The 144179-nt window shown below is 45.0% G+C and overlaps 3 protein-coding genes across 5 annotated transcripts in view; 2 read left to right on the top strand and 1 right to left on the bottom strand.

Moving 5' to 3' along the window:
• Positions 1-9452, top strand: part of PHF13 (PHD finger protein 13) — a 19509-nt gene extending 10057 nt beyond the window's left edge. Inside the window, exons 3-4 of the mRNA XM_029578593.1 lie at positions 1-56; positions 5735-9452. The exon at positions 1-56 is cut by the window's left edge and continues 536 nt beyond it. Of these exons, the coding sequence (XP_029434453.1) occupies positions 1-56; positions 5735-5961 (283 nt within the window). The 3' untranslated portion in view covers positions 5962-9452. The remainder of the gene's footprint in view (positions 57-5734) is intronic.
• A 7548-nt stretch (positions 9453-17000) lies between these two features.
• THAP3 (THAP domain containing 3) lies at positions 17001-26698 on the top strand. Its single transcript, XM_029578185.1, has 5 exons — positions 17001-17331; positions 17974-18166; positions 18550-18618; positions 21999-22097; positions 23935-26698. The coding sequence occupies exons 1-5, from the start codon at positions 17258-17260 to the stop codon at positions 24283-24285; spliced, it is 786 nt and encodes a 261-aa protein (XP_029434045.1). The 5' UTR covers positions 17001-17257; the 3' UTR covers positions 24286-26698.
• Positions 26699-31039: 4341 nt separating this feature from the next.
• Positions 31040-90126, bottom strand: DNAJC11 (DnaJ heat shock protein family (Hsp40) member C11). Of its 3 annotated transcripts, XM_029578179.1 has the most exons (16): positions 89934-90124; positions 74354-74483; positions 70679-70752; positions 64902-65003; positions 51056-51184; positions 48996-49118; positions 46307-46380; positions 43297-43486; positions 43079-43164; positions 37522-37638; positions 35877-36032; positions 35084-35153; positions 33643-33700; positions 32796-32938; positions 32011-32140; positions 31040-31439 (listed from the first exon to the last, which is right to left on the bottom strand). In XM_029578179.1, the coding sequence occupies exons 1-16, from the start codon at positions 90018-90020 to the stop codon at positions 31414-31416; spliced, it is 1695 nt and encodes a 564-aa protein (XP_029434039.1). In that variant the 5' UTR covers positions 90021-90124; the 3' UTR covers positions 31040-31413. The 3 variants fall into 3 exon arrangements, with proteins under 3 accessions (XP_029434039.1, XP_029434041.1, XP_029434042.1); XM_029578181.1 differs by lacking the exon at positions 37522-37638 and having other exon boundaries at positions 89934-90126; XM_029578182.1 differs by lacking the exon at positions 74354-74483 and having other exon boundaries at positions 89934-90031.
• Positions 90127-144179: the final 54053 nt, after the last annotated feature.

The following is a 144179-nucleotide window of genomic DNA, read 5'->3' as shown; positions in this document are numbered from 1 at the left end:
GGTGTTCAGGGATGAAGACGGCACGGGCAACGATGAAGATATCATGGTGGATTCAGGTAACCGAGTTAAAGCACTGCATAACAATTCACTTCTAGGTAGGGTTTCAAATGGCTCTCTATGTATATATTTCTCCCCCAGGCTGCTGAAAGCTTAGTTTTCCTTCATATCAAGCATGGGTTTGAAGTGTTTGCTTTTGTTAGGGAGATCAAAACTACAAATCCATGCATGCGGTGAGGGTAAAACCAGGATTGAATCGGCAGCCCTACAGAACAGGAGCTAATTGGTAACCATCCTCAACATGCATTCTGACTTCTTTCCTAGTGGTCGTGTGCTAGCAATGACAAACTTGAGGGCTTCAATCAAACCTGGTTTTCAGAGTATCCACAATGCATATTCATGACACTTATTTGCATACAGTAGCTTAGGTTGCGGTGCTGTTCAATCGGAGCTCCTTGCCCAGGTCTATAGGCTCCCTAAGCTAATCCAGTTTTCTGGATAGCCACAATAAATATCCATGAGAGAATTTTCTATATATTGGGTCTCGCAGCTAGGTTGATGTATGCAAAAATGCCTTGTGCATCTTTATTATGGACATCCAGAAAACCAGGCCTAAGGACCAGATTGAGAACTATTAATTTTACATGATTTGGTGAAAAGAAGGTTCCATCTATAGTACTCCAGTGCCTATCTTTGCTAAGTTTTGCTTTAAACACAGGCAGAAATATTTAAATAGATGCCAATGTACTTATCCCTAATCAGTTCTTCCCTAAAAGGTAGTTACTAACTGCTCATGTAGATGAGGAAAAACACTGGAGTGTGAGTTTAAAAATAATAAAATAAAGCCATTCTTTATTTCTCTGGTTAATGTCAAAACGCTCCATCACATTTGGCAGCAAGATTTGGAGCGTTAAAGAGCCTGATTCTGCTTGTACTATGTGTGAAATCCCTTCCAATCCAGTGAGACCCGGAATCTCAGCCATGCCCTGTTGCTTTTTGTGAAATTAACTGGCTGTATATTTTTATATTAAGCAAGCCTTTTCTCTGTCTGTCCTCATCCTTCTGAGCCATTGGTAGCCACCTTTCTGGTCCACTGATAAAGCAATACATATCAAGTGCGCGCGCCATCAGTGTATAAGCCGTCAGAGGAGTATTTGTCATAAGAGAATAAGAAATTGCCAGACTGGGTCAGATTCAGGGGGTCCATCAAGCCCAGCATCCTGTTTCCAACAGTTGCCAATCCAGGCTACACATACCTGGCAAGTACCCAAACACTAAGCAGATCCCATGCTACTGATGCCAAAAATATTGGTGGCTATTTCCTAAGTTAACTTGATTAATAGCAGTTTTATGGACTTCTCTAGGAACTTATCCAAACCTTTTTTAAACCTAGCTACACTAACTTCCCTAACCACATCTTCTGGCAACAAATTCCAGAACTTACATTGTGCATTGAGTGAGAGAGAATTTTCTCCAATTTGTTTTAAATGTGCTACTTGCTAACTTTATGGAGTGCACCCTAGTCTTTCTATTATCTGAAAGAATAAATAATCGATTCACATTTACCCATTCTAGTCCTCTCATGATTTTGTAGAGCTCTATCATATCCCCCCTCAGCTGTTCCACCCTCTTTATCATTTTGGTTGCTTTTGTCATGTATGTGATTCCTGCAGGTTGTGTACAGAGATTTGAGAGCTTTTATAAAAAAAAAGAAAAGTTTGCATATTAGTCTGACAGACCTGCAAAAAGCTGACCGCTAACCCCAACCCCCACCTTGAAACAAAAAAATTGGATATGAACTTAGCACAGGCCGGGTAAGATGTCAAACTTTTATTATTAAACTTGTATAGCTGCTATTGTTTATTTATAGACTTTTATATACCGGTATTAGTAGAGACATCATACCGGTTTACATAAGAACAAAAGGGTTGAAATTACAATATAACAGGGAAAAGGAACTGGGAAAGGGGATAACTTAAGTGCAGCGTAGAAAGAAAGGTAAACAACCATAAGAGTTGAACTAAGAGGAGCCAAAAACATAAAATGGAAGGGGTATCATCATAAGGCCAAGTAGGAAATCTCTGTTCTGTAGGTGCATGGACGTTTTGAAAATGATTTTATGTGTGGATACTGCCAAGCTTTGCAGTAGCCTTGATCCGATTTTGGTTAGAAGAAGCTTGCGGGGTTGATATTTTTCCTTACGTGACCCAGGCGTAAAGAATGATCAATAATTCAGCTAATGCTGGAATTGCCACTCCATGGCTTCTGGTGAACCAGTCTTTTCTGCCTTAGTGACTTGTCCTTTTCGTCTCTCTTTCTCTTTTAATGGGTGGCTGACCTGGGTACAGGTCCGACTGTCCTTCAGTCACCCATGCTATGGGAATCCTTAAGACATTGAATTTGACTGTTGCGTGTGTTTTCTCTCAAATTATAAACATTTTTCTAAGGTCCATACTCTTTTCTTTTTTTATTATGGGCATTAAACTTGTCCCTGGAGCTGCAAGCTCCTTTATCAGCCATCCATTATCTGCTAATTCCCAGGAAAGACTGCTAACCTTTTCGCTTCTGCCTGAGGTCTTCGAGTGCTTCAGCCGATCACCTTTTACCACGTGGAGAGGCTCTGTCTCTTCTGCTCTGCTGAAAATTAAGATCCGTGTGGACTAGAATCTGAAAAACCTACCAACGGAAGCGCGGGGGAAGCCTGGTGCTGAAGCAAATAATCAAAATTGAAATGTAGGACTCGAAAGCAGTTGGCGCTCTCCCTGCTGACAGTTTTATGGCAGGATTGTCCCACTTTTTATGGAAAAACTCCTGAAATTGGCAACAGAACGGTTGCTGCGCATGGTGCTGAAGCCCACATGGGAACTTGTGCTTAAGCGGTCTTGGATGATCTTTTTGGCTGGCAGGGCTGTGATGTTGTGACATTGCAATTAGGTCAAGTCATAGGGCAACCTGGTAAAAAGTTCTGCCAGATCGTATGTTGCATTTTTTAGTAATCCAATAACTTTATCTAGTTGTATGCAGTTAGAGCTGGCGGGGAGGGGGCTAAACAGTGTTAGAGGGGCAGCTGAATGATTTGCCCAAGAGGCAAGTTTTTGTAGCAAAATGGACCCAAAAATTCACAAATAGCAAAAGTCCTAGATTTTCTAACCTATATTTAGAAGCTTTTAATCGAATCCCCCTTTTATTTCCGAACTTAAATCATGGAGCTTTGTGGTTGTACTGGGCAATAATGGTGGTGATAATTAAAATGGGTCATCTTAGATTCCTTCTAAATCTTGTGTTGATCAGTAAAGGAAGATCCCGTTCTCTTACTCCTAAATCATCATCATCAAGAGAAGAGGCATCCTCTCGGGAAAGATCTCGCACGTACTTGCACCTAGGCTGGCCGCATGATGGTTGATATTCTTGCAGACTTCTGGTTCCTCCTCTTCTTCCTGTTGAACTGAACGAGCCAGCAGTGATGGCTCTGCTCTACAAGAAGCGTGCAGGAGATGGCAGCCCCCTATTGAGATACTTGGTCCTAAATTGAATTGGCCCGTTCTCAGAACATTTCCACATGCTGTCAGAAAAGCTGTAGTTCCATGTAGCCTCTTCAAAGCCCTGGAAAGCTTTCGTTTCTGTGTCAAAGAGATGGAGCCTGAAAATATATATTTCAAAATCGGGTTCATCTTTTTGAAACACCCTGTATTATTTTTTAATCCAACATCTTTCAGGTATGGGAAGGTAGATGTAGCAACCATTCCTCTGATCAGATCCTCCTTGCATCCTGGTCTGAAATCGTTGATGAGGTCTGCAGGAACCTGACAGATAGTTGTTAGATTTGAAATGTGATTGACCACAACATCGCAGGAGATTGTTTCCAAAAATGTCAACACTTCTTACTGAGAACCTACTATTCTGCCAAATACATGCCCACAACTAGCACTGTTGCTACTCCTGTAGGAAACCTAAAATCAGTCTCTCGGTGGGTTGCAATTTTACAAATTAATTGTAAAGCTGCCATAATGCATTTTATCGCTGGAAATAACTACATCTTTTTTGCCTGCGTTGTCCCACGATAGGACCGAAAAGGCTTTTACCGCATGAGAGAGAGAGGTTAGGTAGAGCACAGTCAACAAATCTACTTTTATTTCAACTTTCAGCACTCCCAATGACACCGATTCTTCCCAGGTGTGTATGTGCTGTACATACCTGTAACAGTGAATCTTAAACTGCCACCCCTCACCCCAAGTTTAAAGTTCCCCCCCTGTTACACTGATAGTAAACTGACCCATTCTTCTATATTGTCTGTCTCTCTATCGCAAAATGTGATCAAATATTTTCGGCCGGTACCGCGAATTACGATCGCGATTTGCAGTAATTACCTATCGATAAGAAATGTGCCTAGCCACGCCCCCTCCTTTTTGGGTTTTTTTTTAAGGCTGGCACTATGCTTGCTATAAATATAAATATAGCAAAATGTTAAATCTAGGTCTTAAATTGGTTCCTATCTAAACAGAAAACCCCCACCTGAAATGTAGGAAAGATATTAAACCAGCATTTAAAACAGTAAATTGCAAAGAGGGTTAAAAGCAGGTAACAGGTTAAAATCATTGGCAAACCCAAATTGAGTTCCAGGAGAGAGAGAGAGAGAGCACTAACCTTATTATTATTATTTTTTGAAATGGTAGTCTCCAAAAGGCCACATGCCCCAAGTGAAAGTAGGTAAGGGATCCAGGCGCAAATTCATGATGATGATAAGTTTTTTGAGGAGAAGTCCATTACCTGCTATTAATTAAGTTGACTTAGAGAATAGCCACTGCTATTACTAGCAACGGTAACATGGAATAGACTTAGTTTTTGGGTACTTGCCAGGTTCTTATGGCCTGGATTGGCCTCTGTTGGAAACAGGATGCTGGGCTTGATGGACCCTTGGTCTGACCCAGTATGGCATTTTCTTATGTTCTTACAATAAGAGCACACACATTAGGGGCAAGGCTGCTACCTTTTAGAAATGGGATTTATTTTCCAACCAGCACTTCAGCTGAGCTGCAGCAGTCTTGTGTTGTCAGGTAGTGCCTGCTCGGCCTCTCAGCTGGCTGACTGGAGGAAACATATTTTAGTTAAAGAAATGTGGGATAGGATGAAAAAGGCCAGCCTTTAATAGACTGCTACGTTTCTACCACCCCTCTCCTCATCCCCCTGAAAGGGAAGGATTACCTACATCGCACCTTAATTAACAGTCATGTTTTCCTATGGAAAACGGTTTGCTTTCTCTGTCGCCTATCCTCACCCGTCCATTTCTGCTGGGCCTCACAGCGTATCGTGGCTTCAGGAGCCCGATAGAGTCCAGATGGAGGGGCAGAGCCCCCAACTTGCTACAAAATATAAAGAAACTATATCAGGGGTTTTTTTTTATATAAAAAAAAAAACAAGTTTGTTTATCCTCCAGAGAGTTATCTAGTATTTTTAGACTGTGGGATTACCAACTGGATTTCTTCTGTGTTTTTTCAGGACAGGTTCCTCCAGGACTAGATCAGTTTCTCTTCTTAAAAGGGAGTTCATTTATTGTTGTACCCGAAAAGCTGCTTTAAAATGAGTGCCTTACCCTCAAAATTTGGAAGCACTTGCAAACGAAACATTGCATTACTTGCCCTAACCCTTCAGGTTTTACCTCTGTTACAGGGATGCATAAAAAAAACAAACTGTCCACATTGCTCACTTTTTTTTTTTTTCTTTTTTGCCTCGCTTTTAGATGACGAATCGTGGGACCTAGTCACCTGCTTCTGCATGAAGCCCTTCGCAGGGCGACCCATGATCGAGTGCAACCAGTGCAACACCTGGATCCACCTTTCCTGTGCCAAAATCCGCAAGTCCAACGTCCCCGAGGAGTACATCTGCCAGAAGTGCCGAGACACCAAATTCGACATTCGCCGGTCGAATCGCTCCCGCCTGGGATCACGGAAACTCTTCCTGGACTGATCCGTGGCCTGAGAATGGCTTTGAGCAGGATGGGGTTAAAGAGACAAAAATTCACAAAGAAACAGAACAAAAAAAAGCACAGAATTCCAAATTGTGACATTGATCCAGCAAGAGGCCATTTGACATTGGAGCTTGTGGTTGATTGGTGGAGCACTGTTTTTTTATTTTTTTGTTTTTTTTACTTTATAGCAGCTGTAAAGATTTACCAAATTATATTTCCTAGCTAGGGTTGACAAAGTTTCTAATGGCTAAAGCCGATGTCCCTTTGCCATTATAACTAGCAGGGATAAGCTAAATGCCCAGTGTTCTATAAATTGTCTTGACTTGATTTTTTTTTTTTTTTGGCCATCTGAAGATAACTCACTTTTCCCACCCTCCAGAAATCCAGGGGTGTGCAAGCACATGCACTGCACGACCTCATGCCTGTAACTTCTGCAAGAGAGCGTTTCCTACCCTGGCGCAGATAGATAGATCCTCGTATTCAAATGCAAGTGGCCTAAGAAAGCTGCACACTTTTTTTTTTTTTCCCCCTACACTAGATAGTTAAAATGCTTATTGCTTTTCTGAAAGGGATGTACTATACCAAAAAAATCAGATTTGGCTTTCCAACTGAAAAATGAGCTTATTGTACTAATCTGAATGAAACACAGTAGCTGAACGTGCATCGTTGCTGTGCGTGGTGGCGTGCATTGGAATTCTGATGGGATGGGCCATCTGATTCCCCAAAAACTTTATTAATGGACTGCAGTGGTCCATTGTGGCAGGTGATTAACGGATGGAAATCATATCGGTACGTAGTCTTGTGGCTTCATAAGCTGGATAGCTCAGTGTCAGATTTAACAGTCTGGTAAGGCTTATTTTATAAAAAAAATAAATAGATTCCAGTGAAAGAAGACTTGGCAAGAAGTGTAGGGGATTGTGAAAGGCAGCAGAAAATTAAGGATGGACTTTAAAGGCATACGTCGAATGACTGGGGGACTGCAGGTAGAACAAAGCAAGGTTTTTTTTTTTTGTTTTCTCTTGGTATCCTATTCGACCGCAGACCCACTTTTAGGGAAAGACTTGAGCTAAATGTCATCCCCATTTTGTGTACAGGGTAAATCTTTGAACAGTCAGAAGAAAATGTTATTTCCAGTCTAGCAAGCTCCGTTGCGCTAATGCCCGTTTACGTGGTGACATCTTAGGATTTATGTTATGGTGTATCTTCCGGTGGTGCAAGTCATCTCGACACTTCCCAATATTTAGTAGTAAGTGCGCCTGCTACAATGCGCTAGGCTCATTTGTCTCTTCCCATTGCAGGACAGAAGTTACCACCGTCTCAAACCTTTTTTTCTTTGCTCTTGATCTGCCGAGTACTTCTGTCTCCATTCCGTGGTTCGAAGCAGCCTAATAGTGCAGTACGGTTTTTCTGGGGAGTAGAAATGAGAGATTTGTAAACAGCTCTCGCCTTTGCAGTGGCGTCCTTGGGGGGGAAATGGGTTACTATGTCTACCGGCTGATGATGGTTTCCCTAGAGCAAGCCTGTGCTTTTGAAGAGCTTTTTGTCTTCTGGGCGTGTGGTGCAGCAGCTTTGCTGAGTGTACGGGATCAAAAAAGAAAAGCCCCTTGTCTGTCAAAGCCCTGCAGTGCCAATGGTGCATCCAGAAATGAAAGGCTGGGATGGCGTGTGAGACAGAAAAATAAAGTGATTCACTTTGCAAAGGAAGAACGCTACAGAGAAACCTTAACGGGACCTTAGGATGAGTGACTTTACTGATCTTAATGCCTCAACCCCGGACTGTGAAAGGGAGGGGTGCATTGGGAATGAGCATAAAAAAAAAGCTTCCGTTTCTTTACAAAACTGGTTTATTGCAGATGTCTACGCTGCACTCTTCAGACCGTCCGTTGTGCTGGTCGGGTGGACATGCTTAGCCTGTGATAGGCTAGGAGGGAGGGAATGACGTCTTTATCTAGGGAAGGTCAAAGACTATTAGTTTGCTCATCTCCGAAGTCCGCTGACCAAACCTGAACATTGCTTTCAGTAGCAAGTAAAGCACTGCTGGAGGCTGGCAGAGGCACCAGGTTCAGTGTGTCCTGTAGACTTTGGGTTTTATGAACTGCGTCTTACTTTCTGTAACTGCTTCCAAGCTGGAAAGTCTTCAAGGCAAATTTGGGATTGACAACAGAGCATGAAGTAAATCGAACTTGATAGCATCTTCTTGTAGTCTCCTTATGCTCCTAAATCCGCTTTCTCCCCCCAAAAAATTGCATTAAAAAAAGAGCCAAAGATTTTTGACTTTTGGATTTCTTAATTACATTGAATAATTTGGCCAAACAAACCAGTTCGACCAAGCATCCTGAATAGGACTGGCAATCCAAGTCCTTGCACTAGCCAATTTAAGGTTTTAACCACTTCATATCTTGTAGTGACGGCTACCAAAGTCCTTCCTGTGCAGCTGAGCCCTTCGGAAGATGTTGGTTCAGGAGTCGCTAGACCAGACTTATTCCCATGAGATAAGGGCCATTACATGGTGGTGTTGGGTCAGTGTCTGATAATCTTATATGTTTAATAAGAGATGGGGGTCTTAAAAGCCAGCAGATGTACAACATTTAGTACACACTGTCTTGTTTACCTGTACTACTGGCAATCAGATTATCGATTTTCAGTTTTAATGGCTGGGCGTCCCATAGGCGTAGACTACAGTCCTGACTGAATAGAGCTGCATTACTTCATATTTCATTACCCGTGTTATTAGGTGAGCTTTATCACTTTAAAAGTGCCTATTGCCGCCGCCCTGTTGTCCGTCTGTATGTATCTGTCCTCTCCTTGGACAGATTTGGCCGAAATTGGTAAAGAAAAATCTCTCCAGTAGGTGTGAACATTCCTACCAGATCTGTCCGTGCAGCGGGCCCCAGATAGATGTGTTGGAAGCCATTTGTGATTTGGTTAAGAGCAGAGGATCCGGAGCCTAAAACCCAAGACTAGGAAGTACTGTGTACGCCTTCCTTGTGATAGGCTACTCTTCAGCTTTGTTTTGTGTGTGTGTGTGTGTGTTTAAAGAGAGGTCCCCATTAACGAACAGAAATGTCGATCCATTTTATTGGTTTGTCTAAACGATTTCAGAGTATTATTTCCCCCTGCCTACCAGCATCAGAGTTGAATTTATGCAATTCTGGGTTGAGCAATTTTTTTTTTTCCACCACTGGAGTTTGATTCTAGATTAAAATGTTGTCTTTTTTATGTGCTAACGCCGGCCCCCAACACTGCAAAGATGATGCAGTGTCTCTGGTCTCAGACTTATCACTGCGGGGAGGAAGTAGCTGGTCTGATGTGCTCCATTTTAAACGCCGTTGTGTAGCAAGGCCGGAGAAAACGACCGTGGTGCTGCAGAAAATTAGTAACATTCGACACCTTAAAATGGCAAAAACAAGAATGTGTATAAAGTGTACGAAAACCTGTTTCTGTGAAACTCTGTATATTTGTAAATAAAAATATTCATATTTTAAGTTCACCTACAATTGTGAATTTTATTTTTCTCTCTTTAAAATTTCCAGTTCTAGGTTGCAAGGCTGTTCTGGCTGTAGGATCGACAGTCGTTCTCTTCTGAGGTAGAATATTTTTGGTTTTTGGATCTGTACTGCCTCCAGAATGCAATATCTATCAGCACGGCTGGGGGATAAGATGTCTCTCTTCTGACCCACCCCCAATGCTGTGAGACACTGGGCATAGGGCTGGGTACGGCTGGTAGTAGTAGAACTCAGAAGGCAAGGCGAATAAGGCAAGAATGTGATACTGGCTGGAATTCATAGGGCAAGGGAAGTCAATTTCTCCATCAGAGAGCCAGATGTATGAGGCATTTTTGCCATAAATATAAAATGGGGGGAAAAACATTTTTACTACCTGAGGTCCTTGTGGTGCTTGAAAACTTCAGGTTTGGTTATTTCACCCCTGCACAGTTTTGTGTCTTTCTCCTGCACATATTGAATTGTAATTAATATGATGACATCTCTTTAAATGGTGGTTCTTACATTCACCTATTCATGTACCTCAGCCAGAGTCCTCCCTGTGACTTTAATCAGCAGCCCTGATCACATGTTCCCATATGGTGGTGGTGTCATAAAAGGTGATAGGCAACCTATAGATTACATACAATGACTTGCGTGTCACTTCTATGAGTCCCAACTCACATTTCAACCTCATGATTCAAAATCCCTTTCCCTGTACGCTATTACTGCCATGAAAATAGAGTAGGAAATTCACGAGGTAGTTGTGGAACGCCACGTAATTCCACGTGAGATTGACATGTGCGCCTTGGGTAGCAGAGCAGGGCCCAGACCACTCAGCCTCACTTGCCAGTTCTTGTCCTCAGCTGTTGCCCTTTTTAAACAGTAAGAGGCACCTGCACAGGCTGAACTTAAAAAAAAAAAAAAAAAAAGCTAGGAGGTCCTCATGTGCAAGAAGAAAGCCGCAGTACTGTTAACCAACTCTGGAACAGTTACAAGGCTGTGTCTTAACATGGATGTAATTATATCATTAGTAAAAGTATGAGGGGGAACCGCTGCGTTACTGACTGAAGAGGATTTTGTGATGTGTCTGAAGAACTTTTAAAACCAGAAATGACCCATGGCTCAACATAAACAGAAGAGCACAACTCCCTTCATTACTTCTGCATTCCTTAGCATGCATTACTAAGCATCAAGTACTTAAAAAAAAAAAAAAAGTACTTTCTTTCTAAACAAATCTCCACCCCTCCCCTTTTTAAGAAATAAGTGCTGTGCTGGTTCTGACCAAAGTCCATTGAGCCCAGCATTCTGTCTCTGACAATCCACGTCACAATCACCCATCAGATCCCCGATAGTTGGATGCATCTCTCTCTCACTATTTATGGACTTTTTCTTCCTGAACTTATTCAATCCTCTCTTTCAAACACCCCCCATGTTAGTTGCTTTGACCACATCCTCTGGCAACAGATTCTGTAGCTTGATTGTGCGCTGAGTGACTAAATACTTCCTAGGATTTGTTTTAAATCTGCCAGTTGCTACTTTCATGGAGCCTCCCCTGGTCCTAGTGTTATTTGGTTTTATAAATCTCATTCCTATCCCCTCCATTCTAAGGAGCCCTAATCTGTTTAGCCTTTCCCATAAGGGAGCTGTTCCATCCCTTCTTATCATTTTTATCACCTTTCTATGCACCTTTTCTCTGCCCGCTATGTCTTTTTTTTTTTTTTTTTTTTGAAACGGGGTGAACAGAACTGTACACAATACTGATCTGCTAAATAGCACAGGTCCCAATAGAGACCCCTGAGGCGGGCGCTCCATCTGGAAAACTGACAATTTAGTCCTAGCTTTTGTTTCCTTTCTGTAATTCAGTTATCAGTCCATAACAGGACACTGCCTCCGATCCCATGATCTGTCATAGACTTTGTCAAAAGCTTTCTGAAAATCCAAATACACTAGGTCAGCCGACTTGCCTTTATCCACAGGTTTATTTACACCCTAAAAAATGGAATAAATTAAGTTTCCTTTTCTAAAACTATGTTGACTTTCTATAGGGTTAGTAATTTTGTTTTTAATAATAGCTTCTATCAGTTTGCTTGGCTCTGATGTCAGGTTCACTGGTCTATAGTTTCTTCGATTAACCCTGGAGCCCTTTTTAATCATGAACACCACACTGGCCACCCTTCAGTCTTCTGGTACCATGGCTGTTTTAAATGAAAGTTTGTAAATCACCAGAAATGGGACTGCAGTTTCATGTTTTGAGTTCCTTCAGAACTCTTGAGTGAATACCATCCGGTCCCAGAGATTTGCTATTCTTTAATCTGTCAATTTGATTTATTATATCCTCCAGTTTCATAGTGATTTTAATTGCTGAGGATTCATTGCCATAAAAAATGCTTCCTGGGTTCATATGACCTTACAATCCTCCTCAGTAAAAAGGACAGAGGCAAAGAATTCATTTAATTTTTCTGCTATTTCATTATTTACCATGAGCACTCCTTTTACCCTTAAGTCATCTTGCAGCCCATTTGACTCTCTCATAGGCTTTTTGCCTTGGATGTACTTGAAAAAGTTTTTATTACTTATTTACTGTTCCCTGTTTTCCTCATTTGGGTCTGTTTCCATTTTTTTGAATGATGACCTTTTGGCTTTAATTGCCTTTTTCACTTCGCTATTAAGCCAAGGCAGCAGTTGTTTGGCTTTCCTTTGACCTTTTTAAATGCACAGAATACATTTTGTCTGGGCTTCAAGGATGGTAATTTTAAACAATATCCATGCCTCCTGCAAGTTTTTAACCCTGTGAACTGCTCCTTTTAGGTTTTGTGTAGCAAATATTCTCATTTTATCATAATTTACCTTTTTACAGTTATGCTACTGAGAGAGTTTTCCTTAGTATTCGCCGTCAAATCATTTTGTCAAATTCAATTATATTATTATCACTTTTGCTAAGCAGATCCACCACTGTTATCTCTTGCACCAGGTCCTGCATTCCACTGAGAACTAGATCCAATACAGTTCCTCGTCTTGTTGGTGTCATGAAACAATCATTGATGGCATCTAGGAACTTTACCTCCCTGCATGTCCTGATGTGACATTTACCCAATAAAAACTCAGATCATTTATATCTTCCATTATTATTGTGTTGTCCACTTTACTAGCCAGCCTAATCTGTCAGTGTTTTACAGTCTTTTTCCTCTTCCAGGCCAGGCGGGTGGTAATATATCCCCACTACATTTACATTTATTGTTATTTATGAATCGACTAACACTAGAAGGACTAGGCGATGAACAAGAATACTACTATTCCCTTTTAGCCTTGGAATTTCTATCCGTAAGGATTCTAGAGTGCAATGTTTCCCGCAAAACTTTTATCCTCCTTGACTCCGTGCCATCCATAACCTAGAGTGCCACCCCTCCACCAATTTTATCTGCCCTGTCATGTTGATATAATTTTGACTCTGGTATCACAGTCCCCAGGTTATCTCCCTTTAGCACCATACATTCTAACTTTCTAATTTTATTTTTCAGACTACTAGCATTCGCGTCAGACGTATTAAAGTAGATTTATTTGGTTGTGGTGGTGGTGGGTGGGCTACAGGTAACCAAAACCTGCTAATTATCAGATGATACAGCCAATTTTATCTGAATGCTTAGTACCGGTATTTAAATACTTCTGGGCTTTTACAGTTTTGCAACCACCTCTCTATCAAGATATTCTAGCTTACTTGTTTTGCCAGTATCCTTCGAAGATAACCTCCCTCCAAACCATGCACTGCTAAGGATCTTCAGTAACAGAGTGGCTGTTACTATACACATAGCAGCAGTTGCGTAACTTTATGGATAACCAAATTTAGCTTGGGTGAGAAGACAACATGCTAGGAGGTGGTATAATTTTCTCTCAAAACTTCAGTTATAAAAGTGAATGGTAGTTTCCAGTTGATAAGAACTAATCTTTCACAAAGCTAGTATGGCTAAAAGCAATAGAAATAGAGGACCATAGGATTATGACAGCAGATATCCATCTGGTCTTCCCAATTTAATTCCTGCTGCAATGCTATACACCTGAGTAGGGATCCCACGTTTCCTTTGATTATGTAGAAATAAAGGTCAACAAACAAGCTGTAGGTGATTCTTTTCTATTGGATTAACTTAATCTACTTGTGAATAGCTTTTGAGAGCTCTACGCCCTTCCTCAAATCAATGAAGAAACAGTGCATTCCCACCGGGTTTAAATAGTACAGGCTAGGCCATAGGATGTCAGCTAAGTATTTATTTATTTATTATTTTTGTTATACCGAGTTTCATGACTAGAATCACATCAACCCGGTTTACAATTAACAATGTGTGTAAGGTAGAGAGTAACATAGTAAACAATATTCCCAATTCAAACTTCAAATACAGAAAACAATATTATGGATGTGAGAAAGTTACAATAAAACAGGGAAGATAACTAGGATCTGGAAAGGGGGAGAAATTGAACAAAGAAATATTTACATTTCGTCAATTGCATCAATTAATATAATTGTTTACCAAAAATGAATATTTAATCATTTTTAAATATTTAATATTTAAAAATGAATAATTCAATAAAAAATGAGGATTTAATCAAGGCCTGGGAATGCTTTTTTGAAAAGCCAAGTTTTTAGTCTTTTCCTAAATGTTAGAGTGCATGGTTCTTGTCTCAAGTCAGGTGGGATAGAGTTCCATAGAGTTGGACCTGCTGAAGAGAAAGCTCTGAGACTGAAGGATTTATGTTGGTAGGTTTTGGCATGTGGAACCTGAAGTGATTCTTTGTAGTATTCCCTGATGGTAAGAGGAAAGGGAGGATGGCAGAGGTGACAGTGATAATAAAAATTTGCAGTTCAAAGGAATTGGTCATAGGTGAGAGAGCCACTGACCTCCTTAAATCCTTTTGCATTTGTTTCAAAGTGCTTGAGCATCTTAATTTAAAAATTTGGCAGGCCTGGGGGGAATGTGAGGTCATAAAGGAAGTGATCTTCTATTGAGAAATGTTAATCCACTCAGAGTCAATCTGTTCTTTTTTATAATGTTATTTTAGGTCTGTGCAGATGCATTATCAACCTTAATTTTTGGACCTGTTTCATAGATGTAGCACCCTTCTTCATATAAATTAGTCAGCATCGCTAATAATAACCACAATTGATGCTGAGAAAACATTTGACTGTTTCATGGTCACACTTGATATTTACTTTGGAAAATGTTAACTTTGTAGGGCACATTTTTGAAGAGGATTAAACTTTTGTACTCTAATCTAAAAGCAGCAGCAGTAGTATCTGTCAATGGGATGGTCTCTGATCCCGATATACTGGCAAGAGGCACCCACCAGCCCTGCCCTTTCTCCCTGTTGCTTTTTATGCTGAGCATTGAGCCTATGGTTAAGAAATTGCTACAGAGCACTGAGATAAAATGATGCCCATTAGGCAGGGATGATGTGAAATTGGCTTTACCTAGGATATCTTACTATCACTCACAAATTGTGGAAAGTCTCTCCCTTTAGAAATGCAAATCACTAAATTGTTTGGGGAATTCTCTGGACTTCAGATAAATGTGATGAATAAAGCAATAGCTTTGACCTGATTTTGGGGGATGGAGTTGGCAAAGAGTTAGAGGGGAGTTTTCCCTTGTCCCCGTGGGCTAAAGACTCGATCAAGTACCTAGAGATCTACCTCACCTTTCCCCCCTCAATATCGCACCATTAACAGACCAGTTGATAACATCTCTTAGCTGGCACAACTTTACTCTCCCTGATGGGAAGAATCCAGTTGATTAAAATGGTCATTTTGCCCAAGTGGTTATACATGCTGCAGATGTTGCCTTTGGAAATAAATACAAAGGATATACAATTAATTAAAGCGTTTATCTCTAGTTTTATTTAGAAAGGGAAAAAAAACTAGGTTGCCATTCAAAAAATGAATGCTTCCCTGTGGGGAAGGCAGTTTGGCATGTCCACATTTCAGGAACTATAATTTAATTTATATATTATAATATGCTAATAATTTACTTCTTCAGTCTACAACTTACTGGGATTTAGAAATGGAAAAGCATCTGGTGGAACCAGTTTAAGCTTTCACATGCAAAGGCAGAGTCTTTACCAAAATAAATGAAAGGTAGTATTTTTTTTTAGGCTGGTCAAATGGACTTGGAAGCCAGGTGCCCTTTCTCCTCTTTCTATTTACTCATACAAGCAAATAATGTTTTGCCTGATCTCTCATGCAAAAGTTTTGGTAGGTGGGGAACAGCTGGTGTCAGACAAATCAGAGATGTTTACTTGACCAAGGAATACATTTTGAGATTGTCAAGTCTTATTGCATATGGCTTCTGAAACAGACCCCTTACAATTTTAGGTGTTTCTCGATCACTAATGAAAACAGTATTCCAGCCGAGGCCTTGTCAATGATTTGTTCAGTGGCATGATTACCTCCTTTTTTTCCTGCTAGTTATGCCTCAGCTCTCTGTATCTCAACAGTCTTCTGCCTCTAGTCACTGCCTTGCGCTCCCTGTACAATATAACCCCCAGGTCGGTGCATATTAGCTTCTCACCCACTATCTCATGTAGCTGTTTAGGTTTTCTACACCCCAAATGCACGTTAGCACTTTTTTTTTTTTGCAATAAATCTCAACTACAAAGCACTTAACCTCTCCTCAAGCTTTCTTAGATCACTTCTCATTTTAGCTACTGCCTCAGTCTGTTCACTTTGTTGCAGATGTGTCCCCCACAAAAAAATAAATTCATTTTAATTCTTCTGCAATATTGTTAACAAAAATACTGAGAACGAATCTCAGAATTAATTCCCCTTACTATCACGCAGTCAGTTTTTAATCCTCCACTTTAGGACCTATCCTCAAGCTGCTTAGTTTATGCATGAGCCTCCTAGCCAGGGCTGAAAGCCAAGTAAAGCACATCCAGGGTTTGTCCTTGATCTAGTTCCTTTGTCACCCAATTGAAGAAAGCGGTCGGTAAAAACCTTGCTGCCTTGAATCCTGCAACCCGTTGCACTGCAGCTCGTTCACTAGCTTTTCCTGTGGGAAAGTCTCCACTCATTTTTCCCACCTCGGAGTTTGACCTTGCTGCCTTGAATTTTAAGAAAGGGGACTACATCTGCCCTTCTCCAAGGATCTCCTGACCCGGTCTTTCAGTGGCCCCGCCAGCCTCCACATGCGAGAATCCCTAGCTGTGCACGGCAGTGCCCGAAATCATGTGGGGCACTGCACCAGGAACGACACTGGACTTAATTACTCGCTCAAGGCGAATCACAATTAGGTTCCTGCCTCAGAGGCTTTTACAGTCACTGTGTTGGCACCCGAGTAGCCCCCTCATGACATTTTCCAGCGTTGGCAACCCCGGTCACTAGCGCGCCAAGCCACCCTCAGAGAGCAGACTTCCCGCCACAAAGCCAACCCTCAGCCTCGCCTCCCACGTGACATCAACAACAGCTTCCCGCCTTCCGCGCGAGCTTCCGGAAGAAGAGCTGAGAGGGAGGAGGCGGAGCTTCTTTTGAGGCTGGGAACGCGTGTGCGCGCCCTGCCGTTCCCACCCCCCCCCCCCCCCACCCCCCCACCGGAACAGGATCCGCAGCGAAGCAGGGCGGAAGCGTTTCCGGGACTCTTTTGTTGCCATCTTTAAGGCCCGTCGGAGGCCGGCGTTGATGGCACTCGTGGTGGGGAGAGATCGCCAGTGAGCGAATGAGGGAGGCAGGCCCCGGGCGGCCGGAGTCCTCCTGCGTCCCAGACCGCCATTCATAGCGCGCGCTGTTGGAATCCGGTCGGACATTTTTGTTGGGGGCAGGGACGGGAGGGACATGCCCAAGTCCTGCGCAGTGCCTTACTGTACGCACAGGTACAGCAGCAAAAACAAGCAGCTGACGTTTCACAGGTGAGCGATGCGGGGCACACACCCACACTCTCTCTGTAAATATGGCTATGTATGTGCATGTCACAATCTGTTCGGAGCAGGGGTAGGAGGACTCGAAATACTCAGTACACGAATGAGGTTCAGCTGGCGGCCTTTTTCTCCTCGTACACCTACCTTGAGGAATTCCTTTTCGCTTTTGATGTTTACATTTGGTTTTGGGTTTTTTTTTACAGTTTATCGGGCAACAGATACAATTAGTAAGCAATCTAAATAACATACTATATCAAGATGTGAAAATAGGACCATAATTTACACATTTATCTGATTGAAACCTGTAGTCAAATCCTCCACAGCCCCCATACCCCCCCCCCCCCTAAATATAACGTTTTTCTAGGACTGGAAACACTTTATATGCGACATTCTCTTTGCTTGACACATCCATGTCCCAGCTCCAGGATCTATAAACCCTGGCCACTCCAAGGTGCCAGGAGTGTTCATCCCATCCATGATCTTGGTTCTGCCCATTTCCTCCAGTATTGGGGTGTGAGAAGACAACAGAAAGCCCTCCTTTGCACAGCTCGCAACACCCTCACAACTGCACTGATTGGGTGTATTTCCCTTGCTAGATTATTTTCTGAACTGTTTTTATGACCTTTCATATAGATTCCCTTTCAGCAAGCCTGAATTGTTTAAGGAATGGCTGGGGAATGTCGGCAGGCTCAATTTTAAGCCAAAACAGCATACTGTTATTTGCTCGGAACACTTCACACCGGACTGTTTCAGTGCATTTGGAAATCGGAAAAACTTGATTCCAAACGCAATACCCACCATATTTCCTCTACCCAAGAATGTGAAGGTAAGGACAAAGACTGGGCTATTACTGCATCTATAATACAGCATGTTGAGTACATAGTGTGGCTCAGGATGCAATTTGTATTCTCACCGCTCATGAGTAAGAGAATTAGGTCATATGTCCATTTTATTCCATGGCAAAACCCACACTTTTTCTCATGTCTTAGCATGAGCAAGATACAGGCCTAATAATGATTTGGCAGATGTATTGAAGAGGGTGGTAGTGGTAATTAAATGCAATTTATTAGTTGTGAATCCTTTCATCAATTTTGAGTCAGCCATGGAAATAAGAAATCATAAATCATTGCATTAATCCTATGTGGTGGCTTTTGCTGGAGCACTAAGTCATTTTTGGATTTTATCTTTATTTTTGGTGTGTTTATTTAGCAACTTAAAAGAAAAAGACAATCAAAATATTTCAAGATGGTAGAAGCTGCACAACTCCAGCAGGAAAAGGTAAGTTGCATTTTTTTCCCCCTCCCTTTCATACTGCTCATCAGTGTATGCAAGGTCGGTCTTCACTTGTCCATACAAGATACAATGTGACTCTGTCCCACCTAAATTCCAAAAGCTGTAAATTAACTGAATTAGATACATTTTGCAAGATGGGAAGTTTAAATTAAAACTGGAAACTATATTGTTTATCAATGGCGATACCAGATTGTTAGCATAGTAACAGATGCAGACTAAGTCAAGGAGGCCAATGACGAATTTAGGATTGTGTCGCTCTTAGACACTAGTGGTGCTGTCGCCCCATCTCTCTCCTGGACAAGGGATAATGAGCAGAAGGTCTAAGCCTTCTTTGCTCTACCTGTTCATGTTCAGCTCTTCTCATGTCTCTGAATGTCAGGGAAGGAAGCTGGATTAGCAAACAGAGTGGCTTTTTTAGACTCCCTGGATTTGGTTGGAGGGTGAGGGGCAGTGAAGCCTGGAATAGGGAGTAGAGCTTTTTTTCTTTGCTCTGTCCCTTCCAGTCTCACCCCTTTGTTCCTGTTCGCTGCTGAGTTTGATTCAGCACTAGAGATGTGCAGTTATACTGCACTTTGATTCGGGTTTTGTTTTTAGACCGCTGCAGGAAATTTTGTTTTTCCCCGCGGTTCAGGCTTTTTTTTTTTTTTTCTCGGGGATGCCGATTTTCGGGTTAGCACACACTAACCCGAAATATGAATTTTTCCAAAATTTCAGAAGAATTGTATTCGTTTTTCGGGTCCTTCGAACCAGGACAAATTAGACAATTTCGTTGAAATTGTCTAATTCGTCCAAAACAAATGCACATCCCTATTCAGCACAGCTAGGAGGCAGAACATTTTACCACCCTAGGCACAGGCCTAGTGTGCCTATTGGCAGATTCAGGCCTGAAGTGGGCTGCAGCTCTTTGCTGTAAGTAATGATACAACTGGGGGAAGGCCTGCTTGAATAACCTTGCCTTTGCTTTATTTCACAAAGTGGAATAGCTTGGTTCTAGGCAGATGGATAGTGGAACCTTGTTCCGGATGTCAGTGACTTAGCTGCTGAAGGGCTCAATCTTATGCAGTTTAATTGAGCAGAAGTCAGGATGGAGAGAAGATCCTTTTGTGAGGATCTGAGCTCTTTAGCAGGGGGGGGGGGGGGTTAGAAGGCAAGGAGACAGGAAAGAGACTCTGGTGTTTTAAGATTAAGCAGCGGTGTTGAATTTGATCCCGGTTTTAATTGGTAGCCAGTGCAGTCTGTAAAGGATGGACCTTATGTAGTCCATTAGTATGGCCTCCTACCACGATTCTGGCTGCAGTGTTTTTCATGAGTGGTGGTCATTTCAGGTGGGTCTGGGAGATATCATTCAGTAGAGAGTTACAGTAATCCAGCTGACTAGTGCTTAGTGCATGGAAAACCAATGTATGAATAAAAAAAACCCCATTTATTGGAGTCTCTACCCAGCAAGTCTGGTAAGTGGCTGTTCTGCCATCTTCCCATGTACCCTAGCATCCAAATGTGGAACATGCCGACCTGAATGCCAAGCGTACCATAGCCGAACTGTTGGTAAATTCACTCAGGCAATACTACAAATCTCCAGTCAAAGCTTACAAAGAGCAAACAGGGCATCAAAATGAAAATAAACACCTGAAACCGAAACCATGCTGATCTGTAACCTCAGAATCTCGCTGTGAAAGAGGACTTGTGCTTTCATTGTGATTTGGTGGATCTTTTAAGTTAAAAGTAATTGTCTTCCTCTTCTTCTTATTATTATAATTCGGGCTTCTGTTTCTAGGCTGTAACTGATTAAAAAAAAAAAAAAAAAACCAGCTTAAATCCCTACCTAATCCTTTGATGCAAAATGGTGATTATTAGGTAAATGCTGGAAAAACTCCACTACCCCTAGTGATTGCTTGTTTGTGTTTTGGGTTTTTTTTTTTTGTGTGTATTTTCTGTACTGTTGCCTCCTCAGCTGTACAAGACTTTAGCAGCTGCTGGTCCTCTATTCTCTTCCTTCTGCCTGCTCAACTGCTCGCAGAGGCAAGCGCCAGAGCTGGTGCTAAGGGGAGAGAATGAACATACATGGACAAAAAGCTGAGGCCAGGCTGATGGGGGAGAGGGCTGTGAGTATTGTGTGTGGGTTGTTTTTTTTTTGTTTTTTTTAATGGAACATATGTATTTGATTCAACCAGCACAGGTATCCAGCAATAGCACCTGTGCCACGAAAACACAGATTTTCTTTTTCGATATCCTCAAAGAACTCCTAATTAACTGGAAAGTAAACACCGAAATTTACAATTTAACACCTATAACCAGAAGCTCTAATTATAGTATTGATGCAGAACTTCCTAGTGATTCAGAGTTATCTGAGAGAGTAAGGATTTCTCTCCGGAGGTGTGGAAGGGCAGTGCAGTCTGCACCTCTCTCACCCCCAGCAGGAGAATGTGTGTTTCAGTGCCTTCTGCGATACTCCCAGACTCTGCCCACACAGGGGACGGCACGTGAGCCCTAGGGCTTGCCGTGGCTGAGACTCTCCCACATGGCACTGCAACGTGCTGCTAACAGTCAGCCAGCACACTTAGCACTCAATAATAATTATGCAGTGGTTGGGTAATGGAAAGGAATTTGTGGAAGGATCTTTGCTGCGTATTTGACCGGAAGGGGAGGGCAGGTAGAACAGGCTGGTGTAAACTTGATCTATGGCGTTTCCTTTCAGTCATTCCCTGACAGCTTCATTTTTCCCCACATCGATGTTGCAAAGCAACTGGGCAGCCTGCAGGGGGGCCCAACTCCTTCTGAACTGCTGCCATTTACTTTGTTAAAGACAACATTAACCTCGTTTCTTGGTCTCCGTTTCCTTTTTTGTCGGGATTTGGTTTTGATTCTGCCGACAGGCTACAAGCTGTGCCATCCGGAGGCAAGGAAGGGCGAGTGCTCCCGGTTCTATCCGAGATTGTGGGCGTGCATCACCCCTGCAGTATTGCCACTCTCGCTGTACAAGAGACTAACTAGTGTCCTGCACAGGCCATGCCATCACCCGAGCCAAGGGGGCGGAGCCAGGGAAATATATTTGAATCAGTCTGATGGCTATGGGTGACCTGGCTTCTCCACGATTTAGTAAACGTGAAACTTGTAGACGAGGGGATTAATTTGTTTTAGTGCCGAGTAAAAAGAAGCACACAAAGTATTTTATCTCTGACTTTACTAGAGAGTGTGCTGACCTTTGCCATGCTGTTGAAGTGCTACTACTGCTGGAACTGGGTGTAGCCTGCTGGCTCGTAGCCAGGCAATCCAGGTTTGCCACTGGCTGGCAAATCCTCCCACCAGCTTGATAATGAGATTGTTTCTCTCTTGAAGATTTGTTCTTTCTGGGATTCTGCTTTTAGGACTTGACTGCAGAAGAAATTCCCATCAAGGAGGAAGATGCAAACACAGTTGAGCTGGAAACTGTTCTGGATCTGGAGAACGAGAAGCTGACAGCAGAGGTACTCTTTTCTTCTCTCCCCTTCAAGTTGAAGTGTTTTTCTGTTTATGCACTGTGAACGCTTACGACCTGAGCACAGGAATGACAGAACATTTTTCTCTTATTATCAGCCAGGGGGAGAGAGGGAGTGAGGGCTTGATAGATGGCTCTTGACTAACCTCTGGTGGCCACTGAAGGATATAGCACCTGTTCAAGGAACATGGTCAGTTCTTAGAGGAGAAAAATCTCTCTGTATTTCTTGGCTAAAATATGAAAAATGCACCACTAATTAAATCAAAGGGTTGGGGAAACGACCCAGACTCTGGTTTACTCGCCATGTCAAACTATTTTGAGAAGTAGGGAGAATGCAAGAAGAAATCTTGAGTCCTCCATGAAAGCCACCAGTCTGGCATCTTCAGCCTGATCCTTTCTGCTCTTGAGATGGAACTAGTTGAAGTATTTACCAGAGAAAAAATAGCATTAAAAAAATGAGAGAAGGGGAGATTTGTCTTTTGGCTCAGACTGCAGTGTACCTTGGGAAGGAAGATGTTTGCAGTGACTGCCGTGAACCCTGCTGCCTACGAGTGGTGCTCAGGCTACGTCTCTTTGGAGACTTAATTTTATCCTCCTAGTGGTGAGGGATCCTGCATGTTGCTTTATCAGGCCCTTTGCTATAAGGGAGGAACAGGGAATCAAAAACAGTGCAATGGCGGAGAAGCCTAATGGTTAGAGCAGCAGGCTACGAACTAGGGTTCATAATCTCACTTCTGCTCTGACTTTAGGCAAATCCCTTCTCCCTCCAAATTTAGATTGTTGGTCCATTAGGGACAGGGAAGTACCTAGAGTACCTGAATATAATCTGTTCTGAAGTGCTTGAATATAAATCAAATAAAAATAAAACAAACCCCTAGCTGGCATGGAGAGTTGGAGATGCGGTTTTTTTCCTGCCCTCAGCCTTCCCACTGTGGAGAAGCGTGCCGGCCTCTGCCTTTGCTGTCGGAGGATACGTTTCACCCAAACTATTTATCTGTGGAAATGGCTTTGAAAATCAGCTTTCCTGTGATTGCACCCGGGCTCACACAGAGTCCAGGGCAGAAGCTCAGGGACAGACAGCGATTGCCCCAGGGTCTCATCTCATGATAATGATGCAGAAGATTCCAACTGGCTGCATGCAAAGACCTAGACCTGCGGAGGCTTCCAACGTTAAAATGCTCCTTTTACCACTAAGGGAGAAATGTATTTGTTTATTACTAAAAGTGTTTTTTTTTTCTCTCTATTTTTATTTATTATTTTTTTATTTTAAATCTTTTCTATACCGTCACTCGGCGAGGACCATCACAACGGTTTACAATAAGGCATATAAAAGTAATGATACTAAAATCTGTCAGTTTACATAGGTGCCATAAGGTTCGGTAACATAGTTTGTAATCAGTGTTAATTGATAAATGTGATAATTCATGGCCAGGTCTCTTTCTATCAGTTTTGAGTATAACACTAGTTTTATAATTGTAACTTTTCCTTAGTGATGAGCTATCTATTAAAATCTACACACTTATTGATTACTGAGTGTGTGTTGGGTGTTCAATTGTTCGTACCTTGCACTGCCCTGGCTTCTATTCTCTATAGTATGGGGCTTCTGTGTTCCCCAAGAGGAGGTTAGTTTGTTCATTGGCTCTGCTGAGCCTGTTAGAACTGTGGTCTTATGATTTCTCTGAGAGGCTTGTAGGAGTCCTCTACAAAGTAAATCACTTTTTAGTAGAGTTTATTTTTTGGAAGTTTATATTATAAATTTGAGAGAAGCCAGTCAGCAGTATAGAATATCTCAGGGCTTGCCAGCTAAATCCGGTGTCCTCTTTCAGGTTGGCACAGTAGAAGAAGAGTCGTCCAGGGCCCTGTTGCTACAGACTGTCCCTCCCCAGCAGGTAGAGCCGTACCCACTTTCAGGTCCCGATCACAGCTACACCATTGCAGACTGCAGTGCCTTGAAGAAAAAACTCTTCCTGGCTCTCGAGGAAAATGAAAAGCTTCGGAAACGGGTGAAAGTGAAGACAGAGGAGCTGAGGAGGATGTCTGCTAACCTGCAGGCAGTGAAACGGGAGCTGGAGATGCTGAAAGGCAGGCGGATGGAAGAGATGGGCCATGAGCAGTGGCACGGGGTGACTCTCCAAAAATCTCCGCTTCAAAGAAAGATCAAAAGCGATCCATGGTAGCTTGTGCTCTTATTGCAGTGTGCGCCACAATCGATGACACTTTTTAGAGTGACAAAACTGGCTACAGATTCAAAATTTATTGAATCTGTCAATGGTTACAGAGTAACCTGTGGGGCAGAAAGCAACCAGCTGCCTTGTGTTCTTGGTAAATGGTACTGGTTAGAGTGTTCTTATGATCACTTTGAAGAGATGCGTTTAACAGCTTAAACTCCAAGACTGTACTGCAGTAACAAAGCACTTGCTAGAAATGGTATAAGAATCAGGGCCTAGGTGTACAATATTAAGTGCATTTTATGCCTCTGTTTTAGTGAAGGGTACTGCTTATCTAAGCACCAGCTAAAATTCCCGATTTATGATAAGCAAATCAGTTATTTTCTTAATTTAATAATCGTCAAGGCCTCCCCTTTTCCAAGATTCTGAAACCCTAGAAAGGATTACAGAATCCAGCCCTTGTCATGGAATTCTTGATTCTCTCCAGAATTACTGCAGGAGAGCAGGGGGCTATGGGATCAGGAGGAGAGGTTTAAATCTACATCTCCACCCCCTACCCAGTTCTCTCTTCATCTGTTTCCTCAGAGATCCTCTCCTGCTCCTATTCTCTCCCCCCCTTTGCAGCCCTAATCACTAAGATTCATATTCCCTTAAAGGACATATTAAATATGTCATGTAACTGCTGTAGAATATATCGCTTGAGCTGGTGCAGGAAAATGGGTGCGGTGATTATGCTGAACAAGTAAATATGATTGTGAGATTTCTATTAACTATTCCACTAAGTTGGAGGTTTTCTTGTTTATAATGCTTATAGCAAAAAACTGATTTGTCCTTGGATGGATGTTGCTTCAGTGGCCAGCACTGCCTGTTCTTCAGATCCTGTTCGTGACGGCATTATGTGGTCCCTGTGCTTGTACTACTGGCAGTTTTCTAGTGGAAGTGCTCATTCCACTGTTTGATGTCCCTCCCATGCTGCTGCCTCTCCAGCTCTCTTACATTGTAGTGGAGACCCAGCTGCGCCCTTGGAGGGTCCTATGGCCACTTAATTTATTTTATATTTATTTATTTGGATTTCTATCCTGCCTGTACAAACAAGTGCTCCATGCTCTGGCATTCTATCGCAAGGGCTGGATTCCGTCACCTTTTCTAGAGCTGCAGAATCGTGGAAGACGGGGGGAACCCTGCTAATAATATTTATACTAGTGTTTTGAGTGCTGTCATTTACATCTAGACTCTTAAGATTCCTAAAACTTGCTTATGGTTAAGCACATGAAGGATTTCATGGCTCTGCCTGAAGAGAATCCGTAAAAACATGATTCCCTTGTATTGTCAGAGATTCCCCAAAGTTGTGATGCTGGCAGTTAAGAATTGAAAGTAAGTGGCAGGGGGTATGTCCCTTAACCCACTTGTAGCATTTTTTTCCCTAGCCATCCCTGTTCTGGAATAGGAATGGACAGGGGCCAGAACCGTATTTTGATGTATTATTTTTAATGCACTTTATGCCTAGATCTGTCTCTATTCTGACGTGTTCCAGCAAGAATTGTAATGTTAAAATACAAGTTGGAATGTGTATATTTCTTTGCTATTCCTCATGGTTCAGACACAAATTGGTATCACAATGTGCTACCCCTTACATACTGAGATTCCTGACTCCACTGGAAATAGTTTTATAGTAGAGGTGAGGGTTGAGATTAGGAAACAGCCATAACATTTCAAATCAGGTCTGGCTGCTGGATGTGAACAAGGGAAGATAATACTAGAGCTCTGAAGGACGGGGACGTTTTAGGGATTAATGGAGGGAAGATGGCATATTCCACAGGGAATGGGTAGCATGTTTTTGCTTGAAAACTGGAAAAACATTTCAAAAACCTTCTGGGGTCTGCTTTCTGAAGTTTTTGAGAGAAATCTCGCTAAACAATATTTCCTAATACTGATGAGATAAAGCAATTGATATTTCCAACAGCTTTTGGTATTTTTTTTAAATAATGCATCCAACATTAAAGATAAGGCTTAGCTGGTAGCTGCACCCTTCATGGTTGAGCCTAGCTGGCTGAAAAAGACAGGCATTGGAACAGATGAATGCAACATCTCTACTAGTGAGGGACCAGAGTTTGCCAGCCATAGCTGCCAAGGAAATAGTTGGAAAAGCTCTCACACCCAAAAAAAATGATAGTTGATAAAGAAAAGATTTTATTGAGCCAGCCTGAGGGGTAAGGGCTGTCCCTGGTTTGATTCCTGGATCGGGCTGGGGCTACTGCTGGTTGGATTTAGTGCCTATGATACAGGGTGCACAGCTCTCAGCCTGCAATCACCAGACTAAAACAGTGCCAGGATGGGTCTATTAAAATAGTGGGAAAATCCCAGGCAGTTGTGAATGAAGGCTTCTGGAAACAGATCTCAGTGCTGGTTCCAAAAAAAAAAATATATATATATATATATATATATTTTTAGTCTGACCTAAGCATTTCATTAGTTGAGTTCTCCCCAGGTTCAGAGTGTTTAATACAGGATCTAGGAAAAGCCATAGAGCCATGCAATTGGTCTCCCTTATTCAGGAGTCATATAGAAACTGGGTTTTAAAGAAATGTTTGTCTGGCCATAATACAAGGATGTACCCTGACGTGCTATGTATCGCCTAAGCCAGTGGCACAAAGCTTCTCAACCTGGAGGATGAACTGTCACTTATTTCTGCAAGTACAGAATTGAATTTAAAGATTCACTTTTCTTTGACCCAAATCAGGTCTCTTCATGATGGGCTGATCAGTCTAAATTGTCTGTTTGTGGTGTGAGTGACCTTGGTACTTCTAAGTTCTGTGTAACCTTAATTCAGTTAAAATTTAAATACCCTTCTCCTCCATAGCCATCTCCCCAGCCATGACCGTAAACCTTGGGAATAGCTGTGGCTTTCCTTTGCTCGAATCTTGATTTAAAAGGTTGGTCTTTGTTGGTGTCCAGCTGTGTAAATAAGACAATGCCATAGAGGACTTCCAACGGCTTCATGGCCTCTGGCTAGGGTTTACCCTGCAACAAGAATAAGTCATGTAATTTAGCTGTTTATATCTATTGCTTAGTATTACTTTGCCTCGTAATACTGAGAATTGTATTTTTAAGACCTTCTCGAGGTCGGGTTTTAAGGCCAATGGCTGCCCATGTACACGCTGGGCAAACCTTAGCACAAACACTCTGCAATTAAATGCCTAATTGTATTTTTGTTAATATTCTTACATTTAAGTTTTTGCATTGGTTGAAGTGCTTTGCATTTTTTTTTTTTTTTTAAAGTGAAGTACCTTACAAAATACTGAGCTGAATGCTGTATTATAGAATGCTGTGGGTGTTTTTTTTAAACAAATTTTCTAATAAAACAAAATGTAAGTAATCTCTACTTGTGAATCAATTGGATTTAAGCCATGAGCCGTACAATATGGCTTAAGAGCAAAAAATATTGTTGTTGCGATTTCAGCTGAGACTAAGTTGGAACAAAACAAGACCACCTCCTTCAGCCAGTGGAAACAGGTTCTGGCAACCTCTCTCTTATGCGGGGGAGATTTTTCAAAGCAGTTTGCATGCATAGAACAGAAGTTTGCATGTAAATGGCTTGCTTTAAAATTAGGAGGAGGAAGTTTGCGCATAGGTCTTGATTTTACTCATGCGTTTATGTATACAAAAAATAGTTGCTTCCAGGGTTGTGGGCTTATGGACTTTAGATTAAAAAAAGTGTGTATACATTAAATTGCACAAGTTAAGCCCTGAACAGAGCCTATGTAACCTGCGGGGTCTAGCACCCAAGACTGCCTACCCAAGTTAATCCTAAAATTGCTATGCTTAGGTCATTCTGCCTGCCAGTGCCCCCTGGAATAGCGAGAGCCCATGCACTCGATTCAGGACACTTGGGAAACCGCAGACCTACACACAGTTGAATTTTACAATTCCTTGTTGTAAATTCATGCTGTCTTTTAATGTTCTCTATTAATTTTTCTACTATTCGTAGGCAAGGTCCAGCCTAAGCCTTAGGAAACTTGCATCCTGTTTGGGCAGGGTCAGACTCTCAGTCACTGCTGCGGTTTATGGTTTAAAACCCATGGGATGGATTTCCTATCGCACTGTATCTGCGCACTCTGGCAGATTTAGCCAGGAAGCAAGTTCACCCTGGTCGTACAGAATTAGCTGCTGCATCAGACTCCCCCTATTTAACAAGAGGTGCACCCCACACCACTCAGGTGACAAAAGACAGCACAAAGAGCTACTTTCTACAACATAAGGAAGTAATTTTATCCACTCTGAATGCTGAGGAGTAAATTACTGCTCGCACATACGCCCCACACAAACAGCAACAGTTTCTCCCGTTATCATTTCCATTACTTATGCTTTTATAATATAACCTTTTATCCCAGTACTTGTCCCCATTGCTAAATTATGCTTCTACTGAATGTTAATTTCTCAGGCAATGCGATGTCTTGAATCTGTTTATCAAATAACTCCACTATCACCCCTGTAATTGAGAATGCCCAAATATGTATTACTGAATCCTCCTCTCCTCTATCTGTAAGATCACATAAAAGATGCTCAGATTGTAAATGACCTTCATAACAGGCATCATCAATTTTATGTAATCACTTTTTACTCTGCCATATACATATATCCTTATCATCCAGAGGTGAAACTGTAAAAATTATTTTTTTTTGTAATTTTCTGTTGCAAGTAAAATCTCCAGTCTTTTTCTTAAAACTGTCTGACACCGTTCATAACCATCTTGAAATCACCAAAATTCACAGACCTTATCTTATTCAGTTGTAGGTTTTTCTTATGTTCCTCTTCTTTTAACTTGAATTCTCACCACTGAATATAAATCGGATGCCTGTTGGTGGTAACCTTATCATGCCCAATGCCCACTTCAATTCCCAGGATTCCAGCTCCACATGGGCCTGCATTTCAAACTTTAACAATTTCAAAACATTTTGTGAGCATCTGCTCTCCCCTGGACATGGATTTCATTTTGATCCAAGGTTAGAAGGGGGAAGATGTGAATGACTGAAAAAGGGCAGGTTGGTCTGAGCCAAGAGCATTGTGGAGATCCCGGTATATCCTCGGACCATGTGAACGAGAGACGGCGGTGAAGGAGGGCAAAAGTGCACTACACTTATGCAAGCTGGATGCCAAAATACTGACCGTAACATGAGACGTGCCATACTGGGTCAGACCAAAAGGTTGATGAAGCCCAGTGTCCTGTTTCCAGCAGTAGCCAATCCAGGTTACAAGTACCTGGCAGAATCCCAAGCTGCTCAGCCCTGGGATATGCTGTAGGATTTCTGCAATCCTACCTCAGTAATAATTTATGGACTTGTCTTCCAGGAACTTGTCCTAACTTTTTTTTAAACCCAGCTATGCTAACAGATTTTACCACATCCTCTGGCAACAAATTTCAGAGCGTTTTATGCATTGAGTAAAAAAAATATTTTCTCCTATTTGTCTTAAATGTATTACCTGGTCTTTTCATTGCATGGATCCTAGGCTTTGTACTTTTTGAAGGTGTAAACAACCGATTTGTGCTTACTCATTCCACACCACTCATTACTTTATAGACCTCTATCCTATCTCCCCCAGGCTGAATCGTCCTAACCTCAGAGGGGAATCCTTCCATCCCCTTTATCCTCTGCACCTTTTTTTTGACATATGGTGACCAGAACTGCACCCAATCCTCCAGATGTGGTTGCATCAGCTGGGGGATAACATTTATTAGTTTTCCTGTAGCACTGAGATCCCCTCACTCTCACCTCCTCCAGTCTGCAAATGGGTCAAATCATTCAAGTAGGACATTTTCATACAACTGTTCTGATTGATTGGTAGATGGTGTGGGAAACCTAGATTTTAGGTTGTCTAAAGAAAAGGGGCATCAATGTTTTATCGGCTCGGTAACCGGCTATGGAATATGTTTTCTTATTAAGCTTGCCCACCTCCCCTGGGTGCTGAATGTGGTCGGACTATAAAAGCAACCCTACCCAACCTCTCCCAATAAAAGCAAGGGTTTTTTTTGGGAGGGGAAGAGTAGCACCAGGTCCCCGGGATATGGAAGTTACACATAGGCCTTAGCCAGGAATAAAACAGACTTTAGAGGCCTGAGCTGTTGATGTACCGGGGATGTAAAGCATTATTACTATGAGGGCTGGCACCCAGAAGGACTTCAGCACGACTTGCACTTTTGGGAGCGGCCATGTCTAGAGAGCGTTTTCCATCCTGCCTGGGACTGATCAGGACCGCCCCAGCGTAGCAAACGAACCCACTGGTACCCCCCCTCTCTGACTCTCTTGCAAACACAGGCTTCGGGGGGGGGGGGGTTGATTGGGAGCTGCGGAAAGTTTCACATGCGGTAAGGTAGGCAGGGTAGCGTTGCTTGTCAAGGACACAGAAAGACTGCTCCAATAGTGGCAAAGGGGCAGCAGCCTAGATCGGCACGGGATGGACCAGACAGAAGTACGTCTTGCCCATTCCTTGGCCGTGTTCCCTCCCCAGCAGGCTTAGGTCCTGTTTGTAAAGCACGTGGCACAAAGATGCCATAACATTATATTCGTAATGCAACGGCATCCTTTTGCCATTCATACCCAGGATGAAAATAAACATGCAGTTTGTTACATATGTACCGCACTGTATGTTTTAAGAAGATCTGTGCATAGGTTTCTGATGACAAACAGGACAGCAGCTCCTGGAACTTGCACACACTACAGTGGTAGTTTGGCCTTTGGGATTAAAAATCAGAAAGAAAAATGGGGATTCTTGATGATTTTATTTGTTCTAAATTACAAAACAGTACGCCGATGCTTTAGTAACCAGCGGGCAGGTGGCACGCACCGAGTAGAATCGGCCCCAGTGGGCAATTTAACCTGTTGTCCAAATTACAAAACCATTAACCCTTGCAACCACCGGCTCCAGTGTAGTCTGGCCATCCGACTGCCTGTGAAAGCAGCCTTTGTAGTCCCTTAACATAATTGGTCTGACACCATTTTCATGTACATATATATATATTAAAATAAAAACTTTTTTTTTTTTTTTAAATTTCCTTCTCATACATGAAGAATCCAAGGAAGGAGACCATTGCCAGTCTTTTTGGGTGCAAGATCCAGCCCACATTTCTCCTCGTGAAAACTACCCATCCACGTCGATTTTGTGTGCTGAAAGAAAGCAAAGATTGAGAAGTTAAAACGCCGCAGTGTGTGTGGAACCAACGGATTTTCTCTCGTACTGCAAAACAGAGAGAGCCAGGCCAGCTCTGGGAACATTTGTTTGCCTCCTGCGGACAGAAGTCAAACGCAGCTTTGTTGCCTTAACACTGTGTTTTCCTCAATCCAGTGTAAGCCAGAGAAATACAATCTGATAGGTCTGTCACCTTGGGGAGACAGAGTAGACTTGGATGTGCTCTTCAGTTACCTCTACACATGCAGTTTGGCTCCTTGTTTTAACCCACAAGAATCAAATCATTTCCAATTCAGGTTTAAGGTAATGTTTTGCAGCTAAATATCAAGAAGGTTTGAGTGTTTGTGAACTTTTATAACTTTCTGGGGATACAACCTCAGATCTGTTGGGATCAATTCTGGCTCACAAGGATTCCCATTTTCTGCTTTGATTCAGGGAAAGCTGTGGCCTACAGAATCGGGGGAGGGGGGACCTGTGGGCCGGTCTGACCTTGCCTCAGGCTCCTGGGGAGAGGGAGGAGTTTTACAGAGGAGGCTGGGTGCTGCTTACATTGCTTTGGTATCCTAAGTGGTTCCTTGTCCGCTGACATCACCTGGTGGAGAGCTCCTCGGAATTGGTACAATACTTTCAAGTTTTTATCTTCTCCCACGCAAGGGTCGTAGAACCCGGGCAGGCCAACCTTCCAGCGGGAAAGAAAAGCAAGTTCACTACTCCAAGCTCACAAAGGCACCACAGCACCATCTGACCTTGCACACTCTGCAAGGAATCCGGCTTTCTCCAGAACCAGGACAGCGCCAGGGCGAGAAGCAGCCAGCTGGGGGGGGGGTTAGAGACCCAGGGTTCAAATTGCACTTCCCCCCACTAATGCACCTTGTGACCTTGGGCAAGTCACTTCACCTTCCATTGCTTCAGGCTCAAGTTTAGATTGAACGGACCTACCTACTACATCTGAATTTCTAACTCGGCTTGAACTAGGGTTTGTAAAGGTGAGTAATCAACTGTTTAAAAAAACCAAAAAAACTAACTACACACCTCACTTCTCTGAAAAAGCGAGGCATATCATTAAGCAGGTAATACATTTAATGCATGATCGAATGCCGCCTGCCTGCCCTGAAGTCACCTTGCGCACTTTTAGGAAGCAAACACAACTCTTACGGGCTTTGATGAAGATGATACCTGCCTGTAAAATGACCCAAGCACAGCAAAGCAAATTCTTAAAATATTTGGTTAAAATAAAAACATTTGAAAACGTCACTTAGGAACTTTGTTAGCGTAGACGTGAAGCCACCACCGCCACCTGATCCAAACCTCTGGCGCTCCAGCTGCTCCCCTACCTTGGAGGTTTCGGTGAGGATCAGTTTAGAATCTTTCACCAAACACTGCAGGGGGACGGTGACGTCGATGACTTTCACCTTCTCGTTTCGCCGGCTGTTGTCCGTCACAAACTTCCCGTACCAGGCGTTTACAATGATCAGCCCTGCAACCAAGCAACGCTTCAACGTAAGGGGCACGCCGGCCGTGCCTCGCTGTGAACACTAAGCCGGGCCTCTCCTGGCACCCACACTCGCTAATGCTCGGACCCCCGTTATACACGGAGTAACGAGTTACAGTGAAGCTGGTGCAACTCCACTGCATTCCCAGGATACACCCTGCAGCCTGCTAGATTGCAATAATTTAGAGCTGAAATGTATTAATGTAAAAAAAACAAACCATCTTTACAGTTTTGCCTTACAAAGAAGTAGAAGTACAGCTTCCCCCTCCTCCCAAAAATTCTCAGCTGGTGGCTTGTTAGGGACTGGGTGAAAAGTGATAGGATTATTCTTAGGTGCCCTACAGTGTGGCACAGAGCTGCAAGCCCACAGACTCCGGTTCAGGTTTTTTTTTTTTTTATCCATCCCTTAAAAGTGACCACGAGCAAGTTGCTTAACCTGCCTGCACTAAGATTTAAACGGGAAGGCTCTTAAGAGCACAGAGGGTTAACCTTTTTGCATGTGCTGTACAGTGCCACATGCCCTAGTGTGGCTACGTAAAATGGCTAGCGTTATTAAGTACAGTGTTTCATGCACCGTGATCTTTTTTTAATGGAGGATCCAAATTATTTATACTAAAGCTTGCAAAGAAATCCCTTGCCGCCCCTTTTAGCCCCAGTCAACGGCAGGCGATGTACAGTCTGCTCCTTACCCATTTTGGATTCTTCGGTTTCGATGATACGCCTGACGGACTCCTGCATCAACCGAACCTGCAATAAGACAAGCAAGGCGGCTTAGTGACACCATCCACCCTGCCCATGGAGGCTTACGTCCTTGCCCCTCCCCAGCCTCTCCAGTGTCCTGGATTTGCTGGAGTCTCCACCGTTCCCAGAAACAAACTGGGCAGACTGGCAGGGCCAGTAGCTCTCCTATGGCAGCAGGCAACACTTGGTACCCCCTGCTGAGATATGCAAAAGCAACGGGCTCAACCACCACTCAGCAAGAACCGCCGGAAGGCCGATCAATTCTGCGCCACAGAAATCAAACGGGAAATTCAAGCACTGGCAGGAACCAGCGCACTCCTTTTCCAAATTATTTATTGTAATATGGAATTCAACCTTTCTTTTTTTTCATGTATTTAATTTTAATTTTTTTTTTTTGTGGCTGGATCACGCTCAACCTCTTTTACTTTCATCCCCTTCTACAGTGCAGCAGCAAAAATCCGCAAGGTGAAGGAAAGCAGAGCGGCCGAGCCCCACTGACCCAATGGAATCCCATCCAATCATAGCAGGCGCACACACACAGGCAGAAGGTAAACACTAACATAACAAGACGTTACACCAACACTGAGACTGCATCCTTTCCGGGATTCATGCCCGTCACACTCCCCAAATTTGGTGTGGATAGGACATCGAAACACAAAAGGCGTGTGTGTGTGTGAGTGTGTGTGAATGTGTGTGTGTGTGTGTGTGAATGTGAATGTGTGTGTATATGAATATGTGAGTGTGTGTGTGTGTATATGAATATGTGAGTGTGAGTGTGTGTATATGAATGTGTGTGTGAGTGTGAATGTGTGTGTGTGTGTGTGTGTGTGAATGTGTGTGTGTGAATGTGAATGTGTGTGTGTGTGAATGTGTGTGTGTGAGTGTGAATGTGTGTGGCCTCTTTCTTCCTGCACTAACCAGCACCCCCTTCCTCTCTCACTGCCCGGGATGTAATACTAATCCTCTTGCAAGCCTTTTCCCCTTTCCCATCAGGGCCCTTCCTGCGCTGTCTTTGCCAGGGAGTTGGGTTTAAGCCACCGTTGAGCCCGCGGCCCAGGTGGCCTTAGGTTTGGGAGAATTTTCAGCAGGGCCCAGGCTGCTAAATTTTAGCCCTGAGTAGGGGAGGAGCCTCTCACTAAAAACCAGAGCTCAGGCGCTCGCTTTTCGTTTCCTGACCTAACCCTGCTCCCAAGGGCCGCCCCATTTTTTTTTTTTTTTTTTAGCAAGTAAATTTATCCCCATGCAATTTTTAAAGGGGGCTGATGTTGATGTCAGGCGCTGAGATTGTTTGAACATTGCCTAAGACATCAATTACCTTTTGTAACTTCAAGAAATCCAAAGTTAAAATAAACACCCCCCCCCCCGCCCCCACACCTGAGCACTGCTTACCGCGGCCTCTGCCTCCAGTTTCCTTTGAGAGATCTCGTTTGCCGAGTTTTCCCTTTGTTTCTCCAAATCTCTAAATAAAAGAATTGGCCGAGTAAGAATTAAACCTGGCAGGACTTCACACCCTCATTCATACAGCGCTGGACTAATACATCGCACAGTTATCCAGTGCAGAAAACAAAAAAAAAAAAAATACACACGCAACCTCTTCTTGATTTTAGACAGCCAGCTGATTTTTCCTCTACGTATGCTCACACCGTCTTCGCCACCCAATAGGGCTGCAAAATCTTACTTTCACTTTGAGAATAATGAAACCGTGCCGTGCCACTGGATAACTAAGAAGGTGGTTTCCTTACGGACATTTCTTTGCTCTGGGAGTACCCCCTAGCCAGTTAGGTTTTCTCGACGTCCACAATAAATATGCACCAGATAGATTTGCATACACTGGAGGCAGTGCGGGCAAATCTCCTGCAAGCCAGTTTGGTACAGCTATCCTGAAAACCCAGCTGGTTAGGGGTTTCCTCTGGGTCTAAGTTGAGGACAACTGCTCTAGAACAAGTGCTTATGGTGCAGCTGTGTGTACTGGGAGTAACTACAAGTCCGCTTCACTTACCCTTGCTATGTGCCTTCAAGGAGCAGTGGAATCTCGTAGTCATGGGATTTATTTGGGATGGCGCTACTTTAGATCATGTTGTAAAGTGTAATTGAACTCGTGCTTCCTCGGGATCTGCACACACCCTAGGAGGCACAGCTGCAGGCAGCACACCCATCCCCCGACCTGCTGTCGCAGACTCACCTTTCCTTTTGTGCGCTGAGGTAGGGTCTGATGACGAGTTGGTGCATGGCTATGTAGAATACCAGTGGTCCCACCGTGGCATAGAACATTGCACTGGGCAGCAGTTGGTCCGTCAGGTGTATAGGAAAGAAATACGTCTGGCTGGCTCGATTTAGCCTGGGAGAGAATTAACAGATGGAAATTTACTCCAGGGAATGTTTGACACGAATGTGGTTGTGAATCACGACCCAGACATTTCTTCCTGCATTCTGGTGGGACTCTGTTTACTGGCACCATTGCTTCCTCTCTTGGTCGTCTTCCTAGTTTTCTTTTGTTAGCAGAAAGGGAATACAATGGTACCTCAGCAAAAGTAAAACTGGTGCACAGAAAAATCGCATTGCTGGGTAGAGGAGAGCCCCCTAATAGATGCAAGCTTCCAGGAAAAGGAAGGTCCCTACTGCATCCCAAAATTGTAACCGATGGATGTGACACGGAAAGGCAAAGTTACATCTAAAACTTTCAGGGCAGTGCCAGAGTGGAATCGGGCCAGTGGCTTAACGGTGCAACTGAGAGGTTGTCAAGAAAAGACTGAACTAGTCACCTTTTTGTTGGAGGGTGGAAGACTATAATACATTCTTGTGATATTTAAAATAAAAATTGTTAGTCTGAAAACTCAACTAGAGAAGTCATTTTTTTGTCCTTTGCCCATCACTGTTTTCTTCTCATTTGGGGCTTTCAGTTCACCAGAACCAGCCCTCTCCGGAGGCACAGTGCCTTCCTTTGTAGCCTGAAAGGCACCCGCTTAAACAAAAAATGATATCAGTTTCATGTTTAGCGTTCTCTGCCAATGCTCCGGCCAGTGCAGTGGTGGATTTATTTACATTTTGCCTGGAGGTAAAATCTTCCCCAAAGTACATTTATTGTTCTTCTACACTCTGCTGGAGGGGGGGAAGGGGGGAAGGTAAGGAAGCAACACACATTAAAGCTGGATTTCATCAAAGTACACTTTGAACCAGACTGCAAAATTGAATGCACACACAGGCACACACACACAGCTTCATTGCAGCTAAAAGCGGAGCAACACTTATTTTGAGCAATTTTCCTTTTAGATTCTGTACTGTTTTTTGTAAATTTTAGCCATGAAAAATGCTCGATGTCCCGGTGATCAGAGAGCCAGGTCACAGTTTGCAATCCCCTGCCCCAGAAGTGGGGGGGGGTAGAGAAGCCGAAGTCATTCCCAGGCTGCCGCTGCCGGACTGTTCATGCAGTGCACGCGTGCCCTCTAGTGACAAAATCTAAACACAGGCGGCAGAACAGCAAACACTTTTCTCTGTCCTGGAGAGGCTGAAAAGACTTGTGGTGCTACAATTCACTATGGAAAAGTAGGGACCCCAGATCCGGTCTGGAGGGGGAGCTAAAACCGGTTTTGGTTTTCAGGATTTCCACAATCAATATATATGCCTGAGACTGATGTGCATTCAAGTTCATTCTGAAAACCCTGACTGGTTTGCGGCCCTTGAGGATCAGATTTGGGGACCCCCACATAAAATATAAAAGGGACCAAGGCTTTTTAATTTTTCCATGTCCCAGCTTCAAGAATCAAAATGCCCAGCGCTGATGGGTAAGAGAGCTGCCCTGAAGAGTAACGCTAAGCGTCAATACTGACTTGATTTTCAGAGACACTCCCTGCGGCACCCCGATGCTGACCGTGGCTCCTAGTATGCTATGTCTGGAAATCTTCCTCTCAGCTCCGTATTCCAGCAGGGTCCCAAAAGAACCAGCCCTGAAACATAAAAGGAAAATTGGTTCTTGCCTGCTAATCTTCGTTCCCAATGTACCACAGATCAGTCCAGACTCCTGGGTTTTGCCCTCCTTCCAGCAGATGGAGACAGAGAAAGCTTTGCAGACACCGCCTGCAGTCTCTCAATATTACTCAGAACCCAAGCAGAAATTAGTCAAAAAACTTCTAATAACCCAACACTATAATATCCCCCAAATGAGCAGAGGAAATTCAAAATCGAGAACCATATCCAAATTTGGAACCTTCCTTGAAAGACTAATGAAAAAACCTGTGCCATTCTTCAGAATTATTATAATAAACAGATCGAGCGGATTCTCCAAACCTCCTCTCCACCACCGGGTGGGACTCTGCACTGGTCTGTGGTACTACAGGTATGAAAATTAGCAGGTAAGAACCAATTTTCCTTTCCCTGTACGTAACCAGATCAGTCCAGACTCCTGGAATGTACCAGAGCTCCCCTTAACTGGGGTGGGACTGCGAAAGTCCCGCTCAAAGTACCGATATCCAAGTCCTGAACGTCCAATCGGTAGTGCCTGGCAAAGGTATGCAAAGATTTCCAAGCAGACGCCCTGCAAATCTCTGGCGGCAACACTAGCTAACATTTTGCCCAGGAGGCCGACTGGGACCGGCTAGAATGAGCCTTTAATCCCTCTGAGGGAGGAAGACCACGACAGATGCATGCAAAACCAATATCCTCCTTCAACCAACACACAATTGTGGCTTTTGAAGCTTTCTGACCCTTTTTCGCACCACTCCATAGCACAAAAAGGTAATCTGATAATCTGAAACTTAGTGACCTGTAGATACTGCAACAAAGCCCTTCTGACATCCAGATGCCTTCTTTTGCATGAGGCCCACTACCTCCAAATTTGGAAAAACTGGCAGCTCGACTGACTGACTTCGGCAAAAAAGACGGGACCATCCGCAAAGAGACTCCAGAATCCGAAATCCGCAGAAAAGATTCTCTACACAATAGGGCTTGAAGTTCTGACACCCTTCTAGCTGAACAAATCACCACCAAGAAAACCACCCTTCAAAATGAGATCCTTTATAGTGGCCCTTTTAAGAGGCTCAAAAGGCGCCACACACATGCCCTTAAGGACCAAGTTAAGGCTCCAAGAAGGGCACACCTTATGAACTGGGGGGAGCAAGTGCTTCACCCCTGAAGGAAATGCACTACATCCAGATGCGCCGCTAGGATGGTTCCATGAATCTTGCCTCGCAAACAGCCCAGGGATGACCCCTGCATTCTCAGGGAACTAAAGGACAAGCCTTTCCTTAGGCATCTCTGCAAAAAGGCCAGAATCTGCGCCACCGACGTTCACAGAGGATTAACCCCTTGCTCCGTACACCACGCCTCAAAGCCTCTCCAAACTCGAACATACCCCAAGGAAGAAGAAGTCTTTTGAGCCTGCAACAGAGTAGAAATAGCATCCTCAGGATATCCTTTCTTCCTTAATTGCCTCCTTTCAAAAGCCAAGCCACTAGACAAAAGGATCCACTTGATCTAAAAATAAGGGGCCCTGGCGTAGGAGATTTGGCAGATGGCTCACACTCAACAGGCTGTCCCCTGCTAGATTGACCAAATCTGCAAACCAAGGACTCCGTGGCCACTCCAGCGCCACGAGAATCACCGTTCCTGGATGGATCTCTATTCTTCTCACAACCTTGCCCACCAGAGTCCATGGCGGGAACACACAGATCAAGATGTCGTTCAGCCAAGGAAGAACCAAGGCATCAACCTCTTCTGCGACTAAAGAAGCAGGATGCCTTGGCATTCCGCTGAGTTGTCATCAGATCCATATGAGGGAAGCCCCATCTGCTTGTAATGAGATTCATTGCCTCTTCCCATTGCTCCCCTTCTCCGGAATCCAATTGTTGGCAGCTGAGAAAATCCGCCTGCACATTGTTGGACTCCGCTTTGTAGGAAGCTGCTATCACGGCGAGATGCCGCTCTGCCCAGTCCATCAGCATCTTTGCTTCTAGAGCAACCGCCTGACTCTTGACACCACCTTGGCGGTTGATGTAGGCAACCGTTGTCGCATTGTCTGACAGGATCCTGACCGGACGGTCACACACAAGGGGCAGAAGCTCCTGCAAAGCCAAGTGCACTGCTCTAGTCTCTAAGTGATTGATGGCCATGACTCCTCCTCCATTGACCACTGGCCTTGCACCGACTGAGACCGAAACATGGCTCCCCAACTGGAGAGACTAGTGCCAGTAGTCACTACCATCCATTGTGGCACCTCCATGTCCACCCCACGGCACAAATGGTCCCGACCAAGCCACCACGAAAGACTGGACCTGGCTGATTCTAAGTGGTAGTGGAAGATCAAACTGCTCTGACATCAGATCCCACTGGGGTAGTAATGTCTTCTCTAGAGATCTCACATGAGCAAATGCCCATGGGACCAACTCCAGGGTAGATGCCATGGAACGGAGGACCTGCAAGTAATCCCAGACCCTGGGCACTCAGGCCTCCAAGAGGTTCCGAACTTCAGTTGCAGCTTGATAATCTGCTCCTCCGTGAGAAATACTTTTTCCTTACTTGGGTAGCAAAGTGCGCGCCCAAGAACTCCAGAACTTGCGAAAGAGAAAGATGGGCAGGGTAGTGAATCTGTCCAAGAGCTAAGGATCTCAAGTGGTGCAATACCACATCCACCGCCTGCCTGCAAAGGTCCTCTGACTTTGCTCGATGAGCTAGTCTTCTAGATATGGATGAACCAGCACCCCTTCCTTTCTGAGAGCTGGCACCACCATCATCATCGCCTTGGTGAAGGTCTTCAGGACCGTTGCTAGCCTGAATTGGAGAGCACAAAATTGAAAATGCCTCCCGAGAATCATAAACCAGAGATACCTCTGATGTCCAGGTGGATTCCTATGTGCAGGTATGCTTCCATTAGATCCAAGGAAACCAAAAACTCCCCGCTTCATACTGCTGCTATGACAGACCTCAGAGTCTCCGGGGTACTTTGAGAGCTACGTACACCTTCTTTAAATCCATAATTGGATGAAAAGTTCCTTCCTTTTTTGGTATCACACAATAAATGGAGTAATGTCCTATGTCCTTGCTCTTCCTGGAGGATGGGAACAATGGTTCCCAGCATTCTCAGTCTTTGGATGGTGTGCTGAGTGATAAATCTCTTTGTTGGCAAAGCAGAGGGAGATATCGTGAATGGGTTTCTTAGTGGCCAAGCAAATTCTAAAGTGTTGCCTTGTCTTATCACGCTTAGAACCCACTGGTCCGACATGATTTTGACCAACTCCTCGTAAAAGAGAGTCAACCAACCCCTGATGACTGGGATTGAGGAATGGGCTAGCTGCGCTTCATTGCACTGATTTGGCTCCGCCATTCCCCTGGCCGGAGTCTTCTCGGTTTGCTCTGCATCCATGAAAGGACTGGGACCAGGACTGAGACCTTCCTGAGGTCTGTCTCTGGCCTGCTCCCGGAAGTCTGCTCTGACAGAAACGCCTTTGCCCTCGAAAGCGAGAGTGAACCAGTAGAAATCCTTTGGGCCCTTTAGGCTTATCCTCTTCACCAGAGAGGCAGTGGGAGCATCAGCTGGCCTTGGAGAGCTTCGAGCAGTGCTCTCCACACACGAATCATTGGCTCGCATGTGGCATGGCTCAGTGTGACCCCAACCGCACGGCACACGTCGAGACAGAGATGAGATCGGGAGAGCTACGAGACCGATTTTCTTCAACCGGCCTACCTCCGTCTGCACCAGCGACAAGAGAGAGCCAGAAGAAAGGAATCACGGTTTCCTCTTCATTTTTCCTACCTTTTTTTTTTTTTTATAATATAAACTTTACTGGAAAAACAAAAAGCTCACTTCCCTGATAGAACAATGGCAGAGGCTTCCATTGATCTTTCAGAAGGGGAGGAAACTGGACCACCAGCTTTCACCCTTGGCGTGACAGAGAGCGCAATTTTGGTGTCCCCAACCCCTGCTTGTCCCATCTTACGACCAGGAGGGATGGCCCCATCAGGACCTGCCAACCTCCTGGGAGGAAAATCTTTTTTTTTTTTTTTTTTTTTTAATTTGGGTATAGAATAGCAGGTTTTGCACCATCTTCATCTGCTGGAGACAGATAAATACTGAGAGACTGCAGGTGGCACACCGGGTTAAGAGGCGGTGTCTGTGAAACTTTCTCTGTCTCCATCTGCTGGAGGGGAGGCAAAACCCAGGAATCTGGACTGATCTGGGTACATACAGGGAACAAGCATCAAAAGCAACACATGGAGGGGGTGCATTTACTGGTACCAAACAGTGCAATTACTGAAAAATCAAATATGGAACAGCTTTAAGAGGGTTGTTTTCAAAGACTTATTTGTAGGGGCTGTGCAAGTAAAAATTGACTTCTATTTTGTCTGCAGATTTTGGATGGGGGATTCTGGAGTAAGTGGAAGAGGGTGCGGGTGAACCGATGGTGGTCGCGGCAAACTGGTGCTTGAAAGTGCAAGATAAACGTGCATAAGTGCGAGATATGTGCATTCTTTAGCCGAGTTTACAAAATACCTGACTCCACGCATAGACCGAGGGTCAATATGCGCACGTTACAATTATTTAACACAGAAAATATAGTTGTGTAATTTTATAAAATAGGTGTATAAACTATGCGGATCTCTACACTAATACAACTTGCGTGTACTGACACATACGCATGAACATTCAGGGCGGTAATACGCGGTATTTTATCAACTGTGTGGCTCCCACTGCCCAGTCTATAAAATACAGGTGTAACTTTGGGCGCACCTGCTTAGACCTGTCTATGCTGACTTCTGCAAACTCTTAACATTACCCTCTTAAAGTACAGAGTTGCCACTGCATCTTGTTGGAGGATTGCTGCAACCTGCTTTAAAGCGTGCAGTGCCTCGATCTTTTCCGCTGCAAATAAAACTGGGTCTAATGGGGCATATGTTCGTCCGAGTTCGAGGCCTTTCAAAGAGAGGTTAGGCAGCGCAGCTCTATGGTACGGTGCTCTGGGTTTGCCCTACGTAGTAAAGCAAAGGCTCAAAATTCATCTAAACGCACTTTTAATGTTAAGGATCGAGTGATGCCAGTTTTACACCTGTCACATAAACAGTGGACAACACATGCTACCCTGCTGCAATTATAAAACGTACACGTTATATTCTGCATAAAATCTAAGCACACGTTCCTTCTAATTTTTTGAAAGTCCACACGTGCAAAAATGTTCTTTTTATAAGCCGAGTTCAAATTTGTGCGCTATGAGCCAGTATGACGTCAACCTCATCGGGATTTCTCGTGCACACTAGGTTTTGCCATGCGCGGGAATAGTGCCGTCTGCGCTCACTCTGGGAAGTACAGCTGTATAAATAATGCTGAGAGATTTTGAGTGACTCGTGTCCTGACCGATGCAGAAGGGAGAGAGGAAACAAGTCAGGACCAGCACTTACTTGATGGAGCCCTTCACTCTGGTTTGCTCTTCGTCCTGAAACTTATGTTGGTAGCTGAGCATCACGAAGGTGTGAGGGATTCCAAGCTGAAAAACAGCAATGAAAAGTGGCTGCTACACCTGGGGGGAGGGGGGGGGGCTCTGGGAGGCATCTCTTTCTGCCAAGCTCCCCACCTCTCGAAACAAGAAACGCCAGGACCCTCCCGGCCCGGCTCTCACCTGCAGCGCCATGGTGAAATGGCCAATCTTAGTGTCCCGGACAATGCTGGTGTTCATGGAGGACTGGAGGCCCCAGCGCCACTGCACGTACCCCATGGTATTTTTATCCAGGTGCCGCGCCACCACCGTCGTCAAACCGGGTCGGATTCCACGGGAAGAAAACTGCAGAGCGCAGCTGGTGGTGAGGAAGCTGAAAGAGAAGCGAGGATAAGCGGGGGAGGTGGACCCCGGAGCACTCAGGATTAAGTCTATTCATTTTTAAATTTGTTAGGATGGCAAGACAGATTTAAACCAATTCTTGGTTTTCACCTGGGTCCCCAGATGTAAAGGGGGATCGTGTGATTTGTCCAGAGTTGCACACATAAGGGTCAGTAGTAGAGGGGAGTCCTGACCTCATTTTACAGGACCCCTCTTCGAATCATAGCTCAGTGCCCTAAGCACTAGACCAGGGGTGCCCCAACTCCAGTCCTCGAGCGCCACAAACAGGCCAGACTTTCAGGATATCCTCAACGAATCTGCATGAGAGAGATTTTCCTACAACGGAGGGAGAATGTGCACCTCTCTCTCGTGCGCATCCATTATAGACCTCCTGAAAACCCGGCCCGTTCGTGGCTCTCGAGCACCGGAGTTGCTCACCCTTGCACTAGACCATGCATCCACTATCTCTCACCAAAAGGAGACTAGCACCCATTGAGGGGTAGAAAACCAGAGGCCAGATTTCCACTCCATTTCCTCTTTTCTGTCTTATCTACCCCATATATAAAAGTGCACGCATTCGCGAGAGATTTAACCCGATAACTCCAGTCCTGGGCTTTTTACAGCTCCACCCAGAGCATTTTGGGATCTGTAATCCCATGTCCAATGAGCAATTACCCTGCTGACTACCCGGACCACTACGTTGAGGTGGTGTTGCTGGTGGCGAGTCCCTACACCAAGCACTGCTATCTGCTCCTGCAGACCTCTCAGAGCTTTTACTGAACATTTGGACACATCCCACAGCTTCTTAAATATGAAGACTGAAGCCGAAGACTAGGGCTCCTGTCACAAACGGCACAAGACATCCCATGTTCTGGCAAAATTCTGCACATGATGTACTAAAAAAAAAAAAAAAATCCAGAATCCTGTACACCAAGTGGGCTGAGCAGTGCACACTGAATACCTCCCAGGAAAAGCTTCAAATGGTTTCTTTTGGGTTCTGGGTTATTGTCCCTCAACATTCCTAATAAGGTCTCAGTAGGAAGTTTGGCTACGCAGTAGAGCAATCTCTCTCCAGAAGTTATTCACCTCACAGGCTCTGGCGGGGGGCTCTCTCTTAGTAAAATCAGAACCAATGTTCGTTACGGCACAGTCTGATCTATCCAATTCCCTGCCCCACCTTTATCCCCTGGGGTCCAGTTTCTTTAACTGGGCAACACCGTGGAAGAAAAGTGCATTTCTGAGAGCCATTTTTAAAAACGAGGCGAGTGTGCCATCTGCTGGATGTCAGCGGTACTACATCGCATCAAAGCCAAAACAACTGAACTACAGGGCAGCCTGTACAACACAACTGCACACACACGGAGATATTAAAGAAATGCTGCTCGGAAATGGCCAAATTATTGCATTCTGCAGGAAAAAAGATGATCAGTGCATCATCCTAGCATGAGGTTTCAATTTCTAGACTGTTATTCATGTCGTCATATACAGATAGGTAAACTGCATTATTGAGAAGATGCCACTCAGTGATCCTGCAGTTATACTGATGTGACATTCAGGGCCACGTTAAGGCGCTGGTGGGCACCAGGCGAGGGTATAAACTCGTGGGACCCATAACCAGCGAGCATGGCGCCTTCGAGACTTGCCTAAACTTGTGCTTCCTGGTCCTGCCTAGAAAAAGGTAGGGGTGTGTGTGTAGCTCGCCTGACCCCCAAGCAGCCTCCTCTCTTTGCTGTCATGGTAGTTTTTACGCTTAAAGACATTTTTCACCCATTCTCTATGTAATATTATAACAGTATGACATTCCCGAGATGCAACGCAGCCATGTCAGGAGTGGTTGAAAACTGCATTTTTAAAAAATTTCCCTTCCCATGGCCAACCAAAAACATTTTGTAATAATCTCAGTAACTATTCAATACTAGTGTGGCCGTTGTCAACCATTTGGCCTCAGAGATCCCTTTGACCTTTTCAGATGGGACCCTGCCACCACCAACCTGCCAAACTCGGCTACTTGCATGGCTTTTGCATGTGCGTTAATTATTTGGATTGGGCCACTGCAGGACCAGCGAGCTAGCGCACGTACAATGACCCCGACATCGATCCTACTTGTGAGCCCGGACTGGCCACTGTCGCTGGGCTCGATGGACCTTGGTCTGACCCAGCAGGGCACTTTTTTTGTTCTTATTAGTTGAGAGGGACCAGGGAATCATTTAGCTGCTGCTCAGATTTAAATCCGTTTTTAAGACAGCACACACCAAGGGACTTGGATTCCTTTCCTTGCTCCCTGCTGCAGTCAGAGGGATGGAGGCTTTCACAGAAACACAGCGAGACCTTTCCAGTTTTATACAGAGCAGTAGACATCTACTCTTACGAGAATAAGAGGACTCACCTTGGGCTGACTGTGAATCACAGCTGAACAGTTCTATCTTCCCCAAATATCCAAAACAAAAAAAAAAAAAAAAGAAGGGCCTGATTCAACCAAAATAGTTTTCCCATAGGCACATAATGAGGATAAGGCTCAAAATGACAGATACCTTATAAGACCACCTCTGTGCCCCTCTGGCTTTTAAATAAAATGCATAGGAAGGATCCAATTGGAAAACTCACGGGAGACAGCAGCAGGAGCAGAAAAGCGTGCCACGTTAACCCACCATTTCACCCCCCCACCTCTTACAGCCTGCCAGTCTGTATCGGTTTGGCCAGCTCCATGCCACGTGCAAAGAACATGCAACAGAGCCTACAGCAGAAAACATTTCAACGCTGGGAAAACAGTCTTGGAATGCACGTTGCACGCCCACTCATCTTCACTACTCACCATTTTGGCGTAAGGTTACGAAAAATCTTCACTCCAAATATAGGGCCTTGCAGGTCACCCGCTCCAAATTCTAACTGAGAACAGAAAGAGGGGAAAAAATGCATTAAAACAAAATACAGTAAATACATTAAAAAGCAGCTTTGCCAGGATTCTGTTTCTTTCGACAGTTCTAGCATCCAGAAGCAGCTTCCTTCTACATTGAGATCATCGTCTCAGTGTTCTGTGGCGATCAAAAAAAGCAAACAGAATGTTGGGAATTATTAGAAAGGGAATGGTGAATAAAACGAAGGATGTCATAATGCCTCTGTATCGCTCCATGGTGAGACCGCACCTAGAGTTACTGACTGCAATTCTGGTTACCACATCTCAAAAAAGATATAGTTGCAATGGAGAAGGGCTACCAAAATGATAAGGTCTCTCGCCTTCACTCTGTGCAGAGTCAGGTGCTGCCGGCTCTCTGGCTCTGGGTGTCATTAACGGGCTTTAGTAGGCAGCATGTCCATTTTCTTTCAAGCCTCACAGGTGACTGAGGGCCTGTTCTCCCAAGGCTCACGGTAAACCTTATTAGCTGTTCTGTATCGCGGTGGCGTTGAAAGCTCTCTCTCTCTCTCACCGTCTCCCTTGCCAACCAGGGGTGACTTTCAGGAGCAGCCGCTCCGTGAGAATTCAAAAATACAGTGCTAATATGAAGAACGCTTCTTAAACGGAACAGTCAGCGGCCAGAATAAGAAAAACCAATTAAACATGCCTTTCTGATGTCTGTTTTGTTCCTTTGTTGTTCTTTTATAAATGTCTTCCCCCCTTTAATCGCAGACTATTGCAGTGAGTGAAATGCAGAGCTGGTCACCCTTTTGCACGCCTCTTCTGCCAGCAGAGAATAACCGTTGCAACATGCGATGACTCTCTGCCCAGGCCCGCGGGCCTTCCCCTCTGTGATGACTCTGAACCCTGACAGCAGGGGGTAAAATGAGCTCTCCTGAAAAGCAGCTTATAACTCTAGAGCCGAGCAGAAATACGTGGCGCTTGATTTCTCTAAGCTCCTCTTCCATCCGCGGTTTCTGCTATTAGAGACCACAGCGCGCAGGGTGCAGCCCTACTGATCATCATCCGACCACCTTTGCAATGTCACCCTGATCCATCTACATTATCAGCTGCAGGATGGCCCTTGCAGATGGTGTTTTAAACAACGGTGCCAAGAACGAAAGCCGTAAGATGCAAACTATTTACAATATATGAGAAAAATAAGATCCTTGGCAAAAATAGAAAGGAAACCTAGGAAGAGAGCCAAGAAAGAGAGACACTGATGTTTTGAGGGCTCCAAGCAAAAAGCTGCATTAGTGGCGGAGCTGTGGTTGACAGATACATTTATTTTAGCTTTTTTTCCCTCTAAAAGAAATCACTTATGTAGTCACTGTATTTGTTCATTTACGCATTCTCTCTCAAACCATTCTACCTACAGCAACCACATTTTCAGGATAAATATAGCTATATACAGGCTAAAAACCGAAATAACGTCTTCCCAGAAAACCTTTGGATAGAGACCCAAAATTAATCATTGTAGAGACAGAGCGCTCCTGCGAACTGATCTGCAATTCGTTTCCCTCTTGTATTCTCCTGGTACAGATGGGGTCAGGAAAAGGAAGAGCCCCTGTGTTTTACCCCTGAAAGCAAGAACTAAAAATATTCATTGCGTGCCATGGGCCAGTAAACAGCCTCCAGCGCGTCAGGGTCCCGCTCTGTAACTCAGTTGCTTGAAATGGCCACACTCTGCATCCATTCGTTCGGGTTTTCCCGCATGTGTCAAGAGACTTACCATTCACAGCCACCTCTTGTTTTTTTTCCAAAACTTAAACCCTTATACAGAATCTTATTCCCAAAGTTTAGAGAGCAAACGGCAAGCATGGGACAGGATGGGGTATTTGTGCAAAAGGAGTGGGTGGCCCGTGGGATGCGGACTTAGTTCCTGGGTTTCTAGCAGAATGGACCTTACAGCTTCTATAGCGGCAGGAAAAAGATTAATAGTTAAAATCTCCGGGTTTCAAACCAGTGCAGGCTCTGTGCAGCAGGTTTCAGAGCACTGGCAAGACAGCAAATCCAAACAACTGAAGAACATTTGCATGTGAAATGTTACTTCCTTATATTCTCTATCTATCGGCGTTTTGCATTATGCCAGCGGTTGCCGGATCCAGCCCTCAAGATTCCCCCAACAGGTGGGCATTTTTTTTTTTTCTTTAAAGGTAACCAAAAAATGCAAAACAACCAGTTCTTCCACCAAATGCAAACAAATATGTGCGTTAAGAAGATTCACTGTGGGCGTGTCCCAGAAACTGGACAAAATCAAGGGTTGAGGACTGGAACTGGGAAGCCCAGGAAAGTCATTTAACTTGGTTACTTACTTCCTGCAATACCCCATATGTTACACACCAAATGAAAAAATACAGCCTGAATGCAGGACCCCAGAGAAAAACTGCTGGCACCATCTACTGGAGACAGAGTTAGACTGAGGGGCTGTGACAGGCAAGTGGCCATATATGGCTGAGCCCGACAGATCTTGCTCTGTCTCCATCTACTGGTGCGGAGTCACAACCCAGGTGTCCTGGACTGATTCTGCTACGTACAGGGAAGGAGGGTTTTTCAGAACATAAAAACAACTGCAATCTGTAAACTGTTAGGGAATCACCTTACTTACCTCTCCCCATCCCCTGGCAGACGTTACTCTCCTTAGAGTTAAATTAATCGACCCCCCTCCGTTTCCGTTCTGTGTGGAGAGGCTACCAGAAAGTACCGCGGTGTCCGTGGCCGTCAAGGGAGCCTGCGAAATAAACTTCTCGTTACTGGTTAGGACAGAAACCCATTGCCTGACGTGCAGATGTCCCCCCCCCCCTCAAGTCGCAATCAGGGAGCAATCTCTAGCTACGGCGTCCTAATGGCATTATTGAGTTTATTTTGGTATTTATATGGTGTTTTGACCCAGCAAGCTAGACAATACAACGAGCCCCGTCCCCTGAGAACTCCCAAACTACGTGGGTATCTACTGTCATCTGGGCCACAACGAGTTGACGTGGGATAAGCCAGATTTCAACCCTGGTCTCATGGTCTCTAAGGCTGTTCTCGATTCTCTGGGTGGTTAAAAGATGAACAATGTCCACACCAGCAAGGAAGGATACAAAATGGTTTGTTCTATTGTGACTGTTCAGAAGGATTTTGACCGCTTTTTCCCATTAAAAGTGCTTATTATCCCCAAGCACTTACAAATTGCACAGGGGCTCTGTTTCTAACGGGTAGATTAATCTGCCATTAAGAAGCGGAGGAGAACAGAATGATGGATTTATCTTGCACGGTTGAGGTTAATTGAAAACGTCTCCCCCATTCTGTAGATCAACCATTAGGAGACAAGGTCCTGCTCATACATTAAGAAGCGGGAGAGCCGATCCGGTCCTCCGGCCGTGAATTCAAGCTCATCAAGACGCGCCATTCCTCGTGAAAAAAAACCTGTCCGGTCCTCGGGGAGCAAGCGCCCTGCCCTCAGAGCTTACACTTCCCTCTCTCGCCGCTGTGCCAACTGGTCTTCTCCACAGGGCCATCCCCCCCAGGGCACTTCAGGGAGGAGGGTAGGTGAGCCCCCTTATTTGCGTATCCTTTACTTCAAGTGGGTAAAAATAAGTCAGGAAACCCAAATCCTTCCAGAACCTTCACATCCTGAGCCCTAACTCCCTGCCCACTAGGTGTCGCCATTGCCCGATGACTGGAACTCTCTCTCTCTCCTCCCCACCCCCAACAGGGACTGGGAACGTTGCTTCCACAGTCAGCCATTATTTGGATCCAAGTTTCTTCATTTTCACATTTTACTTTTCCCCCATTAATTTATCAGTGTTTATTACTAAAAGAACCACCACAAAAGCAAAAACAAAACCGATACAAACCACCAGCATTTTTTTTCTGGGCGATATATCGGGTTAGTTTTGGTAGACGGAAGGGGGTGACGCGTCGGACAGCCTCTCCCCTCCCCCTCCTGTGCGCCGGGGTGGTGAGGGGAGCGGGTACCAAAGCAGGGAGCCATGATAAATTCCATAGGAACGGGACGAAAATGGTTAAAAACCCAGTGGGGGTCGGGAGGAGTTTGGATTTTTTTTTTTTTTTAATATACTTTTTTTTGCTGAACGCGAGGGGGTCCTGTTTATAATCGCAGCGTATCAGGGCTAGACAGACTAATTCACACTGTTAGGATGCTCCTGTATCAAAGCGCTCACGACCTACAGCAAGTCTGGATGCAAGGAGATTAGGCGATCGGGGAGGGTGGGGACCAAGGAGGTCTGTGGCTCTGGTGCTGCTCCACCAAACCCAGTTAAGGGCTCTCCTCCTCCCGGGTCAGGCCCCCCCAACAGAGGAAGGACACCTCCAACAGCCGCTCGGCTCCCCAGCCTGAAATGTGGCTTCAGGCTTGCGAGCGTGGGCCAGCGGATGCAGAAAGTCCGCAGCACGCAGACCGCAGTCAGAGCTTGGAGACCTCAGGTGCTCAAAAATGCATGAGCTGGCGGGGAAAAAAAACCACACAGCTCAGCTCTAAAATCAGCCTCTCGCAAACGTGGTAATCTGATCCCAGCACAGGTAAAGACGAGGGCAAACATTAGAAGCGCGAGCAGTGCTTAATCTGGAAGTTACTGCGAGGCCGCAGGGCCACGCTCATTTAGGAGGGGGGACGGGATGGGACGGTTTTGCATCTACGAGGAGCCGTGCACTGCGCTTTACCTCGATGGACTGGGATATGTGCATTCGGTTAATTTCAATCTGGGGGAAGCTGCTCCCCGGCACATCTTCGTATTCCTCGTCGTAGCGATCAAAGAGTTCCGTGGCATCGATTCCAACGCTAATTGTCCCCTAGGAACGAGCAAAAAAGCAAGCAAATTACCACCGGCTAACAGAAGCACAGCTCAACCGCCTGCACGAATAATAGTGCAAAGCCCGTGCACGCTTTGTACTTTACGCTAGGTAATTTTCAACTAGAGGGCCTATTGGAAATTTCTATATATAGGGGTCATTTCCAAAAGCATTTGCACCCTTAAACTCGAGTTTTACACGTGTAAATGCACTTCACCCCTGTAAGCGGGCTTTTGAAAAAATTGCTACAGTCTATGCCATTGAACTGTCCATAGGATTTACCCGCACAAGTGAACTTTATGCGGGTAAATGGCTTTTGAAAATTGCTACGATAGTTGTTACATTTACACACACCAATCCTTTTGAAAATTACCTAAGTGAATTTTCAAAGGAGTTACGTGCATAAAAGTAGCACATACAGTGCCAATTTTAAAAAGCCATTACGCACGTAAAACCTTTTGAAAATTCAGCCCTGTGGAGTGAATTTTCAAAAGCCCATTTGCGCCCTTTTGAAAATTACCTCCTTAATACTCATAAGTACACACGTAAACAAGTACATATTGGTGAGAAAAAGTTTGCAACCCCTCCTAGGATGGTCTGCATTTCAGCACAATTTATACGCAAACCGTGATTAGAACCCAATCTAAACCCTCGTAAGAGAGAGATAACCTTATTGAATAAATGACGCAGACAAAAGGATATATTTTGATTATTTATTTAACAAAAAAATATATGAACCCTTCGATAAGTAACTGGTGGCATTTCCTTGAGCAGCAAAAACCTCAAGTAAACTGTTAATCAGTTTCTCACATTGACTTTGAGGAATTTCGGACCATTCTTCCAGCCAGATCTATTTCAACCCGGTGACATTTGAGGGCTTCCTTGCAAGAATAGCTTGTCTTGCCCAATATTTCAATGGGGTTTAGGATGGGACTTTGACTTGGCCAACCCAAAACACGAAATCTCCTCTTCTTCAGACCTTCATTATGCAGTCAACATTTAGATTTGTTATTCTGCTGCATGGCTCACTTTAGGCTCACAGTCGGATGACCCGACGCTCTCCTCTAGAATATTGTGATATAAAGCAGAATTCATGGTTCCATCAATGACGGCAAGCCATCCAGGTCCTGACGCAGCAAAACAGCCCCACCCGATGATACCTTCTTAGTTTAGAAGGCAGTGTTTGGTTTTCGCCAAACAAAATGCTTGTTGTTGTAACATAAAAGTTCAATTTTTGACTCATCTGTCCAGAAGGGTTGTGCGTCATCCGGATGGTCCTTGGCAAACCTGAGTGGAGCAGCAATGTTCAGTTATCCTCCCATGAACACCATTCCCGTTTAGAGTTTTCCTGACGGTTGACACAAGAACTCTTAGATCAGCAGCAGTGTGAGAGGCCTTCCAGATCTTTTGATGTTAATCTGGGGTTCTTTGCAACTTCGTGGATGATCTTCTGGTTTACTTTTGGGGAGATCTTTTCAGGACTGCACCGGGGCAGAGTCACTGTAATCTTCACTTCTTCCATTTGTAGATGGCCCAAAATGAGTTATGCACATTTACTCTGCAGGTTGGCTTACTTGTTATGCAATTATTTAAGCACCCGATTGTAATTAGCCAATTAACTGTGCTACGGAAGCTAGGATTTCACATACTATTTCTGTTAATTTTGCATTACCACCTACAGTGCCATGTACACTGATTCCAGTTCTAAGTTGGTACAGAGAGGAGCTGATCTGCTAAGCTCCCTGGTGGTAGAGCTTCTCCTTCCTCCCTGGTCTCACCACTCTCCAAGAAGAATCAGGAATGAGTTTGGAAAACTGTAAAACGTCCGCCCTCCTGCTGCAGGAGCAGGACTTTCTAGTAGACAATTTCCATCCAGTTGAAGAGAAATTGCTGGGGACATGTGCTTTCACCTAAGGGAACCACCTGCATGGTGTTCCAGGGAGAGAGTAGTAGCAACAGCCCTAGTGATTATTAGCCAGCAGCACACGTCTGAAACCTTCTGATTTGCAAAGCGCCAGTATAGGCTTTATCTGCCTCAACCCCTTTCAAGTTCAGGGGCTCGTAACAGCAGTCAGTTGTGAGCCAAGCCTAGCACATGACTGCCCAGAGAAGGACGCACCTAATTAATGGCTGGTGCCGCCTACTGAAACAAGATTATTCCTAGGAGAAGTACAGTTCATTCTGTGAGTGATCTACATTCTTGCACGGACTGTAACCAGACTGCAGATTTTTCCTTTTGCCACTTTTCACCAAGCAGAAGACTTTGTTTTGGGCACCACGTACTCCATGTCCTGTGCTGCGTCCAGCAAGCGAACAGAAGCGTGCAAAGAGCTCCACTCTGTCACCTTGCAACCAGAACCACACACCATTAATTTGGGGAGGGGGTTTGTGATGGAAGAGAGAGCTGAGCACTACAGCTATAATGGACTATAAAGAAAAAAAAAAAAACCTCCACGTAGTAAGGAGGGAGAAAAAAAAAAGCCGGGAGCTGGGGCCAGACAGGAGAGTGAAAGTGAAACAGGCGGGCACTGCGGAAGCTTTCCTATATTCAAATTCACCTCCACCCCCCCCCCCCCCCCAACAAAGATTCCTGGAAAAGAACGATTCCCCCCCCTGACTCCTGGTGATCGGGTCCCACGCAGGCAGGCGGAGGCGGCCCTCACTCTTATCTCTGACCTTTTCAAACATCCTTGCAACTTCTACCTGGAGAAAAGGTTACCCAATCTCTCCCACCGGATTCAATTATGGCCGAGGCTATGCCTAAATGACTCTATCTAGTGCACGTCCAGTGATGGGAGAGATTATTTATGGGACATTGTAAAGGGCTTGATACTAAGATTAGACGTCTCCTACACCTCGCTGCCGCTGCCTGCAGTTTATAAGCCGGTAGAAGCACCGGGGGAATTAATGTGCCAATCTGTATTCATTATTAGTTAAGCATTTCAGATCTGGCTTATCCTTCAGCGACTTTATTTATTTATTTATTTATTTTTGCTGTTCTTCAGCTTCCGTAGGGGGGGCCATAACAAGACCCTACACTCAAGCCTACCCATCCAGTCACTAAAAGGCCAGCTTTCAGGAATAACCGATTCTTGAATGTATGATCATCTCCAGCTAAACGGGGCAAGAGAAAATATCTTTTCAATGGTTATTCTGATGCCTCTTAAAAAGAAAAAAAAGGTTGCACAGTGCAATTTACAAAAACAGGTACAGGTAACCATGAAATCTCCCTCCACATTCTGTACAAAAGGTCACGCTTTGGAGATAAAATACTCATCTCCCTAATTCAAAAGCATGAGAAAAACATCATTGATTTTCTAACACAGCAGAATTAAAAAAAAAAAAAAAAAAAAAGAGTGATTTTATGAACAGCTCACTGGTGCAGAGACGGATGATGACAACGGGTTCACTTCTCCAAACAATGCTTGGGAGTGGCCAACAACATTTTTCAAATCTTACCATCCAGGAGGGTACCTGAGACAACAGGCAATAAACTGACAAGGCCTGTCAGCAGGAGAAGTGAGATTTGAATGCTGCTTCCCTTGATTCTCTACCCAAATCACTAGCCCACGTCTCCTCTAGCCACCGTCATGAGAGAGTTACCTGCCCCATTAATTGTCCCAAGTCATCAGATACAGGAAGGGTAAGTCATAGACACGGGGTAACATCTCAGGTATCAACTGCCTTCTGCAGGGGCTACCTGACTTTAGGAAAAAGTAGCCTCACCCTTCTGTGTGCCAGTCTACCCAAAAGGTAACCGTGTGATAATAACGCCTTTGTTTACTGATGCCAGAGATGTGGACCGTGGGTGAGAGAGAGAGTGGAAATAGAGGTGATAGAGCAAGTAAGCGGCTTTCAGCGCAATTTGGTTGCAAAATCTTTATCCTTGAGACTGTACTGGAATAACAAGGGTCAAACGACCCTGCTCGATAATCTGAATTACAATTCTTATCTCAAACACTTTATAATGAGCTGCTTGGTGCACCTCCTTCTCTGGTATTTAAAGCATCAATACCAGCCTGAGCATATTTTCTACACAATTCAAATGACAATTAAACTAATTAAGATCCAGCTTGGAGACAAAAATAGTTTCTTTTTTTCCCCCCAATTTAAATTTTTATTAAGCAGGAACAGCCACGATACAACACACATACCGAAAGAAATCTTATTCATCGTTCCCAAATATAATTCCAACCCCCCCTCCCCCTGTAAAAACCAAGTCCTATCATCCCAACCCCCTGCATATCAAACACATAAGGAGAAGAGAAAGAAAACGAGAAGAAGCGAGACCCACTCTCAAGCCAAAATTCCAGTGCCACCCAAAATCCGAAAAGGTTCCCAAATAGCAATAAACATTGCAATACAATTATTGTTCATCGCAGTCAACTTGTTTAGGAAAATATCCTCCAGATACGGTGACGCAAGGAACTCATAGAGGGCAAAAAGGCATTTTTCCAACCAGGTGCAATTTTAAGGACAAAACCAGTTTCTAAATTCAAGAAAGCATGGGATAAACCACAGGGGAATTGTACGGCTGAATTAGATGGGCGGGTGGGCAGGCCGTGCGGGTTTTTCCCCCGTTTCTCCAATTCCTGAGGCACTGTTAGCATTCCCAGTTTCTGAATGCTCTTCCCAGCTATTCCCCCTGATCTTTCCGAATCCAGGCACCGCTCTGACCTGGACCCTCACCAGAATCCCGGGCAGGCAGCCACGCTGAAAGCCACGTGGCAGGAACACAGCAGGAACTGAAGGGTGGGGGCTGCTCAGGGGAGGAGGAGGAGATGCTGAGGTGCAGGCAGGTAGTGTCACAGTAAAAGGAGCACCTAGAGAGCTGTAAAAACACAACTAGGTTAGGACCATAAAGAAAGGAGACCTAGGAATGCGATCAAGGGAGGATGTGATAAAGCCAGACGAAACTCTCATCATGAAGACGTTTGCTTGCCCGGCATGAAGTCATCAGCTGTCTCTGGCAGGCCCTGCTGCAACAAGACGGAGAGTAAATTCTCTCTTTTGTGCAATTTCACGTGCATTTGATTTACAAGACCGAAGACAAGAAAGAAAAAGTGATTTCCTGCTTTCGTTTTCCAAGGCAGAAATTGTGCGCCTCAGACCTGAATTCATTGGAAAAATCCCAGTGCGGAATGAGAGCTGCTCGGGCAGGTTACGTTTACTGCGTCTCAGCTCGCCACGGTCTCTTCGGCTCTAAGCTTCTCGTCCATCCCCTGAAACACCGTCAGGTTCATGTTAAGGAACGAGGGGTGAGAACAGAGGTTCCCGTAACCGCTAGGGCCCCTCCCCTCCCTGCAGCGCTCCGAGCTTCAGCTGAAGAGGTGGGAGCAGAACTGGGGGGGCGGGCACAGACTCGGGACCTGCACTTTGGAAGGGAGTGAGGGGTGGGGGGGGAGCCCCACGCCGGCTGATTCACCGCAGGCCCCCCCCCCCCCACACACAGTCCCCTACAGCCAACTTAGCAGAGATTTCAAGTCCCAGGCCCCAGCCCGCTTGATTTAATCCACATGAAATCCACCCTCCATGGAAGGACCAGGCAGCAGAGCCACTTAAGGTTCTTTCAAGCAGTGCTGCTCCTCCTCAGTTCTTCCAAGCAGTGCTGCTCCTCCTCAGTTCTTCCAAGCAGTGCTGCTCCTCCTCAGTTCTTCCAAGCAGTGCTGCTCCTCCTCAGTTCTTCCAAGCAGTGCTGCTCCTCCTCAGTTCTTCCAAGCAGTGCTGCTCCTCCTCAGTTCTTCCAAGCAGTGCTGCTCCTCCTCAGTTCTTCCAAGCAGTGCTGCTCCTCCTCAGTTCTTTCAAGCAGTGCTGCTCCTCCTCAGTTCTTCCAAGCAGTGCTGCTCCTCCTCAGTTCTTCCAAGCAGTGCTGCTCCTCCTCAGGCCTCTCAGGAAAAAGAATGAACGAGGCCTGAATTCGTTTACCACTGTGTCCGTCCGCAGCAGAGCATCTTGCTCAGCACCAAATAAATGTGGGGATGTGGTTGTTTTTTTTTTTCATTTTCATTTCTTGTGATAAATTCTGAATACATTTAGTTGTGGTGGCAAGATAAACAAAACTGTTGAGACCTTCCTTCCTCCAGATCTCCACCGCCCTCAAGCAGTGCTGTGAGAGCTTTGACATTCTTGAAGGATGCAAATTAACGGCACTTAAGGGGCGAAGCTTGACTGACGGAACTGCTCTGAAAATCCAAAGGAAATGAACGTGATTTTGTTGGAATTTAGCCGAGACCAGCATCGACGAAATGAAGATCCAGCTCTCCAACTGATTAGAGTTACTATTCCCCAAGGCCCAAGTGGATGACGACAAAAAGAAACACAAAAAAACAAAACAACCCTGCCTTCTGTATCTATAAATGTGCAGTCGTTCTAGAAAAGGGGGGAGGGAGGTTATATCGGAATCTCATTTTCTTACCCCCACCCCCTGCAGGATAACCCAGATAATGCAGGTCCCTTTGCTGGCTAAAAGCTGGAAAGGCAAAACATTTCTGAGGGTTGAACCCTTTAAATACTGCTCCCGTGTCAGCTATTCTCTGGCTCGACAGCTTCACATTAGAGACATAAATACTACCTGATACCCCCCCCTCCCCGGAGAGCAATCCTGTGACCCCTGTGCTGCAGCGCAGTGCGCAAGTCATGGATCCAGTTCTGTTGTGGGTGGGAAAAGCAAAAAAAAAAACTGCCGACGCTAGAATACGCTGACTTTAAAAAAAAACAAACCACCAACTTTTTAAAGACTGAAGTTAACCTTCCTCAGGCCTCTCAGAAGGTAACGATCAGGTATTCCCCTTCTTCAAACTTTGGAACCCCATTCACACTCTGACTTCTCTCCCTTGTGCTGAATTCTGGATCACTTTGGGTGCTCTTTTAAAATTCTTGTAGGGGCCACGTGCCGTGCACAGCCGCGAGAAAGGCCGCCGGTTTGATCCCAGAGTTGGGTCTTCCCCTCCTCGGGTTGGCTGGGGATGCTGCAGAGGCAAGGGTGACACTGGTGGACCCTGGTCTAAGAATCGACACTGCAATGCCCCGATGAATAACTTGCGAGCTGGGGAGAATATGTAGAAACAGGCGCAAAAGATCCCCAGCAGTTGTGAATGAAGGGCTCATTGACTTCGGTTCAGCTGGAGGAAAAAACAAGCAAGTCTTGTATGCCCCCGTATAAATGCATCCACGAATCCGCTCCTTGCACTCCATCTGCCTTAATCTTCCTTGCTCATCAGCCCCGTTCCTCGCACCAAACAAGCACCTTCTTGTTCTCGTCCACCGTCCATGGAGCCAGCTGCTACCCAATATCCAGGATTCATCCATGCCGTCTTCAAAACGAAGTTTAACATCCAGAATCTCATCTTCCGCTTCCTGTGGCTCTGCGCATGACTGTGCGCAAACACCCTACATTGCCACCATGTTTATAAGGCATCAGACATGAGAAGCAATGAAATCGGTCAACTGGGTTTCTAGGTTAGGTTATTGCAGAACTCAGACAAGTGAAGCTTTTAAAACCAGCACAGGAGAAAAAAAACTCCACTTTTACAGACAAATTAAGCATCGAGGTCAATCAGAATTGAAGATCCAGAGCCTACTTCTCCAGCAAAGATTGGGGGGTGGGGGGAGGGGCAAGGATAAGGTGCACTAAGTTATTGGATCAATTTACTGTGGCTCACATTATGCCACTTGATGCCTGCACAATTCAGAATCACATCTGGAGAAAGGACCCCTTGGATTTTAGGTTTGATTACTCGCCTTTCCAAATCCGAGCTCAAGGTGGACTAGAAATTCAAGTGCGGTTGGGAAGGTCCCGTCCCCAGAGGGCTTACAATCTAAACCTTGTACCTGAAGCAATGGGGGGTGATGTGACTTGCCCAAGGTCATAAAGAGACCTGAACCCTATCAGCCCGCTCCTCCACTCATGCCCATCATTGTCCTCAGATCGGCTTCCAGCGCAACCCCAGCTGCAAAGAATCCACTTTGCTCTGTGACCCATAAGAGCACAATAAGGTTAAGGTGCTGCCAGTGAACGAAACAGGAAGCATTTCAGCTGTTCGGGGGGAAAAATAAAAATAAAGCAATTGCTGGAATTGCTATTTTATGGATGCGGTTTGCTGGATGTAACTGGGAGGTGGTTCTTAAATTCTAATAGATCTGCTATTTTGTTTTATTGTTTGTTGAATGTAATATTGGTCTATTTTAATTGCTGTAAATTGCTCTGGGCTATCTTCGACGGGCTAGATATATAAATCTGGCACAGAAAGCTGGCAGAATTGAGAGAGAATATTTTCTTTTAAAAGTCAAGTTTACCAAGATTTTGAGGCACTGCCTTTGGGTGTCCGTACCTGGCTGGCCTCTGACCCCTTGCACAGCCAGAGAGATTGCTGTGGAGGCTGCAAGGCTGGGAAGGGACCTCAGTGGGTATGAAGCCCCAAACCTTAGAAGAAAAATAAATCTCTTTTAAAACCGCAACATTTATTTTTCTGCATTGGATGCCAGGCAGCGCTACACCTTAACACTGGGAACCCCTTGAGACCGTTTCAAATTGTGCTGAGTGGGATTTTTAGAGAAAGAAAAAAACATGCAAATCAACAGGGCTCCTTGACCAAGTGGATGCAAATATGTTTGCTGAATATTTGTTCTGGAGATCCTACCAGGCAGATCCATTAGTGAACCCTGAAGAGCAGAACTCAATCACCCTGGCCCAGGGAGGGTACAACATGACAACAGTTTGGATTCTGTGAGTGCAGGGGTCAGCAAAAGAACAGGCCGCCACCAGGTTTTCATAATTACTGCTTTACAAATCACGCCGAGGGCCATCACCGAGAGCGGCTAGCAGGCACCTTCTCATCACAAGGCCACTGCACAGCAGCTTCTGGACGAAGGGACCAATACTATTGTTACTGAAACACAGCTGGATAAACATGAAGCAGGCAGATAACAATGTCCAAGGTCGCATAAGTCAATGCCAGACAGAGGATTAGAGATGGTGAAAGGGATGTGCTCGCGATCACTTACATAAGAACCGTTATACTAGCTAGGGCCCTTCCCATGAATACACGGATAATACATGAATGAAATCAGAGAAAGCTTGAGATAGTACTGTTTTCCCTAGGGGTTAATGGATTGATGCTCAGAATTAAAAAGTTGCCCATGAAAGGCCCTTCAAATCGTTAATAACGCAGGACTGAAAAACATTTCAAACTTTGCATTCAGAAGCTCAAGCTGCTTGCATTTCTCGGAGGCCACAATCTGATTCTAAAAACGACAAATGAAATTTAACACGGACAAAGGGTGTGCGGGAGGGGGGGGGAGATAGGGGGTCGGAGAGTGCGTGGGCAGCATGGGTACCACCCCCTCAGGCAGCTTTACGAGTTTATCATTTAAAACGGTCAACTTTTCTAACGATATTTACATAGTTAGCGTGTCGCCGCGGGTGGACAGTCACATGAAAATTAATGGACAGCACCCTCGCGACGTGACGCCTGCGGGGGGAGGGGCTCCGTCGACGACGGTCAGCACGGCAGCGGCACCCTAAAATACTACTATTCATACGGTTGGTGGGGGAGCTGAGGAGGAGTGGTTTGTGTAAACCTTTTACATTACACATTGCAATCAGAAAAAAAAAAAATACGACGCGTCTTAAGAAGTCTGTTGGGGGGTCAAATGCCAACTGAATTGTTTGCTAGTACCTTTTTCCTTTTCCAGAAGCAATTTAAAGAACAAGCTATTCAGTTCAATCCCAGGAATCGCCAAGGCAAAAAAAAAAAAGAAATCAGAAGGTAATTGGCCCTTTAAAAGCAAAGCAGTGCCTGGAAAAAAAAAAAAAAAGAAAGAAAAAAAAAAACCTTGTGCATCAGCAGTAGCAGGAGAAAATAAAGCAGCAAGGATATCGACAGAAGTGGAGCGTAGTAATCTGGGCGGCGAGCATCGTGTTACAAGGTCAGAGAGATAAACCAGAGAAGGCCCGATGAGGCAATCAAGTCCCAAACAGCCCCATCTTGAACTTAATACGCTATTCCACAAGGAACCCGTGTGAGTTCATCAAAACTGCAACCGTAAAACCAAAACTCTTGGCTTTGACACAGGGACCTTTTCCCGCAGCACTGAAGGCTATGAAAGTTAGATTTAAGGGATATGGACAAGCAGAGGTGAATTAGAGCAATCGATGCACGAGACGGCCAGTGCCAGAAACCAAGGCCACCACTGAAAAACTACCCGAAAAGTAGAAAAAGGCAAGAAAATGTAGGCATAGCATGCAAGTGAAAGCAGTAAACAGGAACAAAACCAGGCTCCAAGGGCCAGAGGCAGAACTTCCCTGCAGAAAGGGGAATCTCCAGGGTGGAAAAGGTTGACCTAGACCCCCCCCCTCGAACAGGCCGCTTCAGCTTTCCTAGCTCGTAAATGCCCTCTGCGTTGGGGGGGGGGGGGGGGGAGTAATATCCAGGACAGCGGTTCAAATCCAGAGCCTGGGAAACTCCCGACGGGTGGGGGTAACCAAAATTCCGGAATCTTGGGATAACTGCATGCAAATGCAGCTCATAAATATTCAATGCGAGGATGCTGAAAACCAGACCTGTCAGAGGAGTCCTCAAACCCTACGAACGAGGGGCGAGACCACAGTGAATGCAAATACAAGCACTTTCCTCCCCTTCTTTTTTGGTGTCCATTTCAGGAAGAGTTGGCCAACCCAACTATTTCATTGTAAAGCAGCACTCGCAGAGTTGGTAGGACAGGCATGGTCTGAACTTGACAGAAAGGCCGAAAGACCTGTCCGGCTTATTTTTGGAGTATTTCCTTGGCTAAAATGTGTGTGTGTGGGGGGGGGGGGTGTCTCGTTGCCCACACAGATTTCACCTGGTTTTCCACAGATATAGAGTACATTCAGCGGAATTCTTATCCGGGTAACTTTCCCACCTGGGGGCTCACGCAATTTGGACCTCTAAGCTTGCTCCTTTTGTGGGGGGGGGGGGGGAAATGACGTGATATCCAAACAGCTTGCAAGGCTACCAAGTGCGTGCAGATTTTTACTTCTCAAAAATAAAACCAACCTGGTTGCTTTCCCTTGAAATTGGCTGAGTGTGAAGCCAGCGTACTAAAAAGCGCCTGCCTGCTTTCCACCTGATGTTTGTGTGGGCAGCCAAGGGGTTGGGACAAAATAGCGCATCTATTTTTGGGAAATTCCACGTACATGTGCTGTTCCCCCCCGCCCCCCCCCCCCCCCCCCCCCCCCCCCCCCCCACGGACACCAGCCAGAGGAAGGTGATTTTCAGAGAGGCTTATTTACCCATCTACATGGCTTTGAAAACTGCCCCCTTGGGGAGGGGACAAACAGGCACATACGTTGCACCAATTTTCAAAGCCGACTCACACACCAAAGATTACTTTGAAACTCATCCTGGCAGAAGTACGGGGCACACAATTACACCCGCTACTTGCTGCGCCTGTGGCTTTTGCCGAGAGAATTGACCTGCATTAAGTGCACAGTCCACCCCCTGCCACACCGCTATTTTACGCCTGTATGGGTCACACGGGGGCTTCTACGCCGAGAGCAGAATCCCTTTGAAGGTTCCCCCTCCCCCTATGGCTAGTGACCCGCCCATCTTTGGCAATGAGGACAGACGGACATTTTTGGAGCAAAAAGGCCCGGCTTCAATGCGCCTCTGAACTGTGCAGGACCTTCTGAAGAAAGAGAGCAGAAGAATTATTATTATTATTATTATTTTTAAATGGGATTTTTCAAAAATACAAAATCAGCATCTGTTTCTCCTCAAGAGAGACAACCGGCACCTCTCAAAGGGAGATTTGCACCAGCGACAGGTCAGAAGCGAACAGATAAGAAAAGGGAGCAATTTTGTATTGTTTGGATCGTTCCCTAATAAAACATCTGCTAAGGTTAAAACCAAAAAGCCAACTGCATGTTGGGCCCATCTGGTGATGTTATGCAAATTAGGTAAGGTGCTGGGCGTTATAACGAGATGTACGTGTTGATATGTTATAGGGCTAAAAAAAAAAAAGGGGAGGCTGGGTAGAGCAGCAGAGAAGCTGCAGATTTAGTGCTTTTGAAAGGATTGCGTGTGCTGATCCAGTTCCACCTTTCCGCGAGTTCCCCCTGAAATCTCTAGGCCATCCTCCCAACCCCCAGATAAAGGCAGCAAGATGCTGAGTTTCAACATCAATGCGATGTAGCGTTATATCGGCCACACCCTGGAGAGAATGACCAAGAAAAAATAGCTGTAGCACAAGAGCCTGCAGGAACTCAACCGGAGGGCATGAAAGCTCACACAGGGTCCTTCTTGCTGGTCCATTAAAGGCACCGCAGCCTACACCGACAGTGGAACAGTAGATCTGAAGGCCAAGCATTTTACAAGTCGTTAAGGGATGGCTCATTAGGCCGCTGCATTGGGCTCTGACGTTTGTTTCTGTCTCCATAAATAAAACAATGCCTCGGAGCAAAAGAGGAAGAAATAGTTAAAAAAGGGCCTTAACAGTACTCGGAGAGAAAAACCCAATACAAGAAGCTGAACAAATACGGAAGCACCGGCTCCAAAACTGCTCTGCGCGATACATCTGGTCACGGCCAAACAGTTCGGGTTAGAAATGTTTTATTTATCTGAAACCATTTCACTGCGACTAATAAAACGTGGAGGATTTTAACGCAACTTCCATTCTGACATGAAATCATACCAGCTGCCCTGCCTAATTCAATGGAAAGACTGCCTGGGGATAGATTTACATAGAATCTCAATAAGCAATTCCTATAAACACCCAGATGGCTCATTTTATCACAGGGCATGGAGGCTCAACTCCTTTGCAGCTTTCCCTTCTGATTGCACATCAAAGAAACACCCAGAGATGAAATGTCAGATCACTAAAGCATCAGAGAAGCATTTTTTGCTGGATTCCAGAAACCTCCCTAACAACACAAAACTTATCTGGACAGAAAGAGAACCTTTCACCCAGAATGCAACGGGAAGAGTTTGGATTTGGGGTGTTGATTGATATCGGCTATGGTGATATGGCAGGGATCTGAGTAACTGAACAAGCTAGACTTGGCTAGGAACACGAGAGAGAAGTCAGCCGGGTGCTCTGGCTGGTGGCCCTCAATGGTCTTTAGCCAACCAGGTGCCCACCCCGTTTGTGGCGACCGAGTCCCTCAGCGTGCGAGTTTGTGGTACAGAGCTCAACGTCAGAATAATTCCAGGCACGCCACCCGTTCTGTGGTCTACGCAAAATGCTTTATCCCCCTCTCCCCCCTCCCATACTTCTAACAAGGGAATAATTATCCATGTTGTTATTGTACACCCTTTTCCAGTTTGGCCCTATCACCGCAGAGGTGGCTGTACGAGCCCTTCTGAAGAACCCAACCTGTTTCAACGCAAAGGCACTCAAGATATCCAAATTGCTCCTCTAAGGATTGGCCAAATTCCATTCCTTTTCAAGACAGATTTAGGGAGGACGCACCCTTCTCTAATATTTCCATGCAAACGTGGCGTATTTCAGCAAGACGAGGGACGGATATCAGGGCAAGGCCTGGAAAACCCATCTACGCAAACGCCCACACAAAAGCCATTTTATGTCTATTTTTCTGTTAGAACCGCATTGCACGTGTTTTCAATTCCAACATTAACGTGAACCTCTAGCATTCCCATGTTCCCAGATTCCCAGCTCTAACCATGGACGGGCTGAAGGAAACTCACCATCACTCACTGGTGCCAAGTCCTGCTCTTACCTTAGGATTGGTTCTCTGCTGAAGTCGCCGCTCCTCCCGTTCCCTCTCCAATCGCTGAAACTCTGCTCGGATTTCAGCGGCTGTTTTCCTCTTCTCTACAACCTGCGCATTAAAGGTTTACAGACACAGAATCATTCGATGCAGACACCGTGTTCTAATTTATTTTGGTCCGCCAGCTTCCAGGTGGTTTTTACATTCCCACCCCTTGCCCAGGCTCTCTGAGGACCTCTGCCATCGCTGGCCCTCCCATCCAGCCATCAGGTGTCGCTTTTGTGATCTGGGCCCCATTCATAGCATCCAAGAAGATCTGTGTGTGCACATTCCACATATACTAAATGCATAACGGTCTTAGTGGACACATTTGCGGTCAACTATGCAGATCTGGAGCACGCGATGGGAGATGCAATTAAGCTCCGAGAGCAGGACCTGAAGGTTTTCCTCATCCCTTTATGCAAGTGTTCCCGAAACCTGTACCGCTCATCCCCCAAGGCAGTCTGGGGTTTCCCAACACCCGCTATGAACGTGCATGAGATACATTTGTCTGTACTGGAGCCGCAGTATAATGAGCGTTTAACTCCTGCTTACTCACTGTGGATATTTTGAAAGCCCGACTGAATGTGGGACAGGGCTGGGAACCAATGATTTATTTATTATTCAAGGGCAGTTATCTCATAACTCATGGCAAAAGCGCTACCTGTAACTATTGTGTGCGTGTCAGACAGGCGCTCAAAATAAAAATGCGGACAGGAGTGCCAGCAGCAGAAAAAGAAACATTATCTATCCAGGGGCTTGGAGGCTGTAACTTATTTTCTGAATCGCACACAGGACAGCGGGAGTCCAAAGAAAAGGGCAGGATCTGATGTACAGAATTCCAGGGGCTTAACCTTTGCAAGGGAGAATTAATAACTCCAAATGACTTCAGCGCTGACATTTCTGTGACAGACTGAAGACAAAAGGAAGGGGCCAGTTTGTTAAGTTTCAAGAGCTGGGATTACAAAGTGGCTCTTACAAAGTCGGCACACGTTCCTGCAGGGCTACCAGGAGCCCCAAAATTATCTGTGCAAATCCCTCACACACACACAGAGCCAGGCTGCAGGTTAATTCTTCAAATGTCTCCTAAAATCCACAATAAGACAGAGACATTGATACACAGTCGGGTAAGGGGACTGACGGATGAGGGATATTCAGGGATCACCCAGTTTCAGCAGACCACACGATTAAAAACCAAAAGCAATTTCTTCTTATATTTTTTAATGTAATATAATACATCTGTCACGCCATTTTGAGGAGGCCCAAGACCCACAGGTAATCTAAAGATCTGAGCACCTAACTCTTAAAGGATCCTAGCTCCAGCTGATAAAAAAAAAAAACGACCCTCAGCTGAGCATCTGAATTTAGATGCCTTAAAAAGTGGCTGGGGGTGAGGTCAGGGGCGTGAAGTTAGGCCATTCAAGGACAATCCTAAACGTACGCCTCTGTATTCAGCCCATAGTTAAGAGGCCTAACATTGGCGGACTGCAAGCCCTTGCGCATTGGGTACCCCCATGTTGGACGCCGAGTGTCCTCTGAACATTGGGCTCACTGTGCTTCGTGAGTAGGACATCGATGGAGAGACTATCTTGGTGCCATCCTGAATGAACCAGCAGTAAAAAAATTGGGCACATGCTCTTCGGGGGATTCCCAGCGGAAGCCCGTCTGTATCTTACCCCCTGCCCCCTCCTCCGGGGAGGCTCCAGTCTAGCCCAGGGACTCCTGGCTGCTTTTGCATGAAGTCCATGCTCCTGCAAGCATCTTCTGCACTAAAGCGTCACACATTGGGTCAGGGAGCAAATCACAATGCGCAGGCCCAACACATCTCAGAAGATGTCCACGATAAGCAATTTCCTATTTTCAGGAGTTTTTATTATAACCCAACCTGAGTGTCTTCGTAAGGATGGAATAAATACTTGACCAAATAAATTCATAATTTGATCATTTTTAGATAATATCATCTGAGACCCTAAATTTGGGCAACTACGTAAGGGGCCTATTTTCAACCAAATTTAGGGGGCTAAGTTTTCAGCTGAAAGAACCTCTAAGTTAGAGATCTAAATGGAGGGCCCGTTATTCATTTGCCTAGATTTAGGCTCCTACGTTAGATGCCCAGTGCTGAAAACCAATGTTAAGCTCCTAACTTTCTTCCCCCACCCTATCCCCGCCACCATAGCCTTCCAAATTTGGGTGTCTAGAGAAACTAAGAGCCTATCCTGGCGCTCAGCCCTAGTACATTTTGAATTTAGAAGCCTAATTTAGGCACCTAAGCCCTCTGAACATTGGCCTGCGTGCTCTTACATCTGCTTCTGTTAACGCAATAATAAGCATCGTTAAGGTTTTCTGTTCTATATCCGGATTTTGTCATTAAGCCATCGTCTTCTAGAACTGCTGCAATAGCAGACTGGAAGGCTCCACTGGACACAGACAGTGAATGGACCAATAGGAGAGTAATCAGCTCACCTTAAAAAAAAAAAAAAGGAACGCGTAAAGCTTCCCATCCCGTGGGCAACCAACTTCATTTTGGCAATTTTGTGACCATCTAAATGGGGACTTTGCACTCCCAGGACTGATACATCTTCTACTTCACCTACTGAATTCTTGATGGCTCACATATGTATGTTTTCTGTTTGGTAGGCACCTTTTTATATATATTTATTCATTTTGACTTAAGCAGTAAAGTGAGAATAAACAGACAGCTTCAATCAAGGGGAAAGGGGGCTTCTGGCACCATCCTGCCTGGAAAAGGCATCCCCCTCTCCGCCAATAAATATATTGACAGGCTCTGCTCTCCTCTCCTGTCAAATCTAACTAGTTCTTTGGGTTATTCTTTTTATTATTATTATTATTTATAAATGTAATCTTTACTAGGGATGTGCATTCATTTTAAAACGAACGGTAATCCGAACTGAAACGGGCATTTTCGTTTTGATTTGTTTTACCCGCAAACAAATGCACAATCCCCCAAAAATCCTAACAATTTTCAGATTCATTCGTTTCAGGAATAGTGCATACTATTACTTTCCAACACGAGTAGAAACAAAAAGAAAAAGAAGAAAGAAGCCCACAAAAGAATGAATACAAAATGATCTGAAAATAAATAAAATGAACAGAACCAAAAAAAGATTTCCCTGCACATTCTTGATCTTTAGTGAAAGAACAGATATAAGGAAAAAAAAACCCCCAAAAACCCACATACAGTGGAATCAACTGAAAACATTTGTGATGGTCATAACATTTAGCCGCATCTCGATCACCAGTGATCCAAAAAATGTCATGAAAAAGGGAATGGCAATTCTACAGCACTTCATGCTCATAGTGTTTTCCCCCCAGATAAAAATCCTCGCTACCTTCCTCTTGCATTAGCATAACCAACACTCAGTTCTGATGTCTCCCCCTTCTGCACTTTGCCTTCCAGAAACTTCTCTCTCCTTCCATCAGTAAATAAATGAGAGGTGATCCTGTCTGATGGCTACCAGCTGCTTGCCACTGGGGAAAAATTCCAATACTGAACCACTTTTTCCTCTGAACTGCATGTCTTGGGCTTTTCTCAATCTACCTTTTTTTCCTTCTTAAAAAGTACTCCGGTGATTTCCACAGAGTGCAATAACCCATACTTGCCTCAGTAAGACTGATCAGTAGCAGCCCGTCTCTCTCTCTCTCTCAGCACTAGCCAGTCAATAAGCTACTCACAGCTCCTAAAGAGCACTAACTTCAGAGCAAATTAGACCAAGTTCCATCCTTGCCTCATGCCAGCAGGAAATAAAGAACTTTATAATTGAACCCTGCTAATCTGCACTGGGTGGGCTTCAACAACAATTATGAATCTGGATAATTAATGTGCCTAATGATGTATGTTTCTCAATTTTATTTGCCCAGCATGGGCAACGCTGACAGGCCTTTGGGGGAAGGAAACGGCCAGGACGAATTGCATACCATTAATTAAGCACGGGCTCTTTCCCTGCATCCACACTGAACGATGAGATTTCAGGCCCCCACACGGCAGTTAGGCTGCTGAAAGAGTTCCATGTTTGTTCGGGCCCAAACTAATCAGCAAGTCATCAACAACTCCTGCCGTGCCCCTCTGCGAGCACCACAGAACAGCCGGGAGGGCAAACCGCGCCGTGGCGCACGCAGCAGCTCAGACGATGCACGCAAATACTGTCCCGGAGGGGTCTGCCGGGCCGCGTCAGCTACGCTGATCACACGCCACCACTTGGGCAGAACAGAACGGTAGGACGAGACTTCTGATAATGGCGGGACGCGTCGGGAGTGTTCAAGTTTTGCAAGATTTGATTTGATGCAGGCACGGGGAACTGTGTTCACGAAACACGAGCTATTACGCTCAGCTGCTTCTGGTAAAGTCAGGCCTGGAACGTGACAGCAGGAAACACTTTACAGAGGAGGAGGCGGCGGCACTTTACAACCATGGGATGCGTGGTACCCGCCCTGGAGTGGAAAAAGGCAATTTATTAGGCATCAGCATGCTGTACAACAGCATGAAGAGAGAAAGATGGTGAAGCTAGCCTGGCGTTTTAAGAAAGTGCTCAAAGCCAGAGGTGCTCAAACCTGTCCTGGGGCCCCTACCAGCCAGCTGGGTGTTCAGGATCTTTCCAATGAACATCAATGAGATTTATTGAAGGACTAGGGGGCACTCCATAAAGTTAGCAAGCAGCACATTTAAAACAAATCAGAGAAAATTCTTTTTCACTCAATGCACAATTAAGCTCTGGAATTTGTTGCCAGGGGATATGATTAAGGCAGTTAGCTTAGTTGGGTTTAAAAATGGTTTGCATAAGTTCCTGGAGGAGAAGTCCATAAACTGCTAGGGTTTACAATCTAAGTTTGTACCTGAGGCAATGGAGGGTAAAGTGACTTGCCCAAGGTCACAAGGAGCGACAGCTCCTGGTTCATAGTCCACTGCTCTAACCACTAGGCTATTCCTCCTCCCCTCCCCCCCTATTAATCAAGTGTACTTAGGGAATAGCCACTGCTATTAATTGCATCAGTAGCATGGGATCTTCTTAGTGTTTGGGTACTTGCCAGGTTCTTGTGGCCTGGTTTGGCCTCTGTTGGAAACAGGATGCTGGGCTTTATGGACCTTCAGTCTGACCCAGTATGGCAACTTCTTATGTTGTTACTGCATGCAGTGCTTCTAATGTATGCAAATATTTTTCATGCATATTCATTAGGGATAAGGTATGAAGAGGGTACCCCAAGGACTGGTTTGTGCACGGGAGTTCTCTACCCACTCCTCGGGATACACCCAGCCAGTCTGGTTTTCAGAATATTCACAAGGAATATGGCCTGAGATACGTTTGCATCTGCTGCCTCTACGGTATGCAACTCTCTCTCTCTCATGCACATTTACTGAGTATATCCTGAAAGCCCGACTGACCGGGTGCATCCTGAGGACTGGGTTGAGAATCTTGATCTAAGCAATATATTGTTCTGGAAAACAGGAACGCTCCTCGGATGGTTTACGCATGGGAAATTTAGGTGCACATCTACGCAAAGTGGTGGGGAACCGAGAGGAAAGTAATCAGGCGCACTGGGAGGGCTGCTGTCATCTACTACATTACAGTGTTTCCTTTTTTGAACTGATCATGAACAGATTTACTGTGCACATTAATAGAGCCAAACCGTTTGTCATTATTGGGGTGGCAGCCGCTTTACTGGGACCGTGCTGGCCCGACATAGAAACGAAGGAACGTTTCCACAGGATCTTCAGCTACACGTCGTCTTACCTCCCATCCTTCCATCTCAAGCCCTTTCTTTCCATAAATGTCATAGATCGCCCTCGAATGCGGATCACTGAGCACTGAAAGATAAAAACCAAAAACGTTAAACAGGGCTGCAGTCCGGCCAGGTATTCACGAGATCCAGAAATGAATGCACGCAAGTTAAATACCCAAGCAATGAACATGAACTTAAAATGACTATTGCCCTGGATGAGTCAAAATCTCACAACCTGTGGCCTTCTCTTTAAGGCTAGGGTTGCCTGTCCATAACTTAAACTCACCAGGAGAAATACCATCCAGCGTTAACCTGTGCACCCCCACCCCACACACACCCACTTAAAAAAAAAAAAAAAAAAAAGGTCAGTTTTTCATCTTGCTTAAAATCTGTCATGAATGTACGGTCCTCTCTAGAGGGCCCCCACCGAGCACCAGGATTGAGAACCACTGGTTTACAGCATCAGGTCAAAGGTCATCCTATTCGCTTCCCCAAGCACATACGAGCCCAGCAGCCATTTTGGATGGCAGCCGTCCTTAGCCAATCACGGAGCTCTTGTTCTACCCAGACTGCTCAGCAGCCCCTGCCTACTCTCGTCAGGACAAACTCTCTCTGATCCCTACTTCTCTACCTCCTGCGCTCTCCACGCCTCCCGCCCACGCTTGGAGCAGTCACCATTTTGGGGGCCAGCACCTCTCCTGGTGAACTGGTAATTAATGGGGTACTGTCTGTGTTCCGGCTGCAAGGAACTGTCCCCAAACTCGGCTCGCTCGCAGGGCTGGAGTTCTCTTTTCAAGAGAGTTCTCAGACACTTTAAGGCGTAATTAAGGGCAATGTAAATGATTCCTGCCCACGCTGGAAATTAATGGAGGGGAAAGAACTGCTGACCATTCTGAAACATATGAGCTACTTCTACAGCTAATCTGTGGGCTTTAATAAGAAATCATTTATTCACCAGCTCGCTCCCCCACCCCCCTCCCAGGCTAAGCCGCCGGGCGTCAGGTTTGCTGAGGCAGCAGTTTTATGTCGGAGCAGCCCCATCAGCTCCTGGATTCTGAGTACGTTTCAAATGCTTTCCCCCCCCCCCCAAAACCTTTCCGAAGCACGGCAAACAAACCACGTTGGTAACGCGGGCGGACGTGAAGACGAACACCCAAGCTGGCAATGTCGGAAGTCGTGCGAGCCCAAGCAGAGTCTGGATCAAAATATCACCCCCACCAACTCCCTGCGCTTCAGATGATCTGATGCATCTGGCTCCCAATTTAAATCTGATAAAAGATACCATTACCTTTGACTATGCAAATTCATCATCAAGCTCATTCAGACTGGAGCTGTGACCCATTAAAATCTCATTTCTAAGCAAGATGGAGACGGGGGATAGGAGAAAATCTATTTGCAGTGCGAGATGTTTACTGAGTCACAATCTGTCTAATTGCAAGCCAGGGCCTCGGACGTCCCAGCAATGGCTTCCTGGGAAACGTACGGCTTACTGCTCTGATGCTGAAGGATGGCTTCTACTTGTGACTGCAATCCTTCATTCTAAGCAAACAGGAAAAGGCAATTTGAAAAAAAATGCTTCTGCATTACAGTTCAAACATCTTTGTTCCTCAAACCAGTGAGAACCATTCCTGTACCGTCTGTCTCGCTTTGTTATAAAGGCAAAGAGCAGACTAGCTGACCGCTCTTTATCACCTAACTTGCTGCGTCGTCCCCTTGCAGTGGAATAATAATTACTATTATTGTAACATGATGATAATAATGCTGTGTTCATAAGTCTGACATCAGAGTACTTTATCAACAGGTCACACTGCCCTCGTTATATAGTTAAATCTCTTCTAACGCGCATTGAGAAGATAAAAAGGAAAGCCAAGCACACTGCTTCGCAGCAATTATATCTGTTACATAACGGCTGCCCTTCGATACAGATTTTCTTCTCTGCAATCACAAGTGAGGGAAGGGTTTCTATAACTTGCAAAGCCACAAGTTAGTTACAGAAACCCTCTGCCAGCACAAGGGCACAGCTAAAACACAAGTTTGAAAACAAAGCTTGCTGGTAAAGCATGGTAGGGATTAAGTAACGGGAACGCGTGAGAAGACAGCAGGACCTAGAATGGCCTACAGCAGTGCAATGAAACGAGAGATGCTTGGGACAGATACAGAGGGCAGCGGTGGAAAGAGAGCCGAGAGGATGGGGAAGCTACATGGGGCTTGCAGTATGGCAATTTATCTGCTCGTTGATCCAGAGAGGAGGACAATTGGGCCATCATCTACCAGGCAGCCATTACAAGTCTCGTTTGCAAGACAGAAGGCGGCCATTTTGTTGGAAAAGACATAAAGCTAACTCCTCATGGGGCTGCATTTGACAGTGACTGTCAGAATGCCTTGGTGACTCCAGGTGAGACCAGGAAGTGTGACTGGTCAGGGATGGCGTGCTGCATACATTTTATTATGGAATCCAAGCAGTGCTGAAAATGCTAATTAAATAATAATAATGAAATTAATATAATCCTCCCTGAAAGGGTTTTGCATGATGGTTGGGTGCCAGCATGTACATGGAGTGAGAGCTCCCTTAGGGCAATGTGGATGCAGGGGGAGACGCCTCCCGCAGCCATAAACCCACAGCATGCAGGACAAACTGTGCTATCAACCGTTCTGCAGTGTGGGCCAATTACGGTCCTTGAGGGCCACAAACCAGTCGGGGTTTTCAGGATATCCCTCATGAATATGCATGAGAGAGATTTGCATGCACTCTGCCTCAGTTCCATGCAAATCTCTCTCATGCATATTCATGAGGGACATCCTGAAAACCCTGACTGGTTTGTGGCCCTTGAGGGTCAGAATTGCCCACCCCTCGTGGGCAATTCTGACCCTCAAGGGCCAGCCTGTGATCACGGTTTGCTGTCTGATCTGCAGCAAAGATATGTAAGAGACTGCAAGCAGAGGGACTGCACGTGCGGTGATGAAAAGCAAACACCATATGACAGGCGAGTTTTATCCGGATTCCCTGCAGGTCCTTAACTGGACTGGTATCCAGGTGCCAGAAAGGAGGAGAGGGCAAGTCACAATAAACCATGCTTTGCAATTTCAATGTAAAGTGAAAGCCTAGGGTGGGGCCGCTTTTGGGAACAGCTTTGGAAGAGCCCATGGAATGGTCTTTTTTTTAACCCACAGACCATGCAGCCGACTTTCCAGAAAGGGAGCGACTCCCCGGGGGTCTGCGTGCTGAAAGGATCCGCTGGGTTTTACACACACACACACACAATCCACGACCGCCGTTTCCCCAAAGCCCCTCTCTCTCCACCCCCCCCCCCTCCCCCGATGCCCGGACACAGCCTATCCAGGTAAATGGCTTAGAAACTGGGGAAAGGGAGTCTGCATCAGCTGAGGGAAGAAAAAAAAAATCTGTAGCCAACACGGGCACATGCGGCCACTAATTTTTTTTTTTTTATTATTGTTTACTACTGAAGCAGTCACCTGAGCAGAATTGCATGTACCCCTGTTATCCTTTACACTTATTCCCTGTGCACCTCCGTTTTCCTTCTCCACAGCCCTAAAGAGGGCCATGGATTTTCTTTCCTAAAATCCAAGCGAACGAGAGACACAAAACTAAGCATCCCGAAACGAGTTCACTTGAGGACTCTTCGCCACCAGTGCGGTTTCTGCAAACCCAGAGCGTCCCCACTGACCTTCATAAGCCTGGTGAACAAGGTTGAAGAGCTGCTCGGCCTGCTTTTTCAGTTCGGGGTCGCGGTGCTTGTCAGGGTGGTAGAGCATGCATAGCCTGCGGTAAGACGACTTCAGCTCCTCCTGAGAGGCCTGGGGAGGAGAGAGGCAGCACATTGATTTCTGATCAGGGCCCTTTCTCATAACCCTCAGGAGAGTTTGCCTAGGGCACTTCCTTCAAGACTCTCGGGTTCTTGGCAAGTCCCTTGCGGATCCCGGATCCGATTATGCAGCCGGCCCAGCTGCTCTCTGGCCTTTAGCAGAGAACGCCTCGGGGGTGAGTGGTGCACACTGCAGGAGCCGTCCAGCGGCCTGCTCCGTGGAGTTTTAAAAATTTAGCACAAAAAAATCTTTTTCTCCTTCCTTTTCTTAAAGGGAAAGAGCGGCCATTAGGGAGAAACAGAGGGTGCACAGGCGGGGGGGACCTGCCATCCTTCCCTACCTGGTAACAACGACTCTGAATAAGTTAAGGTTCTCTCTTTTAACATTAATTTTGCATCTCTTTAACCTGCTCTCAGGCACATCTCCTGTTCTGGTAGAGATCATGCCACTAGTGAAAGACAGAGCCGGGTCAGGCTTTCTGGTCTTACCTGATTTAAGGAGAGCACCCTGTGCTGCTTGACAGGGAAACAGCTGAAGAACGATCCCAGAGAACAATTCTAAGCTCCCCATCCTGCAAGGCGCAGCACCTCAGGGTTTCCCCCACCATCTCCCGTTTTTCTGCAACGTCGAGCCCCGACTGCAAGAGGCCATTACTGGTAGCTCAGACCTCAGAGCCTACCTTCATGCCGATGACACCGGATGCTGCTTGGAATGGAAGGATCCCGGGCAAACACCATAGCAGCGCTTCAAATCGGTAATCATCGGCTGTAACAAAAACTGGACGAAGGCCAGCAGGTTAAAGCTGAAGCCCAGGAAAAACGAGGTACTGCAGCTGTCCGGTGCCAGAGGCCTGGTCTGCTGTGACTTACAACGAGGCCTTGGGCTTCACCCTTCATCCCAGGTAAAAAGCTTGACTCAACCCTCAAGTGGAATTATCCGATTATCCATGGGGTAAGAACATTTTAAAAGCCTTGGCCCACCCTCAGCTAGTTAAACCACTCTGCCCACTGCTGCGGTCACCTGAATTAAAGGCAAGAATATAAAGCAGTAGCTCTTAACTACTGTAATGCTATTTACATTCGGCTCCCAGTGAAAACCTTGGGGCCCACGCGATACAGTGCGATCAGCCTAGCGCACAACTTGCCCTGCGGTTGTGGCCGCGCGTTTTCCACGGGCTAGAATAATTCCCGATGCAACGACGGGGTCAGCGCATCCAAAACGCATGCCCAAACCAGTTCGTAGCTAACAGTGCTCAGGACGTGCAAATACCACCTACTAGATGAGGCTATTTAGTTATTACCCCCGATGCAAAAAAATCACCGGGGATCCAGCGCGCACATTTTAAACTTAGCGCCAGGCCCGGAGCTAGCGTTAAGTCTCCACGTGCTCCAAGCTGCCACAAAAAAAAAGCCAAAAATACTGTTTTTCTGTGGTTCCTTCTACTTAGCACCGTCCTGATAATAAGTAGGAGGAACCACAGGAAGCAGATTGGGGGGGAAAAAAAAAAAATCTTGACGGCGGTCGGGTTAGGAAAACAGACGTTTGATTTCCGAGGCTGTGCATGGGTTAGGAAAACGGACGCTAGTTAATTGAGCGTCCGTTTTCCTAACCGGCGCACAGCCGCATCTCCCGGGCGCCCGATGCCACGGATACGCTAGGGGCGCACCATTCATCCTTAGCGCGTCCTTTTTGGCGTGGTAGCTCATTTGTCTATTGCATCGGGTGCCCAGGAGAGGGGGGAGGGGATGTGCACGGGTTTGAAAAAGACGCGCGCCTAGTTAGGTTGCGAGGTTTTTTTTTCGCGCTCATATCAAATGTCAGACGGCCCAAAACGCAGCTGCCAGAGGTGACGTGGGAGGTAGGCGGTAGAATAGGGTTTCTCTGCTATTTAGTAGCACAGGCTCGCAATCAAATTTTGTTTGAAATTTTCCAGTTTTGACCCTTGAGAGGGCCTGGGTCCAGAGGACGTTGCTGTAATGGCGCGTGGTACCCACCTGCCCAAGATCTCAGGTCAGCATCCCAGCAGGGAAAGATCTACCACTAACAAGGACAAGGGGTTTTTGGTTTTTTTTTTTGGGGGGGGGGGGGGGGGGGTTAAGCAGGGGATGCCCCATCCCTGGAACCTGTTTTCATCAGATCGGAGAAGGGCCGACGATTTTAAAAGGATGGCTCTTTGATCACAAAACTTGACATTGTTAGGGCCTGCAGTACGGGTTTTCTGATCAAATTATATTCTGTTACGGTTGGCACTGGTGCAGGGGAAGGAGGCGGCAGGGTGGTCCGGGTCAGGAGATGGGGATGTTATGATTATTCTGCCACTCCGGTTTGCATTTTGTAAAGTGATATTTTAAGTTATTTTCACTAGGGACAGTCATGTTACTCTTGTGTAGCAAAAATGCCAGGAGTCGGGTGGCACCTTATACCTAAACAATTTATTGAGGCACGAGTTTGTCCTTGGAAGCTCGTGCCTCGTCTATAAAGGTACCACATATGCCTCTTATTTTCACTTATTGCATTAACGTATTATTGAGAGCCACAAACAGACCTGGTTTTCGGAATATCCACAATGAATATGCATGAGAGAGCTTTGCATGCACTGCCTTTACTGTATGCAAAACTATCTTAAGCAGATTCACTGTGGATTTTCTGAAAACCTGGCCTCTCTGCGGCTCTCCCCTGTATCGTTGTCTGGATTTGATCTGTATTGTATTGTTTGAATTTTAAAATCTGTGGTTGTGATCCACCTTGAAATGACCAAGGACTAGGAAAGGCAGAATCTCAAGGAATACCCCAGACTCCTGCAACCCTGGGGAAAGCACAGCGGTATCCGATGGGCTCGTGCAGCTTGCAGGACGTCACAGGACATCGGAGGTAGGCCGGGAGTCTGACCTTGCTATCTCACAGCCCGGAGCTACTCACCGCCGCTACGCAACCAATTGGAAGCAGCGTGCGAGATGCAAAAGAGCTTTGAGAAATTGGGCTGCGCGGCTCTGTCCACCAAAATTGTCAATACTGCCCTTTCTGCTACTCGTCCCTGCTAGTCTCTTGATAGCCCCCCCCCCCCTCTCTCTCTAGCATGTAGCCAATGAGATGCAAGGCAGAAGCTGAGGTGTTGGATGTCTGCCCAGCCGTAAAAACAGACCTGACAACCCACCTGCCAACTTTGGGGGTTTTACTTGGCAGGAAAGGCTTCTCATCTTGGCCTCAGTTACTGGTAGCTTGGTGCCTGCGTGCATAAACGCAATCAGTCCTCTCAAGGCATGTGGTGAACCAGCAGGAGAGACCCGGCTCGCTTATCTGCTTGTGCACTCCCGATTATTAAAATTTAAGTAGATGAGAAGGGAGTGGAGACGGCCGCTTTCTCAGTGACCTTCTTTAATCAAATTAATGACAAATGGCGTAATGTGCTATTGATTAAGTCACAGAAATGAGCAGTTTCATTTTTCATAAATATCATGTTCAATAAAACGTTAGATTGGACCCTTCATCATAACTGAATAGCTAAGGTCATTGGTTCAATATTTTATGAATGATAACCTTCTCCTCTCCCTCCCCCCCCCCCCTTTCAGCCTCCATACAGAAACCGACAATATTTTAAACTGTACATAAAAACATAAGAAATGCCATACTGTATCCAGACTAAGGTCCACCGAGCCCGGCCTCCTGTCTCATAAGCACCCGGCAGATCCCGTAAAGTAGATCTAAAGCCTCTTACTCACTCCCAGGGAGAGCAGTAGCTTTCTTTACTCTGCCTGGCTAATAACGTCTTGTAGACTTTTCCTCCAGGAACCTGTCCAAACCTCTTTTAAACCCCACTGTGCTCGTCACTCTGACCACGTCCTCTGGCAGCGGATTCCACAGCTGGACATGTGCTGAGTGAGAGAGCACTTTCTATGGCGGGTGGTTAGGTTCATGGTTTAGTGTTATTCGAAAGGGTAAATAACCGTATTGAGGTCCAGGGGTAAAGATGCATCTTAAAATATCATTATTTTTTAAAATGTAGGCGGTGTCTCATTCCCATCGCCGGGGAACTAGAAATTCTCTCCTGTCTTATTTCATTCTGCACATATTTTGTAAAAAAACAGAAAAATAAGGGTAGCAGCAATCAAGGCCCATTCTGCAAGTAAAAGCACCTGCACATGTCAGCAGCACGAAGCCTTTTTCCAGCTTATTCCGCGAAGCACTTTCTAGTATGGTTTTTGAGCAGCCACTTGCATTTGCTCTAATAAAAGTATCCACACCAAAGCAGACAACTTTGCATTGTCATTTTTCTGTAGGAAGTCATCCAAGCAATACCAGGTCCCGCAGCTTTGCTTTGAGTATTTCAGCACGCCCCCATGGGTAGTTTGCCAAAATGCGGACAATTTGCTGACGTACTCCAAAAACACGCATGCACGCACCAGAACGGAGGGGGGTAGCCAGTTCTGGTGCTCAAGAGCCACAAACGGATCTGCTTTTCAGGAGAAACACAGCGTGTATGTGAAATCAAGCTCTTAGCACCAACGCGTGCTAATATTTCTGAGGAAAACTCAGTGCAGATATCCTAAAAACAAGTTTACGGCTCTCAAAGTGGATCTGAAAGTTCCCCGTCTAGTAGGCCCCCCATGAGAAAAGCGACCAGTCGACTGCCCGAAAGGGAGAGCCACGCCAGGGACGTGGCAGGGCACGACGGATGCGCCGTCGCGTTTGTAAAGAAGAGTCCAGACTGCAAAAGTTCCGTGCGTAGGATCGCTCACCCTTCCAAACTCGTGGCTAAGTTAAACTCGAAAATGAAACCCTGGAAGCGATATGGCTAACCCCCGCCTGAGAGTCTCACGCACAAACATGCGCCGTCAGAACTCGATGGCGGGGAGGACAAACACCCATCCACGTTTTGTGTTTTTTGTTGTGCTGGGCTCGTCGGCGTTCCCGTGCACAACAACAAAACAGCAACGAGACTCGAGAACCCTTTCAACGGCTCCAGTCCACCCATGTTATAAGTGCAATAAGTCCGTTGTCGCGGCGCGCTTACGCTGCTCGGGGGGGGGGGGGGGGGGCTGGAATGGCCTGGTCTCACACGTCACAGCACATCCAGGACCGGCCTCGGTTTACTCCATCACAATGCAAAAATGGACTTTGTCTCTAAGAAATGCAAACCACCGCGGCAAGCACACCGCCTCTGTGCTTCACTCACTTCTTAATTGGATTTCAGTAAAAGTTAATGAAAAATGTTTCAATGACGGAAACAATACACTGAAATGATTTCTGCCTAATTCAATATCGTTTCCCGTTGGTACCACTTAGTCCAGGTCCCTCCGATCTGCTCCATTATGACTGGGGGGAGGGGGGGGGGGGTTATGCAATTACGATAGATCCTGAAGATTTTGTTAACGTGGCATTTATTTACATCTCAGTAAAGGACTCCGAACGCCTAGCTATGTAACACTTGCACATACATCTCTGAATGAATTATCAGAATCCCCAGGAGGTCATGCCTGGCGAGGCAGCTAAGTGCGAAAGCACTACTAGCAAAGGGCGTGATTTGCTACGAAGTCTTACTTGCTTTGACGGAGGCGAACAAGCAGTGGTAGCGCAGCAGAGCTGACAGAGAGCTGTGCAAACTCAACACTCAGCGCTGTCTGGCCAGTCTGTATCATCAGGGGCAGCTTCATGCAGTCCTAGGTTCCTCTCGCCCTCAGATAATTTCACAGCACTAAACTGCCCTAGGATGGGTGTTAAGGAACCGAGAACGGACTAATATCTCAAGGTAACAAACTAGCAGCGAGTCGACAGAAAGGCACAGCTGGAACGACAAATGCTGAAAACAGGAATGGAGAAGCAGCACTTCAGCCCGGCTGGCTCGAGAGTGGAACGTGCTGAAATGGCCCCATGTACCTATAGATTGCTCATTTCTACTACTACGCAGCCCCAAAAGGAGTTAATCACCTTTCAATTTAAAACAATAACATTTTCCCAGTAGCTTTGGAGGCTCAATGGAAATCAAAAATATTCCTGCTGACATCCCAAGTTGAGGAGCCCGCCAAAAGGCTCAGCGGGAGAGGGATTTAGAGGGCAACCCAGGCGCCACGCACCCAGCAGGCCCGGATCTTTGCTCCGTCGTCTTTCGGCGTCGCATGCTCACAAAGATGACCTCAGCTCGGCTGGCTTTCAGGCCTCTTAGGCAGACTTCTCCAGCTGTAGCTTTGAGGGATCCAAGAGTGACTGCATTTCACTCCGCTCCTTATGATTAATATGAGATGGGATTATACACACAGATAGAAGTTGAGCCTTGCAGCATCACATTTTTTTCTGTTCCCGTTTCTCATCGTGGATTTAAGTTTTAGTATGGGAGCTGCACCAACATTTTTTTCTGGATAAGATCCAGTCCTGTAACGTTTGCCATCACATCCAATCCACATCCCCTTACAAACAACGGGGATGGAGCATCTCTCCTATGACGGGAGGCTACACAGGCCAGGGCTCTTCAGCTTGGAAGAGAGACGGCTGAGAGGGGAAGTTTATAAAACCATGAGTGGGGGTGAAACGGGTAAATAAAGGAGGATTATTTACCCTTTCAAATAATACTAACAACCAGCAGATTCAAAACAGATCGTAGAAAATATACTTTTTCACTCAGGGCACTGTCAAGCTGTGGAATCCGCTGCCAGAGGACGTGGTCAGGGTGATGGGCTCAGCGGGGTTTAAAAGAGGTTTGGACAGGTTCCTGGAGGAAAAGTCCGTAACACATTATTAGCCAGGCAGAGTAAAGAAAGCTACTGCTCTCCCTGGGAGTGAGTAAGAGGCATTGGATCTACTTTACGGGATGCTGGCTCGAGGGACCTTGGTCTGACCCAGGAGGGCAATTCTTATGTTCTTCTGTAAAGGAATTTTTGTTTTAAAGACCGGACGTCCCCTCTCTGATGAGAAGCTAACAGTTCTGCTGTACAAATGAGCTGAGTCATGAACCTCCAAGCTTGCCACCTCACAGCAAGGAATTAAGAACAATTAATTTGAGCGACCTGCAGCTCTAACGTGCTGAAGGTATTAATATTATTAACAGGCAACAGTTACAGCTAAAGGCTATTCCCTTACTCCAATAGTGATCACGTGTACTTCTATTTCCTAATGATAAAGTCACGTTAAAATCAAGGGGAAATGTTTCACAGTCTGAGTGCCAAGACTGGACATAGTCTACCACCCAATGAAATGGAGGCGTCTCCCAGAGTGGGTTTAGGAAAAATCAGGCACAGTTTAGAAATTCAAATGAACACTGGGCATCGCCGGTACTCAGGCTGGAGAACATGCAGGGTCAACATCCGTTGGCCTAAAGGTTCTGTGACTATTTTGCGTTATAGAAAAACTGCTCGGTAACCCGTGCCAGGGGTGAAGACTAAGGACCAATGAAGCAATAAAAAAAAAGGCGTTCCTAGACGAGACAAATCCTTAACACTTGCAGGCGTCTCCTGATGCAGACAGAAGCCTCTGGCTGTTCCCTCCTCCAGAGACGGGTTGATCCAAGGGATTCTGCTCTTCATCACTCTGGTTTGTACTGTGCCCTTGGTGACGCAGCCGTGAGGCTTGGCCAGAGATACCGAGGCACTACAGTTACACCCTATTGCCATTTTACTCTTCTCAAACGTCAATTTTTCATTAGATGGCACAGCCACTGCTTTAGGGTCCTCTCTCCCGCCCTCATCTTTCCATGCACTTACAAGCTTCAATCTTATATTTCTATACAGAATTACTGCAGCTCGCCTCACCCGCCCAAGCCACAACAGATCCGACGATTTAACTAATTACTGCTAATTGTACATTGATCAGTGTCCCGGTAACCTGACCTGCCATAAGCTAATAAAATCCTAGAATGATTTGACATACTCTAGTCACACAATTTTTAGATTTTTATAAAAGATGTTTTCTCCCAAGGTAAAAATACAGGCAACCTGCAGCCGTTTAGCCCTAGGATTCATTTCTAAAACTGGACCGCTAACCTAATTCTCTGTGACGTTATAAATAACAAGGGGACGTTTCACGATGCCTCACGCCCTAGCTGGGTACAGAAATAAGCACATGGCCATGACAATATCCATTATGGGGGTTTCTGTGCAAGACGTTACCTCATTAAACATCTGAAATGTTGTTTTCCTTATAGGAAACTAGGCAAGAGCTGGAGTCAGCTGGTGACCGATGGCAGGGCAGTTTTAAAAATGCTCAGTGACATCACAACGCGCTTTCAGCTTCCCCGGCCTGTTCCTACACAGAAAACTAAAGAGAAACTCTAAATATTGGGGGTAATGAGAGCGCACGAAGAAAAGGCGAGCATGGATGCGCTACTATCTGTGGCAGACACAGTGATCTAATAAGGCCAGTTCCCCGTGCACGGCTACAAGGTTCCCAGTCAAAAAGCTTGGGCCCACTTTTTTTCATTTATTTGTTGGCCATCTTACGAAGAACAACAGGATACCACTAGTATCACTAGGCAGTGACTTATCTATGAAACGGTGAACCAGAAGAAATATAAATCAGGAAAAGCAAATGTGAAGAGGTAGGTACGTACAGGATGTGAAAGTGAGAAGAGAGTATGGGGGTGAGGGGAAGGGAGAAACCATAATAGGGGCCCAGTGCCTGAAGGCCCTTGCAGCCGAGAACATGGACTTTGAATCACGAGCACTACAGGACAGATAATCACTGAAGAATGGTAGAAGCATCCAAGTAGTGAGAGAACTGGGAAAAGAGGTGTGTAGCAGAGTTTTACAGTCATTGGAGACAGCAGCAGTCCAGGTGTGATACAAAAACAATTTGAAGACGAGATGGGCATCAAAGGAAAGGACAGATTTTATAAATATTATGTAGGCAGCACGTGTGTTAGAAACGGGAGGAAGCATGAAGAGAGAGGAGGGGGTTAACTACTATGCAGTGTTTTCCCCCATTTTATAAACCCCACTCCTCACCCTTTCCATCTAGACTGGCCACAAGTCTTGGCTCCTTACAGAAAACTGCACGCAGGCATCCCAAGTCTGGCCACTAGGTGCTGCTGTTGTGCAATGGATGCGAATCCCTCACTCCCACCTTGGCAATTACAAATGTGCCATTTTACGGTGCTTTGCAATCATTTAATATCTGCTGTTCTGGGTGGCTCTCACTATGCAAGTGTGTTAGAGGTGTACAGAACATCACTTGCCAAGCACATGCAGTGCAACCTTCAGATATGATAAAAGGGCCAGGCATAGCAAATATTAAAGCATTACACTGAACTGCATGGTGATCTTGCCAGGATGAAACACACTCTATAAGTAATTTAACAATTATAAATCAGATTATCATTCTTAACCTACTCTACTTTTGCAGCCCCATCACCTCCAAATTCACCTTTCTGCTTAACACCAAAACAATTTCTATTTTCAAGATGAAGCTTACATAAGCTAAGCATATTTTTGTTCGCTCGTGCCCTACACTACTTTATCCTAATGGTGAACAAAATCACTTTCCAGGAAAAAACAAAGACATCACTTAATTTGCACAAGGAACAAATCCAGACCCAGCAGCTGTGAATCTGGTTTGAAATCGGTATCCAACTACTGCATGACCTCACTTAAGCTTCAATGTAAGAACTCCGGGGAGCCCAGCAAATTAAAGAAACAATTTTTTTGTTGTTGTCATGCTTAAATAAAAGAACAGTTCTATACCAAGGACAAGCTCTACGATATTCACCTGATTTCAGAGCTACTAAATCCCCTGACTTCTTGATTCTTACTCCTGCTTTTTCAGGGCTGAAAGTCTTCTCTATCCTTTTTCAGGGCTGAAAGGCCTCTCTATCCTCTACACTATTTAATATCTATATGCTCCCTTTATGCAGAATTCGATCAGGCCTCGGTCTAACACATTTTATCTGTGCCGATGACGTTTAAATTTTAATACCGATCCAACTGTCCATCGACCAAACTCTTAAGCTCTGGGACATATACCAATCCGCCATTGAAAAGGTATTAACCCAAATGAATCTTTCCCTAAATACTAAAAAAAACTGAAATTCTATACATCACACCTAAATTAAGCAAGACAAAAGAGCTTGAAATTGAAGAAGCGGCCAAAAACTACCCCATTTCCCTAGAAGTGCGAGATCTAGGGATTCTTATAGATTGTGAATTCTCCATGAAATCCTGCGTTAAAAAAATCATAAGCGAAGGTCACTTCAAATTAAACATACTCAAAAGATTAAAACCCCTCCTATTCCCTAAAGACTTTAGAACTGTCTTACAGGTACTTGTCTTATCAAGACCAGACTACTGTAACTCACTATTCTTAGGCCTTCCCACAAATATCACAAGACCATTGCAACTTCTGCAGAACTCTGCAGCTAGACTCGACAGGTACTAGAAGATCCAAACATATCATCCTAATATTAAAAGAACTTCACTGGCTGCCGGTCAAATACAGGGCCCAGCATTAAATCTTATCACTAATTCACAAAACCCTCTACAATGAAAAAATTAAATGGCTAACCTCTTCACTTCCACACCCCCTCAAGAACCACCAGATCAACCGCAACAGGGATGCTACCAATTCCTTCCCCCAAAATTGCCCACCTTAATAATGTAAGAGAAAGAACTCTCTCTAATGCTGGACCCCTTCTATGGAACTCTATCTCGCAGGAATTACGACCAGAAGCTGACATCAAATTATTTAAAAAGGGGATTAAAACCTGGCTTTTTAAACAAGCCTACCAAGAGCTGTTAGCATAATTATCTCACTCTTCTGATTTTATACCAAGGTAATGTATATTTTTATTATACTATCTCTACCCTAACTATACTACCTCTCTAACAGGTCGATCCAGTAAGGTGTGCTCCGTCGGAGCGCACTGTCACCCTGCTCTGGGCGCGTGTTTTCCCTTACCCCTTATTCAGTAAGGGGAGGAAAACACGCGGCCCACCCGCGGCACCTAATAGCGCCCTCAACATGCAAATGCATGTTGATGGCCCTATTAGGTATTCCCGAGCGATCCAGTAAGTAAAATGTGCAGCCAAGCCGCACATTTTACTCTAAGAAATTAGCGCCGCCCAAAGGTCGGCGCTAATTTCTTCCGGCGCCAGGGAAGTGCACAGAAAAGCAGTAAAAACTGCTTTTCTGTGCACCCTCCGACTTAATATCATAGCGATATTAAGTCGGAGGTCCCCAAAAGTAAAAAAAAGTTAAAAAAAAAAAAAAAAATTTTGAATTCGGCCCGCGGCTGTCGGGCCGAAAACCGGACGCTCAATTTTGCCGGCGTCCGGTTTCCGAGCCCGTGGCTGTCAGCGGGCTCGAGAACCGACGCCAGCAAAATTGAGCGTCGGCTGTCAAACCCGCTGACAGCCGCCGCTCCAGGCCAAAAGGAGGCGCTAGGGACGCGCTAGTGTCCCTAGCGCCTCCTTTTCCTCGTTTGCACCGCGTCAGCTCATTTGCATACTGGATCGCTCGCACCGGCCAAGGGCCGGTGCGTGCGCCGGGAGAGCGGGCGTTCGTCCGCTCTCCCACGGACTTTACTGGATCGAGCTGTAAGTGTTTAAATTTTGATTATTTAGCCTACTATTTAGTTTACTATGTTAATTATTTATATTATGAAACAATGTATTTACTTCCTTTCTTCTTTGGAAATGCAAATAATTTAAAATGATTAATAGCTAACTACTGTAAACCGATTTGATATGCTTGCATGAAAAGTCGGTATATAAAAATTATTAAATAAAATAAATAAAAATTTATTTTATTTATTTATTTATTTAAAAACTTTTATATACCGGTATTAGTATGCATACATCATACCGGTTTACAATGTAACTTTAAAGGTAGAAATTACAATGAACAGGGAGGAGTATACAGGGAGGAGTATACAAAGAGCAGGAGGTGGAGGAATTAAAGCAATAAATAAAAACTGCAACGGACTATTTACAGGAATATACAAGGCGTAGGCAAGATACTTGCAGAAGTCGGTGTACTTAATCAGGGTAGGCTTGTCGGAAGAGCCATGTTTTAAGTTTTTTTCTGAACTTGGCGTAACATGGCTCTAGCCTGAGAGTGGTAGGGAGGGTGTTCCATTGTTTAGGGCCTGCAATGGATAGTGCACGGTCCCTAGTAGAGGAGAGGTGGGCTTTTTTCAAAGGGGGAATGGAGAGGGTGCCTTTGTTGACAGTGCGAGTGGGTCGTTCAGTGCGTATAGGACGAAAGGGTTCATCCAACCAATTGGAATTGTGCGAGTGGATGGACTTGTGCACTATGGTTAGAATTTTGAAGAGAATTCGGGATGCGATGGGGAGCCAGTGGAGTTCTTTGAGTATTGGGGTAATGTGATCAGCTTTCCTTGAGTTGGTGATGACCCTGGCGATGGCATTCTGGAGCATTTGTAAGGGCTTGGTGGTGGAGGAGGGTAGGCCAAGGAAGAGGGCATTACAGTAGTCCAGCTTTGAGGAAAGGGTGGCTTGGACGACGGTGCGGAAGTCATGATAGTGGAGGAGGGGTCTGAGTTTCTTCAGGATGTGAAGCTTGAAGAAACCTTCTTTGAGGATGGAGTTGATCTGTTTTTTGAGATTGAGTTGTTGATCTATGATAACCCCAAGGTCTCTTACTGTGGGTTGGGGTGTTATGACGTTGAAAGCTGGATCGTTGGAGATCGGTGGTTTGGGAGGGAGGTGAGGAGAGATAAGGAGCAGCTCTGTTTTGGAGGAGTTTAGAGCGAGGTGGATGTTGGTGAGGAAGTCATTGATGTTGGCAAGACAAGTGTTCCAGAAGGCAAGGGCATCTGAGAGAGAGTTGTGAATGGGAATGACGATTTGAACGTCATCTGCATAGAGGTAGAATTTGAGGCCGAGGTCTGTGAGGAGCTGACATAGAGGTGTGAGATAAATGTTGAAAAGGGTGGAGGAGAGGGAGGAGCCTTGTGGGACAGGATCTATTTAATGCGACAGTGGGACAGGATCTATTTAATGCGACAGGATCTATTTAATACGCTGCCTCCGCTGTATGCAAATATATCTCATGCATATTCACAGTGGATATCCTGAAAACTGGATCCGTTTGTGGCACTCCAGGACCGGGGCTGCACACCCCTGGCCTATTTACATGTTGCTGCCTACAGTTTATGGATACTGAAGAATTAACGGTTAATGTTCATGATGTCTTTGGCTACTTATAAAACATTCTTTGGTGCACCGAGTAACACTGGAGACAAATCAGATAAATTCTGATTTCTCACATTTCATGGTATTGGTTTCACAGGTAATCTGGAGGCCCTCAGCTAAGAGGGGCACCAGAGAAGGTGCTAAAAGCCAAGGGAAATAAAAACTAGTATTTTCCATTAAAGGTGCCCTCATCTTGGACTTCTTCCCTTGTCTTAAGAAATGAGGAACAGGAACAGACTAGGTCCAGTTGAAGATAAATGGTGAAATGTGCTGGTGGAGGCAAAAAAAAAAAAGTATACATTCTGCTACTGGCACTGTGGTTACAGTGTTTCAGAACCGGAGGACTGATTAAAATCCCAGCTCCACTGGACCGAGCTTCAGCAAGCTCCCAAACCCAAGGGCCAGGGTCTTTACAACCACAAGTATTTTGGTGCTGCATAATGGGCGACTCATTTTAACTGGTTTCTTCTTTTATAGGTTGCATAATCAGAAGACACTTATGTTTTTGCATGCATTTTGGCTCAGGGCACTGAACTCCTTCCTTTTCGAAAGGTTCCTTCTTCTATCGATCTATTTAGAAGAGCACATCCTTCCCCCCACTGCCGCCTGCTAACAGTGCGGCTCCAGCTCTGTGCAGCATTTATTTATTATTTATTTAGTGTTTTTTTTAATACCGGCATTCACGATAGGCATCACATCATGCCGGTTTACATTAAACAAGGGGTGAATAAAATGAGAAAATACAATAAAAACTTTGACAAGTGCGAAGCTGGAAATGTTGCGGTTACAATAAAACAGGGATGTACATGCCTTCAAGTGCGAAGAGAAACCTAGGCCGATGCAATATCGGAGCGCGTTAAACAAGCGCTCATGATTGAGCACCTGCTCTCTTAATATGCGCTGACGCAGCGCTCCCAGGCACCTGATTTAATATTTAGATGGGCTGCCGCGGTAAAAAGGATTCACTGGGGAAAATTGTGCGTCCCTAGCACCTCCTTGGCATCGGGTGCCCAGGAGAGGTGGCTGTCAACCAGTTAGGAAAACAAACGCTCCATTTTATGAGCGTCTGTTTTCCTAACCTGACCACCAGTGACATTTTAACTTTTTTTTTTTGCTGGTTCTCCTTTTTTCAGTTCCTCCGCCTTAATACTGCCATGATATTAAGGCAGAGGAACTTTTGGGATTCCTCAAGAATTAATGCCTGCTCCAGGGCAGGCGTTAATTTTTGAGTAAAAATGTGTGCATCGGGCGCACTTTTTTTTTTTTTTTGCATACAGGGGTAATAGCCTCATCAATATGCGCTGCTTTGGACGTGCAAATCAACTTATTGCATGAGGGTGTTTTGGACATGCGTCCAATGAGTGTATGGTAGGATGTGCATTGCCCAGCTGGGCCTTCCACTTTCATGCTGCAGTGTCTCTGACCAGAAAGCATGTCTTTTTTCCGCTCCCCCCTAAACACTCTTTCTGGTAAGAGATCCTTCTATCCGACATGCCTGGCTGCTAAAATGTTACAGCCGTCTCTTTGGCAGAATCCTCTTTGGCTGAAGACACTGTATCTGGTGTGATCTGGCTCACAGATAGCGGAATGGATTGGGCCACTGGAGTCATGGCCCTTCCAAGCTTTTGCCCCCCCCATGGCATCAGTAACTAGGAAGCCTGGGGGGAGGGGAGGGCAGGGCAGAAGTTGGTTTGCCCCTCTCCCCCCTAAAGATGGCTCACTGCCTCTAATCCTACTACAGTTTATTACTCATCAGTGAGCGATCTGTGCATTTTTCTCTGGGTTGCGATCCCACAGCTGACCTCCTTTTTATGTTCCTAATGAAACTGTACAGTAAACCGTTTTGGCCATTTGAGAAAGGCGGCATAACATAAAGATCTTGTAGCTTTCCTTTTATCTGCTATGCACAAAGCGCCAAAGCTCCCCGTGTGTCATGTGAATCCTGTGACCCCCGGCAGCGCCGCCTCTCCCTCGGCCCCGGCTCCACCGACCGGGACTGACCCGCTCCCGGTTTTTCCCACTCCCCCTCCCCGGCCTCGCGTGGAGCTGCAGTCCTGATTTTCTTTGGCAACAAAATAATAATAATCAGATCATAGAGGAAAAGCAGAACTACAACTCCCTGCATGCCCTGAGGCGGAAAGAGGGGCAAAGCCCGGACCGGATGAGCTCTGCTGGGTGGATCGGCCTCCCCCGTGGAAAGCGGCTCCGGGCGTCCCGTCCGCTCCCCCTCTCTCCAGGGTTAATATCCCCGCCGCCGGGTGACGCGCGGCGGGGACGCCTCTCCCCTCCCCGCCGGCCCCCTCCTCACCTCCCGCCTGACGTTCAGCAGGGAGTAGTAGTCAGCATTGTCCAGCGGCGGCGCCGCCTCCTCCTCCTCCGCGAAGGCCGTCGCCATCTTCACGACCTTTCACCCGCCGGCGAGCCTCCCCAGTGAAAAGCAGGGGAGAGCCGCGGCCGGCGAGCGACAGCGCCCCCTGCCGGCCCGGAGAGCGGTGGCAGCGGCCTGGGAGGGAGACAGCGAGCGCTGACGGCAGGGGCCGGAGGGTCAGAGCGGCGCCCCCTGCCGGCCCGGAGAGCGGTAGCAGGGAGACAGCGAGCGCTGACGGCAGGGGCTGGCGCAGGAAGAGTAGCGCCCCCTGCCGGGCCGGGATAGGTCAGGTTCATCAGTCCAATGTACCGGGGGCCGATGAATCCAGTGGAAGGCTCGCGCCAAGGTCATAGGGCAGAGTTGGGGGGTCACTGGGGCAGGCTCCCCGGGGTCCTCCCGTAGTAAGGGGAAAATGCCTTCCTTCTGCTACGTTACTGAAGTCTGCCACATGCCCGGGATATTTAAAGTAGCAGAAGGAAGGCATTTTGCGCAGACTGAAAAGCTCAAGGACAAAAGGTGATTACATGGGAGGAAGGCTGAGAATGAATGTGAGCAAATACTTTTTCAGGGAAAGCCTGAGATACCCGGAACAGGCTTCTGGCCGAGACTGTAGGAGAGTGAAGCATGCAAGGGACAGGCACAGGGGGCCCAGAAGAGCTGCAGGAAGGAGCCAACCAGACCTGGGACAGCAGATACAAAGGTGCAGACTGGATGGGCATCATCTGTGTTTCCAAGAAAGCAGCATTTTGGGCCCACACTGATATGCAAAGTCCCCCATGAGAGACTTCTTAGGAAATTAGAAAGCCATGGGATAGGAGGCAGCGTCCTATTGTGGATTGGGAACTGGATAAAAGAAAACAGAGAGTAGGGCTAAATGGTAAATTTTCCCAATGGAGAAAGGTGAATAGTGGAGTGCCCCAGGGATCTGTTCTGGGACCACTGCTTTAAAACATTTATAAATTACCTGGAAATGGGAACACGTAGGGTAATCACATTTGCTGTTGACCAAAGCTACACAATGCAAGTTTTCACATTAGGAGTCACCACTCAGGAAAAGGATTTAGGTATCATCGTTGATAAGATGTTGAAATCTGCTCAGTGTGCAGCGGCAGCCAAGAAAGCAAATGGGATGCTTGGGATTATTAGGAAAGGAATGGAGAATAAAACAGTGAATATCACAATGCCTCTGTATCACTCCATGGTGCGACCTCATCTTGAGTGTTGTGTGCAGTTCTGGTCACCGCATCTCAAAAAAGGTATAGCAGAATTAGAAAAGGTACAGAAAAGGGAGACCAAAATGATAAAGGGGATGGAACAATTCTATGATGAAAGGCTAAAGAGGTTAGAACTCTTCAGCTTGGAGAAGAGACCACTAAGGGGAGATAGGATAGAGATCTATAAAAAAAAATGAGTGAAATGGAACGAGTAAATACAAATCAGTTGTTTACTCTCAAAAAGTACAAAGACCAGGAGACACACAATGAAGTTACTAAACTTCATTTAAAACTAATAAGAGAAAATAATTTTTGTATTCAACGCATAATTAAGCTCTGGAATTTGTTGCCAGAGGATGTGGTGAAAGCTGTCAGCATAGCTGCGTTTAAAAGATGTTTGGACAAGTATCAGAAATCCACTGCTTTTCCCTGGGATAAGCAAATTGGAATCTCTCTACCATTTGGGATCCTGCCAGGTACTTGATATCTGGATTGGCCAGGATACTAGACTTGAAGGACCTTTGGCCTGACCCCGTATGGCAAGTTTTAATTTCTTTCCAAGGAACTGCTCCCCGGAGCCCCCTTCAGCACCTTGCTGCCCAAGGCTTGAGAACAGCTGTCATTGGCCATCTGAATTAGGCATCTCTAGTTTGCCTGCAGGACCAACTTTAGACCAATTGCGACCCTTTGCGGAAGATGCGAGGGGTCAGAGGTCTCTGTCTGAAGACCATTGCGATCACAGGCTGTCCGCTCCGCTCCAACCCAGCACTCGAGGGCGCAGGACAGGACAGAGCAGGGGCCCCTTCAGTGTGGTGGCGCCTGAGCAAGGCAGAGCTGGGTGCAGCAGCGCAGATCGCCCCCCTCCCCCCCCCCCCAAGGGTGGGCCATGGTTGCCAGCTTTGGTGAGCAATAACGCAGTACTGAGAAGGGGGCAGGCACCGGGGGGGAACCGCCCTTCGTTCCGCAGTTCTCGGATCCTGTTCTTCTCGTCGCCACACTGGAGGGGATGGAGCTCCATTGCTTCCCCTCCATCCTTGTTTTTCTTTATTGGAGGGATGGTGGTATTTTTCCCACTCCTCCTCTCCCCCTTTAATGGTTGCACTGGGCCAACTGACAAACCTTTCCAGCTGAGGGCTGGAAGGAAAGTTCCCTTTCATTTTTCTCAGTTACAGCAGTCGGCCCTCCCATGAGCACCAGTGCATCATATGTATGACATTCCTGAATCCCACGGCTGGCCCCATTATGGAGAAGAAACTGAGACACAGGTGTCTCGGTACCAAGCTGTGAGGTTAACAGGCTGCCATGTCATCTTGGATAAAGATTTGTTTCTTTTCTCCTAATAGGCCCCAACCATTAAAGTGATAAGTTTATTATGTCAACATGCACCGCACCTTGTAAGCTAAATCACATTATTTCTTTATTTATAAGCCGTGGTATTCAGAGTTTTATGCTGTGTTCAGAATGATATCTGAATGCCTCCCCAATGGTTAAGGGTACTGATGTCATTATCTCTCTGTTGTACAAGGCCTTTGGAGTTTATTTCTCTCTTCTTTTCCCACCGGAGTAGTGACAGCTTTTTCCTCTGCAATTTTTGGTGAAGACAATTCAGTGCTCATGGATTGTCCTTTCATTCAGCAGTTGCTTAAGATGTTTGCGTCAGGAATGTATCTGGCGCATATCAGTTCCTACATCCAGCGCACTCTCAGGATCTCTGCCCTCAAGGAAAGTCTTTAGGTTGAGTATCTCTTCCGTGAGAGTCGGTTCTGTTCTCAGCTCCCCAGCGACTGTGGCCAGCTCATCCTTCAGTGCCTGCATCTCTTTTCTTCAAATGCACAATCATCAGTCTTAGGGTCTGTTTTCTCCATTCAGGATAGCCTCATTCTTTATAAGGGCAACTCTCTGTGCAAATCTGCAGGCTGAGACTGATTCGTCGGTGTTCTTCTTGTCCACAGATATGTGTTGGAATCATGGTGGCCATAGATATGAGCAATGCACGCAGGAGACTGCCAACACCTTTCTCCTCACCAGATGCACCCCAGCCTCCTGTAGTTTAAATTGCAGGGGGCCCCATAATCTGTGGAATCAGCTGGCCCTGCAAAGTTGAAACTGCAGGATGGCTGGAGCTCATGACAAGAGAGAGAGAGGCGCCCACACGCCTTAGAGGGAATGTTGGTTACAATGTCCTCAGGTCAAGCTTTCCATGTAAAATTCCACACAAGGAGACTGAATCCCACAGTGATTAGGGATGTGTGAGTTTCAGATTTCATATTTCTTTGCTCTTGAAGGCATTGGTATGCAAATATATTTCATGCACATTCATTATGCATGTCCTGAAAACCCGACTAGCTGAGGGATCAATAGGAAGGACAGGCTGAAAGTAGCCCCTACATTAGTGTTTCCCAAATGGCGTTGCCTTCAAACCTGATCAGGTGCGCCTCAGAAAAGTCACTGCTGCCCGATGCTCAGATCCATACCGGAACCTAGGCTCTGTTTTCAGCACCTCGCTGCACGTGTAGGAGCTCCTTTCTGAGAGCCCGCCTGATCCTGCCTGCCTCTTCTTCCTAGCTACAGTGTGAGCCTCAAGTCTGGTAATTACTGGGCAGCATGCAGGGCGCAAATAGCCAGGCCCCTCCTGAGCTCTCTCCTTTCACTCCTTCCCGGCTGAGTGAGATGGGGAGAGCGTGCATTGAGCACTGGGTGCGACTCGTTCTGAGCGCTGGCAGCAGCAGCGGCAGTGGCAGAGCTCTGGCAGCCACATGCGGCAACCAAAGTAACTAAGCATCACGCAAAGCTCTCCCTTCTCCTGCACTTGTGTATAGAGAGAGCTGGCCCATTCTGGCTGGTTCATTTCCGTCATTTCATGCTCCCTCTGAGAGACTGGTGGGTCTTTCATTGCTTCCCAGGTCTTCTTTTGACCATATGAGTCCTCTCCGTGTCTGCACTGCCTGTCCCATGGAGGTCAGTGTGCCATGCAACTTTGTTTTTAATGTAGGCGTGCTTTGGGTTTGAAAAGGCTGGGAAACACTGCCCTAACACCCTCAGTGAAAAAATGTGTTTCTTTACAAGGTCTGGAGTGCTGCCAGGTCTTTCAGAATGGGGTGGAGAAGGGAAAGACAAGAACATAAGAACATGCCAGACAAGGTCAGACCAAGGGTCCATCAAGCCCAGCATCCTGTTTCCCACAGAGGCCAAACCAGGCCACAAGAACCTGGCAATTATCCAAACACTAAGAAGATCCCATGCTACTGATGCAATTAATAGCAGTGGCTATTCCCTAAGTAAACTTGATTAATAGCTGTTAATGGACTTCTCCTCCAGGAACTTATCCAAACCTTTTTTAAACCCAACTACACTAACTGCACTAACCACATCCTCTGGCAACAAATTCCAGAGCTTAATTGTGTGTTAAATGAAAAGGAATTTTCTCCAATTAGCTATAAATGTGCCCCATGCTAACTTCATGGAGTGCCCCATAGTCCTTCTATTATCCGAAAGAGTAAATAACTGATTCACATTTACCCGTTCTAGACCTCTCATGATTTTAAACACCTCTATCATATCCCCCCTCAGCCGTCTCTTCTCCAAGCTGAAGAGTCCTAACCTCTTCAGCCTTTCCTCATAGGAGAGTGAGCCCCCACCCCAGTACCCCTGCCTCTCCTCTGTAGCCACCCTCGCTACTTCTGCTGGCCTCTAAAACAAAAACAAAACTTTTGGTATTGCTATTTCTTAATTGTATCAGGGCTCCCCACTGTCTCCAGCTGAACCTGTGCTCTGTCCCCATCCCCTCCCCGATGATTATATATTCCGTTTTATTTACTCGCAGATGTTTGAAATGTCCCCTGTCATCTTATTTTTTATCTCAACTGCCTGTTTTCTAAACACCTTTTCATTATTTTCCCAGCCTACATGCTGAGACAGCATACGTGTTGATTCCTTGACTTAATTGCTTCTTGTAGGTTGGCTACCTACCCTCCTATATTTAGAAGAGTAATTTTCATGTAAATTTCTGCCTCACTGTTTTATAGCAAAATCTAATTAATTTAAATCTGGTGCCTGCCCTTTGGAACATTATTAAATGTGTATCTCCCTCCTATAATGAAAACTATTTAAATGTTTTAGAAAGAGCAGAACTCTGAGAAAAAAAAAAAAGGAGGCTTGCTAAGAAGGTGAGGACTTTTGGACTTAAGCTCTTCACTGACTTTCTGGTTCTGTTCCATTGGTCTGTTCTTGGGTGTCATGTGACAGCCCTAATGCATGCCATTGGTGGGCTGACCCCCATGCTAGCTTGGGTTTCCCCAAGCTCGGTACTCAGAGCCCCTCCCCTAGGTCTGGGTGTCAGGATATCCACAATGAATATTCATGAGCTATATTTGTGTACATATGGTCCAAGAACCAGGGTAATTGGCGTAGTCTGGTTATTCTGAAAAGTGGACCTGGTGGAGGGACCTAGTGGGGTGGGTTTGGGAAACCCTGTGTCAAGGACCCTCAGCGACATGGAAGCAAGGATGAAGTCGGAAATGATGGAGGACTCAATGGTTGATGTGCAGACCTCATGGGCCTTGCAGTCCTGGTACCTTTCTGTGTTACTTAAAATGTTTAGAATGGAATATTATTGTAATTAGATTCTATAGTTACTCTATGTTGGTATTGCTTTCCAGAACCCAAAGCCTGTATCCCACCCATTTGATATGAAAATAATTCTTATAGGGAGAGGCTATCATCTTTGGTTAAAAGAAGTGCCGAGTGTGGAAATTCAAACCTGGAAGCCTGACAGTGGAGAAACCCCAATACCCTTTTTTTTTTTTTTTTTTTTTAATTCCATTTATCTGAATAAAGCACCATCAAGAAAAGATTTATGAGAGTATACCCAACAAAGCTCTAATCAAATGCAATTTTTAAAAAGGAAAACACTATTAAGCTTTCAACTAGCTAAAAACACTTTCACTTCCACAACATCACACACACTCTCATCAACACTAAAAACAGTGACATTAGCAATGAAACATAGTATCCCACTTTCAACAACAATGAAACCACGTATCCATAACAATGAAGCATGGTATCAGTGTTATACTCCTAAACATAGCAGTAACGGTGCACAAATTTACATGCCCGGAACTGACAAAAAATTAAATCAATAAAACACACGTGAAAAACATTCCTTAAGTTTTGTCAAGATTTCTTCAGGATTTATACTCTCATGAAAAGTGTCCACAGGGGGGATAAAGCCCCTACAAAGGCCTTTGTTTCAGCCACATTCGGGCTTCCTCGGGGAGACCAATGTGGACCCTATTAGCCAGATAAATTTGTAGTGATAACACCACTTCACAGCAGCACAGATACGGCGAACGATGTTCAGCAAAACCTTTTTTTCAATTCTTAGCGGCGGTCAGCGAAAAGGAATTTGTAGTAACGCCGCCACGTCTCAGCGGCAGAAATGTGGCAAATAATCTTCAGCAGGGCTAACTTCTAGCCGACGCGGGTTCTCAGCGGCACCGATGCAGTGGAACTTCCAGCCGACGCGGGTTCTCAGCGGCACCGATGCAGTGGAACTTCCAGCCGACGCGGATTCTCAGCGGCACCGATGCAGTGGGTCATGTGCAGCGGCACCGTTTTCCAGTCTGACCTCTTGGGCCTTTAAACCACATTAATTATTATAGCCTAAGCCGCCACTATATGGTTACCACAGAGCAGTCCCAGAGTTACTGAAGGCTGGTGAGTCAAACCCACTCACTGTATCTGTGCCACGGTGAAGATAAATAGAATTTTTTACATAAAGGTATAGGGGCTTTTATGTATTAATGTAATTATTATCAGTCCCCTTAAAATGCTTTTGCGAAATGTTTCATCAGCTGTTGCTCCTTGTCAGTGAAGGCTTGTTGTATGATCTGCATATCCTTGCAGACCAGAGATAATCCTGGTACCCTGAGTTATGGTGGCTTTTGACCATGTCAATGATTTAGTGGTAGGGTGGCCACCTGACCCAGGACAACCCTAACAGGGCCGATCCAGTCCCGCTTTAACTCTATTTCATTTATGGATGGTTCCAGTACCTCTACAGAAAGCAGTCAAAATATCTGGCAAAAGGGTCGGGAGTTGTCACTCCAGGTTCAGTGCATTTCTGCATCCTGACTGCTAGAAACGTGAAGGGCCTGACCATGGAGGTGCAAGCCTACACGTGTCCTGATTTTTATACACGTCCCCTAAACACCCACCTCTTGCCACTGGCGAAGTCAGAGTGCTGGACTAGATGGACCTTTGATCCGATTCATCTTGACATTTTTTAAGCAGCACTACACCTCATCGAGACCTGTTGGGTGCATTATAGTGCATTATAGTGTGTTATAGTGCTGTTATAGTGCGTTATAGTGTTGTTCTTTGTATGTATAATTTGTTGATTTTATTATTATATATGTAAAAGTGTTTCCCACCCCAAACTTGCGGGCCGATACGGTAAAGTCTGCGGGAGAGCGGACGAACGCCCGCTCTCCTGGCGCGCGCACCGGCCCTTTGCCGGTGCGTGCAATTCTCTATTTAAATTAGGTGACGCGGTAAAAACGGGGAAAAGGAGGCACTAGGGACAGGCTACAAATAATTTGTGCAGGCTGCAAATAATTTTAAATAAATAAGTTCATAGAAACAGTGGGTAAAAATCAGGACAGGACGTTGTTGACTTAGGTCAGATGGCAGTCCACAAGGAATGTAAGGATTGCCTTTTGCATGACTTGGTGTTTCAGTGAACTTTCTAAAAGGTCTTTGTGCCTATTACCTGTCAGTTACAGCATTCGCGCCATCGCCCTTGCTAATCAGGTGCTGAGGGCAGGAAAAGGGGCAGGCTCCGTATTCTGTCCTCTCCTCCACATCAGAAGCAGGACCCATCTATAGATCTGTGATGCATCTATCCGCATCTAAAAGAAATATAAAGCACTCCCATAAATTGATACATTTCACATTTTTTGTGGTTACTTGGCCAATAATCAATTATTGGAGCTGTTTTCCAGCAAGTAATAATGATGCAAATTCATTGACAATGTACAGTTCTTGCTTTTGTTAGCTGTTGGAAGCCAGGGGCTTTGCAGGGGGGGGGGGGGGGGGTGCCACAGCTTTGGACCACATAGGAACTGCCTTCCAGTCTTCTCTGCAGTCTGAGAGGCTCCGATGTCATAGGCAGAGCGGCCGTAAATTCAGAAAGACAAGGAGCAAGCACAAGGGATGGCTGGAACCGGAGCCCTCAGGTGAGAGGCCCTGCCCCAGAAATATTCAAATAACCAATTGGGCTTTCACTGGCCAAGTCAGTTCATGGCTCTCACCGAACACCCAGAAGGCTGGGACTCGCATAACCTTACCTGGGACGGACGCTTCTGTCAACCTTGTTTTAAAATGAGAGAAGAAAACTCCTCTTCCAGATAGAAAAAAAAAATGTCCTTGATCCTGGGGACACAGTGTTATCTCTCTCTATATATATTTATCCTGAAAACCTGACTTCATAAAGGTACTGTTGCAATGTTCCCCCTGTTTGCAAAGGTTACTTCTTTAGCCAATCTTTTCTTTTTCTGCTTTAACGGAGATTGAGGATTTATTTTGGCATTTACGTGACTTTGGATTCCGGGGCTTCACACAGAACAACAGCGCAAAGACAGAGGAAAATTAATTTGATAATGAATTTATCAAGGGTTCAGGATCACACAAAAGAGTGTCAGGCCTGAAGGGTGGCAGTGTTGTGGGGGTGTTTTAACAAACGGCTTTAAGGTGGGAATGGTCACTGCCAACCCAAGCCGGACTGGAAACTGTGACCTGGAAGCATCCAGGCCCCTTCCACGCCCCACAGTTTGCATATCTGCAGAATAATGTGCAGAGGGGGTTCATTTACTGCGGAGAGGAGGGTTAAGTGGATATAAAAGTACAACCCTTCTGCTCTGGTGTGCTCCCAGTCAAGGGCTCGGAAAAGAGGATAAGCCTCTCCCGAGTGCTGGACATGAGTCTTCTAGTGAAGGGATGGAGCTCGTGCACCGGGGAGGAAGTCGTCTGTCAGGCAAGGGTTTATCATGCCTATGCTGAAGTGGCTTTTGCTAAGAGTTTCTCATGCTAAAATCCAATTTTCCCTCCTCAGTGCGCAGTTCGTACATTACATGCTAATATATTTATGCTTTCAGCGGGGCGGCAGAGAAATGTGATTTCTCTCCACTCATCCAGCCTTTTCTCCAGGAAGAAACTTCCAAACTCCAATCAGAGGCGTGTTAAGATAGGGACATCTGCAAGTCCCACATGTGCTTTTATGCAAAGGAAAGTAGATGCTATTAAAGTTCCTGCAAACAGGTCTCCGGAGGATTTCTGCCAACCACCGCTCTTAAACAACTAGAAAATAAATGACATTCCACAGAGCCAAAACTGAAGCAAAATACAGAAGGGAGAGTGAAAGGCAAAACAAAAAAAAGGGCATAGGGATATTTGCTTTGTGGAACAGGCAACGGGTTTCTCGAACGCCTGGGGAATAAGGTCCCCATTTCAGAGGTTGCACATTGAAAACCTTGATTTCCTGATCCTATTTTCCTTTCTTCCAGTCATGCCGGACTTTTGTTCTTGAGTGTGTTCCTCGAACCTGGACTGCCCCAACCCTGGATTTGTCAGCAGGCACCCATCACGTTTGTGCCTTGGGTGGAAAACGTTTAGGGGCAGCAGGCTGGCGAAGATTTGCCGCTTTCCTACTCTGCTGAATCTCTTTTTAGCACAGAACAGCTCTCTGCCACCCTGTAAACATCCCCTTGCAGAAGGTGGGGCATGAAGGCATCAAAAGTGCCTAGGGGGCAGCAAAATCCTAAATCCATTCCTGACCATGCCCAAGGATAACACAAGCCACCAAGCATGTGCCCCGGTGAAGAGGAGTGAAAGCGAGAGTTTCCCTGCATGGGCCGGGCCTGGAACGTGAGTCACGCTCTCTGCATTCACCACTCTGTGCTCTTACCAGGAAGCTTCTCTTCTGCACACGTTCATCTTTTGCCCTATGAGGTGGTAACACAGCTGCTGGCAGATGGAATTCTTCTCCAGATTTTTACATGGATGTTTTTATTTACTTAATCTGTCTGGGGGCCAGCCCGGTGGCAGTGGACCTGGGTCAGCACAGGGCTGGATTTGCTATGCATTGCAGACAGTGTTCATAGCCCTGAGCAGGGGAGGGAGACTGAGTGCAATGGTGACAATTAGAGAGCAGATTTAGTGGAGAGTGAAGACTCATGGCTCCAGATCCCAGCCCTGGTTCTGATTGACAATTATGGATCTTGACTTCTGCCACCCCAGGCACTAACGGTGCAGGCGTTCTTGCTCCTCCACCAGACCTCAGTTTTTCTGAAGCCCCCTCCCAGCAGACCAGCAATTTCCTGCCTTCCTCCCCTCCTCCAACCAATTCAATTCCCACCGTATCTCACTGGCTAGCCCTCCAACTCTTTCCCTCACTCTACCATCTCCTACACCAACCTCAGAGCACTGGCTCTGCTGCTGGTGCTGCTGTTATCACCAGACAGTGCGCCTGAGGACTGGGTAAATCTACAGTCCCATGCTCATAGGCACTGTAGTTTCCTCATTCCCCCCCTGCCCCCAGGGTTTTCATGCAGGGCCACAAAATCAAACATTATAGGGCCAGCTTCTAACCTTCCCTTTATATGGAAGATTATTGAAAAAGCAGGAGCTAGACAACTTATAGAATTTTTTGGAAAAAGATAAATGCTTATCAATCAAGGTAATGTGAATTTTGGTCTGGTCATAGTACAGAATCAATGCTTCAAGCCCAAATCAAGAAACCAAGATTCAATTCAGTGGAGGCAATGTTGCATTGGTCATCTTGATATGAGCACAACATTCAGCTCGATAGATTGTCAATGGTTATTACATCTTCTTTATGAGCTTGGCTTTGATGGGACACTTTCGTCCTGGTTTACATCTTTTCTACTGAATCGTTCATATCAAGAGATTTTGGGGACTAAGCTCTCTCAGCCTAGACCCTTACTCTAGGGGGTACCGCAGGAATCTGTTTTAGCTCCATGTCTATTTAATTTATTGGGCTCTGTTAGCTACATTGGTCTAGGCAGGGGTTTGCTTACAGCTGTTTCTTTCTTCCAGATGACTTCCAGGAAGTAGCTTATATGGATGTTGATTGTAAAAAGAAGCTGGGCAGCTTTAACTGTTGTCTAGATCAAATTGCACAATTACTTTTTAGCCATAAATTGAAAGTGTATCCACATAAATCAGAAGCAGAGGAATGTTCCTCTGGAAATTACTCCTCAAATGGATTGGACTGATATTCCCTTGAGAGACATGCTTTGGGTATAAAAACTGATTCCAAACTTACCATGTCCTTGCAAATTTCATCTCGGCGTCATACCTTCATCTTTTCCTCCACTATATCCACCAGGTTAAACCATTCCTAAAAGAGCATGATTTACAAGCTCTGATTCATGCTTTTGTGCTTTCTAGATTAGACTACTGCAATATTCTATATCGAGGGTTACCTGCTACTATTTCCAAATGGTTTCAGGTTCTACAAAATCCAACTATGAAATTAATTGTTGGATTAAAAATGCATGATCATGTCACTCCATCATTGGAAAAGCCACATTGGTTGCCAGTTTTGTGTAGGCTTAAATTAAAAATACCATGCATTGTTTTTTGAAAACTCTGCAGAGGTCAACCAAAATATTTGGTGATCTTTTAGTTCATTTCCAACCATCTAAGTCATTACACTTCTCACAACAAGATCTTATTATGATCCTGTCACAAATTAGGTTAGAAATTACCAGAAGGATGGCCTTTTCATATCAAGCCCATGTCTCTGGATTGCTTGAAACTGGATAGTTGTCTGTTAACTGTTTTATTGATGATTATGTTGTCTAGTTTATTGTTTTATGTTTTTCCTTGTAAACTGCTTTATGTTGTGGGGGGGTGGGGGTTTTATTATAAACTACTTTGATTTTGAGTTAAAAAGGAAAACTAAACTCTTTCAGTTGTTCCTTGCTGTTAGTATTCTGAGTGAATCTTGGGACTCATCCTGTCAATTGTTTTATTATTATTATTGTCTTTTATGTTGTATTTTATTTGTATATTACTTATATAAGCTGCCTGAAGTGGCATATAAATATTTTAAATAAATAAATAATAGTGGCCTCAGCACTGAAGCTGGAACTCTCAGGCCATATGAGGTTAGCGGGTGATAGGAAGGAGGAAGGAAAAGAATTAGAGGACCAATCCAAGGGAAGATAAAAATCAAATTGGATTGAAGGGTGCGGGAATGAGTGAGAATAAAATCGCATGGGAGGCTTGTAGGGCAGTGGGGGGTGGTGAGGGGTGGTGGGCAGGAGCTTTGCTGCCCCCAAAATGTTGCCATCCTCGGCACAGGCCTAGTTGGCTTGTTCTTAACTCCAGGCTTGCTGATTGAGCTGTAAGCCCAAAGGAGAAGAAGGAAACTTCCAAGCCAATAATCCCACATTAAAAAAAAATTAATAATAACCCATCTTGTCACCACAGCACACATCTGTATGTACTTCTTTTGCAGAAAATCATCTCATGCCCTTACATTGCCAAAGCATGCTTGGGGATGTTTCAAAGCCCAGACATTCTCTTGTCTGCTTACAGCAATGGGATTGTTTAATGCACTGTCCAGTTTTCGAAGCTGTCAGAGACGTTGAGTGGGTGTTTCTGTCTTTGAATCTAGGTTAGACTGATCAGCTGGTTCCATTTTTACAGGACAGGTCAAGCCTGTCCTGGTTTTCCATGCTTTGCATGCATGTAATATTTATTTATTTATTTATTTATAGAGTTTTATATACCGTCGTTCGGTTTTGCCATCACAACGGTTTACAATTTTTTTTTTCATTTGGTTAACATGATGATTAACGATTTTGCATAGGTAATGTCGTCAATTTGTGGAAATGGGTTACTTCATATGATACAAGTGGTATGGTGTTAACTAGTGTAAGAGGTGAGATTCTTATAACAAAGTTAGTAGAACATACAATACAATGACCTTAACCAGGACTGCATCAGCCCCTTCAAATTGACGTGGGTGAGGTGGTAACCCCAAGTCTCTGGACCAAATTCACACTGGGCCAGATTTTATAACATGCGCACGGGCGTAGATTTGTTCGCACAACCTGGCGCGAACAAATCTATGCCCGATTTTATAACATGCGCGCGCTGCTGCACGCGCATGTTATAAAATCCAGGGTCGGCCCGTGCAAGGCGGTGCACAATTGTGCAACCTGCGAGCGCCGAGCCGAGCAGCTTGCCTCCGTTCCCTCCAAGGCCGCTCTGAAATCAGAGCGGCCTTGGAGGGAACTTTCCTTCCTCCCCCCTGCACCTTCCCCTCCCTTCCCCTCCCTTCCCCTGCGCCTCTGGGCAGGCGTGACTTGCACGCGCCGGCTCTCCATCCCCCGGCCCAGTGGCTGTTCCGGATGCCTAGGTCCCGCCCCCGGAACACCCCTGAGCAGGCGCCCCGCCCACGGCCCCGCCCCCAGAATGCCCATTTTTTTTCAAGCCCCGGGACTTACGCTCGTCCCGGGGCTTGCGTGTGCGCGCCGAGCCTATGCAAGATAGGCTCGGCGCGCACAGGGGGAGGCAGGGGGAGGTTTTCGGGGGTTGCGCACGTATCTTACGCGTGCAACCCTTTGAAAATCTACCCCTATAGCTTTTCTCCAATTCTGTGTCTATGGTGGGCAAGGGGAGAAAGCTTAGTGAATCAGGCCCACATGTGTCTGTCTAGGTGGAGCATGTTAATTGCTGCGTTTTACTTCCATCTTCATTTTTAACCAGTAGAAGAGCAGTATGAATATTCCCTTTAGCTTGGGGCAAAAGCCTCATTTCATTTGGATGCTGCAGGGGCTATTCACTGCTGAAGCCCATAATCAGAGATGGCCACAGAGCGGCAAATGGAAAGGAGCTGGTTAATATCCCACCGCTTGCCACAGGCATACAAATCTGCAAAGTGATTCACTCTGCTGCTATACAGCCCTCATAAAATGCAGATTTTGTTTTCTAGGTTTTCCACTCATTCAATATTATTCTCCAGCCAAGCTGTGCATTTTAATAATAAAGTTAATGAACACTGTTGTTTGCAGTGCTACAGGCTTCCTGAAAGATGGATGCCTCCACCCCAAGTATTTATGAAACAGCATTCAAAGCCTGCTCAGCACAAATGTATTTTTTATTCTTCTGTTATTTTAAGCTGATTTTTTATTCCACCACTACAAAAGAGAGATTTTGTAGGGGACTGACTGATGCAGTGAAATCCCTCAAGGGGCTGCAGGGTTACCAATAGAAGATCAGCCCCTGGTGACTTGCGCGGGATCCACAGTTTAGTGCAATGCAGTGAAAAAGAGACAGTTCAGAATCAACAAGTCCCTGCCATGTCATGAGCAATGCACAGCCCGTATTACAATGAACACCACCCTGCTGCATGCTCTAAGATTGGATGCCACACAGGCCTGTTTGATAGGGTTGCCAACCAGTTCCATGTCCTAAAGAAAGGGCTCATCCAGTCCTAGTTTTGTCCTGTTGCATGCATGGAGTTGTAGTTCCAACTGTCCCATCAATTTCCTTAAGAAGATGGGAACCATAAATCCATGCCAGGATTGGATTGGCCCATTCCTTTATGACATGGAACTAGTTGGCAAACCTACTGTCTAAAGAGCAACCCAACTTTTCTCCTGCATAGACCCCAATCTTGGAGCTCCCTCAATCTCTATCAGAGAATCCTTACCCTATGGAAATAGCCTGCTTCTCATGCCTGAGGGAGAGGGAATTGACCAATAATAATAATTCTTAGAAACCAGCATATTCCAAATAAACTCATGGTATTACAGTAGAAAACTAAAAGTTACAAACTCAGTATATCATAATATATATTTATTTCTTATAGCAATTTAGTTAGATCAGGGCTTCCTAAACGTTTAGCCAATGTGACCCCATTTTAGCACGTAAAAAGTCATATGACCAGAGAAGACAACCAAAACAGCAGGGATATTCTCTCTCTAACAACAATCACTTTACTCTTCCCCTGCTGATCCCCTCTCTCAATTTCCACCCTCTCCAGTCAATCCTTTCTCTCAGCCTCCCGTCCCCTCCAGAGAACATCCTCTCTCAGTCTCTGCCTCTCCAGCTGATTCCCTCTGTTACGAGCGCAGTCGTCTCGGGCGGGTGGTGAGCCCTTGGGCCACGGCAGGACCCCAGGAGGAGCCCAAGGCCACACCGTGGGAGGTGAGCTGAGCAGGCAGAAACAGAAGCAGGGAGTCCGACCCTCAGCCGGACCTGCATGCCCATGGTAGCCAACACGGGGAAGTTGACTGATGAACGGTCCTCCGACTGTTCCCGGCCCTTTCGGACCTGCCGCTGGGAACGGCAATGGGCAGCAGGCCGGACAGAGGCGAGGGCAGACAGAGTCCTTTACACTGAGACGTCAGACGGGGGCTAAAGCAGACATCCAAAACAGGCTGAAGCAAGACATTGGAGACATCAGGGCAAGGGCTGAAGCGAGACATAGGAAAGATCCAGGCGAGCAGGAACTCCGATGCTGGGATACTGACATCCAAAGCCCCTTCGGCTGGCAGAAGCTCAAGAGCCCGTGGGACGAATCCCTCCTGTTGGCCACTCCAGGGCCCAACAGGACAGAAGGCTCAGGAACCAGACGAGGACGTAGGTCAAGGCAGAGACACGAAGACATCAGGGCAAGGGCTGAAGCAAGACAATCGAGACAAGGTACCATCTAGACACGGCAGACCACGGAGGACCTGGATCGGGAGAGGCCACAGACAACTGTGTAACCCAATCCAAAGGCAAACAGGAACTAACAAGCAAGTCCTTATATACTGGAGGTTGTAGGCAACTCCCTGGGAGGAGTTAGACAGGACCGCCCCTTGCTGGCCCTATAACTGGGGAAGAGAGCTGCGGGCCAGCCCCTAGAGAAACAGGCGTGGCTGGAAGCAGGAAGTCCAAACACAGGCACGAGGCCACAGGAACAGCTAGGCCTCTCAGGCCCTGGAGCAAGTCCCGGATGGAACACAGGCCCTGGAGCTATGTCTGCTAGGCCTCCAGTCCTGTAGTGCTATCTCTCTTGGGCCTCCAGCCCTGTGGTGCTGTCTCTCTAGGACCTCCAGCCCTGTGGCTTTGAGTCTCCTGGGCCTCCAGCCCTGCTGCTCCTCCTGTGCCCTGCTGCTGCTGCTGCCTGCTGGTTCCAGCTACTGCTGCTTCCTGCTTCCAGCCTCCTGCTTGCTTTTTCGGCCACGTGTGTCCTAGTGGCCTCTAGTTTTTGTCGCCCCTCCTTCCTTCCCTCCCTTTGTCCCATTCTTGTACTCTCCAGCACCCTCGCAAGGGGGCGCTGGAGTTCTGTGTTTTTGTCCTTCCCTTCTTTTGTTGTCCTTTTCTCCTTTTCCTTTCAGGGGGCGGGGCGGCCTTCGGCCGTCTCCGCCTCCCTCCCTCCCACAATAGAACAGGCACGAGGCCACAGGAACAGCTAGGCCTCTCAGGCCCTGGAGCAAGTCCCGGATGGTGCGTAGGCGAGGCCCTGGCTTCAAAGCGGCCTCTGGAGGAAGGTAAGAGACCTCCTGTAGCGCAGCAACAGGGGGGATCGCAACACCCTCTTACATACTCCAGCTACGCTCACCTTCCCAGCCCTCCCACCTCAATAAAACATTAAAGAAAACAACTTGACCAATAACTATAATATCAATAGGATGAATCATAAAATAAAAAATGTGATTTTGTTGTTGGAGAAAATGCTTCCCACCAGGAAAGGAGACCACCTTTGTGTAAACCATCCACGGTATGAGAAATACGTCCCTTTTGGATGGAGATGTTATCTTGAATTTGAGCTGCAGGCAATTGCAATGTGGCAGTGCAGTTGCTGTAATTCTGTAAAGTCCCTGACTTAGCAAGAAATGTCCTCTGCCAATGCCAAACTGAAAGGAAATCATGGAACAATTCCACGGTGGAGTTTGTATAATGAGTGTAAAGTAAGTTGAGTTGTGGATGGTAATTGGAATAAATCTACCTGTGCACCAGACTGAATGTGATCACGACTGCTAACAGTGACATTTAAAGGAGCAAATAAATTAAAACAAAAATGTCCCACACCTAAATAATAGATAATATATGGTACAGGTGAAGAGGCATGAGAAGATGTATGTGAATCTCCAAGCAGAGCATTAATCATACAAGGGGATGAAACCTTGCATAATTGTCCATCAAAACAGGAAAAATTGATATCGAGATGTGTTCCATAAACTAGGATCAACAAAGCCAAAAGATTCCCAGTCTTGTGAAAGAGGTGAGACTCAATGTACAATGAGCTTGTTATTGGAATGGATACCACGATTAAAAAGTGCATAGGTAACAGTGTTAGGACCACTCCATGGCAATAAAGTACCAGAATGGGGCACTTACTGTCCACCAATCAAAATTTTGCAATGCAAATTTAGGTGCATGCCTGCTTTAAAGTTGGGGGCCATTGCCCTAGTTTGGCTGAAACGGCGATTTTTTTTCCAGATAGTTATGAGTTCTATTTGTATTTGATTGCTTGCCAATGCACGAGAGACTTTGTGATCAATAGTGCATCATGCTTCAGTGAGTAACAGTATCTTATGTTCAATAACATCTGAGACCAAACCAGTAGTATTGACAAGTTCAGTATGTAAATGTAAAGAGGCTTGATTAGCTGTAACTTGTGACTTGAAAGCTTTTGTACTGTGCTGAGCTGTGGCGGACATTTTGTTATGAAATATAGAAAGTAATGTCCCTGGTCATTTATTTCAAAATATTAACGAGCATATATATATATATTTTTTTTTTTGCAAATTTCCATTAATACATTTATCCAGTTTAATGTTCAAGAAGAAAAACAGGATATACATAATTATTTTAATCTCCCATAATTAATACCTTAAGAAAAAGACCACAAAAATTTTGTAATTGTATCTTTCCAATAATAGTGTTATCCAGTATTCCTGAATACAAAACAATTGCTAAGGGGAGATCCAAAAATAAAATAGAGCAATAATTACCAAAAAGAAAATTAACGAGCATATTTAAATAGAAAAATGTTTTATGTTTGTAGGACCGCCACTGTTTCAGCTAATATAGCATGGGCCAGATTTTAAAAGCCTTGCGAGTGTAAATCCAGCTGTGCTGAATCCATATTCTGTACCTAAATAAATATATATATATATATATATTTCCATACAGGTAGAGAAAAAGACAGATCCCACACACTTACATTGGAGATACCAAAATTAGCATTTGGTAGAGCCCTGGAAACTGAGAGAGCTTATCTGTTTGGCCTCCCAGGTTTATTTATTTAAACATTTTTTGTATACCGCTATTCAACAAATATTATAGCGGTTTACAGGTTAAATCATTTCTGATATAATTATTGTTTTGCTAAATTAACATTTCATCTCATAACCATTGAAAGCTGTGTCTTACTTGTAGCACTTCAGATCAAGTCTAGTGTGTTCTGTTTTCAGGATATTACAAAGTGAACATGCATGAGATATAGTTGTATGTACTGGAGACCCAGCATATGGATGTTTATTGTGGATATCCTGAAAGCCCCACTGGCTATGGGGTCACCAGGACAGGTTTGTGAACCACTGTTTTAAGATTTCTTCCATACAGATATAATATGACATTAGCCACCACTCTACGTTGGTCACACCCACAACTCAAATTCATAAAATTAAAAACCTACATAGCAGTATAGCCTAACTAAAGACCCCCCCCCCCCCCCATCCTCTGCCCCCGCCACAGTGCTGCAACACTGACATGTGGAGGGATGCGGGTTTGAGTCCCAGGTCAGGTCAGCCAAAGTTAGGGATGCTGCAGAGGCAATGTTCCCGGCCCTGGCAGGGGGCCTCGTTATCATCATCATACAATGAGGACGTTGAGTGGAGGCATTCAGGGCCCATAACTGCAGCGTTCCAGAGCGAGCCCTGGTGCACAGATCCCCCCCCCCCCCCCAAAGACTGTCGGCTGCAATGAACGGATCGAACTGAGATGGCAGGAGCTTCAAAAAAGGAGAGAAAAAAAAATCCCTGGGTGCTTTAGAATGAAGGTTTCCTGGCCTCAGATCCCAGCCTTGGTTTCCACTGAGCCTGAAATCCAAAGAGAAAACAGTGAAAAAGAAAAGCCACCCAGGGTTTGAGAAGGCTCCGCAGTGACACAACAGGCAGTCTGGGCAGGTCAAGAGCTTCTAATTTGCCAACAACTAATGCCTTACTATGGACTTTGTTATAATTGTCTTTGATTTTTATGTATTGTTTTAGGCGTTTCTCTCTCCACTCATTTCCACAAACTCTGCAGATATTTCTATCCAATTTAGACACGCATGCATGCCTCATCGTGCACGGTTCCTGATGTCCATGTCTCTATTAAAGTTACTTTATATAATATCTTTCTCTTTACATTTGGTTTTGCTTGGTTGTTCCAAGCTTCCTCTTCTTTAATACATTTTTTTCCTAAATGCCCTGCCATTTGCTCTGAAAGACTGTTAAATAGTAGGGTATATGAGCCATTTATTCTTATATAGATGGAGGTAATAATAATAATAACAGAAGGACAAACTGTATGCATTTTTTTAGATCTACATCTGAAAGATCAGTAGATGGGAGGTGGGGAACCCCAGTAGGACCTGCAGAACAGCATCAGCTGCTGCACACTCTCAGATCGCTGTCCTTTCCAGAATTTTAATAGAAACGTTTCCATCTGGCCTTTTTGACGGTTGCAGTCTCCAAAACGCTGAATTTAAACAGACTAAAAATAATCCATTTGGTTTCCTTAAGGTCATGGCTTAGTGAGTTAGGTTGTGTGTGGGTTTTTTGTTTTTTTTCTTTTGCAGACTTAACCACATGCACATCAAATCACGCTGATGGATACTGGTGTCCCCTCATGCTAGCACGATCTGCCGAGACTGACAGGCAATAATGCCAGTTCAGATAGCTAGGCTGCTCTCTTTGGGACAGCTTCATCTTTTTTTCATGGAAGAAATTCTCTCACTTTCTACACTGTGAAAAGTTGCCCTTGAAAGAATTTCTTCTTCAAGAGAAATAAGAGGAAGAGAGAAATGTTTAATTAGTCGGGATCCTGTTTATGATGTATCCAATTTTCCTGTTATGGAAGATTCCAAGAGGGAGGCCCAAGCAATTCACAGACCTGGCTCCTGCTTCGGATCCAGCAGGAGCTGGGGCTACTGCAGAGGCCAGGTAGGAGGGATTTCCCAGTCATCACCCAACAGTGACACCCACTGACTGGCTTAAGAATGCAGCCAGACCAGGTCCTGGCAGGAGCTGCAGCCTGTGCGTTCCAACCAGAGAATCGACCATTGCTGCATCAGCCGAGTCAGAAGGGAGGAAAAGACCCCAGGTACCTGTAAATGAAGACCTGTGGTGCTGTAGCCGGGTTCCAGTTGGGTTGAAAGCCCCAGGAGTGGAGGAGACTGCCAAGTTAAAAAAAAAAAAAAAGAGAGACAAAATAAAATTTCAAGCCGGCGATGTATTCCAGCTGCATCGCATTAGCAATGGAGGAACACAGTCCTAGATTATGAGATAAATACCAGAGTGGAAAAAAAAAAAAAGGAGAGACAGGATTGCCAGACTCTGGGTTTAATAACCAGAGGTAAAAGGTCATTGTGCAATTATATGCAGCAGAAAGAAAGGAAGCAGATTAGGGAATCAAGCCTACACAGGTATTGCAGTGTGCAATGGATATGTGAACCGGAAAAGGCCCTTTCTGTATATAATATCACGTGCCTGAAAAAGCGGAATATCAGTGGAATTACCGGCATGGTTAAAAGGTGAGGAGAAAGAGGCTATTTCAGCCAGAAAAACTTCCTTCAAAAACTGGAAGAAGGATCCATCTGAAGAAAACAGGAAAAATCATAAGCATTGTCAAGTTAAGACAGGCAAAGAGAGAATGTGAAAAGAAGTTGGCCGTAGAGGCAAAAACTCATAATAAAAATGTTTTAAATATATCTGAAGCACGAAACCTGTGAGGGAGTCGGTTGGACCGTTAGATGTTCGAGGGGGTTAAAGGGGCTCTTAGGGAAGATAAGGCCATTGCAGAAAGACTAAATGAATTCTTTGCTTCCGTGTTTACCAATGAGGATGTTGGGGCGATACCGGTTCCGGAGATGGTTTTCAAGCCACATGTTATAAAATCTGAGGGCCGCGAGCACATGTACGCCGGGTTTTATAATCCTCGCGGTGTGCGCGCGGTGGGGGTAGAAATTATGCTACCTCCGAGCGGTGACGCATTCGGGCCGTCCCCAGTTCCCTCCCCAGTCCGCTCCAATTAAGGTGCGGACTGGGGAGGGAACTTCCCTACTCCCCCTTATCTAAACTCCCTCCCTCCCTCCCCACTCTCCTTCCCACCTCCCGAGCTGAAGTAAGTTGCGCGTGCTGGAGTTGGCTGCTTCCGATGAGGTTTTCTGACTTGGAGCAGGATGGCTTTTACACATCTTCGGACATTAACATCCAGGCTAAAGGGCAGACATGATAAGCTTTTTTTTCCTATAGCACACCTGGCCTTTTATGATGTATCCAATTTTCTAATTAATACAACACGATCCACTCTTAAAAGCTTTACACGGTAATTCACAGTGAAACATTCTCTTAAGCTCTGTTCTTTGCTTTAATTATAGAATTGTAGATGATATTACAGTTTCAATGAAGCTTACATTTTGGTGGTCTACAGCTGCATGCAGTACTTTGGCATCTGAGTGAAGCACCGTGGGAGCCTAGAAGGTGTCCCTTGGATTACTTAAACCACTTTGGATGTTTGCCAGATGTAGGGTGGTCAACACCAGGGCCCTGTCCGAATCCCCCTTTCCCTGCCCTCACTGGTACACACCGTGCGCCATCTCAAGGAATTATTTCTCAGTTCTACCATAGTCTGAACTCTTATGGCTATAAATAGTGAAGCCAAATATGGCAACAAATGGCACTAGAATTCAAGCACAGGGGATCCTCAGTGGTGGAAAAATGAGGGTGAAACCGGTGGTGCAAGCAGGGCGTGCGGCAGTGCAGCAGAGGGGACAATGAGCAGCCCGGAGGTCTATAGCTGTCAGCAGTTTCCATGTTGATATGGTTATGCATCAGCTTTCACCAGAGTGCGCTTCAAAATGGCTGCATATGAACCTCACAAAGGACATTCATTTGCTATGTGCTCCTGCATACCTTACCTATTTATTTGGGCGTTTGCCAGGTACTCGTGACTTGGATTGGCCCCTGTTGGACACAGGATGCTGGGTTTGATGGACCCTTGGCCTGACCCAGTATGGCACGTTCTTATGTTCTTACCTATTTATTTATCTGCCACAAGGAAAATATGTATATGCGTATATGCATATTGGATTTAGTCAGTTTTATCTAGGGACTGTCACCTTTCCGGCTGAAAGATCACAAAATTCTCCTCACATAATCACACAGGGCCTGATTTATCTGTATAAAAAATTGTCATTGGCACAAAACGTTTATAAATCAGGCACATATATTTTAGAGTGAAAAAGATTCATAGTTTTATCCATCAAGTTCAAACATTTTCTGCCTGTCTATGGCAATTCATCGTTTTCAGTGTTGTAATGGGTTGCCATCTCTACGGATACCTGTCATGTTCATGAAGCAATCCAATTTTCTCTAAAAAAAAAAAAAAAGGCTCTTGATTCATCAATCAGCAGGTTAGAAGGTCTGCAGAAGATGGTTCAACCCAGTGGATGTAGGTCTTTAACCAGTTTAAGGACATGATTACTCCATTAAGCAATCTACTGTCTGGGACCTGCTCTTACCGTTTCCCCGTTACCGTAACATTTCCATGCATAGCATTGTCGAAGCTCCATTTTAGGAAATGGTTCAACCATAGGTGCCCAACCATCAGCACCAATGTTTAGCTTTAAAACTTTATTTACAATATGTAGGAAATCACAGATTAAACAGAACTTCTCTTCTTTCTAATGAGGCTAAGTGTAAAAGGAAAGGGTACCTCATTGGTGATTGCTTGAGGAAGTAGAGAAAAAGAGCTTGAGTTTTGCATGATTATGAGGAGAATGTAAAGTAGATGGTACCTCCCACTTGGTTCCTGGTTAGGGCCATTTGCACAGTGGAGCTGCACCTACTTGTAAGTTAGTAGTATTTGAGAGACATGATTCATCAAACGCAAACCAGGCTCCTTCACAGGTGGGATCAGCCAATTGGGGTTCACTTCTTGGTTTAAATCCCACCCAAGTCCTACTCCCTCCATATTAATTGAGTTGACTTAGAACTGCCCCCTGCTATTAATTGAGGTGACTTAGAAAATAGCCACTGCTATTACTAGCAACGGTAACATGGAATAGACTTAGTTTTTGGGTACTTGCCAGGTTCTTATGGTCTGGATTGGCCACTGCTGGAAACAGGATGCTGGGCTTGATGGACCCTTGGTCTGACCCAGTATGGCATGTTCTTACGTTCTTATAGAAATGAATGCTAAGGCTCTGATCTGAAGAAAGGAGGTCTCATACCCAGTTGAGGTGTGAGTTGATGGGAGTAGCAGCTTCCTTTATTATCTCAAAGTTACTCTCCGTTACCCTGGAGAGAATTAATTTGTGGCACATCAGTGTGTAACAGTATCTCACCTCCTAGGTCACACGGCCAATGCAAACATCATGATGTGTAAGGGCTATTATTTAAAATGCAGTCTCATTAAAAAAAAGAGCCATAGTGGTTTCTTCTGCAACTGTGATGTGAATAATGCATCATGCATTACGTGTTGGCAAAGCTTTCCAGCACCACCATGGTTAAGGCTTCACTGGCAACTGAACTGCTGCTACATAAACCACACTTCCATGGGTTTAATAGTTCATCTCTTGCAGATTGCATCAAATTGCAACTCACTATACAGAGCGCCTGCCAGCTTGTAGTCTATTTTATTTTTGTTTTACTAGAAGAAATATAAAATAATTTTAAAGAATAAATTCTCACATATATTTCTTCGTTTATTAAACATTCTATGCCTCCCTGTCTCCCTGTCCGAGCAGTTGTGAAGCCTTAATCTGTGTTAAAATTCATAATGAATTTGCACCCCCAAATTTCAGCACCTCCTAAAAGAACACAGGCACACAGCAGATGAGATCAAAGTGTTTGAATGTACTGCAAAAAAAACCCCCAAACTGTGATGTTAATCCACAAATGAAATTTGGAGTCAGCTCCTTGAGGGTGTGGTTCAAATCTTAAATTTCTCTATTATTTTCCACATGAAAATCTGATTTTACAGCTGTATAAGAAATTAAGTTCTCTAATCAGAAAAAACACCAGTTAGATATTAAGAAATATATATCTGTATCACACTTCACCATTAAGCCTATTCATACCTTGTGACCAAGTCACTTTATCTCCTGTTGCCTCACGTACTCATTTAGATTGTAAGATCTTTGGGGCAGGGAGTTATCCTACCCGAAAAAAAATGTTTTTCCCTGCATCAAAATACAAAATATTATTATAATTATAATCAAATCTTTTCCAGGTTCTGTTACGGTTCAAAAATGTAAGTTGATCTTAGTTTCGAGCAACAAAAAAAAAGTTACATGCAACAAAAAAGGCAATACAGTCAGTATGGAGAGCATCTGTAGGTGCCAAGGAGCTTAATGTCATCCCGGCTGTTGCATTCAGCGGTCCGCAGGCTAACCCCATGAACTGCCGCCCTCACCTCTCAGCCTGGGGCCCAGTCGGGGCAAGACACTCTTGCGGCAAGACGCTGCTTTCGTCCGCTTCAGGTCCTGCTCCGCTTCAAGGCAATGAACCGCTGGCCTTACTCATGTCTGGATGCCACCGACTTCCTGCCACCATGCTTTCCCTAGGCGTGTGCATGGCCAACTCTGGCAGATTTGAAGGGCCTATAGCGGGAAAAGTCCTGCGGCATAGGCTGATGACCTCACGCAGCTAGGCCTATAAAAGACCTCCAGACCTTCACTTCCTTGCCTTGGCAACAGGTCTCCCTCCTCCCCTAATACTGCATGTTGGTACAGCATCCTTTCTCAGTTCCAACGTTTATTGTCTTCATTCTTCAGTTCCAGTGTCTTAAGTTCTTCAGTTTCAGTTCTTTAGTGCATCCCTGTTTCCCTTGCTACCTGTTTGTTCTCCGTGCCTTCCTGCCCTGCCTAATCATCCCGCCTTTCTCTTTGGACGGATACCCAGTATTGTTTACGGATGTGCATTTATTTAAAACAAAAGAGTAAAACACAACAAATGAACCTTATTCGTTCATTTCATTTTAAACAAATGCATCGGGCCTAGGTCTAGGCCCAAAGCCGGGGCCTTGCCTACGGCATAGGCCAAGTCTCAAACCAGGGGCCACGGCATATGCCTTAGGCAAGGCCCTGGTTTCAGGCCTAGGCTGAGGCACCGGTGTTGCACTCGGGTATAAGCCGAGGCCCAAAGCAAGAACTGTGGGAGGCCCAAAGCCGAGAGACCCCATAAAATTAAAAAAAACAAAACATTACCTGATTCATCGGGTATCCATCAAAGGCCGGGTCCCATTGCCGGGGCCTAGGCCTAGGCCCGGACCCAGGCCCGACGCCAGGGCTTGGCCAGGAGGCCGGGTCCCAACGCCTGGGCCTCAGCCCAGGGTCAGGCCCAGGACTCAGAGCCCAGGCTTGGAAAGCTCCTCTTCATGCATCGTCCTCTTTCTTCTTCCCAAAACTCAATGACGGCATCTATTGGGGTCGCGCCAGGATTAATTAACTCCGGTGCATTCATCCTAGTAGATGGTGCCATTTTGATGTACAACTACTCTCCGCTGGGGTGAATGCCCTGGACTTAATTAACTCTGATGCATGGGGTGTACGTAACTCTGTTCATAGTGTGTACTACGTATAGACAAGGTGTGCTTAGAAGGGGTTTTTTTTTAATCTAAATGGTACTTCCCAAGACTATTGGGGCAGTTTTTATGTCTTTCTGCCACACTATCTTGCTTCTTTGTTTGCATGTTCAACTGTATTAGTGTATAAGAGATAAGCTAGATTCTCGTCATAGGATAGCTAAGGAAGCCTAACGCATGTGATAAAAACAATTTAGAGTGCCTCAAGGAAGAACCCATTGACAAATGAACTGGGGTGGGGGGGAGGGAGTGGTATGTTCCAGTATCATTTCGTGTGAGTCCCCATTACTCAGGACATACTAGAGTGTGAAACAAAAATTATCTGGCACCTTAGTGTCCTCATCATCAACTGTCGAGAAAGCATTTTGTGCCTGATTTTCTACGCATCTGATCTCTTCCTGCAGATGGAAGAAATCGTTTAATAAATAAATCCCTTAAGAATTACTCAGGAGAAATGATGGTTAAGATGTTTTATAAAATATCAGGCTGCAATTCACTCCTGCAAAAGGATGGCGCACCTCAACTGTTGGTTCCTGTGTCAATGAGAATATCCATGTAACCCCTGGAGGCTAAATCCCATCAAAAACTGTGACATTGACTTCGGCCTAATTGCACAAAGAATCCAGTTCAGGAGACACACATCTCGCTCATGCTCCATGGCTTCCTAATGAAGTGTTCACTTTGGGGATTAATAAAACTCTTATTACCCCCACATGCATGTGCATTCAGCCCAGAGCATGCATATGCCGGAGGAGTGCAGAGAGAGAGGCTGGAAAACGAGAGAGCGCGAGCAAATAAGCAGAGTCAGCCAAGGGGCCAGATTTAGCAATAAAAACAGCCTCAGATTTTCCCTAGGAAACATCACTAGGGCAAAAAACTGGGGAACACGTAGGCACCAGAGCAAACTTACTACAAATCCATCCCTATGAGTCCTAGAAAATATAAGGGAGTGATCTTTCTGGCATGCGCTTGGTTATTTTGTAAATCAATTCGGCCAGACGTTGTATTGCAAAGACTCGTACGTCAGTCTGCTTGCAAACGCTTTCTGCTTTATGAAGATTATTTGACTTGGAAGAACCCCTCGGCAAAGCCTGCCACCGGTTCTGTTCTGCAGGACATGCTTTAAGTGGTCGTCCGATGCGCTGTCGGGCATGAGGCCGAAGGCAGTGACTTGAGAATCAGAGAAATCCCACGTTGTCCAGGAAGAGCCCCATCCAAAGAGCCTTTTCACTTTGCAATGACACCAAGCAATTTCATTGAGTTTCTTGATCTTCTTGGATTTTTTTTTTCTCAACAGTATTCTTGAGAAAAAGGAAACCACCGCTTTGCTCTATTAAGCTCATTGTTCTAATTGTAAGTTGTAGAATACAGTGTTATAAGTCTCAGAAGATTAATGGAATGGATTAATAAAATCAGCAAAACCTCTGCAGTGAAAAATTAGGCCACAGTGTTTTCTCTTCCGCTCAGATTATTTCATCCATTTACAAACACTTCATGGTTAAATTTTGTGCAGTTTGATCTCTTATTTCCTTAACATTTTACTTTATTGCACTGGTTTCCCCATTACACTACTTCATTAATATAGGGCTTGCACTTTAAAATGAAAATGCCTATCTGTAATATCGCAGGGCTTTAGGAATGTGAATGCTGAGTTACTCTAGCCCCATGCAATTGAATAAGAAACAGTCTCACAACTGGAAAAGGTTGTTTGAGCATCTAATGCATCATTAGTAGTTGGTAAGAGCTGCTGTAGTTTTCTTTTTGGACTGCTTTGCCTACCTCCACATGGATTTCCAATTCAGTTTGAACCTACCCCACTTCCCCCCCCCCCCCACCATTAGTTCCATTAATGACAGGAATCAGAAATCGTGGCCCCCATGGATTTTCATTCTCAGCCACCAGGGTCTTCCCATGATCAGGACCCTTTCCCCTTAGCCCAGTAGTTCCAGAACCTGTCCTGGTGACCCCACAGCTGGTTGGGCGGCATGGGAGGCATGTATGTATATTAGAGTCCCCGTACATGCAAACTGACCTCATGCCTATGCATTGTGGATAATATCCTGAAATCCTGACTGGCGGGGGGTCACCAGGACAGGGTTTGGGAACCACTTGCCTTTCATTTTCCTTCTAGAGCCTGACAGTTACTAAAATCCAAAAGTTGAGACTTTCCAGCTTGGAGCCCCATCTGACCTAAGGAGCAGGAGTCTTGTTAAAGACCTGAATCCGGATCTCCTGCTGGAGTCATCCCTTAACTGCTACCGTTTTGTAATGTCTGATTTTAAAGGTTGAATAACTTTCATTCATTGGTGTTCAATGCCATATTATCTCTCTTCTGGCAGACTCAGGCAGTGTGAGACAATTCCTATGGAAGAGAACTGTTTTGGTCTAGGAATTTGCTCTTCATTATAGGTGCTCTGCAGTAATGCCTGAATCTCAGAAGGGAGAACAAGCTGCTTCTTACAGATCCAGACAACAAGCTACCTGGAGTTAAGAAGGTCTCGTGTCTCATGACCTTTTAAACGACATATCCCATAATGCAAATATCCTATTAAAGGGACTGCTGACTCTTGGGGATGGGGGGGGGGGCTATGCTCACGAAGGAGAAAAGCCCTTTAGTGCATCAGGTCCTGTATTATCCAAGGGATGGTGCATTAAGGCGCAGGCAAGTGCCAGCAACCAGTCAGGTTTTCAGGATATCTCTAATGAATATGCATGAGACAAATTTGCATGCCATTGAGGCAGTGCATGCAAATCTATCTCATGCATATTCATTAGAGATAGCCTATAAACCTGGCTGGATGGTGGCCCCGCCAAGGACCAGAATTGCCCACCCCCCTGCCTTAGAGCGAATGAGTATAACACCCCACAAAGTATGCACTATGCTGACTGGATGTTCTCCTTTTCTGCTGCCTGCCCCATAACCTGCCCTTCTAAAGAGCTCAGAGGGTTCACCCAAGGAGTTTCTGGGGCCCTGCTGTTCAAGCCTTGAACTCCAGTGCACCACAATACCGAGTTATTCACAACATCTGTCACCGGTGGCATCACTAATCAGCAAAATGGCTCGCTGAATTACATGGAACCGATAATTAAATGTATTAAATATTGAAAAAAAAAAAAGATTGGAAAATTGGAATAATTTGATTGCAGGATGCTTCTGCTATTGTTTGCATGCTGCTCACTGATTGCAGCTTTGAGTAGTAAATGCAGAAGTGTATTACACAGAAACCACTTCTTTAAGCAATCAATGGATTGCTCATTAGCCCTGCAACTTCTTTGCTGTGCCTGGTCGTCTCTGTGTGTGGATGTGTACGTGTGAAGCTGGACTGGCCTAATGCTACTGGAACACCGGGAGCCTGCTGTCGCTGGCAGGCAGAGGAGAGGCATTCAGAGACTGATGAGTACTTGGATCATTGCTAAGTACCGCCCAGGGAAGCAGCCTTTACCACTGGTCACCTCTCTGGCCTAGAGCGGGAAAGGGCTGCAAATCTGGAGGCGCCCCCCGAGAGCAAATGTGCCAAATTTGCTTCACACTTTTCCCCCGTGGCAGCAAACAAGGGTGAGCCAAAGGACAGCTGAATAATGCAGAGGTGGAGATGCCGGCATGCTAAATAATATTCTGCAAATAGATGCTGTCTTCTTTCTCTCGCGGAAATGGCAAGTCAGATCACAGCTGCCTGTAGGCGCTGATGCAACCCTAAAGTACAGCGCATGAAACACTGGAAAGCGATGGTCGAACTGGACCTTCAGAGTTTTAGTTAGACAACAACAACAAAAGACCATAACCAATTTCTGGTGGAGTCTTCCTGGAGACAGAAATACCGTGTTACAACTTTTCAGCAAGTTCACCCCTGCAAGTCCTGCCCTCCTACTACTCAAGACAGAAAAGGATTTAATATTTAACATTCTGCCTTCCATAAATAATGGATGTGCCCGTCTTTGCAGCTGAGGAGAAGCAGCAAATTTTACTGTTGACAAGTGTAATAATGTTCTCTCACCTTCTTAACTTTCTGTATTAAATATTAATTTTCTCTGTGTTATACATTATACAGCTGTGACCTCTGAAATGTTTAGGGTCTGTGGATTAATTTCTTCCCGTTTCCAGATGAATTATAAACAGTAATGGGGAATGTAATTGCATGACTTGATATGTAAAAGTTATATTATTGTTATCCTAATTCAGTGACCTTTAATAGTGTTAGCAATTCCCCACAGACAAATATACCTACTGTAGATGCATGGAGAAAATTAAGATTTTATATATATTTATTTTACCCAGCAGTTTCATCCTGCTTCTAGGCTTCAGTTGAATTGGAAATGGTCCCTACTGGGGCTACAGTGCCATAAGCCTGTTTCTGCACCCCCTCCCTCCCCCCGCAGGAACAGTCCTCTGGTTGACAGGCGCCGACCACTGTTGCCTCTGGAAATGTGCTTAGTCAGCCAGTTCCTCCGCGGCTGGGACTCCGTTACCTTCACTAGGGACCGTGGAGGCTGCCTTCACCGAATTTCCGCACGGACGTTGGTTCCCTCCAGAAGCCGGCCCAAGCGTACTCTTAGTCAGCCAGCAGGTGTCACGGTTATGCGATGGGTGATTCTCCCGGGGGGGTGTTTGTGAACACTGCCTCTGCAGCATCCCCGACGTCAGTCGGACGAGGGGCTCAGGTGTCAAACTTCAACCTCCCTTAGAGCATTGTCACTGAGCCATCAGGCAGGTCATAAACTATTTGCCTTTAAAGTGGGGGGGTCTTATACAGGATGGGACTTTTCCTATACTGTGCCCATGAGGCATGCGCTCAGAGCTGTGTGCACTCAGCCTCAGATCCTAAGTGTGCTGATCCCTGAAAAGCTGTTTCAGTTATGGTCCATTCTTTGTCCTCCTGAATCTTCTCACCTTAAATGATGGAAGAGCCCAAACCCCCAAACAGATGTAAAGGCTGGGAGGGAAGTGCCCTAGACTGAATCATTTTACTGTGCAGCTCTCGGGCTAGCAAGTGCCGCCCATGATAAGCGAGGTGGCCCTGCCTCTTCCTGGATCCAAAAAACAGCAACCAATCCATATCCCCATCTGGTCCATCCCAGCCGCAGCCTTGTGTTACCTGCAAGCTGTTGGGCTGCCTGCTAGTGAGTGACGCACCAACATGTCCACAGTGGTTTGTGAAGAACTGCGGAATGTAAGCAGAAGAAGTAAAATAAATAGTATAAGGTGGCAAAGAAAAGAAGCAGGCAGTCTGGATGCGCCGGGTGCTCTTCCTCGCAACTTCCCTTTTAAACAACTCCCTTAGATATGCCCGAGACACAGAGCAAGAGTGAAACAAGAAGGTAAGCCACCTTTCTGATATTTGTAAAGCACTACAAAAAAAAAAAAAAAAAAAGAGGCAAATTAATTAAAACAGAAACATTAGCCAGTTTAGGTCAGGGATCAGAAATGTATTTTTATTTGTTTTGACCCAACCACCACCGGCCTCAACAGTTTATAAGCCTAGGCAATCAGAAAGGCAGTTTTCTTTATTGATTCTTCAACTCTCTGGGATTATACTAATGTCTTAGTCATCCGTCCAGTTTTACAGGCCTTTCATCCTTGTGTGCTGAAGTCCAATCTGCTTTCATGGCTGATAACACAGCAAGATTGCTCTTAGTACCATCCCTGTCTGTGGGGGGGGGGGGGGGGTCTGTAACTCCTTCTTCCTGCTCTGCAATTCTAGCAGGAACGGCAGAATGAATATTGCATGGCCATCTGAAAAGCTTACTCCATGGAAAAGCAGCTTCAGCGTTGCACAAATGAATGGGAGTAGCTCAGTAGTAAAAAAACATGAGGGATGAGCCAAAGCCCGTCAGAAGGTAGGCATTAATTAATACAGGGAATTTGTGATTATTATCTCCTTAATTCAATATTTTCTCTTCTAATAAGCTCTGCTGGTCTAAGGGTCCTTAGCATTCCTTCTGCCTTTAATTCTCCCACCAGGGCAGCAAATGCCAGGAAATGTCCTCCCGCTCAACCATTAATTATACCAAGGTACTTTACAATATTTGCTCCCAATTGATTGGAAAAGTTTTAGAAGGGTCACTTTAACAGCTGGAACCATACTTACTGATACTTATTGCAACAGCTACAGATGGTCTCAGACTGTTTCTACTTCTAGTTAGGGACAGAGCTGTACTAATACGCAGAGGGTCCGCAGGTGGCGGGTGGTGCAATGACCTTCATTGACGGTGAGCTGTGAAATAAGCAAGGGCAGCCAGGAAGAAAAAGCAGCTCTGCCACCAGAACGGCAATACCTTCTTTCCTGAAAAGCCGCATATTTGTCTTTTTCCATGGTATTGTGACCTGGTAAGCACAGGTCACCACTTTCATAAACCTGCGCGGCCCCCAGCAAGCCAGGGGGGGGGGGCTATGCAAGGATATTTGGATCTCCAAGGCTGCAAAGGCTGTAATGGAATGAAAGAATAAGATCAGATCCCCTTAACATTAGATCTGTACAGAATCTCTGCAAAAATCTGTCCACCATACAAGAAGTCATTCAGAGGCGTCTTTCCTGGAAAGATCTCCCAGCACATTTCTCATGCCCTTGGCAACCAGCTAGCGATGATGGAAGAGGTGTTCTTTGGAGTCTGGATGCTCCAAGCCAGGACCTGGCACATTGGTGGCTGTTACAAGGTGGGCATCTACTTATTTATTTAAAGTATTTATATTCTGCTTATAAAAGACTAACTGTGCTAAGCGGATTACACTGAAACATAAAACATCCAATTACAAAAAAATAAACATAAACAATAAAATACAGTATAAGGTCTGATTAAACTTAAAACATATAAATGAATATAAAAGGCTCAACAGCTAATTGACACAATGAAGCCTCTATAGATACTACCACTCTACAGCCGAAGTCATAAGCCACCATAGGCTTCTTGAAATAGGAAGGTCTTGAACTGCTTGTGAATGTTAAGGTACATGACTTGTGGGGATGACCCACGAGCCGATGCTCTTACCCCTGATGCCACAGTGCCCTGGCTGACCCTGCCCCACCCATGGTTCTTCATGGCTCAAACACCACTGATGCTGACTGCCGCTGACCATGGCTGCCTCTAGGCATGCATGCGTGAGCACAATGTGCTTGTTTAATAGACCCAAGGGGGAAATCCCCGTGACACCCTCTGATGAGATCAGCAGGCCCTTCCCATATAAGGGCCCGTGGACACCTTACCAGCACCTCAGCAATGGGTCTCCTGCTGCCAGAATTCCTGAGTTCCTGTATCTCTAGCCTTGTCATCTCCTGCCTCGTTCAGCCTTGCCTTGCCTGCCTTATCCAGCCTTTTCTTCTCCTGCCTCTTCCAACCTTGACTTCTTCTGCCACATCCACCCTTGTCTAGCCCATCTCATTCACCCTTCCTTGTTTGTCTCATCCATTGTGTCGCCATCTATCCTTGGCCTGTTTTCTGGACCTGCCCTCTTGCCTGGACCTGACTACTCTTGTATGCCACCTACCCTGACCTTGGCATATCTCTGATTCCGTCTGACTGCTGCCATCCCTGACCCTAGTGTACCTTGGACTCTATCTCTAGCAACCATCCTAGGGACCCGCTTAAGATCTGCTGTTTGTCAGAACCTAAGGGCTCAACCTGTGGGGGAGGTAGCTGGTATAGGTGAAGCTACATTCTATAAGAACACAAGAACATGCCATACTGGGTCAGACCAAGGGTCCATCAAGCCCAGTATCCTGTTTCCAACAGTGGCCAATCCAGGCCATAAGAACCTGGCAAGTACCCAAAAACTAAGTCTATTCCATGTAACCATTGCTAATGGCAGTGGCTATTCTCTAAGTGAACTTAATTAATAACAGGTAATGGACTTCTCCTCCAAGAACTTATCCAATCCTTTTTTAAACACAGCTATACTAACTGCACTAACCACATCCTCTGGCAACAAATTCCAGAGTTTAATTGTGCGTTGAGTGAAAAAGAACTATCTCTGATTAGTCTTAAATGTGCCCCATGCTAACTTCATGGAGTGCCCCCTAGTCCTTCTACTATCCGAAAGAGTAAATAACCGATTCACATCTACCCGTTCTAGACCTCTCATGATTTTAAACACCTCTATCATATCCCCCCTCAGTCGTCTCTTCTCTAAGCTGAAAAGTCCTAACCTCTTTAGTCTTTCCTCATAGGGGAGCTGTTCCATCCCCTTTATCATTTTGGTCGCCCTTCTCTGTACCTTCTCCATCGCAATTATATCTTTTTTGAGATACGGCGACCAGAATTGTACACAGTATTCAAGGTTCTGTCCTGCTACAGGGCATGTTCGCTAGTGGCCGGCGTAAGGCTTGAGGGTTTGTCTATGTGGCTGCATTAACTACAGCGCAGCATCAAGGGCTCACATCCACACAACTTTTCACGGTGAGAACCTTACAATATCTTCTATCAGCCGTAAAGAGGCTGGCAGACTGTTCCAGAGAGAGGGACCAATGGGGGAAAAAAGCTTGACATAGTGTCTCGAACAAACAGACTGACTTTACAGAGGGAACTACTAGAAAAAAGTTCCCAAACTAATGTAGGGTTATAAAATTCTAGTTGATTGGCAAGACAGGAAGGGCCATGTTGTTTCAAAGATTTGAATATTAATACTAAAGTTTTGAATTTCATATGCTGCCATTTTACAAAAAGCCAATGTAATTCTTGTGACAATGGCATTACATGATCCCAACTATGTCCCCCCCCCCAAAATTAGCCGTGCTGCTGAATTTTGTAAAACTTGCAAAGTCCTAAGATGAGAAAAAGGAAGACTGACGTGCAAAGAATTACAGCAATCGATGGTAGTAAGCGCGTAAGCTTGAACTACAGTTTGAAAATCCTCTTGGTCTAAAAATATATTTCAAATGTCAAAGCAAACATAATTTGTAGCATCCAGATCTCTGGATTTGCGAAATCTGGGGTTTAAACAAGAGCTCAGAGTCAAGTAAAACCCCCAGATTTCAGTCAGACTCCTTAAATTGGATGGAGGTATCCAACACAAAAAGGGAGTTTGTATTCTGCTAAGTTAAAAGGGCTGCATCTCTACCAACACAAACAGCCTTCGACAGAGTGAAATTCAATAGTAGCTGATTTGGCACTTCCAAGAATTAATAATCAACAAACTTTCAGTGACAGTATTTATTACCAATGATACATTGTTCTTTACAGGAAAGAACAACTGAATATTGTCAGCATAAACCCTAAATCCTAATAGAAAAATCCTCTAAGAAGGAACATAGAGGCCTCGGATAGACGTTAAAAAGGATTGCAGATAAAACAGACCCCCTGTGCCACTCCAGATCATATAACAAACCAGTCAGAAGAAGAATCACAGATACATATATGCTGATCTCTCACTTCCAGAAAAGATTTAAACCAGGAATAAACAATTCCATGGATCCTTAAGTGCCACAGTCAATCTACTAAAATGGTGGAGTGTCAACTGCTGAAGAAATATTGAGAAATACAGCAATGTCTGCCTCACCCCCCTCAAACTCTCGCAAGAGAAATTGGTTACAGAGGGAGGTAAAGTCTCATTGTTGTGATTTTTACAAAAGCCACACTGGAAAGGATGTAGAACAATACTGGTAGTGAAGAAATCATCAAACTGACAATACACAGTTTTCCCAAGTAATTTCCCCAAGGTGGAATGATTGGATATCAGACGATAGCTAGAAGGGTAATCTACAGGCAAGTTACCTTTCTTAATCACAGGATGGCCCAAGGCTCTTTTTAAGACATCGGGGACCCTTCCTTCTTGCAAGGAATGATTTATAATAGAAACTAAAACATCTAAAAAAAATCCTCCTTGAAAAACAATAATCTACTTACACGCGTAAAACCTAGCTTTTGAAAATTGCTTCTCTTACGTGCATTGCTGAGCTTTTGAAAATTGCTTCTCTTATGGGCATTGCTGAGCTTTTGAAAATTGCTATGATATATGCTACTTTTTCAAGCATGAATCCTTTTAAAAATTACCTCCTAAGGAGTGAATTTTCAAAGAAGTTAGAGACATAAAAGTAGCATATCCCATAGAAATTTTCAAAAACTCAATTTTACGCGTTTTGAAAATTATTTCATAATTATTTTGGCATAGTTTCAGCTTTTAGCCTTCCAAAAATATACTCAAGCATATGTGAAGGGCAAAAGGACATTCTCTGAGTATTCACCCAAACATGATGACTTCTTCATTAGTATATATATATTCATGTGGCATGCAACATTGGCCTTCCTGAGATTTCTGGATCCTTTGTCTGTTAAATGCATTGATAACTTTTCAGTTTCCCTGTGTTTTTTTTAAATCTATAATAGCCTCTCTAAGGGTGTTTTCAGACAATCTACAATTATGTGAGAGCCAGTATCTCCTTTACACAGGCCTGCCTTCACAGCCTGCTGCACAACATTTTAACAAACTTTCACCAAACCATACACTTTGGAAGCAAGCTTTCTCTCTTTCACTTTCTCACACATACATACAAGTCTGCCTCCTGCAATCTGTGGAGACATAACCTGGTCTGACTGCAAATTCTCCTAGACAGTTTAAATACAGCCTTAATTAGGAATAGGTAGCCCCTGCATTCCTCTCCTATCTACCTGTCAGCAGGAGGATTGAGGTTCTGGGTTTCCAGCTGGGCTATTCCAGAGATGGGATTACATACCCCATCACAATTCTGTATAAAGTTGATTTCCGCAGGGTGTTTTTTTTTTTTCAGTTTCTGTCAGGTTCAGATGGATAAACAGTGCTATATGCTTTCCAGTATAGCTCCTCAAGGAGAAAAACATCATTTCAGGCACTGAAGAATATTTTCAAATGTTTTGTTCGTAGTGTGGGCTTCTGCAGCACTCGGTGGTCAACCTGCTTTTGCACGCATGAGTTCATTTTTAAAGAGGTTACAGGCATAACATTAGCATGCACATGTGCAAGTACCTTATACTTGTGCACATGCCGTTTTATAAAAGTATGCACGTATTCTTCAGTTTCACATGCACAAAAACGGGGAAGTCTATGGATGTTCTGGGGAGGGGGCATGAGGAACACACATAATTTGCGATTTTGTAAGAGATGAACGCAAATACATTAGGAAACTTATTTGCACAATTTTAACCCTGTTAATTAGCGCAATTGACATCAGACTCATCTGTTGTCTGCTATTGTTGGGCGGGGGGGGGGGGGGGGTTTGGGTGAACTGGGGAAGTTTAGTGTGAAGTACTGGGAGGGTCTCAATGAACTGGAGATAGACTGGGTGAATTGGTGATGGTATTGGCAAACTGTTGATTTTCAGTTATGCACACATTTTTTTAAATATTCTGGCTTCTGCATATAAATCAGGTTTTTACATGAACAAATTCTATTTTTTTTTTTCACACAACCCTGCTGCCGGTACCTTCAGCTCACAGCCTCCAGTAAGAAACCTAGGTGTCCTAATTGATCCACACCTAAACCTAAAAAAATACATCAACTCCGTCCTAAAAGAAGGCTTCTATAAGCTCAACGTCATAAAAAAGCTCAAACCCCTACTCCATACCCACGATCTCAGAACAGTCATCCAAGCCACCCTAGTATCCAAACTGGACTACTGCAACTCATTGTATCTAGGCCTCCCCTACTCATCTATCAAACCTCTCCAAATGTTACAGAACGCCACCGCCAGAATTATCATGAACGCACGAAAATCAGACCACATAACCCCCATCCTAAAAGACCTCCACTGGCTCCCTATCCCATCACGCATTCTATTCAAAACCCTCACCATCATACACAAATCCATCCACAAAAACAACTCCTCCTGGCTTAGTGAACCCTTCCACGTCACACACTCCTCTCGCCCAACCAGAACAAACCGTAAAGGTACCCTACACATCCCACCCCTCAAGAATGCCCACCTCACAACAACAAGGGACCGCGCCCTATCAATTGCTGGCCCCACTCACTGGAATGCCCTACCTACAAATCTCCGCCTAGAGACCTGCCCCTTTAAATTCAAGAAAATGCTAAAGACTTGACTCTTCCACCAGGCATTCCCTGACTAGCCCATGTAACCACTGCCACCTCCACCACTCCCATCACCCCCCTCTCCTTACAGATAACCTTACACTGTTCTAAGTTCCATGATAAGATGTTAACTCTCTAGTTCTACTTTCCCGGCTCACCTAAGGAGCCTCCCCCTAGCTGCAACACCTTTGCTGCAACTTGTTACTCTTGTTGTTCCCCCTCCCCTCTCCCTGTTCATTGTATTTTCCACCTTTTGTTCAGATGTAAACTGATATGATGTGCATTCTAATATCAGTATAGAAAAGCTGTTAAATAAATAAATAAATAAATGTGTGTGTATGTTTAATAAAATAGGTAGAAAAAGTATGCGATTTCAATGCATTGCTGATTTTTACACATATGTTTGGGGGGAGGGGTTGACATATGCGTATTTTATAATCTGAGCAGTCCAGATACACGCAGGTTATAAAATACTATAGTAGATCTCTCTGCAGCCATATACGTGTATATATGAGGCCCCACAAAGTTGTTTGAAAGTTATTCTCATTCACACTGATAAAGTGTGCTCAGCTGAACGCACTGTTTAACCCAGGTTGGACGCGTGTTTTGGATGCACATCAACAATTCCTTAGACCTTATGAGGTATAGCATGTCCATAACACATGTCAAACCCCCCCCCCCCCAAAACTGATAGCACTCATCACATGCAAATGCATGTCAATGAGGCTATTATTCATTCACCCCAGATACAGTAAAAAAAATGTGCGCTGGATCCACACATTTTATGCTCAGAAATTAAAGCCTGCCCTTGGTCAAGAAATAATTTCTGAGCAGCCCGAAAAAGTGTACAGAAAACTAGAAAATACTGCTTTTATGTATATCTTCCATTACAATATTAAGCTGGAGGAACCAAAGGTTAATAAATAAATAAATAAAAATAAAAAGTGTGCCAGCTGGTCAGGTTAGGAAAACAGATGCTCAATTTTACAAGCATTCATTTCCCTAACCCGTGGCTGTGCACAGTATTGAGTATCTGTTTCCCTAGCTCGCTGACAGCCACCTCTCTTGGGCCAAGGAGGTGCTAGGAGCGTGCAATTGTCCCCTGTGCCTCCTTTTAACACTTGAATGCTGTATCACGCACCCAGGAGAGAGGATGGTGCGCAAGTTGAAAGAGCGGGTGCCATAAATGGATGCGCTTTTTAGCGCATCCGTACTGTATCGACCTGACTGCACGAGTATCCCCTTGAATCAATATTACATTTCTGCTGCTGCACGGACAGGGAGCTGTCCATTCAGCACCACGCCTATTTGAAAAGAACTTTTGAGACTAGATGTTTTTTTTCTCTCTTCAAGATCCTGTTGTTTTTGGTTTTTTTTTTAATTCCTGCTATCACATAAAAAAATAGCATTCATTTATTAGGCCATCAGTGGTTAAACATAGACACAGACAAATGCAACTGCCAAAAATAAACAAAATAAAACCATCATATGAAATCGGCATGATGCTGTATTGCAGAAGCTACAGAAAACAAAAATCAAATGAAGTACCAGGAGTTGTTCAGCCAGTCAAATCCCTCAATTGACTAAATATCCTCCCTACCCTAAAATCCTTGCATCACTGTCACTACATGGAGTGAAACAACAGTTAGGGCATCCCATGGTAGACAGTAGTGTGAGCTTTTGGTGCAGCAATTAAATCCACATATAGCTATGCATGTGAAACCTGTGGATGCTTTGTAAGAAGTTACATATAGAAACATAGAAACATAGAAATGACGGCAGAAGAAGACCAACCGGTCCATCCAGTCTGCCCAGCAAGCTTCACACATTTGTTCTCATACTTAACTGTTTCTCTTGGCTCTTAGTAACCTTATGTTCTAATTCCCTTTTCACCCCCACCATTAATGTAGAGAGCAGTGCTGGAGCTGCTTCCAAGTGAAATATTAAGTTTGATTAGTTGGGTAAGCGGCAGCATAGCTCTCTGCCATGAAGCAGAGGGCAATGCTGGAAATGTGTGAAGTATCAGTTTTTCTTTTCCCCTGTCATTGAAGCAAGGAGTCATGCCGGACATGCACCGAAAGTGAAGAATGCCTTGAAAGTCACATTAACTATCATCAAATATTGAAAAGCCTAATAATTGGTAATACCTATAAGCCCATGAACCCATCCCTGTTTTTTTTTCTTTTTTTCTTTTCTTTTTTTAATTGGGAGATGGATGCCCTTCATCCTTCTACTCTGTGAAGGTGGACACCTACCACCGGCCACTGGCATCCCGCTCCGTTAATGCCTCTGTGGCTACTGCCGCTCCATGCAGTGTTTTACTACCTGCTCTTTATATGCGTCCTCTAGAACTGATGGATCCCATCCCTGGGTTTTTTTATTATTTATTTAATTGGGAGATGACAGCCCTCCATCCTTCCGCTCCGTGAAGGTGGACACCTACCACTGGCCACTGGCATCCCGCTCCGTGAATGCCTCTGTGGCTACTGCCGCTCTGTGCAGTATTTTACTACCTGCTCTTTATATGGACACCTACCACTGGCCACTGGCATCCCGCTCCGTGAATGCCTCTGTGGCTACTGCCGCTCCGTGAATGCCTCTGTGGCTACTGCCGCTCCGTGCAGTATTTTACTACCTGCTCTTTATATGTGTCCTCTAGACCTGATGGATCCCATCCCTGTTTTGTTTTTTGTTTTTGTTTTTTATTTAATTGGGAGATGACAGCCCTACATCCTTCCGCTCCATGAAGGTGGACACCTACCACTGGCCACTGGCATCCCGCTCCGTGAATGCCTCTGTGGCTACTGCCGCTCCGTGCAGTATTTTACTACCTGCTCTTTATATGCGTCCTCTGGACCTGATGGATCCACAATATTTATCCCATGCCCCTTTGAAGTGCTTCACAGTTTTGGACTTCACCACTTCCTCCGGAAGGGCATTCCAGGCATCCACCACTCTCTCCGTGAAGAAATTCTTCCTGACATTGGTTCTTAGTCTTCCTCCTTGGAGCCTCAGCTCGTGACCTCTGGTTCTGCTGATTTTTTTCTGTTGGAAAAGGTTTGTCATTGTCTTTGGATCGTTAAAGTTTTTCAAGTATCTGAAAGTTTGAATCATATCACCCCTGCTCCTCCTTTCCTCCAGGGTGTACATATTTAGATTCTTCAATCTCTCCTCGTATGTCAACCGATGAAGACCCTCCACCTTCCTGGTCGCCCTTCTCTGTACCGCCTCCAACTTGTCCTTGTCTCTTTGTAGATACGGTCTCCAGAACTGAACACAGTACTCCAGGTGAGGCCTCACCAAGGACCTGTACAAGGGGATTATCACTTCCCTTTTCTTACTCGATATTCCTCTCTCTATGCATCCCAGCATTCTTCTGGCTTTTGCAATCGCCTTGTCGTATTGTTTCGCCGACTTCATATCATTAGACACTATCACCCCAAGGTCTCTCTCCTGCTCCGTGCACATCAGCCTTTCCCCCCCCATCGAATACAGTTCATTCGGATTTCCACTCCCCAAATGCATGACTTTGCACTTCTTGGCATTGAATTTCAGCTGCCATATCTTCGACCACTCTTCCAGCTTCCTTAAATCCCCGTCTCATTCTCTCCACTCCTTCCGGCGTGTCCACTCTGTTGCAGATCTTAGTGTCGTCCGCAAAAAGACAAACCTTACCTTCTATCCCGTCCGCAATGTCGCTCACAAAGATATTGAACAGGACCGGTCCCAACACCGATCCTTGCGGTACACCACTTAAAACCGCTCTCTCTTCAGAGAAAGTTCCATTTACCATCACGCATTGTCTTCTGTCTGTCAACCAGTTTGCAATCCAGGTCACCACTTCGGCACTCACTCCCAAGCTTTTTGTTTTATTCACCAGTCTCCTGTGCGGAACCGTATCAAAAGCTTTGCTGAAATCCAAGTAGATGACATCTAGCGCTCTTCCTTGATCCAATTCCTTGGTTACCCAGTCGAAAAAGTCAATCAGATTTGTCTGACAGGATCTTCCCCTGGTGAATCCATGCTGCCTCTGGTCCATCAATTCTCCGGACTGTAGATATTTCACTATTCTCTCTTTCAACAGTGACTCCATTACTTTTCCCACCACCGAAGTGAGGCTAACCGGTCTGTAGTTACCAGCCTCTTCTCTGTTCCCACTCTTGTGAAGCGGGACCACCACCGCTCTTCTCCAATCACTCGGCACCACTCCCGTTTCTAGGGATCTATTGAACAGGTCACACAGCGGACCCGCCAGCACATCTCTGAGCTCCCTCAGAATCCTTGGATGAATCCCATCAGGCCCCATGGCTTTGTCCACTTTCAGATTCTTTAGCTCTTCCCATACATTTTCTACTGTAAAATGATTTTCATCTATTCCACTACCCTCCAGCTTCTTGTGTAGAAATGGTCCTTCTCCAGGGTCTTCTTTAGTGAATACAGAGCTGAAGTATTCATTTAATATTTCTGCCATTTCTTCGTCTCTCTCCACACATTGATCATTTCCACCTTTCAATTTCACTATACCACTATGGACTTTTCTCTTTTCGCTGATGTATCTGAAAAATGTTTTGTCACCATTTTTTATCTCCTTGGCAATCCTCTCTTCCGCTTGACTTTTTGCCAACTTGATTAATTTCTTCGTCTCCCTCAGTTGAATCAAATATTCTTCTTTGTGCTCCTCCCTTTGGGATCTTTTATATTTTTTGAATGCTGTTCTTTTAGCTTTAATTTTGTCAGCCACCTCGTTTGAGAACCAGATAGGTTTCATTTTCCTTTTGCTTTTCTTTACATTTCTAACATAAAGAGTAGTTGCCTTGGTGATTGCTCCTTTTAGATTGATCCACTGCTGATCCACATCTCTCTCATTCTCCCATCCATTTAGTTCTTCCTCTAGGTACTTCCCCATTTCCTCAAAGTCTGTGTTTTTGAATTGTAAAACTCGGGTCTTTGTGGTTCTTTTCCCTATTCTTTTAGTGATATTAAACCATATTGTTTGATGATCACTGGTGCTGAGGTGGGTGCCCACCTCGACATCAGAGACATTATCTGCATTAGTGAGCACTAAGTCGAGTATATTTCCTTCTCTCGTGGGTTCTAATACCATTTGTTTGAACAAAGCTACTTGCATGGCATCCACTATTGCTCTACTATTTTTAGATTCTGCAGATGGGATTTTCCAGTCTACATCTGGCATATTAAAGTCACCCACGATCACCACTTCTCCCTTCTTACCTATCTTATGGATGTCTTCAACCAGGTCTCTGTCCAGCTCTTCCTTTTGGTTCGGGGGCCTGTAAACCACTCCAATATAAATTGATGCTCCATCATCTGTTTTTAGGTCTACCCATAGTGCTTCTTCCTTGCCCCAACTTCCTTGTAGCTCAGATGCTTGGATATTGTTTCTGACATAAAGAGCCACACCTCCCCCTTTTCTATCCACTCTGTCCTTCCTTAACAAGTTATAGCCTGGTATTGCCGTATCCCAATCATGAGATTCTGTGAACCATGTCTCTGTGATAGCAACAATGTCCACTTCTGCCTCTATCATTAGGGCCTGCAGATCTGGTATTTTATTTCCCAAACTATGAGCATTTGTGGTCATAGCTTTCCAGGTACTCTCTTTAAGATTATTGCTTTTCCTGTACTCCTTATGAGACTTTAGTTGAGATTTGTTATTCACTTCACTCTTTCCTTTTGCAGTTGTGCCACTGATGCCAGAGTTATCCATCTCAATTTGCTTTTTCTTTTGGTTATGTATCTTGAAATTCTGCATGCATTGGTTTTCTCTCTTTTCTGGTAACACTTCAATGTTTTTCTCTAGGACTTCAGTTTTTAATATAGGGAAGGCTTTTTGTTCTTGTTGCATTTGATACTGTGTGTGTCTCCTAGTAACTGGTCCAATTCTACCAGAGCCCACTGTAATCCTGGTTTTTAATGATTTACTTAATGACCTGCTTGAGTGGGGGGGTATACTTGTTGGCTGCAAATCTGTCACGAATGGGTGACTATGGGACACATGTGTAATCCTACCTGAGCCTACTGTATTTCTTTTTCTTGACTCCTGGTTATTCTTTGGTATTGGGGAATTATTTTCTGAGTAATGCAATGTGGGTGTATTTTTTGTAATTAAAGCTAATTGAGCTTTAACCTCAGTCAGCTCCTTTTTCATAGAAGAGAGTTGTGCACAGATTGGGCAAGTTCTACGTTTCCAGATGTTTTCCCTCAGAATAAAGGCTCCACAACAGTTGCAAAGGATAGTTCTCATATTGGTAAAGTTTTGGGTTGGTGATTCTTAGATGGTAACAATTTACTAATTTATCTTGTTGCTAATGCTAATTTAGTCAGTCTATATTAGAATCTAAGGCCAGGGGTGGGTGGGTAGAGGGGTAGGGTGGGAGGGTGGGAGGGAAACAAACAGTTGAACCTGGGACAAGCTGAGTAGAGCAGGACACTTTCTGGAACTTTATTCGTCCTTAAGCTATTAAAGATCCCTCAGCACTTCTGTGCCAATATTAAGCAGATTATTAAAGAACAGCTATACAAAATAGAAATGCAGTTATACTGGATCTTAAAAAACAGACAGTTTGCAAGGAACCAATTATAATTATTATATAATAACAGACCTAGAGAAAGGTATAAACTGAGCAGTTCTACTTCACAGAGAACTCAGATATTAATGGAGCACAGAGCAATGATCAGAAGGAAAAGTGAAAGTAAACCAGCAGGGTTTTGGGGTTTTTTTTTTTGTTTTTGTGGTTTGTTTTTTTCCCCCAGAAAGACCACCACCAAAATTAAGAGTAAGAGCACTTGAAAGAAGGGAGATTGAGAGACTTTTTCCCCAGAAAGAGCACCACAGAAATTAAGAGTAAGAGCACTTGAAAGAAGGGAAATTGAGAGACTTTCCTATTACACAGCGCTCAGAGGCTAGTAAATCAAATCACCAGTAGAGGAATATTAAGAAACACTGATATCTATTATGCACAGATTCTCTACTATATATTAATTCAAATTTTAAGACAGCCTTATCTGCACCGGGAACAGAAGATTCCTCTTTTGGTCTTCCACTAAGCAGTCTGCAATGCTCTAGCCAGGTCACTAATTAGCTTCTCTGCCACACCCAGTCTGGTTTTAACCGGACACCTTTAGGAACCTTCCAGTTCTTAACCAGTTAATATGTATCATGGGAGATTTATGCTGCCAAAACTGTTTAACTTGCTTGACTAATCCTGAAACCTTCTCAACCTCCACCCCCCACACACTCATACAATAAAATGAAACATATTTAACATACAATTTCAACAAGAAACCTTTCACTATTATTTACTATGATTATAATATTATTTTTCTTTGTGACTGTATATTAATGACTAGTAAAGCATGACATTCAGCACTTTGACTTACAATTTTCTACTTATTTCATAAATCTGTGAAGTTATAGCACCGTTGCTTAAGTATTACATTATAAAACAGACACAGACCATAGAATAACCAAATAATCTAACCACACAATGTGCCTGGATAACCCGCATCAGAAATCATGGTTACACAACTGGTTAAGTATATTTTTAGTGCAACCATAGCAAACATTCCCATCTAAACAGCTGAAACAATGAGATTTTCATTTCATTTATTCTGTTTATAAATTGCTTTTGTAAAATTATGACATTTAATCAAAGCACTGTACATAATCCATAAAAAATCAACAACATAACATAAAAAGGGCAAACTAATGTTATGCTTAACTGAGGTCAAGCATTACTGGGAACTCTCCAGCAGAAGCAAGGAGAATGTGTACCCTTTATGGTGGAACCGTCCAAGTCTGAGAGGTTTGGAGTAGATGTGATGACTTGGAAGCAGACATGATGACTTGAGACTGGGTCAGACAAGACGAGGACTTGGAGCTTAGGAACAAGGGAGAGTCCAAGCAGTGCTCAGTGGAGAACCACCGGAAGGCGACTCCAGCCACCATGGAAATGGATACCGGACGGAACAGGTAATCCCTGGATCTGGTCGACTGGAGACAAGGTCTGGGGCAAGCGGCTGAACCAGGAAAGGACTCAAGACACAGTTCAGTGAGGTGGCAACCAAACAGCCCTCTGAGGCTGGGACAGGATATGGGAGTCTGGGCAAAGACTCGAAGCTCTGGAAACAAAGGTCCTCCAGAGGCATAGGCTGCAGGAGAAAAGAAGCAACAAGGCAAGCAATGTCCCTCAGGCACCCTACACAGCCCACCACAGGGCGGACCCACGGGGCTGGTCATGGACCACACTGTTCCTCTACGTGCCCTACACAGCTGGACGGCTGGTCACGGACCACGAGGGGAGCAGAACAGGCAAGCCTCAGTGCCTCTTGGAGACATCAGGAATCGCAAACATTTGGAGAAGATATGAAGGAATTTGGACATCACGAAGTGGAACTGAAGACATCACGGAACTGGAACTGGAACTGGAACATCCATGAACGAAGATCAGAAATGCCAGGCAGGAGCTGGATAATTTTTACAGAGGGTAATGTCTTTTTAGTTAAACTCTCTGATATTACATAACCATATCACATCACAGAGAGATCACATATACAAGGATTATAATCAATCATTTATTAGAAAACACAAGGTATTCACCTATCTAGACATTTAAAATCTAAACTCACACATTCATCCATCAATCACACACAAACCATATTAAAAACCATCTGCATGCACAAGTAATGTTGAATAATCCAAAATTACAATTAATTACCTTCATACAGTTTCATCAATATAACAATATCAAATACATGAAGACTGTTACTTTATTTAAATTGTTCCTATTAATTATATTCCAGTATTCCCGTTTGTCTGTCCAGCTTCCTGTCTCCAGGAGCTGGAGACAGGAAGTCCTTGAGGGGACAAGCCCCTTGCCGAAGCAAAGCCTGAATGCAGAGGAAGTCCTTTTGTAGCCCAGGAACAAGGCAACTCCCTGGGAGGAGTTCCTATGGGCCACACCTGGCTGGCCCTATAACTGAGGAGAAGTGTTGTGGGCCAGCCCCTAGGGAGAAGGGCACTGCCCAAACCAGGAAGTCCATGCAGATCAGAGCAGGCCTCAGGCATCAAAGGCCTCCCAGGTCCTGGAGCAAATCCTGGACAGTTCGTAGGCGAGACCCCGGCTTAGGAGCGGCCTCCAGGAAAAGAGGTGAGAGGCCTCCTGTAGCACAGTTACATATACATATATGCAGAAACAGGTGCATTTTTTATTTCCAAATAATAAAAACTTTGTTTCTGCTCTAATCTCTTTTATAACACTGTTCCACACTGTGGGAGTTACCAGGGAGAAAACCATAGTAATGTAGTAATGCTGGCAGATAAAGACCAAATGGTCCATCCAGTCTGCCTAGCAAGCTGCCTAAGGATGTAATTGCCCTCCGTGCAGTTTACCCGCATGCCTTCTGTTAAGGATTTAGCTGCCACTCTATGCAGGTTATCCCCATGCACCCTTTTCTTCATTTCCAACCTCTAGCCTTTAGGGATCCACAATGTTATCCCATGCCCTTTTCCTAAACCCAACCCACCAGACTACATCCACTGTTGGCATTGCTAATAGGAACTCTTGAGTGGAATGCAGGTTCTGCTTGGGACAGCACCATTTCAAAACACTAGGGATGTGAATCGTTTTTCAACGATTAAAATTATCGTCCGATAATGTTTATATCGTCTTAAATCGTTATAGAACACGATACAATAGAAATTCTAACGATTTATCGTTAAAAATCGTTAAATCGTGTTAGTACGCACTAACTCGAGTTAGTGCGCACTAACTCCCCGTTAGTGCGCACTAACTCAATTTAGTGCGCACTAACTGAAAATGATACAAATAAACACTTTCCAGGTCACTGAAGGTCAGTTAGGAATGAATATGTGTTCCTATTGGCTGGCTGCCCTCTTATCTATTGATGTTACCAAGGTTACCACTGAGGTGATGGTTGGGGGGATGGGAAATGGAACTGGAAACTAACAAACACCAACAGAAAATGAAACAAAGTGTACACACTTCCCAGGTCAGTAAAGGTCACTTAGGAATGAATATGTATGTATGTATTCCTATTGGCTGGCTGTGCTCTTATCTATTGATGTTACCAAGGCTAATACTGAGGTAATGGTTGGGGGGATGTGAAATGGAAACAGTTGGAAGCTTGACAAAAAAAGTAATGTAATGATCAGCACTCACGTGACTAGAACTTGTTTGTTTATTATTTTTGTTAGCAGGCACCTGAAATGCTAGTGCATGTTGAATTTGCCAATCACTGTGCATTTTAGAAAGGTGGTCCTGGCTGGAACTGTACACAGTTCAAATATATGTAATTGATTGTTGGTAAGTGTATTTTTTAAGTAGCCACACTGGCACAAGTATGTTTACTTTTCCTCCTACTTAACTCACTAGCTCAGCTTTGTAAGAAGGGCTTCTCTGCTTGTGTGTTGTTTTTGTTTGGTGTGAGGAGAGCAGAAACATCAGATCTTTATTCAATCTACTACAGTCATCTCTTACAGTGCCCTATCCCTATTAATACCAGGAGTGTTGTGATCTTCCTGCACACAGTGCCCTAACCCTGATACCAGTCTGAGACAGCTCCCTCCCTGCATTACTAGTGAGAGGCTGGCTTCACAGACAGGGGGGAGCTGCCTGACCCTCACTCCTGACTTCCCCCATGTCCCAGCTAGTGAATGGTGTGTGGGTGAGGGGGGGGGGGGAGGATGGTGAAGTCTGAGACAGCTCCCTCCCTGCATTACTAGTGAGAGGCTGGCTTCACAGACAGGGGGGAGCTGCCTGACCCTCACTCCTGACTTCCCCCATGTCCCAGCTAGTGAATGGTGTGTGGGTGAGGGGGGGGGGGGGAGGATGGTGAAGTCTGAGACAGCTCCCTCCCTGCATTACTAGTGAGAGGCTGGCTTCACAGACAGGGGGGAGCTGCCTGACCCTCACTCCTCCGGGGTATTGTGATCTTCCTGCACACAGTGCCCTATCCCTGATACCAGGGGTGTTGTGATCTTCCTGCATGCAGTGCCCTATCCCTATTAATACCAGGAGTGTTGTGATCTTCCTGCATGCAGTGCCCTATCCCTATTAATACCAGGAGTGTTGTGATCTTCCTGCATGCAGTGCCCTATCCCTGATACCGGGATGTGTGCAAGAAGATCACAACACCCCCGGTATCAGGAATAGGGCACTGTGTGCAGGAAGATCACAACACCCCCAGTATCAGGAATAGGGCACTGTGTGCAGGAAGATCACAACACCCCTGGTATTAGGGATAGGGCACTGTGTGCAGGAAGATCACAACACTCCTGGTATTAATAGGGATAGGGCACTGTGTGCAGGAAGATCACAATACCCCTGGTATCAGGGTTAGGGCACAAGTTCTAGTCACATTGACTGATCACATTACTTGTTTTGTCAAGCTACCAACTGTTTCCATTTCCCATCCCCCATATACTGTCAGTAGGAAGCTTGGTAACATGAATAAATAAGAGGGCAGCCAATAGGAATACATATTCATTCCTAAACTGACCTTAACTGACCTGAAAAGTGTCAAATTGTATCATTTTCAGTTAGTGCGCACTAACTCCCAGTTAGTGCGCACTAACTCGAGTTAGTGCGCACTAATCGGAAAAAACGATTTTTAACGATTTTTTAACTAAAAAATCGTGCCTAAGACGATTTTCTTGCCCTGCCACACGATTTCTATCGTTAAGACGATATGGAAAACGATTCACATCCCTACAAAACACCCTTCAGGTAACTTTTGCCTTGTCCTCTTACGGGAATGAAATGTCAGAGACAGGATCTTAAACCTGATCCTTACGGCTGCTGATAGCCAGTGTAATGTTCACAACAGTGAAGGTGCTCTCTCTCTCTTCATGGTTTACTTAAAATTATGCTGGCTGCCAAGTTCTGAACTGATCGAAGCCTGGATACTTGTTTTGCTATCACCCCGGTGTAGACGGTATTACAGTAATCTAGTGATGATAACACCAGTGAAACTGCTACCTTTCTGAATGCATCCTGATTCAAACAGGGATGCAAGTGGTGCACTAGTCACAATTTCCCGAAAGTGCATCTTCCAATGTCTCGAATGTGAACCTCTAAGGAGGAATCTAATCTTGCTGCCAGATCTCTCATCTGTTCCTTGGAGTGACAAGGAGAACCTTCCACCACTACTGGGAGAAAAACTTTCATAAGGACCAGTCCTGGTGGAGGTCTGCTTAACTTTAAACCTAACTGCTTGTACTGTGGCAACTGCACCAATTTAGGGGGTGCTGGCAGGGATGGGAGGTTTGGGATAGTTTTGGTGGGTGGAGGTTGAAGGGGCACTCGTACAATTGATAACAGATAGAATCACTGGGGTGGGATGGGGGGAAGGGGGAGCTAATATTATCCAGCTAAAGTAGGCCAGATAACTTTATTTATCAATATTCAGCAGGGCTGTTGTGCTGTAGACCACTGGGCCAAAGCAAGATTGATGCTACCTGCAGGGAGGAGCTCTGCAGGTTCTCACTGTTGGCCGGGGACCCAGATGAAGCAGAGACCGGTCAGGACTTCCACTTATACCAACCCACGTTCCACTTGGGTTGAGCCTTTGGGTGCCAGGACTGGAAGGACTTAGGTGAGGGTCTCTGCTGATGGCAGTAGAGAAGGTAGTTAGCAAGAGTCATAGGCAGGCAGTGGTCAGATATAACCAGGATCCGGGCAATGGTCAGAGACAGGCAGCAGTCAGGCATATTTGAGGTCCAGGCAGTGGTGAGAGGTAAGTGCCAGTCAGGCATATCCAAAGTCCAAGCTGAGGTCAAACTGGGTATTCATCCGAAGAAAAGGGAAAGGGACAGATAGGGCATAGGTGGGCAAGGGATGGAACAAGGCGGGCAACGGAGGATGGAACAGACCGGGACAAAGACTGAACACAGGTGGGATGAAGACAGAAGACAAACTGGATGAGGACTGGGACGCAGGGAAGCAACACACACATTGCTATGGAGTCACTGGAGCTGTTGCTGGGGCAGTGAGGGGAAGGTCAGAAAGAGCCCTTTACAGGGCTTGGCTTGTGAGGTCATCAATAGGCGCCAGTGCGCTTTTCCCACCGTGGGGCCCTGTGACTGGAGAGAGGTCGGGTGGGCACCTAAGGAGGAGGGCAGCAGAATGGGGCCAACAGCATCCTGCCGCATGAAGAGCCGGTGGCGTCTGGCCATGTCGGAAGCCAGCAGAGATGGTCTGGCTGGGGAGGTGGGTGCAGCAGTTCAAGGGGGCAGCCCACAGACCGCCCAACATAAGAAGGATGTTTATCCTGCTGAAAAGGTGCCTTTTCTTCCTCTTCATTTAGTGATCATGTCTTCTATTCTGAAAAATCCCTAAATTGTGTAAATAGCTAAACCTCTACAAACATTAGATCTCATGCTGCATAAAGATTACTTTTTCCATAAACTCAGGGGCTATGCGGCTTTGCCCCATGGATATTAATTTTATGCACTGCTTTACACATCCCTGAATCTTGCAAAATCAAGGAGGACATGAAGAGGTAATGCTGATATTGCCCAAGAAGGAGAAACAGACTTCACAGTTTATTTCTTGTAAATCACATGGAAAGATTTTTTTTTTTTTAAATTGCGGAGCTATAGTTTTGTTTTTCCATCCAGCTGTGTTTTAAAGTAGGCATCTATGCTCATTTTTTTTTAAGGCTGCCATGAATCCCCACCGAGGGTCTACCAGAAAGGGGTTCTAGCACTGTCATTATATCTGTTAAAACTGCATAAATTGTTGGCCTTTCTATGCTTGCCATAGCAACTGCAGATATGTAATTTGCTGACTATCCATAGCAGAGTGATTGGAATCTGTTCTCTGCAACTTATATTTATGCATATTAACTAAGCATGCCAAATCATAAAATTAGCCAAATTAACCAAGCTAACACCATATGTCTAGTGTTTGAAAACAATGAAGAACTTTTTTTTGTTATATGCTTCTAATTTCTACAGAGTGGATTTAACACAAAAATAGAAACAGAAATGGATTCTGTTTAGCTTGGAAGATGAGGTTCATGGCTGACACATCTCACTTAATTCTCTGCAGCTGCAGGCAGGTATTCGTACAGCTGCCTACTCAAGGTATGGAAAGATACATTCAGTTAGCAATATTCCTTTTTTCTCTGCCGGTGCAGCTGGGCACCTGCAAACTGTTATTTTTTAATTCAAAACACGAGGAGCAGTAAACTATTGGGTATAAACCTGACTCCATTCTCTTCTTTGATCTGGGTCAATGACTATCAAGTTGTTAAAAAGCGATTTATTAGCAGCTTTCAGACCATATTGTTAAGGCACAAAAAGTGAAAAGAAAACACATTTCAAAGACATACACTTAACATGCAAGGCTGGCAAATATCATAGATATTCAGTATGATGGGCATGTTTGGTTATCTGTCTTTCCTATTGCTTTTTGTCGACAGAATTCATGATTAACACAATTGGAATTATAGTAGAATTATAAAGGAGCAAAATTAATTTATTTGAAATCAGGCAAGAAAAAAAATTGCTCTCATTTTTCAAGCAGTTTTTTTTCTCTGTTCCATTAGATGGCAGGTTGGGTGCTCAGCTTGCAGTTCCTGATAATACTCTTTGCTACATTTTTCCTGGATTTGCTTGCACTGAAAAAGTTCAGTCTCATCCAAGACTCCCGGATTTCTTGTTATTGCTTTAGGATATTACTGTGTGTGCTGAGAACCAGAGTTTGCATTTACTGCCAAAAAACAGATCAATAAATGCGTGGCTTGCCATGTGACATTTCCCATTATTTGCTACTCTTACTTTCCATGAATTTTCTCACATTTCAATAAAAAAACATTTAGTCAAATTTCTGATAAACTCAGTTGACTATAAAATATTAATCCCTAAAAGTCATATATAACAATAAGATTGGAACAGCAGGAGCTGCCTATATAGAGAACATTTGTATACTAGAAGCCTATAACTGGAAATTTTTGCATTTACGTTTATCAACCAATAGCATCAGAACATTGATATCTAGTTAAACAAAAAGACGACACAGAGATTTATCTGAAAAAAAAAAAAAGAATAAAAATGCTTTCCAGAAAGCACAGGATGTCCCAACCAAATTCTTAACACAGAGAATATGATGGAAGATAAAGATTGCAATACCGCAGGACCTACTCAATTTCTGGCTTTGGTTTTGCTTCCCTGCAGCTGAGGATCCTCTGGGCTCGTCTCGAATTCCAATACTGTTTCTTGCCTCCACTGACTTCATAGACAAGCAAGAAAGAACTTTGCTTCTTGCTTTGCCTGCTACGAGCAGCAGAGGGCAAATTTTCAAAAGCTATTTGCCTGCATAAATCAGCTTCTGAAAATCGCAATCCCTCAGTGGGTAAATGTATGGGCATTGTGCAACAACAAGGTGCACACTGAGAGGAGACATTCATGGGGCAGTGAATGCTACAACATGCCTAGTTTGGAAAGGAAAATGTATCTGCAGAGAAAGAAGGTGCAAATTGCCGAAGGTGCAAAGTTCATGGGTAAAAGTATCCACGGACTGGAAAATTGTTTCCATAATGATCCTAGAATGCTTCTGCTCTACTGTCACAGCTGTTTATGGCACAAATTGTTATTGGGCAATTTTAATTGTTTGAGACTCCAAGGAAGTGAAGTCAGGAACTCCATTAAAAAATATTTCTTCATGGAAAGTCTAGTGAATGCAAGGAATGGCCTCCCAGAAGAGGTAGAAGTGACTTAAACTGTAATATAAGTGAAGAAAGTCTGGAATAAGCACAAGGGATCACTAGTCGTGATGAAGTGAAGGGAATTCCAGAAATCAAATGGGGTCTATGGTATTGCACCAGGGGAGACTGGATGGGCCTTGCAGCCTTTGGTTGCCATCCTATTCTATGCTACTATATTTTATTAATGCATATATGATTTAATATATTCAATGTTATTTACACTCATGAAATGTGTAAGAGGGAAGCAGTTGAATGGGCTAAAATGTTGTAACATTATGGTGACAATCAGTACAGAATATATAATTTAAAAGTGCCACACTGAAAGAAAATACCATCATGTTAATCCAG

The sequence above is a fragment of the Rhinatrema bivittatum genome, chromosome 15, assembly GCF_901001135.1.
Source record: "Rhinatrema bivittatum chromosome 15, aRhiBiv1.1, whole genome shotgun sequence".
Lineage (NCBI taxonomy): Eukaryota > Metazoa > Chordata > Amphibia > Gymnophiona > Rhinatrematidae > Rhinatrema > Rhinatrema bivittatum.
Note: the sequence above shows the minus strand (reverse complement) of the source record. Positions and strands in the feature narration are given on the sequence as shown.

What these genes read in the sequence shown, in the direction of transcription:
- THAP3 (XM_029578185.1), top strand. Translation starts at nt 17,258, where the DNA reads ATGCCCAAGTCCTGCGCAGTGCCTTACTGTACGCACAGGTACAGCAGC. An exon ending in AAGCAGCTGACGTTTCACAG is followed by an intron (nt 17,332 to 17,973) that starts GTGAGCGATGCG and finishes CCTTTCATATAG; the next exon opens with ATTCCCTTTCAGCAAGCCTG. An exon ending in ACGAGAAGCTGACAGCAGAG is followed by an intron (nt 22,098 to 23,934) that starts GTACTCTTTTCT and finishes GTCCTCTTTCAG; the next exon opens with GTTGGCACAGTAGAAGAAGA.
- DNAJC11 (XM_029578179.1), bottom strand. Translation starts at nt 90,020, where the DNA reads ATGGCGACGGCCTTCGCGGAGGAGGAGGAGGCGGCGCCGCCGCTGGAC. An exon ending in TTGAGATGGAAGGATGGGAG is followed by an intron (nt 65,004 to 70,678) that starts GTAAGACGACGT and finishes TTTAATGCGCAG; the next exon opens with GTTGTAGAGAAGAGGAAAAC. An exon ending in CGTAACCTTACGCCAAAATG is followed by an intron (nt 43,487 to 46,306) that starts GTGAGTAGTGAA and finishes CTTCTCTTTCAG; the next exon opens with CTTCCTCACCACCAGCTGCG.